General features: G+C 46.4%; 4 protein-coding genes across 8 annotated transcripts; 1 reads left to right on the top strand and 3 right to left on the bottom strand.

The window, feature by feature from the left end:
• Positions 1–30699: 30699 nt before the first annotated feature.
• LOC110530865 (chemokine XC receptor 1-like) lies at positions 30700–61237 on the bottom strand. Its single transcript, XM_036986791.1, has 3 exons — positions 60735–61237; positions 34252–34502; positions 30700–33020 (listed from the first exon to the last, which is right to left on the bottom strand). Exons 1-3 carry the CDS (start codon positions 60759–60761, stop codon positions 32012–32014), a joined length of 1287 nt encoding a protein of 428 aa, XP_036842686.1. The 5' UTR covers positions 60762–61237; the 3' UTR covers positions 30700–32011.
• A 3049-nt stretch (positions 61238–64286) lies between these two features.
• On the bottom strand, positions 64287–82102 carry LOC110530867 (zinc finger protein 239). 2 transcript variants are annotated; one of them, XR_005053010.1, is made up of 4 exons: positions 81665–82102; positions 81511–81570; positions 76019–76129; positions 75524–75822 (listed from the first exon to the last, which is right to left on the bottom strand). XR_005053010.1 is itself a non-coding variant. In XM_021614155.2 (3 exons), exons 1-3 carry the CDS (start codon positions 81762–81764, stop codon positions 65546–65548), a joined length of 1146 nt encoding a protein of 381 aa, XP_021469830.2. In that variant the 5' UTR covers positions 81765–81973; the 3' UTR covers positions 64287–65545. The 2 variants fall into 2 exon arrangements, 1 of the variants encoding a protein (XP_021469830.2); XM_021614155.2 differs by lacking the exons at positions 75524–75822; positions 76019–76129 and adding an exon at positions 64287–66531 and having other exon boundaries at positions 81665–81973.
• Positions 82003–99866, top strand: LOC110530878 (elongation factor 1-delta). Of its 4 annotated transcripts, none has more exons than XM_036986788.1 (8): positions 82003–82350; positions 88568–88694; positions 90864–90923; positions 93029–93107; positions 93233–93318; positions 96139–96324; positions 98240–98434; positions 99707–99866. In XM_036986788.1, exons 2-8 carry the CDS (start codon positions 88575–88577, stop codon positions 99743–99745), a joined length of 765 nt encoding a protein of 254 aa, XP_036842683.1. In that variant the 5' UTR covers positions 82003–82350; positions 88568–88574; the 3' UTR covers positions 99746–99866. The 4 variants fall into 4 exon arrangements, with proteins under 4 accessions (XP_036842683.1, XP_036842682.1, XP_036842685.1 ...); XM_036986787.1 differs by having other exon boundaries at positions 92999–93107; XM_036986790.1 differs by lacking the exon at positions 90864–90923.
• An 18274-nt stretch (positions 99867–118140) lies between these two features.
• On the bottom strand, positions 118141–123994 carry ndufb3 (NADH:ubiquinone oxidoreductase subunit B3). The gene is made up of 3 exons (XM_036986786.1): positions 123835–123994; positions 123354–123479; positions 118141–118375 (listed from the first exon to the last, which is right to left on the bottom strand). Exons 2-3 carry the CDS (start codon positions 123476–123478, stop codon positions 118225–118227), a joined length of 276 nt encoding a protein of 91 aa, XP_036842681.1. The 5' UTR covers position 123479; positions 123835–123994; the 3' UTR covers positions 118141–118224.
• Positions 123995–125000: the final 1006 nt, after the last annotated feature.

Below are 125000 nucleotides of genomic sequence, written 5' to 3'. Positions count from 1 at the left end.
AATTGCAAATGCAAATATGCAAAAGTATATTCATTAATTACTATACAAATTAGTTATCTTGTCTTTTAAGGTAATAAATCACAGTGGTTGAGAGAGAGGGAGAGATAGATGGAGAGAGAGAGAGCGAGCGAGAGATGGTAGGGATCTATTGTATTGATAGAATAAGTCTGAGGTAACTTTAATGAGCTGTGTGTGAGACCTACTGTGGACTGAATCAGTTTTATGCGCTGACTGGAAGGAAGCTGATAATGATGGATTTTTTAATGGTCTTGGGTAGAAATTACGATTCCTCACTGTCCGCGACCGAGTCAAAACTGAGTACAAATGTCTCTGACACTGAGACAAGACCAAGACACTCAATATGTGGTCTCCAGACTGGTACGGAAGTCGCCACACTAACTACTAAAATCTCCTCAAATCCAGTAGAACTATCTACACAGAAACCTGGGGTTGGGAGAAAGAGTCAATAAGCGCCACATACAAGAAAAAGTATTTGAACCCTTTGGAATTACCTGTTCTGCATAAATTGGTCATAAAATTGTATCTGATCTTAATCTAAGTCAGTAGATAAACACAGTCTGCTTAAACTAATAACACACAAACAATTATACATGTTTATGTCTTTATTGAACACTGTGTAAACATTCACAGTGCAGGGTGTGAAAAGTATGTGAACACTTGGATTTAATAACTGGTTGACCCCCCCCTTGACAGCAATAACCTCAAACAAATGTTTTCTGTAGTCGGGAATCAGACCTGCACAACGGTCAGGAGGAATTTTGGACCATTCCTCTTTACAAAACTGTTTCAGTTCAGCAATATTCTTGGGATGTCTGGTGTGAACTGCTCTCTTGAGGTCATGCCACAGCATCTCAAATCGGGATGAGGTCAGGACTCTGACTGGGCCACTCTAGAAGGCGTATTTTCTTCTCTTGAAGCCATTTTGTTGTCGATTTACTTCTGTGTTTTGGGTCGTTGTCCTGTTGCATCACCCACTTCTGTTGAGCTTCAATTGGCGGACAGATAGCTTTACGTTCTCCTGCAAAATGTCTTGATAAACTTGGGAATTCATTTTCACATTGATGATAGCAAGCTGTCCAGGCCGTGAGGCAGCAAATCAGACCCAAACCATGATGCTCCCTCCACCATACTTCACAGTTGGGATGAGGTTTTGATGTTGGTGTGCTGTGCTTTTTTTTCTCCACACATAGTGTTTTGTGTTCCTTCCAAACAACTCAACTGTAGTTTCATCTGTCCACAGAATATTTTGCCAGAAGCGCTGTGGAACATCCAGGTGCTCTTTTGCGAACTTCGGACGTGCAGCAACGTTTTTTTTTGGACAGCTGTGGCTTCTTCCGTGGTGTTCTGCCATGAACACCCTTCTTGTTTAGTGTTTTACGTGTCGGAGACTCGTCAGCAGAGATGTTAGCATGTTCCAGAGATTTCTGTAAGTCTTTAGCTGACACACTAGGATTCTTCTTAACCTCATTGAGTATTCTGCGCTGTTCTCTTGCAGCCATCTTTGCAGGACGGCCACTCCTAGGGAGAGTAGCAACAGTGCTGAACTTTCTCCATTTATAGGCAATATGTCTTACCGTGGACTGATGAACATCAAGGCTTTTAGAGATACTTTTGTAACCCTTTCCAGCTTTATGCAAGTCAACAATTCTTAATCTTGGGTCTTCTGAGATCTCTTTTGTTCGAGGCATGGTTCACATCATGCAATGCTTCTTGTGAATAGCAAACTCACATTTTGTGAGTGTTTTTTTTTTATAGGTCAGGGTCGCTCTAACCAACATCTCCAACCTAGTCTCAATGATTGTACTCCATGTTAGCTGACTCCAATTAGCTTTTGGAGAAGTCATTAGCCGAGGGGTTCACATACTTTTTCCAACCTACACCGTGAATGTTTAAATGAAGTATTCAATATAGACAAGAACAATACAATAATGTGTGTGTTGTTAGTTTAATAAGCAGACTGTGTTGTCTGTTGTAACTTAGATGAAGATCAGATCAAATTTTATGACCAATTGATGCAGAAATCCAGGTAATTCGAAAGGGTTCACATGGTTTTTCTTGCCACTAAAGTTTGTGGATGGACTGTGTTAGCCTGGTAGCTAGTCTGTGTAGACCTGAGTGTTAGCCTGGTAGCTAGTCTGTGTAGGCCTGTGTTTGCCTGGTAGCTAGTCTGTGTAGACCTGAGTGTTAGCCTGGTAGCTAGTCTGGGTAGACCTGATTGTTAGGCTGGTAGCTAGACTGTGTACTCTTAGGGTTCTGCTCTATGTGGTTCTGATGGACAGATCCAGGTCCTGGAGTTATTGTCTTCCCGCTGTGCTGCTCTAGCCAATTACAGCACGCATCTGCTGCTGCTGGTCCTCTCCTGGTCCTCTGGTGGTCCTCTGGTGGTCCTCTCCTGGTCCTCTGGTGGTCCTCTCCTGGTCCTCTGGTGGTCCTCTGGTGGTCCTCTCCTGGTTCTCTGGTGGTCCTCTCCTGGTCCTCTGATGGTCCTCCCCTGGTCCTCTGCTGGTCCTCTCCTGGTCCTCTGCTGGTCCTCTCCTGGTCCTCTCCTGGTCCTCTGCTGGTCCTCTGCTGGTCCTCTCCTGGTCCTCTCCTGGTCCTCTGCTGGTCCTCTCCTGGTCCTCTGGTGGTCCTCTGGTGGTCCTCTCCTGGTCCTCTGGTGGTCCTCTCCTGGTCCTCTGCTGGTCCTCTCCTGGTCCTCTGCTGGTCCTCTCCTCGTCCTCTCCTGGTCCTCTGCTGGTCCTCTCCTGGTTCTCTCCTGGTCCTCTCCTGGTCTTCTCCTGGTCCTCTCCTGGTCCTCTGGTGGTCCTCTCCTGGTCCTCTGGTGGTCCTCTCCTGGTCCTCTGCTGGTCCTCTCCTGGTCCTCTCCTGGTTCTCTCCTGGTCCTCTCCTGGTCCTCTGGTGGGCTTCTCTCAGCTGCAGGTAAATGGTTTCAATGGGTGTATGGTGTCAATGGGTGTATGGTGTCAATGGGTTTAGTGGTGTCAATGGGTTTAGTGGTGTCAATGGGTGTATGGTTTCAATGGGTGTATGGTGTCAATGGGTATATGGTGTCAATGGGTGTATGGTGTCAATGGGTGTATGGTGTCAATGGGTGTATGGTGTCAATGGGTGTATGGTATCAATGGGTGTATGGTGTCAATGGGTGTATGGTATCAATGGGTGTATGGTTTCAATGGGTGTATGGTGTCAATGGGTGTAGATTTCAGATGAGAGAGAGACGGTAGATAGCTGACGTGCTGCTGGAGGGAAGATATCTGTAAGAAAAGACCATCTGTTCTCCAAAACCTCAGTGACTGGAGGGGGGGAGTCCCATATTACACACTATTTACTACATAGTGCACTACCCATAAGGCCCTGGTCAAAAGTATTGCGCTCTGTACGTAGGGAATGGGGTGCCATTTGGGATAAACAGAAAGACAGCATTCAGAACTGGAGAGAAATAAAACCAGTCAGACTTTACGGCGCTGCCATGGAAACGTATATCGAAACAGTGTCAAACTTTATACTGGCGCTGCCATGGAAACGTATATAAAAACAGTGTCAAACTTTATACTGGCGCTGCCATGGAAACGTATATTGAAACAATGTCAAACTTTATACTGGCGCTGCCATGGAAACGTATATTGAAACAGTGTCAGACTTATACTGGCGCTGCCATGGAAACGTATATCGAAACAGTGTCAAACTTTATACTGGCGCTGCCATGGAAACGTATATTGAAACAGTGTCAGACTTATACTGGTGCTGCCATGGAAACGTATATTAAAACAGTGTCAGACTTTATATTGGTGCTGCCATGGAAACGTATATAAAAACAGTGTCAGACTTTATACTGATGCTGCCATGGAAACGTATATAAAAACAGTGTCAGACTTTATACGGGTGCTGCCATGGAAATGTATATAAAAACAGTGTCAGACTTTACGGCGCTGCCATGGAAACGTATATAAAAACAGTGTCAAACTTTATACTGGTGCTGCCATGGAAACGTATATAAAAACAGTGTCAGACTTTATACTGGTGCTGCCATGGAAACATATATTAAAACAGTGTCAGACTTTATACTGGTGCTGCCATGGAAACGTATATAAAAACAGTGTCATACTTTACGGCTCTGCCATGGAAACGTATATTAAAACAGTGTCAGACTTTATACTGGTGCTGCCATGGAAACGTATATAAAAACAGTGTCAGACTTTATACTGGTGCTGCCATGGAAACGTATATAAAAACAGTGTCAGACTTTATACTGGTGCTGCCATGGAAACGTATATTAAAACAGTGTCAGACTTTATACTGGTGCTGCCATGGAAACGTATATAAAAACAGTGTCAGACTTTATACTGGCGCTGCCATGGAAACGTATATAAAAACAGTATCAGACTTTATACTGGCGCTGCCATGGAAACGTATACAAAAACAGTGTCAGACTTTATACTGGTGCTGCCATGGAAACGTATATAAAAACAGTGTCAGACTTTATACTGGTGCTGCCATGGAAACGTATATAAAAACAGTATCAGACTTTATACTGGTGCTGCCATGGAAACGTATATAAAAACAGTGTCAGACTTTATACTGGTGCTGCCATGGAAACGTATATTAAAACAGTGTCAGACTTTATACTGGTGCTGCCATGGAAACGTATATAAAAACAGTGTCAGACTTTATACTGGTGCTGCCATGGAAACGTATATAAAAACAGTGTCAGACTTTATACTGGTGCTGCCATGGAAACGTATATAAAAACAGTATCAGACTATATACTGGTGCTGCCATGGAAACATCACAGCTATTCATTATATTCATTTTCTATGTACATGATTCTAACGCGACAGTAGATGATAACAGAGAAACATGTAAATATTGCTTGTATCTGTTGCTTGTGTCTTTAAAAAGCAACCCCCTCCTGATCTACGGTCCTTGTATCCTAGTGTGAGTGTGTGTGTGCACAGTGTATGTTTGTGTGTGTATGACTGACTGTGTGAGTGTGTGTGTGCACAGTGTATGTTTGTGTGTGTGTGACTGACTGTGTGAGTGTGTTTGTGTGTGTGTGACTGACTGTGTGTGTGTGCACAGTGTATGTTTGTGTGTGTGTGTGACTGACTGTGTGTGTATGTGTGTGCACAGTGTATGTTTGTGTGTGTGTGACTGACTGTGTGTGTGTGACTGACTGTGTGTGTGTGACTGATTGTGTGTGTGTGACTGACTGTGTGTGTGTGTGTGTGTGTGTGTGACTGACTGTGTGAGTGTGTGTCTGACTGACTGTGTGTGTGTGCACAGTGTATGTTTGTGTGTGTGTGACTGACTGTGTGTGTGTGCACAGTGTATGTTTGTGTGTATGTGACTGACTGTGTGTGTGTGTGACTGACTGTGTGAGTGTGAGTGTGTGTGTGCACAGTGTATGTTTGTGTGTGTGTGACTGACTGTGTGTGTGACTGACTGTGTGAGTGTGAGTGTGTGTGTGCACAGTGTATGTTTGTGTGTTTGTACAGAGACAAACTCATCCACCCTCAGAGCTGTGTGTTAAAAGCCTGAGTTCTGGCACCTCAGATGTTCTACTGCTTGAGGTTCTGTTCCTCTTATAGAATATTATCTCAACAGTATTGTGGATCTCCTGCACCTAAATATAAACAGTACTGGCACCCAAAATGAGTACCATAACCTATTCCAGTCCAATCAAGCACTGACTGTTGCATCAAAGGGTATGCTGCAGGGGACTGGGACAAGGGGACTGAGACAAGGGGACTGGGACCAGCGGGCTGGGACCAGGGGACCAGGGGACTGAGACCAGGGGACTGGGACCAGGGGACTGAGACAAGGGGACTGGGACCAGGGGACAAGGGGACTGGGACAAGGGGACTGGGTCCAGGGGACTGGGACAAGGGACTGAGACAAGGGGACTGGGACCAGCGGGCTGGGACCAGGGGACCAGGGGACTGGGACAAGGGGACTGGGACCAGGGGACCAGGGGACTGGGACCAGGGGACCAGGGGACTGGGACAAGGGGACTGGGACCAGGGGACAAGGGGACTGGGACAAGGGGACAAGGGGACTGGGACCAGGGGACTGGGACAAGGGGACAAAGGGACTGGGACCAGCGGGCTGGGACAAGGGGACAAGGGGACTGGGACAAGGGGACTAGGACAAGGGGACTGGAACCAGGGGCCTGGGACAAGGGGGCTGGGACAAGGAGACAAGGAGACTGGGACCAGGGGACTGGGACAAGGGGACTGGGACCAGGGGACTAGGGGACTGGGACAAGGGGACTGGGACCAGAGGACCAGGGGACTGGGACAAGGGGACTGGGACCAGGGGACTGGGAAAAGGGGACTGGGACAAGGGGACTGGGTCCAGGGGACTGGGACAAGGGACTGAGACAAGGGGACTGGGACCAGCGGGCTGGGACCAGGGGACCAGGGGACTGGGACAAGGGGACTGGGACCAGGGGACCAGGGGACTGGGACCAGGGGACCAGGGGACTGGGACCAGGGGACTGGGACAAGGGGACTGGGACCAGGGGACAAGGGGACTGGGACAAGGGGACAAGGGGACTGGGACCAGGGGACTGGGACCAGGGGACTGGGACAAGGGGACAAAGGGACTGGGACCAGCGGGCTGGGACAAGGGGACCAGGGGACTGGGACAAGGGGACCAGGGGACTGGGACAAGGGGACTGGGACCAGGGGACCAGGGGACTGGGACCAGGGGACCAGGGGACTGGGACCAGGGGACTGGGACAAGGGGACTGGGACCAGGGGACAAGGGGACTGGGACAAGGGGACAAGGGGACTGGGACCAGGGGACTGGGACAAGGGGACAAAGGGACTGGGACCAGCGGGCTGGGACAAGGGGACAAGGGGACTGGGACAAGGGGACTAGGACAAGGGGACTGGAACCAGGGGCCTGGGACAAGGGGGCTGGGACAAGGAGACAAGGAGACTGGGACCAGGGGACTGGGACAAGGGGACTGGGACCAGGGGACTAGGGGACTGGGACAAGGGGACTGGGACCAGAGGACCAGGGGACTGGGACAAGGGGACTGGGACCAGGGGACTGGGAAAAGGGGACTGGGACAAGGGGACTGGGACCAGGGGACTGGGACAAGGGGACAAAGTGACTGGGACCAGCGGGAGGCTGAACCTTCCTAATGCGTTTGAGCCAATTAGTTGTGTTCTAACATGGTAGGTGTGGTATACAGAAAATAGCCCTATTTGGTAAAAGACCAAGTCCATATTATGGCAAAAACAGCTCAAATAAGCAAAGAGAAATGACAGTCCATCTTTAAGACATGAAGGTCAGTTAATTCTGAAAATGTCAAGAACATTGTGTCACATCCTGACCTTAGTTCCTTTTTTATGTCTCTATTTTGGTTTGGTCAGGCGTGAGTTGGGGTGGGCATTCTATGTTTTTGTTCCATGTTTTCTATTTCTATGTGTTTGGCCTGGTATGGTTCCCAATCAGAGGCAGCTGGCAATCGTTGTCTCTGATTGAGAACCATACTTAGGCAGCCTGATTTCCCACTATGATTGGTGGGTAGTTATTTTCTGTTTAGTGTTTTTGTTGCACCTTACAGAACTGTTCGTCTGTCGGTTGGTTGTTTTTGTTCAGTATTCATCTTTATTAAAATCATTATGAATACGTACCACGATGCTCTTTGGTCCTCTTCTCCTTCTCCCGACGACAATCGTTACACTTTGAAAGACCCAGAGTTACCTCTGCTGCAGAGGTTAAGTTCATTAGAGTTACCTGCTTCAGAAATTGCAGGCCAAATAAATGCTTCAGAGTTCAAGTAACAGACACATCTCAACCTCAACTGTTCAGAGGAGACTGCGTGAATCAGGCCTTCATGGTCGAATTGCTGCAAAGAAACCACAACTAAAAGACACCAATAAGAAGAAGAGACGTGCTTGGGCTAAGAAACACGAGCAATGGACATTAGCCAAATACTGACAAATTCAATGAAACAAAGTCGGAGGTGGCTTATGCTAGTGGAATTAACATTCAATTCTCTGGCAACACCTCTGGTGGACATTCCTGCAGTCATCGTGCCAGTTGCTCCCTCAACTTGAGACATTGTGTGACACAACTGCACCTTTTAGAGTAGTGGCCTTGTCCCCAGCACAAGGTGCACCTGTGTAGTGATCATGCTATTTAATCAGCTTCTTGATCTGCCAGCCCTGCCAGGTGGATGGATTATCTTGGTAAAGGAGAGATGCCCACTAACAGGGATGTAAACACATTTGTGCACAACATGTTTGAGAAATAAGCTTTTTGTGCGAATGGAACATTTCTGAGATCTATTATTTCAGCTGATGGGACCAACAGTTTAAATGTTGCGTTTATATTTTTGATGCAGAAGAAAAACTAGTTGTTTGTTGTCTGTATTTTGAGTCTAAAACCTATATACAACTATTATAGTAGTTAGTACTATAGCCTGTTAGTTACCGGGTGTGTCACTTACCAAGTACTGTTTTAGCTGTCACAATGAATCCTATACAATCTTTCAATTGTAGTCTCCTTTCAAAATATTCAGAAACAAGGAAAGACAAATAACTGCAACAATGTCAGTTTCACACTTCTATCTAAGAGTGCAACAGCAAGCGGGAAGGAACATATGTCTGTCTGAAAAGGCGTAGGAGAGAGAAGCGGAGAGACAGAGAAAAGAAGCTAATATCAGGTGTTATTCTGAGATTCTGTTCTTCCTGCAGCACTAACTATGGTGATAATTGACCTTGGGTGAATCATAACATACTGGCAACAGAAGCTGTAAATACATTTTGTCTGTTGTTATCATCGTTGTGTTAGTGCATGTATTTGCACCTTGCTCTCTACCTCCCCTGTAACACGCCACACAGAAGGTTGGATGAATTGATTTGACATGCTGGTATGTAGCATGTACTGTATGTAATATGTAGCATGTATTGTATGTAATATGTAGCATGTACTGTATGTAATATGTAGCATGTACTGTATGTAGTATGTAGCACGTACTGTATTCTAATATGTAGCATGTACTGTATGTAATATGTTGTATGTGCTGTATGTAGCATGTACTATATGTAGCATGTACTATGTGTAGTATGTTCTATATGTAGCATGTACTGTATGTAATATGTAGCATGTACTGTATGTAGTATGTAGCATGTACTATATGTAGCATGTACTGTATGTAGTATGTAGCATGTACTATATGTAATATGTAGCATGTACTGTATGTAATATGTAGCATGTACTATATGTAGCATGTACTATGTGTAGTATGTACTATATGTAATATGTACTGTATGTAATATGTAGCATGTACTGTATGTAGTATGTACCATGTACAATATGCTAAATGTACTATATGTGATATGTAGCATGTACGATGTGTAGCATGTACTATATGTAATATGTGTACCATGTACAATATGCTAAATGTACTATATGTAGCATGTACTGTATGTAATATGTAGAATGTACTGTATGTAATATGCAGAATGTACTATATGTAATATGTAGCATGAACTATATGAAATATGTAGCATGTACTATATGTAGCTTGTACTATATGTAGAATGTACTATATGTAATATGCACTATATGTAGAGTGTACTATATGTAGCATGTAGCATGTACTATATGTAACATGTAGCATGTACAATATGTAATATGTAGCATGTACTATATGTAGCATGTAACATATACTATATGTAATATGTACTATATGTAGAATGTACTATATGTAGCATATGTAATATGTACTATATGTAGAATTTACTATATGTAGCATGTAGCATGTACTATGTGTAATATGTACTATATGTAATATGTAGCATGTACTATACGTAGCATGTAACATATACTATATGTAATATGTACTATATGTAGAATGTACTATATGTAGCATGTACTATATGTAATATGTACTATATGTAATATGTAGCATGTACAATATGGAGCATGCACTATATGTAGCATGTACTATATGTAGCATGTAGAATGTACTATATGTAGCATTTACTATATGTAATATGTAGCATGTACAATATGTAGCATGTACTATATGTAATATGTAGCATGTACTATATGTAGCTTGTACTATATGTAGAATGTACTATATGTAATATGTACTATATGTAGAGTGTACTATATGCATGTACAATAGCATGTACAATATGTAATATGTAGCATGTACACGCTAATATAGGGCCGAGCAGTGTTACAATAGCACACACACACCAGGGGCGGTCGGTGCCGTTTAAGATGAGGGAGGACGATCATTTTTTGGGGAGCATGGCCTTATTTCTATTACAGCATATTGGACGACTTTCATTCATATTCCATTCAACCAGTTCAATGTAACAGATGAGGAGAACGGAGGAGGAGGAGAAGAACGGAGGCGAAGAGGAGAAGAGAGAGAGGAGACGAAGAGAGAAGAGGAGAGGAGAACGGAGGAGGAGGAGAAGAACGGAGGCGAAGAGGAGAAGAGAGGAGAGGAGAATATGCAATATGCGCAACCAGAGGGAAAACAAATCTAGACCCCCTGTACTCCACACACTGAGACGTGAACAAATCTCTCCCTCGCCCTCCGTTTGGTAAATCTGACCACAATTCTATCCTCCTGATTCCTGCTTACAAGCACAAATTAAAGCAGGAAGCACCAGTGACGAGGACGTCGTCCCCACAGTGACTGTACGTACATACCCCAACCAGAAGCCATGGATTACAGGCAACATTCTCACTGAGCTAAAGGGTAGAGCTACCGCTTCAAGGTGCGGGACTCGAACCCGGAAGCTTATAAGAAAGCCCGCTATGCCCTCCGACAAACCATCAAACAGGCAAAGCGCCAATACAGGACTAAGATCGAGTCTTACAACACCGGCTCCGACACTCGTCTTATGTGTCAGGGCTTGCAAACTATTACAGACTACAAAGGGAAGCACAGCCGCGAGCTGCCCAGTGACACGAGCCTACCAAACGAGCTAAAACACTTCTATGATCGCTTCAAGGCAATTAACACTGAAGCATGTATGAGAGCATCAGCTCTTCCGGACGACTCTGTGATCACGCTCTCCGTAGCCGATGTGAGTAAGACCTTTAAACAGGTCAACATACACAAGGCTGCGGGGCCAGACTGATTACCAGGACGTGTGCTCCAGGCATGTGCTGACCAACTGGCAGGTGGCTTCACTGACATTTTCAACATGTCCCTGATTTAGTCTGTAATACCAACACGCTTCAAGCAGACCACCATAGTCCCTGTGCCCAACAACACAAAGGCAACCTGCCTAAATGATTACAGACCCGTAGCACTCACGTCCATAGCCATGAAGTGCTTTGAAAGGTTGGTTATGGCTCACATCAACATCATTATCCCAGAAACCCTAGACCCACTCCAATTTGCATACTGCCCAAACAGATCCACAGATGATCAAATCAAATCAAATCAAATCAAATGTATTTATATAACCCTTCGTACATCAGCTGATATCTCAAAGTGCTGTACAGAAACCCAGCCTAAAACCCCAAACAGCAAGCAATGCAGGTGTAGAAGCACGGTGGCTAGGAAAAACTCCCAAGAAAGGCCAAAACCTAGGAAGAAACCTAGAGAGGAACCAGGCTATGTGGGGTGGCCAGTCCTCTTCTGGCTGTGCCGGGTGGAGATTATAACAGAACATGGCCAAGATGTTCAAATGTTCATAAATGACCAGCATGGTCGAATAATAATAATAAGGCAGAACAGTTTAAACTGGAGCAGCTGCACGGTCAGGTGGACTGGGGACAGCAAGGAGTCATCATGTCAGGTAGTCCTGGGGCATGGTCCTAGGGCTCAGGACAGTTGAAACTGGAGCAGCAGCACGGCCAGGTGGACTGGGGACAGCAAGGAGTCATCATGTCAGGTAGTCCTGGGGCATGGTCCTAGGGCTAAGGTCCTCCGAGAGAGAGAAAGAAAGAGAGAAGGAGAGAATTAGAGAACGCACACTTAGATTCACACAGGACACCGAATAGGACAGGAGAAGTACTCCAGATATAACAAACTGACCCTAGCCCCCCCGACACATAAACTACTGCAGCATAAATACTGGAGGCTGAGACAGGAAGGGTCAGGAGACACTGTGTCCCCATCCGAGGACACCCCCGGACAGGGCCAAACAGGAAGGATATAACCCCACCCACTTTGCCAAAGCACAGCCCCCACACCACTAGAGGGATATCTTCAACCACCAACTTACCAACCTGAGACAAGGCTGAGTATAGCCCACAAAGACCTCCGCCACGGCACAACCCAAGGGGGGGGGGGGGGGGGGGGGGGGGGGCAACCCAGACAGGATGACCACATCAGTGAACCACTCAGGTGACGCACCCCCTCCAGGGACGGCCAGTAAGCCAGTGACTCAGCCCCTGTAATAGGGTTAGAGGCAGAGAATCCCAGTGGAAAGAGGGGAACCGGCCAGGCAGAGACAGCAAGGGCGGTTCGTTGCTCCAGACTTAAAGGTTGAGACCGAGTTTGCATCTCTGACATGGGTAGGCAGACCGAACCATAAAAATTGAGCTCTATAGGAGAAAGCCCTGCCTCCAGCTGTTTGCTTAGAAATTCTAGGGACAATTAGGAGGCCTGCGTCTTGTGACCGTAGCGTACGTGTAGGTATGTACGGCAGGACCAAATCAGAGAGATAGGTAGGAGCAAGCCCATGTAATGCTTTGCAGGTTAGCAGTAAAACCTTGAAATCAGCCCTTGCTTTGACAGGAAGCCAGTGTAGAGAGACTAGCACTGGAGTAATATGATCAAATTTTTTGGTTCTAGTCAGGATTCTAGCAGCCGTATTTAGCACTAACTGAAGTTTATTTAGTGCTTTATCCGGGTAGCCGGAAAGTAGAGCATTGCAGTAGTCTAACCTAGAAGTGACAAAAGCATGGATTCATTTTTCTGCATCATTTTTGGACAGAAAGTTTCTGATTTTTGCAATGTTACGTAGATGGAAAAATGCTGTCCTTGAAATGGTCTTGATATGTTCTTCAAAAGAGAGATCAGGGTCCAGAGTAACGCCGAGGTCCTTCACAGTTTTATTTGAGACGACTGTACAACCATTAAGATTAATTGTCAGATTCAACAGAAGATCTCTTTGTTTCTTGGGACCTAGAACAATCTCTATTGCACTCCACACTGCCCTTTCCCACCTGTACAAAAGGAACACCTATGTGAGAATGCTACTGTATTCATTGACTACAGCTCATCGTTCAACACCATAGTACCCTCAAAGCTCATCACTAAGCTAAGGATCCTGGGACTTAACACCTCCCTCTGCAACTGGATCCTGGACTTCCTGACGGCCGCCCCCAGGTGGTGAGGGTAGGCAACAACACCTCCGCCACGCTGATCCTCAACACTGGAGCCCCTCAGAGGTGTGTTCTCAGTCCCCTCCTGTACTCCCTGTTCACCCATGACTGCGTGGCCAAGCACGACTCCAACACCATCATTAAGTTTACAGACGACACAACAGTGGTAGGCCTGACCACCGACAACGACAAGGCAGCCTATAGGGAGGAGGTCAGAGACCTGGCCGTATGGTGCCAGGACAACAACCTCTCCCTCAACGTAACCAAGACTAAGGAGATGATTGTGGATTACAGGAGAAGGAGGACCGAGCACGCCCCCATTCTCATCGACGGGGCTGTAGTGGAGCAGGTTGAGAGCTTCCTTGGTGTCCACATCACCAACAAACTAACATGGTCCAAGCACACAAAGACAGTCGTGAAGAGGGTACGACAAAGCCTATTCCCCCTCAGGAAACTAAAACGTTTTTGCATGTGTCCTCAGATCCTCAAAACGTTCTATAGCTGCACCATCGAGAGCATGGTTGCATCACCGCCTGATATGGCAACTGCTCGGCCTCCAACCACAAGGCGATACAGAGGGTAGTGCGTATGGCCCAATACATCACTGGGGCCAAGCTTCCTGCCATCCGCAACCTCTACACCAGGCGGTGTCAGAGGAAGGCCCTGAAAGGCCCTACCCCAGCCAAGCCAGCCACAGACTGTTCTCTCTACTACCGCATGGCAAGCAGTAACCCTAACCCAGCGCCAAGTCTAGGACAAAAAGGCTTCTCAACAGTTTTTACCCCCAAGCCATAAGACTCCTGAACAAATAATCAAATGGCTACCCGGACTATTTGCATTGTGTTCCCCCCCAACCCCTCTTTTACGCTGCTGATACTCTCTGTTTATCTTATATGCATAGTCACTTTAACTATACACTCATGTATATACTACCTCAATAAGCCTGACTAACCGGTCCAGTCTATAGCCTCGCTACTGTTATTTTTCCCTCTTTTTACTGTTGTTTTTTATTTCCTTACTATTGTTCACCTAATACCTTTTTTTTCACTCAAGGACAATAAGGACAATAGAGGAGAGGAGGACAGAGGAGAGGAGAGGATGGCATGGTGTGTGTGTGTTAAGAGCACTCCTTAAGCTGTGTGTGTGTGTGTGTGTGTGTGTGTGTGTGTGTGTGTGTGTGTGTGTGTGTGTGTGTGTGTGTGTGTGTGTGTGTGTGTGTGTGTGTGTGTGTGTGTGTGTGTGTGTGTGTGTGTGTGTGTGTGTGTGTGTGTGTGTGTGTGTGTGTGTGTGTGTGTGTGTGTGTGTGTGTGTGTGTGCGTGTGTGCGTGTGTGCGTGCGTGCGTGCAGCCATGTCTAACAGAGCACTGGTATCCCCGGGCATTGATGCCAGCCTACCAGTCTGTTCGGTCACACCTTACTGCCTTCAGAGATTGCCCTCGAGGGGTGTTTCTGCGTGTGTGCCTGCCTGTGGGTGTGGTTTAACAGCACAGTCTGTCTACCCAGGAGAGTTACTAGCCAAGATCAGTGCCAAGAAACTCCCACCACAGAGAGAGAGAGAGGTGAGTTATTGGGTCTACATCCTACAGAGAGAGGTGTGTTATTAACAGCTATCTGAGTCTACATCGTACAGAGAGAGGTGTGTTATTGACAGCTATCTGAGTCTACATCCTACAGAGAGAGGTGTGTTATTGACAGCTATCTGAGTCTACATCCTACAGAGAGAGGTGTGTTATTGACAGCTATCTGAGTCTACATCCTACAGAGAGAGGTGTGTTATTGTCAGCTATCTGAGTCTACATCCTACAGAGAGAGGTGTGTTATTGTCAGCTATCTGAGTCTACATCCTACAGAGAGAGGTGTGTTATTGTCAGCTATCTGAGTCTACATCCTACAGAGAGAGGTGTGTTATTGTTACACAGCTGGGCCCTATCTTAGCACGTACATATATACTGTATCCCCCCCCCCTTCCTTCTCTGTGGCTGATGTGAGTAAGACATGTAAACGTTCTAACCCCCTCAAGGCTGCTGGCCCAGACGGCATCCCTAGCCGCGTCCTCAGAGCATGTGCAGACCAGCTAGCTGGAGTGTTTACGGACGTATTCAATCCCCCTCTATCCCAGTCTGCTGTCCCCACTTTCATCAAGATGTCCACCATTGTCCCTGTTCCCAATAAGGCGAAGGTAACTGAACTAAATGGCTACCGCCCCGTAGCACTCACTTCTGTCATCATGAAGCTTTGAGAGACTAGTAAAGGATCATATCACCTCCACCCTACCTGACAAGAGGAAAACCTACAGTATGTAGGTATAATGCTGTTCATTGACTACAGCTCAGCATTTAACACCACGGTACCCTCCCCATGTGGTGAGGTTGTACAATCGAGAGCATCCTGTCAGTCTGTATAACCGCCTGGTACAGCAACTGCTCCGCCCACAACTGTAAGGCTCTCCAGAGGGTAGTGAGGTCTGCACAACACATCACCGGGGACAAACTACCTGCCCTCCAGGACACCTACACCACCCGATGTCACAGGAAGGCCATAAAGATCATCAAGGACATCAACCACCCGAGCCACTGCCTGTTCACCCCGCTATCATCCAGAAGGCGAGGTCAGTACAGGTGCATCAAAGCAGGGATCAAGAGACTGAAAAACAGCTTCTATCTCAAGGCCATCAGACTGTTAAACAGCCACCACTAACATTGAGTGGCTGCTGCCAACACACTGACTCAACTCCAGCCACTTTAATAAATGTAATAAATGGATTTAAAAAAGGTATCACTAGTCACTTTAAATAATGCCACTTTATTTATTTGTTACATACCCTACATTACTCATCTCATATTTACATACTGTACTCTATACCATCTACTGCATCTTGCCTATGCCACTCTGATATCGCTCATCCATATATTTATATGTACATATTCTTATTCCACCCCTTTATATTTGTGTGTATTAGGTAGTTGTTGGGGAATTGTTAGATATCACTGCACTGTCGGAACTAGAAGCATAAGCATTTCACTACACTCACATTAACATCTGCTAACCATGGGTATGTGACCAATAAAATTGGAATTGATTTGTACAGACAGACAGACAGACAGACAGACAGACAGACAGACAGACAGACAGACAGACAGACAGACAGACAGAGAACTGGTCTGTTAGACAGACAGACAGACAGACAGACAGACAGACAGACAGACAGACGGGCAGGGAACTGGTCTGTTCAGCAGACAGACAGCAGGGGAAGACTTCAATAGCCCCGCTTATGAATATTCATGTGAAATTAGTTCATTAAGTTAATTATTCTGACGAATATTCATTTGTCTTTCCCAAGGACGTTTCTGTACTGATTTTAACGTTTCCATCATTAGTCACGCTATGGGCTATTTAAAATCACATAGAGATCATATAGGGGGAATATAGAGAGGAGGAGATACTTATTTTCCACCATAATTTGCAAATAAATTAATAAAAAATCCTACAATGTGATTTTCTGGATTTTTTACCCACATTTTGTCTGTCATAGTTGAAGTGTACCTATGATGAAAATTACAGGCCTCTCTCATCTTTTTAAGTGGGAGAACTTGCACAATTGGTGGCTGACTAAATACTTTTTTGCCCCACTGTATATACTACCCTCCACAACATAACCTTCACTATGTCACCAGGACATATACAGGACACTACCCTCCACAACATAACCTTCACTATGTCACCAGGACAAATACAAGATACTACCCTCTACAACACTATGTCACCAGGACATATACAGGATACTACCCTCCACAACATAACCTTCACTATGTCACCAGGACATATACAGGATACTACCCTCCACACCATAACCTTCACTATGTCACCAGGACATATACAGGATACTACCCTCCACAACAGAACCTTCACTATGTCACCAGGACATATACAGGATACTACCCTCTACAACACTATGTCACCAGGACATATACAGGATACTACCCTCCACAACACTATGTCACCAGGACATATACAGGATACTACCGTCTACAACACTATGTCACCAGGACATATACAGGATACTACCGTCTACAACAGAACCTTCACTATGTCACCAGGACATATACAGGATACTACCCTCCACACCATAACCTTCACTATGTCACCAGGACATATACAGGATACTACCCTCCACAACATAACCTTCACTATGTCACCAGGACATATACAGGATACTACCCTCCACAACACTATGTCACCAGGACATATACAGGATACTACCCTCTACAACACTATGTCACCAGGACATATACAGGATACTACCCTCTACAACAGAACCTTCACTATGTCACCAGGACATATACAGGATACTACCCTCTACAACATAACCTTCACTATGTCACCAGGACATATACAGGATACTACCCTCCACAACACTATGTCACCAGGACATATACAGGATACTACCCTCTACAACACTATGTCACCAGGACATATACAGGATACTACCCTCCACAACATAACCTTCACTATGTCACCAGGACAAATACAAGATACTACCCTCCACAACACTATGTCACCAGGACATATACAGGATACTACCCTCTACAACACTATGTCACCAGGACATATACAGGATACTACCCTCTACGACAGAACCTTCACTATGTCACCAGGACATATACAGGATACTACCCTCCACAACATAACCTTCACTATGTCACCAGGACATATACAGGATACTACCCTCCACAACATAACCTTCACTATGTCACCAGGACATATACAGGATACTACCCTCCACAACACTATGTCACCAGGACATATACAGGATACTACCCTCTACAACACTATGTCACCAGGACATATACAGGATACTACCATCTACAACACTATGTCACCAGGACATATACAGGATACTACCCTCCACACCATAACCTTCACTATGTCACCAGGACATACACAACATATACACCTTCGCCCGGACTCTAGAGAACAACGCCCTCAACCGCAGCCCCCACACCTCACACAGGAGCAGCAGATCAACCGACACACCGCACAGACCAGCGAGACACTCTCCCAGACCTGCGGGACACTCTCCCAGACCTGCGGGACACTCTCCCAGACCAGCGAGACACTCTCCCAGACCAGCGAGACACTCTCCCAGACCTGCGGGACACTCTCCCAGACCTGCGGGACCCCCCATCCCTCCCCGGACCTACACATAGAGGACCCACGCCGAGAGGACCTACATCCAAACCACAGCACCACCAGACACATCCACACCCTCACCCCAAACAATTAATATCCCCCCAAAACCAACCATGTTCACACCCCATATAGGCCCCCTCAGATCAGACCTATGCCCCTCCTCCACACCCCATGCACCCCACCCCCGCAAAGAGGGCCTCAACATGGAAGTCACACATACGTCCAGGCCGTGAGCAGGCAAACAGGCCCAACCCCCACTCTTACACTAGCCCAAGCCAATGGAATGTACCAGATGCTCAGCAGCTGGGCAAGGGGATGAGAGGCAAGGGGATGAGAGGCAAGGGGATGAGAGGAGTGGAGTTTGAAGAGGAGCAGGGAGGAAAGGGGGAGGGGGAGGGGGGAGTATGAAGAGGGGAGGAGAGAAGAAGAGAGGGGGAGGGGATGAGAGGAGAGGAGCGGGGAGGAGACGGGGAGGGGGGGTATGAAGAGGGGAGGAGAGAAGAAGAGAGGGGGAGGCGATGAGAGGAGAGAGGGGAGGGGATGAGAGGAGAGAGGTGAGGTGAGGGGATGAGAGGAGAGAGGGGATGAGAGGAGAGGAGTTTGAAGAGGGGAGGAGAGGGGGAGGAGAGAAGAAGAGAGGGGGATGAGAGGAGAGAAGGGAGGGGAGGGGAGGGGATGAGAGGAGGGGAGGGGGATGGGAATGAAGAGCTGGAGGAGGGAAACATCAGAAGAGAAAACAACAACAGATGTTTGGCTTCTGGCAAAAATAGGACCGAACAACAACACAATAACAACAACAACCACTGAATAACAACAAAACATCAACTAATTTAGCCAAGGCACGATGCTTTCTGCTGATAGGTACAGCAGAAAGCATTAATTTGGTATTTGGTATTTTATTAGGATCCCCATTAGCTGTTACAAAAGCAGCAGCTACTCTTCCTGGGGTCCACACAGAACACAGAACACAGAACATGCAACATAAGGACAGAATGAAACATAATACAGAACAGCATTAGAAAAGAACAGCTCAAGGACAGAACTACATACCTTTTTAAAGGCACACGTAGTCTACATATCAATGGATACACACAAACTATCTAGATCAAACAGGGGAGAGGCGTGGTGCCCTGAGGTGTTGCTTTATCTGTTTTTTGAAACCAGGTTTGTTGTTTATTTGAGCGATATGAGATAGAAGTTCCATGCAATAAGGGCTCTATATAATACTGTATGTTTTCTTGAATTTGTTCTGGATTTGGGGACTGTGAAAAGACCCCTGGTGGCATGTCTGGTGGGACAAGTGTGTGTGTCAGAGCTAAGAGGTGACGCAGTCAGTCTCTCCTCAACTCTCAGCCAAGAGAGACTGGCAGCATAGTAATAATATCCGCCCTCTGATTACAATGAAGAGCGAGATGTGCCGCTCTGTTCTGGACCAGCTGCCGCTTAACTAGGTCTTTCCTTGCAGCACTGGACCACACGACTGGACAATAATCAAGATTAGACAAAACTAGAGCCTGCAGGACTTGTTTTTTGGAGTGTGGTGTCAAAAAAGCAGAGCATCTCTTTATTTCAGACAGACCTTTCCCCATCTTTACAAACATTCAATCTATATGTTTTGACCATGACAGTTTACAATCTAAGGTAACGACCAGTAATTTAGTCTCCTCAACTTGTTCAACAGCCACACCATTCATTACCGGATTCAGCTGAGGTCTGGAATTTAAGGAATGATTTGTACCAAATACAATGCTCTTAGTGTCACACCCTGATCTGTTTCACTTGTCCTTGTGATTGTCTCCACCCCCTCTAGGAGTCGCTGATTTTCCCCAGTGTATTTATCCCTGTGTTTCCTGTCTCTCTGTGCCAGTTCGTCTTGTATGTGTTTCCAAGTCAACCAGCGTTTTTCCCGCTCTCCTGCTTTTTGTATTCTCCTTTTTCTAGTCCTCCCGGTTTTGACCCTTGCCTGTTCTGGACTCTGTACCCGCCTGCCTGACCATTCTGCCTGCCTTGACCACGAGCCTGTCTGCCACTCTGTACCTCCTGGACTCTGATCTGGTTTTTACCTTTTTGCCTGTCCACGACCATTCTCTTGCCTACTACCCCTTTTGGATTAATAAACATTGCAAGACTCCAAACATCTGCCTCCTGTGTCTGCATCTGGGTCTCGCCTTGTGTCATGATACTTAGTTTTAGAGATGTTCAGGACCAGTTTATTACTGGCCATCCATTCCAAAACAGACTGCAACTTTTTGTTAAACTCCCAAACCCACATGCGTTATCATCGTCTGGAATTAATTAGCATAACGCAACGGACATAAATATCCCTAGAAAATATTCCTATTCATGAAAATCACAAATGAAATATATTGAGACACAGCTTAGCCTTTTGTTAATCACCCTGTCATCTCAGATTTTCAAAATATGCTTTACAGCCAAAGCTAGACAAGCATTTGTGTAAGTTTATCGATAGCCTAGCATAGCATTATGCCTTGCTAGCAGCAGGCAACCTTGTCACGGAAATCAGAAAAGCAATCAATTTAAATCGTTTACCTTTGATGAACTTCGGATGTTTTCACTCACGAGACTCCCAGGTAGATAGCCAAAGTACATTTTTTCCCCAAAAATTATTTTTGTAGGCAAAATAGCTCTGTTTGTTCTTCACTTTTGGCTGAGAAATCGCCCGGAAATTGCAGTCACGAAAACGGCGAAAAATATTCCAAATTAGCTCCATAATATCGACAGAAACATGGCAAACGTTGTTTATAATCTATCCTCAAGGTGTTTTTCTAATATCTATTCGATAATATATCCGTCGGGACAAGTAGTTTTTCAGTAGGACCGATTGGAGTAATGGTTACCTCTGTATTTTACGCGAGAATCTCTCTCGGAGCCACCATGTGACCACTTACGCAATGTGGCCGCCTACGGCTATTCTTCAACATAAATGCGTAAAACTATGTCACAATGCTGTAGACACCTTGGGGAATACGTAGAAAGCGTAAGCTTGTTGATGGCACATTCACAACTCAATAGGGACTCATTGGAACGCAGCTCTTTCAAAACCTGGGGCACTTTTTTTTCTCAGGCTTTCACCTGCAACATCAGTTCTGTTATACTCACAGACAATATCTTTACAGTTTTGGAAACTTTAGAGTGTTTTCTATCCTAAGCTGTCAATTATATGCATATTCCAGCATCTTGTCCTGACAAAATATCCCGTTTAAAACAGGAACGGATTTTTTTCTCCAAAAATGAAAATACTGCCCCCTAGTACCAACAGGTTGGGTTTCAGTGACTTCATTATCTCTGAATCAACAATAAGGCCATAACACAAGCCATAACACAAGTTTTTCTCAACAACAGGTTATGGTCAATAATATCAAATGTTCCACTGAAATCTAACAGTACAACTCCCACAATCTTCTTATTATCAATATATTTCAATAAATCATCAGTCATTTGTGTCAGTGTTGAGTGCCCCTCTCTATAAGCATGCTGAAAGTCTGTTGTTAACTTTGTTACAGATAAATTATTAAGTTTCAGGTAAGACCCAAGTGCAGACTGTGTTGAAGTAACAATGTTTATTACAAGACAAACTTCCAGACAAACTAGACACCTTCTTTGCCCGCATTGAGGATAATACAGTGCCACCATCTCGGATCACTAACAAGAACTAAGACTAGGGAAAAGCAGGAGCTGAGAAACAAAACACTGGTTGACTTGACAAACAAGACGAATTGGCAACAGACAAACAGAGAACACAGGTATAAGTACCCAGGTGATAATGGGGAAGATGGGAGAAACCGGAAGGGGGTGGAGACAAGCACAAGGACAGGTGAAACAGATCAGGGCATGACAGAAATAGCATTGTATTTGGTCAAACACAATTTCTTTCACCAGCTTGCTAAGAGCTGGCAGCAAGCTGATAGCTCTGCTGTTAGAACAAGTAAAGGCCGCTTTACCACTCTTGGGTAGCGGAATGACTTTGGCTTCCCTCCAGGCCTGAGGACAAAGACTTTCCTCTAGGCTCAGATTAACGATATGACAGATAGGAGTGGCTATAGAGTCAGCTACCATCCTCAGTAGCTTTCCATCCAAGTTGTCAAGGCCAGGAGGTTTGTCATTATTGATCTATAACAATCATTTCCCCACCTCTCCCACACTAACTTTACACAATTCAAACTTGCAATGCTTTTCTTTAATTATTTGTTATTTTATGCATGAATACAATTACTCAGTGTTCGTTGTTGGCACTTTGCCAATGAAGTAATCATTAAAATAATTGGCGACATTAAATGGTTTTGTGATGAATAAGTCATCTGATTGGTTGAAAGATGGAGTTGAATTTGTCTTTCTGTCCATAATTTCATTTAAAGTACTTTTTATCCATCATTCTTTTTGTCATTGATCTTGGCTTCATAATACAGTTTCTTCTTTGTGTTGAGTTTAGTCACATCATTTCTCAATGTGCAGTAAGTCAGCCAGTCAGATGTGCAGTAAGTCAGCCAGTCAGATGTGCAGCCAGACTTATCAGCCACTCCGTTTTGCCCCATCTCTTTTAACCATACCGTTTTTCAATTCCTCATCAATCCATGGAGCCTTAACAGTTCTAACAGTCCGTTTCTTAACAGGTGCGTGTTTATCAATCATTGGAAGAAGAAATGTCATAAATTCATCAAGTGCAGCGTCTGGATGCTCCTCATTAATCACATCAGACCAACTAATATATTTAACATCCACATAAGAGTCACAGCAATGTCTTTTGTATGATCTCCTATACACTATTTAAGGCCCAGCTGTTGGAACTTTGTCTTTCCTGTATAAAGCCACTATATTGTGACCACTGCATCCAATGGGAACAGATACAGGTTTAGAACAAAGTTCTACAGTATTAGTACAAATGTGATCAATACATGTGGATGATATTGTTCCTGTAGTGTTTGTAAACACCCTGGTAGGTTGATTAATAACCTGAACCAGATTACTGGTTACAGGGAGAAGCTTCCTGTTGAGCGGACAGCTTGATGAAAACCAGTCAATATTCAGGTCCCCAAGAAAGTGGACCTCTCTGTTTACATCACATACACTATCAAGCATTTCACACATTATTTAGATACTGACTGTTATCACTTGGTGGCCTATAGCAACACCCCGAAAGAAAAGGCTTTACATGTTATTCTATTCATGTATTTAAACATAGGTTAATAATGCCTGTGATTGCAGTTAAGAATTCAATGCTTATTTTCCCACGTTGATAAAAGCTGTAAACGTTACTTCCTGTATAATTCACAACAGATTTGGTTTGATGGTTTGATGAAGCAGTGAATATAACAAACTTAGGGAGGAGGCTTCTGATGTTAACACGCATGAAACCAAGGCTTTTACCAGGGCTTTTACCAAGGCTTTTACCGTGGCTTTTACCAGGGCTTTTACCAAGGCTTTTACCAAGGCTTTTACCAGGGCTTTTACCTAACTTTCCTAATTTAGCTGTTAACCTGTTCTAGGGTGGAGGGGACAGTACATGTTGTTCCTCATTTAGAGATCTGTTAACCTGTTCTAGGGTGGAGGGGACAGACTACATGTTGTTCCTCATTTAGAGATATGTTAACCTGTTCTAGGGTGGAGGGGACAGTACATGTTGTTCCTCATTTAGAGATCTGTTAACCTGTTCTAGGGTGGAGGGGACAGTACATGTTGTTCCTCATTTAGAGATCTGTTAACCTGTTCTAGGGTGGAGGGGACAGTACATGTTGTTCCTCATTTAGAGATCTGTTAACCTGTTCTAGGCTGGAGGGGACAGTACATGTTGTTCCTCATTTAGAGATCTGTTAACCTGTTCTAGGGTGGAGGGGACAGACTACATGTTCCTCATTTAGAGAGCTGTTAACCTGTTCTAGGGTGGAGGGGACAGTACATGTTGTTCCTCATTTAGAGATCTGTTAACCTGTTCTAGGGTGGAGGGGACAGTACATGTTGTTCCTCATTTAGAGAGCTGTTAACCTGTTCTAGGGTGGAGGGGACAGTACATGTTGTTCCTCATTTAGAGATCTGTTAACCTGTTCTAGGGTGGGGGGGACAGTACATGTTGTTCCTCATTTAGAGATCTGTTAACCTGTTCTAGGGTGGAGGGGACAGTACATGTTGTTCCTCATTTAGAGAGCTGTTAACCTGTTGTAGGGTGGAGGGGACAGTACATGTTGTTCCTCATTTAGAGATCTGTTAACATGTTCTAGGGTGGAGGGGACAGTACATGTTGTTCCTCATTTAGAGATCTGTTAACCTGTTCTAGGGTGGAGGGGACAGTACATGTTGTTCCTCTTTTAGAGATCTGTTAACCTGTTCTAGGGTGGAGGGGACAGTACATGTTGTTCCTCATTTAGAGATCTGTTAACCTGTTCTAGGGTGGAGGGGACAGTACATGTTGTTCCTCATTTAGAGATCTGTTAACCTGTTCTAGGGTGGAGGGGACAGACTGCATGTTGTTCCTCATTTAGAGATCTGTTAACCTGTTCTAGGGTGGAGGGGACAGTACATGTTGTTCCTCATTTAGAGATCTGTTAACCTGTTCTAGGGTGGAGAGGACAGTACATGTTGTTCCTCATTTAGAGAGCTGTTAACCTGTTCTAGGGTGGTTGGGACAGTACATGTTGTTCCTCATTTAGAGATCTGTTAACCTGTTCTAGGGTGGAGGGGACAGACTACATGTTCCTCATTTAGAGAGCTGTTAACCTGTTCTAGGGTGGAGGGGACAGTACATGTTGTTCCTCATTTAGAGATCTGTTAACCTGTTCTAGGGTGGAGGGGACAGTACATGTTGTTCCTCATTTAGAGAGCTGTTAACCTGTTCTAGGGTGGAGGGGACAGTACATGTTGTTCCTCATTTAGAGATCTGTTAACATGTTCTAGGGTGGAGGGGACAGTACATGTTGTTCCTCATTTAGAGATCTGTTAACCTGTTCTAGGGTGGAGGGGACAGTACATGTTGTTCCTCTTTTAGAGATCTGTTAACCTGTTCTAGGGTGGAGGGGACAGTACATGTTGTTCCTCATTTAGAGATCTGTTAACCTGTTCTAGGGTGGAGGGGACAGTACATGTTGTTCCTCATTTAGAGATCTGTTAACCTGTTCTAGGGTGGAGGGGACAGACTGCATGTTGTTCCTCATTTAGAGATCTGTTAACCTGTTCTAGGGTGGAGGGGACAGTACATGTTGTTCCTCATTTAGAGATCTGTTAACCTGTTCTAGGGTGGAGGGGACAGTACATGTTGTTCCTCATTTAGAGATCTGTTAACCTGTTCTAGGGTGGAGAGGACAGTACATGTTGTTCCTCATTTAGAGAGCTGTTAACCTGTTCTAGGGTGGTTGGGACAGTACATGTTGTTCCTCATTTAGAGATCTGTTAACCTGTTCTAGGGTGGAGGGGACAGTACATGTTGTTCCTCATTTAGAGATCTGTTAACCTGTTCTAGGGTGGAGGGGACAGTACATGTTGTTCCTCATTTAGAGATCTGTTAACCTGTTCTAGGGTGGAGAGGACAGTACATGTTGTTCCTCATTTAGAGAGCTGTTAACCTGTCCTAGGGTGGTTGGGACAGTACATGTTGTTCCTCATTTAGAGATCTGTTAACCTGTTCTAGGGTGGAGGGGACAGTACATGTTGTTCCTCATTTAGAGATCTGTTAACCTGTTCTAGGGTGGAGGGGACAGTACATGTTGTTCCTCATTTAGAGATCTGTTAACCTGTTCTAGGGTGGAGGGGACAGACTACATGTTCCTCATTTAGAGAGCTGTTAACCTGTTCTAGGGTGGAGGGGACAGTACATGTTGTTCCTCATTTAGAGATCTGTTAACCTGTTCTAGGGTGGAGGGAACAGTACATGTTGTTCCTCATTTAGAGAGCTGTTAACCTGTTCTAGGGTGGAGGGGACAGACTGCATGTTCCTCATTTAGAGAGCTGTTAACCTGTTCTAGGGTGGAGGGGACAGACTGCATGTTGTTCCTCATTTAGAGATCTGTTAACCTGTTCTAGGGTGGAGGGGACAGTACATGTTGTTCCTCATTTAGAGATCTGTTAACCTGTTCTAGGGTGGAGGGGACAGTACATGTTGTTCCTCATTTAGAGATCTGTTAACCTGTTCTAGGGTGGAGGGGACAGTACATGTTGTTCCTCATTTAGAGAGCTGTTAACCTGTTCTAGGGTGGAGGGGGCAGTACATGTTGTTCCTCATTTAGAGAGCTGTTAACCTGTTCTAGGGTGGAGGGGACAGTACATGTTGTTCCTCATTTAGAGATCTGTTAACCTGTTCTAGGGTGGAGGGGACAGTACATGTTGTTCCTCATTTAGAGATCTGTTAACATGTTCTAGGGTGGAGGGGACAGTACATGTTGTTCCTCATTTAGAGATCTGTTAACCTGTTCTAGGGTGGAGGGGACAGTACATGTTGTTCCTCTTTTAGAGATCTGTTAACCTGTTCTAGGGTGGAGGGGACAGTACATGTTGTTCCTCATTTAGAGATCTGTTAACCTGTTCTAGGGTAGAGGGGACAGTACATGTTGTTCCTCATTTAGAGATCATTTAACCTGTTCTAGGGTGGAGGGGACAGACTGCATGTTGTTCCTCATTTAGAGATCTGTTAACCTGTTCTAGGGTGTAGGGGACAGACTACATGTTCCTCATTTAGAGAGCTGTTAATCTGTTCTAGGGTGGAGGGGACAGTACATGTTGTTCCTCATTTAGAGATATGTTAACCTGTTCTAGGGTGGAGGGGACAGTACATGTTGTTCCTCATTTAGAGATCTGTTAACATGTTCTAGGGTGGAGGGGACAGTACATGTTGTTCCTCATTTAGAGATCTGTTAACCTGTTCTAGGGTGGAGAGGACAGTACATGTTGTTCCTCATTTAGAGAGCTGTTAACCTGTTCTAGGGTGGTTGGGACAGTACATGTTGTTCCTCATTTAGAGATCTGTTAACCTGTTCTAGGGTGGAGGGGACAGACTACATGTTGTTCCTCATTTAGAGATATGTTAACCTGTTCTAGGGTGGAGGGGACAGTACATGTTGTTCCTCATTTAGAGATCTGTTAACCTGTTCTAGGGTGGAGGGGACAGTACATGTTGTTCCTCATTTAGAGATCTGTTAACCTGTTCTAGGGTGGAGGGGACAGTACATGTTGTTCCTCATTTAGAGATCTGTTAACCTGTTCTAGGGTGGAGGGGACAGTACATGTTGTTCCTCATTTAGAGATCTGTTAACCTGTTCTAGGGTGGAGGGGACAGTACATGTTGTTCCTCATTTAGAGATCTGTTAACCTGTTCTAGGGTGGAGGGGACAGACTACATGTTCCTCATTTAGAGAGCTGTTAACCTGTTCTAGGGTGGAGGGGACAGTACATGTTGTTCCTCATTTAGAGATCTGTTAACCTGTTCTAGGGTGGAGGGAACAGTACATGTTGTTCCTCATTTAGAGAGCTGTTAACCTGTTCTAGGGTGGAGGGGACAGACTGCATGTTCCTCATTTAGAGAGCTGTTAACCTGTTCTAGGGTGGAGGGGACAGACTGCATGTTGTTCCTCATTTAGAGATCTGTTAACCTGTTCTAGGGTGGAGGGGACAGTACATGTTGTTCCTCATTTAGAGATCTGTTAACCTGTTCTAGGGTGGAGGGGACAGTACATGTTGTTCCTCATTTAGAGATCTGTTAACCTGTTCTAGGGTGGAGGGGACAGTACATGTTGTTCCTCATTTAGAGAGCTGTTAACCTGTTCTAGGGTGGAGGGGGCAGTACATGTTGTTCCTCATTTAGAGAGCTGTTAACCTGTTCTAGGGTGGAGGGGACAGTACATGTTGTTCCTCATTTAGAGATCTGTTAACCTGTTCTAGGGTGGAGGGGACAGTACATGTTGTTCCTCATTTAGAGATCTGTTAACATGTTCTAGGGTGGAGGGGACAGTACATGTTGTTCCTCATTTAGAGATCTGTTAACCTGTTCTAGGGTGGAGGGGACAGTAATGTTGTTCCTCATTTAGAGATCTGTTAACCTGTTCTAGGGTGGAGGGGACAGTACATGTTGTTCCTCTTTTAGAGATCTCTTAACCTGTTCTAGGGTGGAGGGGACAGTACATGTTGTTCCTCATTTAGAGATCTGTTAACCTGTTCTAGGGTGGAGGGGACAGTAATGTTGTTCCTCATTTAGAGATCTGTTAACCTGTTCTAGGGTGGAGGGGACAGACTGCATGTTGTTCCTCATTTAGAGATCTGTTAACCTGTTCTAGGGTGGAGGGGACAGTACATGTTGTTCCTCATTTAGAGAGCTGTTAACCTGTTCTAGGGTGGAGGGGACAGACTGCATGTTCCTCATTTTCACATCAGTTTCAAATTTAGTCAAATTATCAAATCATTAATTTTTGTGATGTATTGGACAGTTTAGACATTTTCCATCAACGTTAAAACAAATCAGTACTTTATTCAGAAGACTTAAAAACATTAAACAATAGTTCAATATTTACACAATTCAAATCTGACCATGAGAAATATATGCTGATTTTATGAACCTACAGTATGGCAACACAATGGCTGGTGTTTTCATGGACATACTCAATCTCTCCCTATCTCAGTCTGCTGTCCCCACTTTCTTCAAGATGTCCACCATTTTTCTTGTACCCAAGGAAGCAAAGGTAACCTCCTCCCTATAGGCTGTCTCGTCATTGTTGGTGATCAAGCCTACCACTGTTGTGTCATCTGCAAACTTGATGATTGAGTTGGAGGCGTGCTTAGCCACGCAGTCATGGGTGAACAGGGAGTACAGGAGGGGGCTGAGAACGCACCCTTGTTGGGCCCCGGTGTTGAGGATCATCGAAGTGGAGATGTTGTTTAAGAATGTTTACATATTTTTCCTTTACTCAACTCATATGTATATACTGTATTCTATCCTACTGTATTTAGTCAATGCCACTCCGACATTGCTCATCCTAATATTAATATATTCCTTAATTGCATTCTTCTACTTTTAGATTGTGTGTATTGTTGTGAATTGTTAGATATTACTACATACTTGGAGCCAGACACACAAGCATTTTACTATACCCGCAATAGCATCTGCTAAACATGTGTATGTGACCAATAGCATCTGCTAAACATGTGTATGTGACCAATAACATCTGCTAAACATGTGTATATGACCAATAACATCTGCTAAACATGTGTATATGACCAATGACATCTGCTAAACATGTGTATATGACAAATACAATTTGATTTGACTGACAGCAATCAAAATACAACAATCACAATTTAATTTGCTTCTAAACATGGAATTACACGTGGTATTAAACCTGGTATTAAACATGGTATTAAACCTAGCATTAAACATGGTAATAAACATGGTATTAAACATGGTATTAAACCTAGCATTAAACATGGTAATAAACATGGTATTAAACATGGTATTAAACCTGGTATTAAACCTGGTATTAAACCTAGCATTAAACATGGTAATAAACATGGTATTAAACCTAGCATTAAACATGGTAATAAACATGGTATTAAACCTGGTATTAAACATGGTATTAAACATGGTATTAAACGTGGTATTAAACATGGTATTAAAAATGGTATTAAACATGGTATTAAACATGGAATTACACGTGGTATTAAACCTGGTATTAAACATGGTATTAAACCTAGTATTAAACATGGTAATAAACATGGTATTAAACCTGGTATTAAACCTAGTATTAAACGTGGTATTAAACGTGGTATTAAACATGGTAATATACATGGTATTAAACCTGGTATTAAATCTGGTATTAAACCTGGTATTAAACCTGGTATTAAACGTGGTATTAAAGCTAGCATTAAACATGGTAAAAAAAACTGGTACTAAACATGGTATTAAACCTAGTATTAAACATGGTATTAAACGTGGTATTAAACATGGTATTAAACGTGGTATTAGACATGGTATTACACCTGGTATTAAACCTGATATTAAACATGGTATTAAACCTAGTAATAAACCTGGTATTAAACATGGTATTAAACATGGTATTAAACATGGTATTAAACCTGGTATTAAACCTGATATTAAACCTAGTATTAAACATGGTATTAAACCTGGTATTAAACCTGGTATTAAACATGGTATTAAACATGGTATTAAACATGGTATTAAACATGGTATTAAAGCTAGTATTAAACATGGTATTAAACATGGTATTAAAGCTAGTATTAAACATGGTATTAAACCTAGTATTAAACATGGTATTAAACATGGTATTAAACCTAGTATTAAACCTGGTATTAAACCTAGTATTCAACCTGATATTAAACCTGGTAATAAACCTGGTATTAAACATGGTATTAAACATGGTATTACACATGGTATTAAACCTAGTATTAAACCTGGTATTAAACGTGGTATTAAACATGGTATTAAACCTGGTATTAAACCTGGTATTAAACATGGTATTAAACCTGGTATTAAACATGGTATTAAACATGGTATTAAACATGGTATTAAACCTGGTATTAAACATGGTATTAAACCTAGTATTAAACATGGTATTAAACCTGGTATTAAACCTGGCATTAAACCTAGTATTAAACCTGGTATTAAACCTGGTATTAAACCTAGTATTAAACCTAGTATTAAACATGGTATTAAACATGGTATTAAACCTAGTATTAAACATGGTATTAAACCTAGTATTAAACATGGTATTAAACATGGTATTAAACCTGGTATTAAACATGGTATTAAACATGGTATTAAACCTGGTATTAAACATGGTATTAAACCTAGTATTAAACATGGTATTAAACCTGGTATTAAACCTGGTATTAAACCTAGTATTAAACCTGGTATTAAACCTGGTATTAAACCTAGTATTAAACCTAGTATTAAACATGGTATTAAACATGGTATTAAACCTAGTATTAAACATGGTATTAAACATGGTATTAAACCTAGTATTAAACATGGTATTAAACATGGTATTAAACCTAGTATTAAACGTGGTATTAAACATGGTATTAAACCTAGTATTAAACATGGTATTAAACATGGTATTAAACCTAGTATTAAACGTGGTATTAAACGTGGCATTAAACGTGGTCTTAAACATGGTTTTCAACATGGTATTAAACGTGGTATTAAACCTAGTATTAAACGTGGTATTAAACGTGGTATTAAACATGGTATTAAACCTAGTATTAAACATGGTATTAAACGTGGTATTAAAGGGATATGATATAAACACCTCAAATAGTCTTGAGGAATGCAATCATTATCTGCAAATGGATAATATGAATGGAAAATAGATCCAGTGAAATGCTCCAGTTATCATGAGGTAAAGAATACTACAATATCTAGTATGAAAGTGATGTCTAGTACAGTGACTCCTCCCCCTGGACTGTGATGTCCGTCTGCTACTCCTGTACAGACTACTGCTATTGTTGGTGTTGTTTACAGTGTTGTTATTTAAAGTGAGAACTCCTCCCCACTGGACTGTGATGTCAGTCTGCTGCTCCTGTACAGAACACTGCTGTTGTTGTTGTTATTGACAACGGTAGCACCATGACAACAACCCTTCAACATTCTCTTCAGGTGGTTCCGGAACTTGACCCCAACGAACACGTAGAACAAAGGGTTGAGACAGCAGTAGGAGAACGCCAGCAGCCTGGTCACATAGAAGGAGTAGTCCAACGTGGTGCTGGTGACACACTCGTTCCATTGTGTTGTGGATGAATCAGCACCGCCGCCATCTTGACTCTTATACACCAGCGTCCTGAGGAAGATGACCACATTGTACGGCGCCCAGCCCACAAAGAAAACCAGGACCAGGCCGAAGACCAGCCTGGCGGTCCTCTGGCTCCTCCTGTCTCCTCCGTTCCTCTGGCGTCTAACTCTAACCCTGGGTCTCAGGAGGCGGACTAGAATCTGACTGTAACAGACACACACCACTAATAATGTCACTATGAACAGGATGTTCTGCTGGTAGACCCCCCACAGCCTCCAGCTGACATCTGCAACCTCACAGTACCGCTGTTCACCACTAGGGGCGTTAGAGTCACTAGGCCCATCAGGGTCGGGGTTGTTAGGGTCCAGAGGGCCTTTAAGATCAGTAGAATCAGTGATGATGAACTTGGTAAAGATGAGAGCTGGCATAGCAGCTAACAGACTGACGGTCCAGACGACCAATGATACGACAGCGCTCCAGGTGCCCTGAGAGTGGGAGGGGCCTGACACCAGGTAAGACAGGGGGTGGAGCACGGCCAGGTAACGATGCAGCGTCATTAGGATGAGGAAGATGCCACTGCTGTAGTAGCCAGCATAGAACAGGAAGCTAACCGCCTTACACGTGAGGTCACCGTAGCTCCAGCCAATCAGGTGATAGGAGACCCAGAAGGGGAGGCCGCAGGTGAACACCAGGTCAGACAACGCCAGGTTCATCATGAACGCATTTGTCAATGACCGAAGATGCTCGTACCTGGGAAAGAAGCAGAGACACAACACTATTTTAAACACCCTGAAACCCTGACGAAGACTACAGTAATAGTCCTAACTTGTAACCCTGATGAAGACTACAGTAATAGTCCTACCCTATAACCCTGATGAAGACTACAGTAATAGTCCTACCCTATAACACTGATGAAGACTACAGTAATAGTCCTACTCTGTAACCCTGATGAAGACAACAGTAATAGTCCTAACTTGTAACCCTGATGAAGACTACAGTAATAGTCCTAACTTGTAACCCTGATGAAGACAACAGTAATAGTCCTAACTTGTAACCCTGATGAAGACTACAGTAATAGTCCTACCCTGTAACCCTGATGAAGACTACAGTAAGAGTTATGGTTTAAACTAGGCTCTCCAACCCTTTTCCAAGAGAGATACCCTTCTGTAGGTTTTCACTCCTACCCTGTTACTGGAGAGATACCATCCTGGAGGTTTTAACTCCAACCCTGTTCCTGGAGAGATACCCTCCTGTAGGTTTTAACTTCAACCCTGTTCCTGGAGAGATACCCTCCTGTAGGTTTTAACTCCAACCCTGTTCCTGGAGAGATACCCTCCTGTAGGTTTTAACTCCAACCCTGTTCCTGGAGAGATACCCTCCTGTAGGTTTTAACTCCAACCCTGTTCCTGGAGAGATACCCTCCTGTAGGTTTTAACTCCAATCCTGTTCTTGGAGAGATACCATCCTGGAGGTTTTAACTCCAACCCTGTTCCTGGAGAGATACTCTCCTGTAGGTTTTTGCTCCAACCCTATTCCTGGAGAGATACTCTCCTGTAGGTTTTCGCTCCAACCCCAGTTGTAACTAACCTGATTCAGTTTTCAACCAAATAATTATAAGAATCCGGTGTGCTAGATTAGGATTGGAGTGAAAACCTACAGGATGGTAGTTCTCCAGGAACTGGGTTAGAGCGCCCTGAACTAGGCTATTAGGCAGTGAGGAAGACCCCACTCCTTCAGATAACACAGACCACTGAGGAAGACTCCACTCCTTCAGATAACACAGACCCCTGAGAAGACCCCACTCCTTCAGGTAACACAGACCACTGAGGAAGACCCCACTCCTTCAGATTAGCACAATACTTTCTCCATCCTGTCACTAGTTACCTCGCTCTCTCAAAACAAGATGCATGACAAGAGCAGCAAGCCAAGTTAAAATGAGGAAGATTTTCATGATCTATTTCTCATCATCAGACTGTCCTACCTGGCCAGAATCACCAGCACCAGCAGGTTACCCACAAGGCTTAGCACAATGACCACGGAGAGGACCATGGGTGTGACGAGGGCTCCGAACCTGACCACGTCTGTCTTGGAGCAGCGTTCATCCCCGTACTCTTCGTCATAGTCGGCGCTGCCGTAGAAATCAGTGGTGACATTGGTTCCATTGCCGTAGTTGGGGGTAGTAGGTCTCAATCCTTCTTCTACAGTGCTATACATGTTCCCTGTAGGAAACCTCTGAAATTGAAAAAGTCTTAATGAGTGAGATTCCTATAAGGGGAAAACGATTCAACTATACCCAGTAACAATGACATCCTGAAATACTAATAAATATTCCATTATATTTGACCTACAATGGTATCAGTTCCTGTTTTAGTAGCTCCTAGTCTAAGTCAGTCAATCTGGTTTACTAAACAATATATCTCCATGAGCGACACAATCATATCTGTGATAAAGTGTTACAAGCTGAAGTGAACAGTAATCATTTCAAATATACTGAACAAAAATAGAAACGCAACCCGCAACAATTTCAAAGATTTTACTGAGTTACCATTCATATCAGGGGCATAACTTTTACTGGGGATGGGGGGTCAAGTCCCACGTTCTGAAATGGCATTTTTGTCCACCCCAGTTTGAATAACTGGGTTGGTCCAACTAGTCCAACCCAACCACAGTCCTATCCACTACCTCAAGGACTGGTCCAACCCAACCACAGTCCTATCCACTACCTCAAGGACTGGTCCAACCACAGTGCTACCCACTACCACAAGGACTGATCCAACCCAACCACAGTCCTACCCACTACCTCAAGGACTGGTCCAACCCAACCACAGTCCTATCCACTACCTCAAGGACTGGTCCAACCACAGTGCTACCCACTACCACAAGGACTGGTCCAACCCAACCACAGTCCTATCCACTACCTCAAGGACTGGTCCAACCACAGTGCTACCCACTACCACAAGGACTGATCCAACCCAACCACAGTCCTACCCACTACCTCAAGGACTGGTCCAACCCAACCACAGTCCTATCCACTACCTCAAGGACTGGTCCAACCCAACCGCAGTCCTACCCACTACCTCAAGGACTGGTCCAACCCAACCACAGTCCTATCCACTACCTCAAGGACTGGTCCAACCCAACCGCAGTCCTACCCACTACCACAAGGACTGGTCCAACCCAACCACAGTCCTATCCACTACCTCAAGGACTGGTCCAACCACAGTCCTACCCACTAGCACAAGGACTGGCCCAACCCGACCGCAGTCCTACCCACTACCTCAAGGACTGGTCCAACCCAACCGCAGTCCTACCCACTACCTAAAGGACTGGTCCAACCCAACCGCAGTCCTATCCACTACCTCAAGGACTGGTCCAACCACAGTAATACCCACTACCACAAGGACTGGTCCAACCCAACCAAAGTCCTACCCACTACCTAAAGGACTGGTCCAACCCAACCGCAGTCCTATCCACTACCTCAAGGACTGGTCCAACCACAGTCCTACCCAATACCACAAGGACTGGTCCAACCCAACCACAGTCCTACCCACTACCTCAAGGACTGGTCCAACCCAACCACAGTCCTATCCACTACCTCAAGGACTGGTCCAACCCAACCGCAGTCCTACCCACTACCTCAAGGACTGGTCCAACCCAACCACAGTCCTATCCACTACCTCAAGGACTGGTCCAACCCAACCGCAGTCCTACCCACTACCACAAGGACTGGTCCAACCCAACCATAGTCCTATCCACTACCTCAAGGACTGGTCCAACCACAGTCCTACCCACTAGCACAAGGACTGGCCCAACCCGACCGCAGTCCTACCCACTACCTCAAGGACTGGTCCAACCAAACCGCAGTCCTACCCACTACCACAAGGACTGGTCCAACCCAACCACAGTCCTATCCACTACCTCAAGGACTGGTCCAACCACAGTCCTACCCACTACCTCAAGGACTGGTCCAACCCAACCACAGTCCTATCCACTACCTCAAGGACTGGTCCAACCCAACCACAGTCCTACCCACTACCTCAAGGACTGGTCCAACCACAGTCCTATCCACTACCACAAGGACTGGTCCAACCCAACCACAGTCCTACCCACTACCTCAAGGACTGGTCCAACCCAAACACAGTCCTATCCACTACCTCAAGGACTGGTCCAACCCAACCGCAGTCCTACCCACTACCTCAAGGACTGGTCCAACCCAACCACAGTCCTATCCACTACCTCAAGGACTGGTCCAACCCACCCGCAGTCCTACCCACTACCACAAGGACTGGTCCAACCCAACCACAGTCCTATCCACTACCTCAAGGACTGGTCCAACCACAGTCCTACCCACTAGCACAAGGACTGGCCCAACCCGACCGCAGTCCTACCCACTACCTCAAGGACTGGTCCAACCCAACCGCAGTCCTACCCACTACCTCAAGGACTGGTCCAACCACAGTCCTACCCACTACCTCAAGGACTGGTCCAACCACAGTCCTACCCACTACCACAAGGACTGGTCCAACCCAACCACAGTCCTACCCACTACCTCAAGGACTGGTCCAGCCGCAGTCCTACCCACTACCTCAAGGACTGGTCCAACCCAACCACAGTCCTACCCACTACCACATGGACTGGTCCAACCCCAGTCCTATCGACTACCTCAAGGACTGGTCCAACCCAACCACTGTCCTACCCACAACCTCAAGGACTAGTCCAACCCAACCACAGTCCTATAAACTACCTCAAGGACTGGTCCAACCCAACCGCAGTCCTACCCACTACCTCAAGGACTGGTCCAACCCAACCGCAGTCCTATCCACTACCTCAAGGACTGGTCCAACCACAGTCCTACCCACTACCACAAGGACTGGTCCAACCCAACCAAAGTCCTACCCACTACCTAAAGGACTGGTCCAAACCAACCGCAGTCCTATCCACTACCTCAAGGACTGGTCCAACCACAGTCCTGCCCACTACCACAAGGACTGGTCCAACCCAACCACAGTCCTACCCACTACCTCAAGGACTGGTCCAACCCAACCACAGTCCTATCCACTACCTCAAGGACTGGTCCAACCCAACCGCAGTCCTACCCACTACCTCAAGGACTGGTCCAACCCAACCACAGTCCTATCCACTACCTCAAGGACTGGTCCAACCCAACCGCAGTCCTACCCACTACCACAAGGACTGGTCCAACCCAACCATAGTCCTATCCACTACCTCAAGGACTGGTCCAACCACAGTCCTACCCACTAGCACAAGGACTGGCCCAACCCGACCGCAGTCCTACCCACTACCTCAAGGACTGGTCCAACCCAACCGCAGTCCTACCCACTACCACAAGGACTGGTCCAACCCAACCATAGTCCTATCCACTACCTCAAGGACTGGTCCAACCACAGTCCTACCCACTAGCACAAGGACTGGCCCAACCCGACCGCAGTCCTACCCACTACCTCAAGGACTGGTCCAACCAAACCGCAGTCCTACCCACTACCACAAGGACTGGTCCAACCCAACCACAGTCCTATCCACTACCTCAAGGACTGGTCCAACCACAGTCCTACCCACTACCTCAAGGACTGGTCCAACCCAACCACAGTCCTATCCACTACCTCAAGGACTGGTCCAACCCAACCACAGTCCTACCCACTACCTCAAGGACTGGTCCAACCCAACCACAGTCCTATCCACTACCTCAAGGACTGGTCCAACCACAGTCCTACCCACTACCTCAAGGACTGGTCCAACCCAACCACAGTCCTATCCACTACCTCAAGGACTGGTCCAACCCAACCACAGTCCTACCCACTACCTCAAGGACTGGTCCAACCACAGTCCTATCCACTACCACAAGGACTGGTCCAACCCAACCACAGTCCTACCCACTACCTCAAGGACTGGTCCAACCCAAACACAGTCCTATCCACTACCTCAAGGACTGGTCCAACCCAACCGCAGTCCTACCCACTACCTCAAGGACTGGTCCAACCCAACCACAGTCCTATCCACTACCTCAAGGACTGGTCCAACCCAACCGCAGTCCTACCCACTACCACAAGGACTGGTCCAACCCAACCACAGTCCTATCCACTACCTCAAGGACTGGTCCAACCACAGTCCTACCCACTAGCACAAGGACTGGCCCAACCCGACCGCAGTCCTACCCACTACCTCAAGGACTGGTCCAACCCAACCGCAGTCCTACCCACTACCTCAAGGACTGGTCCAACCACAGTCCTACCCACTACCTCAAGGACTGGTCCAACCACAGTCCTACCCACTACCACAAGGACTGGTCCAACCCAACCACAGTCCTACCCACTACCTCAAGGACTGGTCCAGCCGCAGTCCTACCCACTACCTCAAGGACTGGTCCAACCCAACCACAGTCCTACCCACTACCACATGGACTGGTCCAACCCCAGTCCTATCGACTACCTCAAGGACTGGTCCAACCCAACCACTGTCCTACCCACAACCTCAAGGACTAGTCCAACCCAACCACAGTCCTATAAACTACCTGAAGGACTGGTCCAAAACAACCACAGTCCTACCCACTACCTCAAGGACTGGTCCAACCCAACCACAGTCCTACCACTACCTCAAGGACTGGTCCAACCACAGTCCTATCCACTACCTCAAGGACTGGTCCAACCCAACCCCAGTCCTATCCACTACCTCAAGGACTGGTCCAACCCAACCACAGTCCTATCCACTACCTCAAGGACGGGTCCAACCACAGTCCTACCCACTACCACAAGGACTGGTCAAACCCAACCGCAGTCCTACCCACTACCACAAGGACTGGTCCAACCCAACCACAGTCCTATCCACTACCTCAAGGACTGGTCCAACCACAGTCCTACCCACTAGCACAAGGACTGGCCCAACCCGACCACAGTCCTACCCACTACCTCAAGGACTGGTCCAACCCAACCGCAGTCCTACCCACTACCTCAAGGACTGGTCCAACCCAACCGCAGTCCTATCCACTACCTCAAGGACTGGTCCAACCACAGTCCTACCCACTACCAAAAGGACTGGTCCAACCCAACCAAAGTCCTACCCACTACCTAAAGGACTGGTCCAAACCAACCGCAGTCCTATCCACTACCTCAAGGACTGGTCCAACCACAGTCCTACCCACTACCACAAGGACTGGTCCAACCCAACCACAGTCCTACCCACTACCTCAAGGACTGGTCAAACCCAACCACAGTCCTATCCACTACCTCAAGGACTGGTCCAACCCAACCGCAGTCCTACCCACTACCTCAAGGACTGGTCCAACCCAACCACAGTCCTATCCACTACCTCAAGGACTGGTCCAACCCAACCGCAGTCCTACCCACTACCACAAGGACTGGTCCAACCCAACCATAGTCCTATCCACTACCTCAAGGACTGGTCCAACCACAGTCCTACCCACTAGCACAAGGACTGGCCCAACCCGACCGCAGTCCTACCCACTACCTCAAGGACTGGTCCAACCAAACCGCAGTCCTACCCACTACCACAAGGACTGGTCCAACCCAACCACAGTCCTATCCACTACCTCAAGGACTGGTCCAACCACAGTCCTACCCACTACCTCAAGGACTGGTCCAACCCAACCACAGTCCTATCCACTACCTCAAGGACTGGTCCAACCCAACCACAGTCCTACCCACTACCTCAAGGACTGGTCCAACCACAGTCCTATCCACTACCACAAGGACTGGTCCAACCCAACCACAGTCCTACCCACTACCTCAAGGACTGGTCCAACCCAAACACAGTCCTATCCACTACCTCAAGGACTGGTCCAACCCAACCGCAGTCCTACCCACTACCTCAAGGACTGGTCCAACCCAACCACAGTCCTATCCACTACCTCAAGGACTGGTCCAACCCAACCGCAGTCCTACCCACTACCACAAGGACTGGTCCAACCCAACCACAGTCCTATCCACTACCTCAAGGACTGGTCCAACCACAGTCCTACCCACTAGCACAAGGACTGGCCCAACCCGACCGCAGTCCTACCCACTACCTCAAGGACTGGTCCAACCCAACCGCAGTCCTACCCACTACCTCAAGGACTGGTCCAACCACAGTCCTACCCACTACCTCAAGGACTGGTCCAACCACAGTCCTACCCACTACCACAAGGACTGGTCCAACCCAACCACAGTCCTACCCACTAGCTCAAGGACTGGTCCAGCCGCAGTCCTACCCACTACCTCAAGGACTGGTCCAACCCAACCACAGTCCTACCCACTACCTCATGGACTGGTCCAACCCCAGTCCTATCGACTACCTCAAGGACTGGTCCAACCCAACCACTGTCCTACCCACAACCTCAAGGACTAGTCCAACCCAACCACAGTCCTATAAACTACCTGAAGGACTGGTCCAAAACAACCACAGTCCTACCCACTACCTCAAGGACTGGTCCAACCCAACCACAGTCCTACCACTACCTCAAGGACTGGTCCAACCACAGTCCTATCCACTACCTCAAGGACTGGTCCAACCCAACCCCAGTCCTATCCACTACCTCAAGGACTGGTCCAACCCAACCACAGTCCTATCCACTACCTCAAGGACGGGTCCAACCACAGTCCTACCCACTACCACAAGGACTGGTCCAACCCAACCGCAGTCCTACCCACTACCACAAGGACTGGTCCAACCACAGTCCTACCCACTAGCACAAGGACTGGCCCAACCCGACCGCAGTCCTACCCACTACCTCAAGGACTGGTCCAACCCAACCGCAGTCCTACCCACTACCTCAAGGACTGGTCCAACCCAACCGCAGTCCTATCCACTACCTCAAGGACTGGTCCAACCACAGTCCTACCCACTACCACAAGGACTGGTCCAACCCAACCAAAGTCCTACCCACTACCTAAAGGACTGGTCCAACCCAACCGCAGTCCTATCCACTACCTCAAGGACTGGTCCAACCACAGTCCTACCCACTACCACAAGGACTGGTCCAACCCAACCACAGTCCTACCCACTACCTCAAGGACTGGTCCAACCCAACCACAGTCCTATCCACTACCTCAAGGACTGGTCCAACCCAACCGCAGTCCTACCCACTACCTCAAGGACTGGTCCAACCCAACCACAGTCCTATCCACTACCTCAAGGACTGGTCCAACCCAACCACAGTCCTACCCACTAGCACAAGGACTGGCCCAACCCGACCACAGTCCTACCCACTACCTCAAGGCCTGGTCCAACCCAACCGCAGTCCTACCCACTACCACAAGGACTGGTCCAACCCAACCACAGTCCTACCCACTACCTCAAGGACTGGTCCAACCCAACCACAGTCCTATCCACTACCTCAAGGACTGGTCCAACCCAACCACAGTCCTACCCACTACCTCAAGGACTGGTCCAACCACAGTCCTATCCACTACCACAAGGACTGGTCCAACCCAACCACAGTCCTACCCACTACCTCAAGGACTGGTCCAACCCAACCACAGTCCTATCCACTACCTCAAGGACTGGTCCAACCCAAACGCAGTCCTATCCACTACCTCAAGGACTGGTCCAACCCAACCACAGTCCTATCCACTACCTCAAGGACTGGTCCAACCCAACCGCAGTCCTACCCACTACCACAAGGACTGGTCCAACCCAACCACAGTCCTATCCACTACCTCAAGGACTGGTCCAACCACAGTCCTACCCACTAGCACAAGGACTGGCCCAACCCGACCGCAGTCCTACCCACTACCTCAAGGACTGGTCCAACCCAACCGCAGTCCTACCCACTACCTCAAGGACTGGTCCAACCACAGTCCTACCCACTACCTCAAGGACTGGTCCAACCACAGTCCTACCCACTACCACAAGGACTGGTCCAACCCAACCACAGTCCTACCCACTACCTCAAGGACTGGTCCAACCGCAGTCCTACCCACTACCTCAAGGACTGGTCCAACCCAACCACAGTCCTACCCACTACCACATGGACTGGTCCAACCCCAGTCCTATCGACTACCTCAAGGACTGGTCCAACCCAACCACAGTCCTACCCACAACCTCAAGGACTAGTCCAACCCAACCACAGTCCTATACACTACCTGAAGGACTGGTCCAAAACAACCACAGTCCTACCCACTACCTCAAGGACTGGTCCAACCCAACCACAGTCCTACCACTACCTCAAGGACTGGTCCAACCACAGTCCTATCCACTACCTCAAGGACTGGTCCAACCCAACCCCAGTCCTATCCACTACCTCAAGGACTGGTCCAACCCAACCACAGTCCTATCCACTACCTCAAGGACGGGTCCAACCACAGTCCTACCCACTACCACAAGGACTGGTCCAACCCAACCGCAGTCCTACCCACAACCACAAGGACTGGTCCAACCACAGTCCTACCCACTAGCACAAGGACTTGCCCAACCCGACCGCAGTCCTACCCACTACCTCAAGGACTGGTCCAACCCAACCGCAGTCCTACCCACTACCTCAAGGACTGGTCCAACCCAACCGCAGTCCTATCCACTACCTCAAGGACTGGTCCAACCACAGTCCTACCCACTACCACAAGGACTGGTCCAACCCAACCAAAGTCCTACCCACTACCTAAAGGACTGGTCCAACCCAACCGCAGTCCTATCCACTACCTCAAGGACTGGTCCAACCACAGTCCTACCCACTACCACAAGGACTGGTCCAACCCAACCACAGTCCTACCCACTACCTCAAGGACTGGTCCAACCCAACCACAGTCCTATCCACTACCTCAAGGACTGGTCCAACCCAACCGCAGTCCTACCCACTACCTCAAGGACTGGTCCAACCCAACCACAATCCTATCCACTACCTCAAGGACTGGTCCAACCCAACCGCAGTCCTACCCACTACCACAAGGACTGGTCCAACCCAACCATAGTCCTATCCACTACCTCAAGGACTGGTCCAACCACAGTCCTACCCACTACCTCAAGGACTGGTCCAACCCAACCACAGTCCTATCCACTACCTCAAGGACTGGTCCAACCCAACCACAGTCCTACCCACTACCTCAAGGACTGGTCCAACCACAGTCCTATCCACTACCACAAGGACTGGTCCAACCCAACCACAGTCCTACCCACTACCTCAAGGACTGGTCCAACCCAAACACAGTCCTATCCACTACCTCAAGGACTGGTCCAACCCAACCGCAGTCCTACCCACTACCTCAAGGACTGGTCCAACCCAACCACAGTCCTATCCACTACCTCAAGGACTGGTCCAACCCAACCGCAGTCCTACCCACTACCACAAGGACTGGTCCAACCCAACCACAGTCCTATCCACTACCTCAAGGACTGGTCCAACCACAGTCCTACCCACTAGCACAAGGACTGGCCCAACCCGACCGCAGTCCTACCCACTACCTCAAGGACTGGTCCAACCCAACCGCAGTCCTACCCACTACCTCAAGGACTGGTCCAACCACAGTCCTACCCACTACCTCAAGGACTGGTCCAACCACAGTCCTACCCACTACCACAAGGACTGGTCCAACCCAACCACAGTCCTACCCACAACCTCAAGGACTGGTCCAGCCGCAGTCCTACCCACTACCTCAAGGACTGGTCCAACCCAACCACAGTCCTACCCACTACCACATGGACTGGTCCAACCCCAGTCCTATCGACTACCTCAAGGACTGGTCCAAACCAACCACTGTCCTACCCACAACCTCAAGGACTAGTCCAACCCAACCACAGTCCTATACACTACCTGAAGGACTGGTCCAAAACAACCACAGTCCTACCCACTACCTCAAGGACTGGTCCAACCCAACCACAGTCCTACCACTACCTCAAGGACTGGTCCAACCACAGTCCTATCCACTACCTCAAGGACTGGTCCAACCCAACCCCAGTTCTATCCACTACCTCAAGGACTGGTCCAACCCAACCACAGTCCTATCCACTACCTCAAGGACGGGTCCAACCACAGTCCTACCCACTACCACAAGGACTGGTCCAACCCAACCGCAGTCCTACCCACTACCTCAAGGACTGGCCCAACCCGACCGCAGTCCTACCCACTACCTCAAGGACTGGTCCAACCCAACCGCAGTCCTACCCACTACCTCAAGGACTGGTCCAACCACAGTCCTACCCACTACCTCAAGGACTGGTCCAACCACAGTCCTACCCACTACCACAAGGACTGGTCCAACCCAACCACAGTCCTACCCACTACCTCAAGGACTGGTCCAGCCGCAGTCCTACCCACTACCTCAAGGACTGGTCCAACCCAACCACAGTCCTACCCACTACCACATGGACTGGTCCAACCCCAGTCCTATCGACTACCTCAAGGACTGGTCCAAACCAACCACAGTCCTACCCACAACCTCAAGGACTAGTCCAACCCAACCACAGTCCTATACACTACCTGAAGGACTGGTCCAAAACAACCACAGTCCTACCCACTACCTCAAGGACTGGTCCAACCCAACCACAGTCCTACCACTACCTCAAGGACTGGTCCAACCACAGTCCTATCCACTACCTCAAGGACTGGTCCAACCCAACCCCAGTTCTATCCACTACCTCAAGGACTGGTCCAACCCAACCACAGTCCTATCCACTACCTCAAGGACGGGTCCAACCACAGTCCTACCCACTACCACAAGGACTGGTCCAACCCAACCGCAGTCCTACCCACTACCACAAGGACTGGTCCAACCACAGTCCTATCCACTACCTCAAGGACTGGTCCAACCCAACCCCAGTCCTATCCACTACCTCAAGGACTGGTCCAACCCAACCACAGTCCTACCCACTACCTCAAGGACTAGTCCAACCCAACCACAGTCCTATCCACTACCTCAAGGACTCGTCCAACCCAACCGCAGGCCTACCTACTACCTCAAGGACTGGTCCAACCCAACCACAGTCCTATCCACCACCTCAAGGACTGGTCCAACCCAACCACAGTCCTACCCACTACCACAAGGACTGGTCCAACCCAACCACAGTCCTATCCACTACCTCAAGGACTGGTCCAACCACAGTCCTACCCACTAGCACAAGGACTGGCCCAACCCGACCACAGTCCTACCCACTACCTCAAGGACTAGTCCAACCCAACCACAGTCCTATCCACTAACTCAAGGACTCGTCCAACCCAACCGCAGGCCTACCCACTACCTCAAGGACTGGTCCAACCCAACCACAGTCCTATCCACTACCTCAAGGACTGGTCCAACCCAACCACAGTCCTACCCACTACCACAAGGACTGGTCCAACCCAACCACAGTCCTATCCACTACCTCAAGGACTGGTCCAACCACAGTCCTACCCACTAGCACAAGGACTGGCCCAACCCGACCACAGTCCTACCCACTACCTCAAGGCCTGGTCCAACCCAACCGCAGTCCTACCCACTACCACAAGGACTGGTCCAACCCAACCACAGTCCTACCCACTACCTCAAGGACTGGTCCAACCCAACCACAGTCCTATCCACTACCTCAAGGACTGGTCCAACCCAACCACAGTCCTACCCACTACCTCAAGGACTGGTCCAACCACAGTCCTATCCACTACCACAAGGACTGGTCCAACCCAACCACAGTCCTACCCACTACCTCAAGGACTGGTCCAACCCAACCACAGTCCTATCCACTACCTCAAGGACTGGTCCAACCCAAACGCAGTCCTATCCACTACCTCAAGGACTGGTCCAACCCAACCACAGTCCTATCCACTACCTCAAGGACTGGTCCAACCCAACCGCAGTCCTACCCACTACCAGAAGGACTGGTCCAACCCAACCACAGTCCTATCCACTACCTCAAGGACTGGTCCAACCACAGGCCTACCCACTAGCACAAGGACTGGCCCAACCCGACCGCAGTCCTACCCACTACCTCAAGGACTGGTCCAACCCAACCGCAGTCCTACCCACTACCTCAAGGACTGGTCCAACCACAGTCCTACCCACTACCTCAAGGACTGGTCCAACCACAGTCCTACCCACTACCACAAGGACTGGTCCAACCCAACCACAGTCCTACCCACTACCTCAAGGACTGGTACAACCGCAGTCCTACCCACTACCTCAAGGACTGGTCCAACCCAACCACAGTCCTACCCACTACCACATGGACTGGTCCAACCCCAGTCCTATCGACTACCTCAAGGACTGGTCCAACCCAACCACAGTCCTACCCACAACCTCAAGGACTAGTCCAACCCAACCACAGTCCTATACACTACCTGAAGGACTGGTCCAAAACAACCACAGTCCTACCCACTACCTCAAGGACTGGTCCAACCCAACCACAGTCCTACCACTACCTCAAGGACTGGTCCAACCACAGTCCTATCCACTACCTCAAGGACTGGTCCAACCCAACCCCAGTCCTATCCACTACCTCAAGGACTGGTCCAACCCAACCACAGTCCTATCCACTACCTCAAGGACGGGTCCAACCACAGTCCTACCCACTACCACAAGGACTGGTCCAACCCAACCGCAGTCCTACCCACTACCACAAGGACTGGTCCAACCACAGTCCTACCCACTACCACAAGGACTGGACCAACCACAGTCCTATCCACTACCTCAAGGACTGGTCCAACCCAACCCCAGTCCTATCCACTACCTCAAGGACTGGTCCAACCCAACCACAGTCCTACCCACTACCTCAAGGACTAGTCCAACCGAACCACAGTCCTATCCACTACCTCAAGGACTGGTCCAACCCAACCACAGTCCTATCCACCACCTCAAGGACGGGTTCAACCACAGTCCTACCCACTACCACAAGGACTGGTCCAACCCAACCGCAGTCCTACCCACTACCACAAGGACTGGTCCAACCACAGTCCTACCCACTACCACAAGGACTGGTCCAACCACAGTCCTATCCACTACCTCAAGGACTGGTCCAACCCAACCCCAGTCCTATCCACTACCTCAAGGACTGGTCCAACCCAACCACAGTCCTACCCACTACCTCAAGGACTAGTCCAACCGAACCACAGTCCTATCCACTACCTCAAGGACTCGTCCAACCCAACCGCAGGCCTACCCACTACCTCAAGGACTGGTCCAACCCAACCACAGTCCTACCCACTACCACAAGGACTGGTCCAACCCAACCACAGTCCTATCCACTACCTCAAGGACTGGTCCAACCACAGTCCTACCCACTAGCACAAGGACTGGCCCAACCCGACCACAGTCCTACCCACTACCTCAAGGACTAGTCCAACCCAACCACAGTCCTATCCACTAACTCAAGGACTCGTCCAACCCAACCGCAGGCCTACCCACTACCTCAAGGACTGGTCCAACCCAACCACAGTCCTATCCACTACCTCAAGGACTGGTCCAACCCAACCGCAGTCCTACCCACTACCACAAGGACTGGTCCAACCCAACCACAGTCCTATCCACTACCTCAAGGACTGGTCCAACCACAGTCCTACCCACTAGCACAAGGACTGGCCCAACCCGACCACAGTCCTACCCACTACCTCAAGGACTGGTCCAACCCAACCGCAGTCCTACCCACTACCTCAAGGACTGGTCCAACCACAGTCCTACCCACTACCTCAAGGACTGGTCCTACCACAGTCCTACCCACTACCACAAGGACTGGTCCAACCCAACCACAGTCCTACCCACTACCTCAAGGACTGGTCCAACCGCAGTCCTACCCACTACCTCAAGGACTGGTCCAACCCAACCACAGTCCTACCCACTACCACATGGACTGGTACAACCACAGTCCTACCCACTACCACATGGACTGGTCCAACCACAGTCCTACCCACTACCTCAAGTTCTGGTCCAAGCCAACCGCAGTCCTACCCACTACCTCAAGGACTGGTCCAACCACAGTCCTACCCACTACCTCAAGGACTGGTCCAGCCACAGTCCTACCCACTACCCCAAGGACTGGTCCAACTGCAGTCCTACCCACTACCACAAGGACTGGTCCAACCCAACTGCAGTCCTACCCACTACCACATGGACTGGTCCAACCACAGATCTACCCACTACCTCAAGGACTGGTCCAACCCAACCACAGTCCTACCCACTATCTCAAGGACTGGTCCAACCACAGTCCTACCCACTACCTCAAGGACTGGTCCAACCCAACCACAGTCCTACCCACTACCTCAAGGACTGGTCCAACCCAACCACAGTCCTACCCACTACCTCAAGGACTGGTCCAACCACAGTCCTACCCACTACCACATGGACTGGTCCAACCACAGTCCTACCCACTACCACATGGACTGGTCCAACCACAGTCCTACCCACTACCTCAAGGACTGGTCCAAGCCAACCGCAGTCCTACCCACTACCTCAAGGACTGGTCCAACCACAGTCCTACCCACTACCTCAAGGACTGGTCCAGCCACAGTCCTACCCACTACCTCAAGGACTGGTCCAACTGCAGTCCTACCCACTACCACAAGGACTGGTCCAACCCAACTGCAGTCCTACCCACTACCTCAAGGACTGGTCCAACCACAGTCCTACCCACTACCTCAAGGACTGGTCCAACCACAGTCCTACCCACTACCTCAAGGACTGGTCCAGCCACAGTCCTACCCACTACCTCAAGGACTGGTCCAACCACAGTCCTATCCACTAACTCAAGGACTCGTCCAACCCAACCGCAGGCCTACCCACTACCTCAAGGACTGGTCCAACCCAACCACAGTCCTATCCACTACCTCAAGGACTGGTCCAACCCAACCACAGTCCTACCCACTACCACAAGGACTGGTCCAACCCATCCACAGTCCTATCCACTACCTCAAGGACTGGTCCAACCACAGTCCTACCCACTAGCACAAGGACTGGCCCAACCCGACCACAGTCCTACCCACTACCTCAAGGCCTGGTCCAACCCAACCGCAGTCCTACCCACTACCACAAGGACTGGTCCAACCCAACCACAGTCCTACCCACTACCTCAAGGACTGGTCCAACCCAACCACAGTCCTATCCACTACCTCAAGGACTGGTCCAACCCAACCACAGTCCTACCCACTACCTCAAGGACTGGTCCAACCACAGTCCTATCCACTACCACAAGGAATGGTCCAACCCAACCACAGTCCTACCCACTACCTCAATGACTGGTCCAACCCAACCACAGTCCTATCCACTACCTCAAGGACTGGTCCAACCCAAACGCAGTCCTATCCACTACCTCAAGGACTGGTCCAACCCAACCACAGTCCTATCCACTACCTCAAGGACTGGTCCAACCCAACCGCAGTCCTACCCACTACCACAAGGACTGGTCCAACCCAACCACAGTCCTATCCACTACCTCAAGGACTGGTCCAACCACAGTCCTACCCACTAGCACAAGGACTGGCCCAACCCGACCGCAGTCCTACCCACTACCTCAAGGACTGGTCCAACCCAACCGCAGTCCTACCCACTACCTCAAGGACTGGTCCAACCACAGTCCTACCCACTACCTCAAGGACTGGTCCAACCACAGTCCTACCCACTACCACAAGGACTGGTCCAACCCAACCACAGTCCTACCCACTACCTCAAGGACTGGTCCAACCGCAGTCCTACCCACTACCTCAAGGACTGGTCCAACCCAACCACAGTCCTACCCACTACCACATGGACTGGTCCAAGCCCAGTCCTATCGACTACCTCAAGGACTGGTCCAACCCAACCACAGTCCTACCCACAACCTCAAGGACTAGTCCAACCCAACCACAGTCCTATACACTACCTGAAGGACTGGTCCAAAACAACCACAGTCCTACCCACTACCTCAAGGACTGGTCCAACCCAACCACAGTCCTACCACTACCTCAAGGACTGGTCCAACCACAGTCCTATCCACTACCTCAAGGACTGGTCCAACCCAACCCCAGTCCTATCCACTACCTCAAGGACTGGTCCAACCCAACCACAGTCCTATCCACTACCTCAAGGACGGGTCCAACCACAGTCCTACCCACTACCACAAGGACTGGTCCAACCCAACCGCAGTCCTACCCACTACCACAAGGACTGGTCCAACCACAGTCCTACCCACTACCACAAGGACTGGTCCAACCACAGTCCTATCCACTACCTCAAGGACTGGTCCAACCCAACCCCAGTCCTATCCACTACCTCAAGGACTGGTCCAACCCAACCACAGTCCTACCCACTACCTCAAGGACTAGTCCAACCGAACCACAGTCCTATCCACTACCTCAAGGACTCGTCCAACCCAACCGCAGGCCTACCCACTACCTCAAGGACTGGTCCAACCCAACCACAGTCCTACCCACTACCACAAGGACTGGTCCAACCCAACCACAGTCCTATCCACTACCTCAAGGACTGGTCCAACCACAGTCCTACCCACTAGCACAAGGACTGGCCCAACCCGACCACAGTCCTACCCACTACCTCAAGGACTAGTCCAACCCAACCACAGTCCTATCCACTAACTCAAGGACTCGTCCAACCCAACCGCAGGCCTACCCACTACCTCAAGGACTGGTCCAACCCAACCACAGTCCTATCCACTACCTCAAGGACTGGTCCAACCCAACCGCAGTCCTACCCACTACCACAAGGACTGGTCCAACCCAACCACAGTCCTATCCACTACCTCAAGGACTGGTCCAACCACAGTCCTACCCACTAGCACAAGGACTGGCCCAACCCGACCACAGTCCTACCCACTACCTCAAGGACTGGTCCAACCCAACCGCAGTCCTACCCACTACCTCAAGGACTGGTCCAACCACAGTCCTACCCACTACCTCAAGGACTGGTCCTACCACAGTCCTACCCACTACCACAAGGACTGGTCCAACCCAACCACAGTCCTACCCACTACCTCAAGGACTGGTCCAACCGCAGTCCTACCCACTACCTCAAGAACTGGTCCAACCCAACCACAGTCCTACCCACTACCACATGGACTGGTCCAACCACAGTCCTACCCACTACCACATGGACTGGTCCAACCACAGTCCTACCCACTACCTCAAGTTCTGGTCCAAGCCAACCGCAGTCCTACCCACTACCTCAAGGACTGGTCCAACCACAGTCCTACCCACTACCTCAAGGACTGGTCCAGCCACAGTCCTACCCACTACCCCAAGGACTGGTCCAACTGCAGTCCTACCCACTACCACAAGGACTGGTCCAACCCAACTGCAGTCCTACCCACTACCACATGGACTGGTCCAACCACAGATCTACCCACTACCTCAAGGACTGGTCCAACCCAACCACAGTCCTACCCACTATCTCAAGGACTGGTCCAACCACAGTCCTATCCACTACCACATGGACTGGGCCAACCACAGTCCTACCCACTACCTCAAGGACTGGTCCAACCCAACCACAGTCCTACCCACTACCTCAAGGACTGGTCCAACCCAACCACAGTCCTACCCACTACCTCAAGGACTGGTCCAACCACAGTCCTACCCACTACCACATGGACTGGTCCAACCACAGTCCTACCCACCACCACATGGACTGGTCCAACCACAGTCCTACCCACTACCTCAAGGACTGGTCCAAGCCAACCGCAGTCCTACCCACTACCTCAAGGACTGGTCCAACCACAGTCCTACCCACTACCTCAAGGACTGGTCCAGCCACAGTCCTACCCACTACCTCAAGGACTGGTCCAACTGCAGTCCTACCCACTACCACAAGGACTGGTCCAACCCAACTGCAGTCCTACCCACTACCTCAAGGACTGGTCCAACCACAGTCCTACCCACTACCTCAAGGACTGGTCCAACCACAGTCCTACCCACTACCTCAAGGACTGGTCCAGCCACAGTCCTACCCACTACCTCAAGGACTGGTCCAACTGCAGTCCTACCCACTACCACAAGGACTGGTCCAACCCAACTGCAGTCCTACCCACTACCACATGGACTGGTCCAGCTACAGTAATACCCACTACCTCAAGGACTGGTCCAACCACAGTCCTACCCGCTACCACATGGACTGGTCCAACCACAGTCCTACCCACTACCACATGGACTGGTCCAACCACAGTCCTACCCACTACCTCAAGGACTGGTCCAGCCACAGTCCTACCCACTACCTCAAGGACTGGTCCAACTGCAGTCCTACCCACTACCACAAGGACTGGTCCAACCCAACTGCAGTCCTACCCACTACCACATGGACTGGTCCAACCACAGTCCTACCCACTACCTCAAGGACTGGTCCAACCCAACCACAGTCCTACCCACTACCTCAAGGACTGGTCCAACCCAACTGCAGTCCTACCCACTACCACATGGACTGGTCCAACCACAGTCCTACCCACTACCTCAAGGACTGGTCCAACCCAACCACAGTCCTACCCACTACCACATGGACTGGTCCAACCACAGTCCTACCCACTACCACATGGACTGGTCCAACCACGGTCCTACCCACTACCTCAAGGACTGGTCCAACTGCAGTCCTACCCACTACCTCAAGGACTGGTCCAACCCAACCACAGTCCTGAAATGTTATTTTAGGCGTATGTGAAGCAGCTCACTTGCCACCCATGGTCCCCGCAATTTTGCGCCCTATTGGCAATTTCAAATGTATAAAAATAACTTCAGAAATAGGTTAAATGACCAGAGATTTTTCACATGGCCCTTATATTGTATTACTGGGCTATATCAGCCAATATGATATCTGTAGTTAGAAGAGAGCATAGTTGGAGAGACTTGCACTTCCTCTTGAGCTATTTTTATAGCTTTTGGGAGTGGGAAGATTTTCAGACAGAGAAATATGGGGGATCATAATTTAGCCCTATTTCTAGGCAATGTAGTAAACTATAGCCTAACCATAGGCCTGTTTAGGAAGTCAATTTCCTTGGAAAGATATGTTGGGCTCCACCCATGCATAGGCTATAGTCTACTCTATTTAATTGAGGCCACACGAGCACCTGAACCTGAACTGGAAACAGAGAGAATGATGATGCAACGTTTTGCCTAGGCCTAAGGGGTATAGCCTACCTTTTAGGGGGACGATTTGCAGGCAGAGACAAATAAATGGGTAATTAATACATATTGAAAATGAAAAGGCGCAACGCTCGCTCACCATAGTAACCTAACCTATGGTCACCATAATAACCTAACCCATGGTCACCATAGTAGCCTAACCCATGGTCACCATAGTAGCCTAACCCATGGTCACCATAGTAGCCTAACCCATGGTCACCATAGTAGCCTAACCTATGGTCACCATAGTAGCCTAACCTATGGTCACCCTAGTAGTCTAACCTATGGTCACCATAGTAGCCTAACCTATTGTCACCCTAGTAGCCTAACCTATGGTCACCATAGTAGCCTAACCTATGGTCACCATAGTAGCCTAACCTATGGTCACCATAGTAGCCTAACCAATGGTCACCATAGTAGCCTAACCTATGGTCACCCTAGTAGCCTAACCTATGGTCACCCTAGTAGTCTAACCTATGGTCACCCTAGTAGCCTAACCTATGGTCACCATAGTAGCCTAACCTATGGTCACCATAGTAGCCTAACCAATGGTCACCATAGTAGCCTAACCTATGGTCACCATAGTAGCCTAACCTATGGTCACCCTAGTAGCCTAACCTATGGTCACCCTAGTAGTCTAACCTATGGTCACCATAGTAACCTAACCTATGGTCACCATAGTAACCTAACCTATGGTCACCATAGTAGCCTAACCCATGGTCACCATAGTAGCCTAACCCATGGTCACCATAGTAGCCTAACCTATGGTCACCATAGTAGCCTAACCTATGGTCACCCTAGTAGTCTAACCTATGGTCACCATAGTAGCCTAACCTATTGTCACCCTAGTAGCCTAACCTATGGTCACCCTAGTAGCCTAACCAATGGTCACCATAGCAGCCTAACCTATGGTCACCATAGTAGCCTAACCCATGGTCACCATAGTAGCCTAACCCATGGTCACCATAGTAGCCTAACCTATGGTCACCCTAGTAGTCTAACCTATGGTCACCCTAGTAGCCTAACCTATGGTCACCATAGTAACCTAACCTATGGTCACCATAGTAGCCTAACCTATGGTCACCATAGCAGCCTAACCTATGGTCACCATAGTAGCTTAACCTATGGTCACCCTAGTAGCCTAACCTATGGTCACCATAGTAGCCTAACCTATGGTCACCCTAGTAGCCTAACCTATCGTCACCCTAGTAGCCTAACCTATCGTCACCCTAGTAGTCTAACCTATGGTCACCCTAGTAGCCTAACCTATGGTCACCCTAGTAGCCTAACCTATTGTCACCCTAGTAGCCTAACCTATGTGCATGTTATGCCTTTTCCTTTTCATTGATGATTAAGTTGCTGGATATTGGTGGGAACTGGAACACACTGTCGTACACGTCGATCCAGAGCATCCCAAACATGCTCAATGGGTGACATGTCTGGTGAGTATGCAGGCCATGGAAGAACTGGGACATTTTTAGCTTACGGGAATTGTGTCCAGATCCTTGCGACATGGGGCTGTGCTTTATCATGCTGAAACATGAGGTGATGGCTGTGGATAAATGGCACGACAATGGGCCTCAAACTTGTCACAGTATCACTGTGCATTCAAATTGCCATCAATAAAATGTAATTGTGTTTGTTGTCCGTAGCTTATGCCTGCTCATAGCTAACCCCACCGCCACCATGAGGCACGTTGACATCAGGAAACACCTCGCCCACACGACGCCATACATGTGGCCTGCGGTTGTGTGGCCGGTTAGACGCACTGCCAAGTTCTCTAAAACGATGTTGGAGGTTGCTTATGGTAGAGAAATTAACTTTCAGTTCTCTGGCAACAGCTCTGGTGGACATTCCTGCAGTCAGCATGCCAAATTCACGCTCCCTCAACTTGAGACATATGTGGAATTGTGTTGTCTGACAAAACTGCACATTTTAGTGTCCTTTTATTGTCCACAGCACAAGGTGTACTTGATCATGCTGTAAATCAGATTCTTGATCTGCCAGCCCTGTCAGGTGGATGGATTATCTTGCTGAAGGAGAAATGCTCACTAACAGGGATGTAAACACATTTGTGCAAAACATTTGAGAGATATAAACTTTTTGTCTGTAAGGAACATTTCTGGGATCTTTAATTTCAGCTCATGAAACATGGGATCAACACTTTTTTTTAAATTTATTTATTTATTTCCCCTTTATTTAACCAGGTAGGCAAGTTGAGAACAAGTTCTCATTTACAATTGCGATCTGGCCAAGATAAAGCAAAGCAGTTCGACACATACAACGACACAGAGTTACACATGGAGTAAAACAAACATACAGTCAATAATACAGTATAAACAAGTCTATATACGATGTGAGCAAATGAGGTGAGAAGGGAGGTAAAGGCAAAAAAGGCCATGGTGGAAAAGTAAATACAATATAGCAAGTAAAACACTGGAATGGTAGTTTTGCAATGGAAGAATGTGCAAAGTAGAAATAAAAATAATGGGGTGCAAAGGAGCAAAATAAATAAATTAATTAAATACAGTAGGGAAAGAGGTAGTTGTTTGGGCTAAATTATAGGTGGGCTATATACAGGTGCAGTAATCTGTGAGCTGCTCTGACAGTTGGTGCTTAAAGCTAGTGAGGGAGATAAGTGTTTCCAGTTTCAGAGATTTTTGTAGTTCGTTCCAGTCATTGGCAGCAGAGAACTGGAAGGAGAGGCGGCCAAAGAAAGAATTGGTTTTGGGGGTGACCAGAGAGATATACCTGCTGGAGCGTGTGCTACAGGTGGGAGATGCTATGGTGACCAGCGAGCTGAGATAAGGGGGGTCTTTACCTAGCAGGGTCTTGTAGATGACATGGAGCCAGTGGGTTTGGCGACGAGTATGAAGCGAGGGCCAGCCAATGAGAGCGTACAGGTCGCAATGGTGGGTAGTATATGGGGCTTTGGTGACAAAACGGATTGCACTATGATAGACTGCATCCAATTTGTTGAGTAGGGTATTGGAGGCTATTTTGTAAATGACATCGCCAAAGTCGAGGATTGGTAGGATGGTCAGTTTTACAAGGGTATGTTTGGCAGCATGAGTGAAGGATGCTTTGTTGCGAAATAGGAAACCAATTCTAGATTTAACTTTGGATTGGAGATGTTTGATATGGGTCTGGAAGGAGAGTTTACAGTCTAACCAGACACCTAAGTATTTGTAGTTGTCCACATATTCTAAGTCAGAGCCGTCCAGAGTAGTGATGTTGGACAGGCGGGTAGGTGCAGGTAGCGATCGGTTGAAGAGCATGCATTTAGTTTTACTTGTATTTAAGAGCAATTGGAGGCCACGGAAGGAGAGTTGTATGGCATTGAAGCTTGCCTGCAGGGTTGTTAACACAGTGTCCAAAGAAGGGCCAGAAGTATACAGAATGGTGTCGTCTGCGTAGAGGTGGATCAGAGACTCACCAGCAGCAAGAGCGACTTCATTGATGTATACAGAGAAGAGAGTCGGTCCAAGAATTGAACCCTGTGGCACCCCCATAGAGACTGCCAGAGGTCCGGACAGCAGACCCTCCAATTTGACACACTGAACTCTATCAGAGAAGTAGTTGGTAAACCAGGCGAGGCAATCATTTGAGAAACCAAGGCTGTGGAGTCTGCCGATGAGAATGTGGTGATTGACAGAGTCGAAAGCCTTGGCCAGATCAATGAATACGGCTGCACAGTAATGTTTCTTATCGATGGCGGTTAAGATATCGTTTAGGACCTTGAGCGTGGCTGAGGTGCACCCATGACCAGCTCTGAAACCAGATTGCATAGCAGAGAAGGTATGGTGAGATTCGAAATGGTCGGTAATCTGTTTGTTGACTTGGCTTTCGAAGACCTTAGAAAGGCATGGTAGGATAGATATAGGTCTGTAGCAGTTTGGGTCAAGTTTGGGTTCCCCCCTTTGAAGAGGGGGATGACCGCAGCTGCTTTCCAATCTTTGGGAATCTCAGACGACACGAAAGAGAGGTTGAAAAGGCTAGTAATAGGTGTGGCAACAATTTCGGCAGATAATTTTAGAAAGAAAGGGTCCAGATTGTCTAGCCCGGCTGATTTGTAGGGGTCCAGATTTTGCAGCTCTTTCAGAACATCAGCTGAACGGATTTGGGAGAAGGAGAAATGGGGAAGGCTTGGGTGAGTTGCTGTTGGGGGTGCAGTGCTGTTGAACGGGGTAGGAGTAGCCAGGTGGAAAGCATGGCCAGCCGTAGAAAAATGCTTATTGAAATTCTCAATTATGGTGGATTTATCAGTGGTGACAGAGTTTCCTATCTTCAGTGCAGTGGGCAGCTGGGAGGAGGTGTTCTTATTCTCCATGGACTTTACAGTGTCCCAGAACTTTTTTGAGTTAGTGTTGCAGGAAGCAAATTTCTGCTTGAAAAAGCTAGCCTTGGCTTTTCTAACTGCCTGTGTATAATGGTTTCTAGCTTCCCTGAACAGCTGCATATCACGGGGGCTGTTCGATGCTAATGCAGAATGCCATAGGATGTTTTTGTGTTGGTTAAGGGCAGTCAGGTCTGGGGAGAACCATGGGCTATATCTGTTCCTGGTTCTAAATTTCTTGAAAGGGGCATGTTTATTTAAGATGGTTAGGAAGGCATTACATGTCGCGTTTATATATTTGTTCAGTATATATTTGTTCAGTATATATTTGTTCAGTATATATTCAGTATATATTTGTTCAGTATATATTTGTTCAGTATATATTTGTTCAGTATATATTCAGTATATATTTGTTCAGTATATTTTTGTTCAGTATATATTTGTTCAGTATATATTTGTTCAGTATATATTCAGTATATATTTGTTCAGTATATATTCAGTATGTATTTGTTCACTATATTTTTGTTCAGTATATATTTCTTCAGTATATATTCAGTATATATTTGTTCAGTATATTTTTGTTCAGTATATATTTGTTCAGTATATATTTGTTCAGTATATATTTGTTCAGTATATATTCAGTATATATTTGTTCAGTATATATATGTTCAGTATATATTTGTTCAGTATATATTTGTTCAGTGTATATTTGTTCAGTATATATTTGTTCAGTATATATTTGTTCAGTATATATTCAGTATATATTTATTCACTATATATTTGTTCAGTATATTTTTGTTCAGTATATATTTGTTCAGTATATATTCAGTATATATTTGTTCAGTATATATTCAGTATATATTTGTTCAGTATATATTCAGTATATATTTGTTCAGTATATTTTTGTTCAGTATATATTTGTTCAGTATATATTTGTTCAGTATATATTCAGTATATATTTGTTCAGTATATATATGTTCAGTATATATTTGTTCACTATATTTTTGTTCAGTATATATTTGTTCAGTATATATTCAGTATATATTTGTTCAGTATATATTCAGTATATATTTGTTCACTATATTTTTGTTCAGTATATATTTGTTCAGTATATATTCAGTATATATTTGTTCAGTATATTTTTGTTCAGTATATATTTGTTCAGTATATATTTGTTCAGTATATATTTGTTCAGTATATATTCAGTATATATTTGTTCAGTATATATTTGTTCAGTATATATTCAGTATATATTTGTTCACTATATTTTTGTTCAGTATATATTTGTTCAGTATATATTCAGTATATATATGTTCAGTATATATTTGTTCAGTATATATTTGTTCAGTATATATTTGTTCAGTATATATTTGTTCAGTATATATTTGTTCAGTATATATTCAGTATATATTTGTTCACTATATTTTTGTTCAGTATATATTTGTTCAGTATATATTCAGTATATATTTGTTCAGTATATATTCAGTATATATTTGTTCAGTATATATTCAGTATATATTTGTTCAGTATATTTTTGTTCAGTATATATTTGTTCAGTATATATTTGTTCAGTATATATTTGTTCAGTATATATTTGTTCAGTATATATTTGTTCACTATATTTTTGTTCAGTATATATTTGTTCAGTATATATTCAGTATATATTTGTTCAGTATATATTCAGTATATATTTGTTCAGTATATATTCAGTATATATTTGTTCAGTATATTTTTGTTCAGTATATATTTGTTCAGTATATATTTGTTCAGTATATGTTCAGTATATATTTGTTCAGTATATATTTGTTCAGTATATATTTGTTCAGTATATATTTGTTCAGTATATGTTCAGTATATATTTGTTCAGTATATATTTGTTCAGTATATATTTATTCAGTATATATTTGTTCAGTATATATTTGTTCAGTATATATTTATTCAGTATATATTTGTTCAGTATATATTTGTTCAGTATATATTCAGTATATATTTGTTCAGTATATATTTGTTCAGTATATATTCAGTATATTTTTGTTCAGTATATATTTATTCAGTATATATTTGTTCAGTATATATTTGTTCAGTATATATTTGTTCAGTATATATTTGTTCAGTATATATTTGTTCAGTATATATTTATTCAGTATATATTTGTTCAGTATATATTTGTTCAGTATATATTCAGTATATATTTGTTCAGTATATATTTGTTCAGTATATATTCAGTATATTTTTGTTCAGTATATATTTATTCAGTATATATTTGTTCAGTATATATTTGTTCAGTATATATTTGTTCAGTATATATTTATTCAGTATATATTTATTCAGTATATATTTGTTCAGTATATATTTGTTCAGTATATATTTGTTCAGTATATATTTGTTCAGTATATATTTATTCAGTATATATTTGTTCAGTATATATTTGTTCAGTATATATTTATTCAGTATATATTTGTTCAGTATATATTTGTTCAGTATATATTCAGTATATATTTGTTCAGTATATATTTGTTCAGTATATATTCAGTATATTTTTGTTCAGTATATATTTATTCAGTATATATTTGTTCAGTATATATTTGTTCAGTATATATTCAGTATATATTTGTTCAGTATATATTTGTTCAGTATATATTCAGTATATTTTTGTTCAGTATATATTTATTCAGTATATATTTGTTCAGTATATATTTGTTCAGTATATATTTGTTCAGTATATATTTGTTCAGTATATATTCAGTATATATTTGTTCAGTATATATTTGTTCAGTATATATTTGTTCAGTATATATTTGTTCAGTATATATTTGTTCAGTATATATTTGTTCAGTATATATTTGTTCAGTATATATTCAGTATATATTTGTTCAGTATATATTTGTTCAGTATATATTCAGTATATTTTTGTTCAGTATATATTTATTCAGTATATATTTGTTCAGTATATATTTGTTCAGTATATATTTGTTCAGTATATATTTGTTCAGTATATATTCAGTATATATTTGTTCAGTATATATTCAGTATATATTTGTTCAGTATATTTTTGTTCAGTATATATTTGTTCAGTATATATTTGTTCAGTCTATATTAGATATAAAATGTATATCCCTCCTCCTACCTCCATGTTGACTCCTTCAGCATCCATCTCCCTGTAGAGGTGTGTAGTCCCAGCAGAACAGGACTAGGTGGTGGTAGTGATGATCTGACCGGAACACAGAGACCCTGGAACACAGAGACCCTGGAACACAGAGACCTTGGAACACAGATACCCTGGAACACAGAGACCCTGGAACACAGAGACCCTGGAACACAGAGACCCTTGGAACACAGAGACCCTGGTTGTTGTTAAGTGACTACAGATGAGGATGACTGATCTGATTCAGTCTTCCTGTCTCAGATACCTACTCTGACTGACTGGAACACTAGACCCCAAGGATAGACCGAATGGCACCCTATTCCCTTTATGATGCACTACTTTATATAGTGTACTATGGGGGCTCTGGTCAAAGTAGTGCATCATATAGACCGTTGAGATGCACCAAGTATGGAAGTTGGACCTGAAATCTGTTCCTCATAGAAACAGTATGGAAGTTGCACCTGAAATCCAACTGCAGGTTTCTGTTCCTCAGAGAAACAGATGAGACCATAGATACGACGTGTCACAAATGGCACTCTATTCCCTTTAAAAGGCACTACTTTTAACCAGGCCCACATGGGCTCCCGAGTGGCGCAGCGGTCTAACGCACTGCATCTCAGTGCTAGAGGTATCACTACAGACCTTGGTTTGATTCCAGGCTGTATCACAGCGGTCTAAGGCACTGCATCTCAGTGCTAGAGGCATCACTACAGACCTTGGTTTGATTCCAGGCTGTATCACAGCGGTCTAAGGCACTGCATCTCAGTGCTAGAGGCATCACTACAGACCTTGGTTTGATTCCAGGCTGTATCACAGCGGTCTAAGGCACTGCATCTCAGTGCTAGAGGCATCACTACAGACCTTGGTTTGATTCCAGGCTGTATCGCAGCGGTCTAAGGCACTGCATCTCAGTGCTAGAGGCATCACTACAGACCTTGGTTTGATTCCAGGCCGTATCGCAGCGGTCTAAGGCACTGCATCTCAGTGCTAGAGGCATCACTACAGACCTTGGTTTGATTCCAGGCTGTATCGCAGCGGTCTAAGGCACTGCATCTCAGTGCTAGAGGCATCACTACAGACCTTGGTTTGATTCCAGGCTGTATCACAGCAGTCTAAGGCACTGCATCTCAGTGCTAAAGGCATCACTGCAGACCTTGGTTTGATTCCAGGCTGTATCGCAGCGGTCTAAGGCACTGCATCTCAGTGCTAGAGGCATCACTACAGACCTTGGTTTGATTCCAGGCTGTATCGCAGCGGTCTAAAGCACTGCATCTCAGTGCTAGAGGCATCACTACAGACCTTGGTTTGATTCCAGGCTGTATCACAAACGGACGTGATTGGGAGTCCCCCAGCGTCGTCTGGGTTAGGGTTTGGCCGGGGTAGGCCGTCATTGTTAAATAATAATTTGTTCTTAACCGACTTGCCTAGTTAAATAAAGGTTAAATCAATGTACTGTAAAGAGAATAGTGTGTAGGCTGCACACATAGAGTGGAGGTTGGAGCTGAAATCCAACTAGAACACATGCGGGTATCTGTTCCTCTCGTAGAACGGTCCTAGCAACTACAGAGGGGTACCAAGAGGATTTGGGAAAGTAAAGGTCACTAGACCACAAAGACATCAAGGTCTCTAATATCCCTGGCTGTTGTTTTTAACCCTTTCCACATAGATATGGAGGCCTTTTTAGAGTTACACAGGACGTCTTCCTCTCTTCTTTTTCTATTTCCTGTTGACATTAATGACCTTCGGTTGGCTGTGGATGCCATTAAATGCTCTATTGTAGTTCTTTAAGATCTCAGTTTAAAACTATTGATCATAACATCTTTGTTGAAAGGATGAAGAGGTGGGTGGGAATCTCTGGCGTTGCCCTCGACTGGTTCAGCTCATATCTTTGTGGGACCTATTCACTACGGTGTCCCTCAGGTATCAATTCTGGAAGCCCAGAATTTACATAAGTTAAGCAGTATGTAAACATTATTAAAGTGACGATTTAACAGTCTGATGGCCTTGAGACTGAAAAACAGCTTCTGTCTCTTGATCCCAGCTTTGATGCACCTGTACTGACCTCGCCTTCTGGATGATAGCAGGGTGAACAGGCAGTGGCTCGGGTGGTTGTTGTCCTTGATGATCTTTTTGGCCTTCCTGGGACATCGGTGCTGTAGGTGTCCTGGAGGGCAGGTAGTTTGCCCCCGTTGAGGCATTGTACAGACCCCTGAGGTTGTGGGCGGTGCAATTGCCGTACCAGGCGGGGATACAGCCCGACAGGAGGCTCTCAATTCTGCATCTGTAAAAGTTTGTGAGGGTTTTAGGTGACAAGCCAAATTTCTTCAGCCTCCTGAGGTGTTGCACTTTCTTCACCACAATGTCTGTGTGGGTGGACAATTGATTGTCAGTGATATGTACGCCGACGAACTTAAAACTTTCCACTTTCTCCACTGCTGTCCCATCGATGTGGATAGGGGGTGCTCCCTCTGCTGTTTCCTGAAGTCCACGATCAGCTCCTTTGTTTTGTTGACGTTGAGGGAGAGGTTATTTTCCTGGCACCATACTCCGAGGGCCCTCACCTCCTCCCTGTAGGCTCCCTGTAGGACTTTCTCATCATTGTTGCTTATCAAGCCTACTACTGTCGTCTGTAAACTTGATGATTGAGTTGGAGGCGTGCTTGGCCACACAGTCGTGGGTGAACAGAGAGTACAGGAGAGGGCTGAAAACGCACCCTTGTGGGTCACCAGTGTTGAGGATCAGCGGGGTGGAGATGTTGTTTCCTACCTTCACCACCTGGGGGCAGCCCGTCAGGAAGTCCAGGACCCAGTTGCACAGGGCAGGGTTCAGACCCAGGGCCTCAAGCTTAAGGATAAGCTTGGAGGGTACTATAGTGTTAAATGCTGAGCTGTAGTCAATGAACAGTATTCTTACATAGGTATTCCTCTTATGCAGATGGGATGGGGGCGGTAGTCATTTAGCTCAGTTACCTTTGCATTCTTGGGTACAAGAACAATGGTGGCCATCTTGAAGCATGTGGGAACAGCAGACTGGGATAGAGAGAGATTGAATATGTCCGTAAACACACCAGCCAGCTGGTCTGCACATGAGGCTAGGGATGCCGTCTGGGCCGGCGGCCTTGCAAGGGTTAACATTTTTAAATGTCTTATGTCGGCCATAGAGAAGGAGAGCCCACAGTCCTTCGTACTGGCCGGGTCAGTGGCACTGTGTTATACTTAAAGTGGGCAAAGAAGGTGTTTAGTTTGTCCAGAAGCAAAATGTCGGTGTCCGTGACGTGGCTGGTTTTCCTTTTGTAGTCTGTGATTGTCTGTAGAACCTGCCATAAATGTCTTGTGTCTGAGCTGTTGAATTGTGACTGCACTTTGTCTCTATACTGATGTTTTGCCTGTTTGATTGCCACACATCAGTCTGCAGAGAAGAATGGGAGAAACTCCCCAAATACAGGTGTGCCAAGCTTGTAGAGTCATACCTAAAACTCAAGCCTGTAACCACTGCCAAAGGTGCTTAAAAAGTACTGAGTAAAGGGGCTGAAAACTTATGTTGATGTAATATTTCCATTTGTAATTTTTAATACACTTGTAAAAATGTCAAAAAAGTATTTTTACATCATTTTACTGTACATCATTATTAGAAGCCTCTTGCATCACATCATTATTAGAAGCCTCTTGCATCACATCCATATTAGATGCCTCTTGCATCACATCCTTATTAGAAGCCTCTTGCATCAAATCCTTATTAGAAGCCTCTTGCATCACATAATTATTAGAAGCCTCTTGCATCACATCATTATTAGAAGCCTCTTGCATCACATCATTATTAGAAGCCTCTTGCATCACATCCATATTAGAAGCCTCTTGCATCACATCCTTATTAGAAGCCTCTTGCATCACATCCTTATTAGAAGCCTCTTGCATCATATCATCATTAGAAGCCTCTTGCATCACATCCTTATTAGAAGCCTCTTGCATCACATCCTTATTAGAAGCCTCTTGCATCACATCCTTATTAGAAGCCTCTTGCATCACATCCTTATTAGAAGCCTCTTGCATCACATCCTTATTAGAAGCCTCTTGCATCACATCATTATTAGAAGCCTCTTGCATCACATCCTTATTAGAAGCCTCTTGCATCACATCATTATTAGAAGCCTCTTGCATCACATCCTTATTAGAGGCCTCTTGCATCACATCCTTATTAGAAGCCTCTTGCATCACATCCTTATTAGAGGCCTCTTGCATCACATCCTTATTAGAAGCCTCTTGCATCACATCATTATTAGAAGCCTCTTGCATCACATCCTTATTAGAGGCCTCTTGCATCACATCTTTCCCTCATAATTTTCACTCATAATAGTAATTGAAATACTATTTAACTCAATGTATTATATTATCTCATTTTAAATCCATGTTTTAAACAAAGGTTGAGAGTAGAACAACTGATTTGACTCATGTTTCATGAGAGCATGTACATGTTCAACACATCCAGTCGTGCTGTTATCAACTAGACTGTGATGAAACGTTCAACATTCACTGAGAGGGAAAACACTAAAGTGTGTAAATGTTGTGTTTAGCTGAAGTATCCATTCTTCCATCTATCCATTCCAATCCATCCATCCATCCATCCATCCATCCATCCATTCCAATCCATCCATTCAATCATCCAATCCATCCATCCACATAATGTATTGCAGGATATTTGACAGAATAATAACACCAATGGTTTTATGCAGCAGTGAGATACAAGCAAAAACAGTGTAAAAATTGACACAGTCTGGAATTATGCAATCAAACCAGTCATTCAAGGTCACTCATTAATTCAGGATGTACATGTTGTTCTGGTAGAGTCTCTTCATCAAAGACCTCAGGTGAATCATCTATCGGTCTGATGTGCTGATCTGGACTGATGCTAGGGGATAACTGATCTCCAGGTGTGTCCGCTGCTAGGTGGATGCGTCTATGCCTGTCCAGATGCCCTTGTTGGATAAAGCTCTTCCAACAGAGGGAGCAATGATAGGGTCTTTCCCCTGTGTGAGTCCTCTGATGAGCCTGGAGGTGAGCCAGCTGGGAGAAGCCTCTCCCACAGTCAGAGCAGCAGTGAGGTTTTTCCCCTGTGTGGGTCTGGCTGTGCTTTTTCAGAGCCCCAGAGTTTATAAACATCTTACCGCAGGCCGAGACAGCACAGACGTAGGGTCTCTCTCCTGAGTGAATCCTCTGGTGGTCCTTTAGAGCTCCTGGGTGGGAGAAGGTCTTCAGACACTCTGAGCAGTGGTACGGCCTCTCTCCTGTATGAGTACGCATGTGTTGGATCAGCTGGCCTGAGTTGGAGAATCTCCTTCCACAGTCAGAGGCAGAGCAGGGGTAAGGCTTCTCTCCTGTGTGAGTCCTGTGGTGTATCTGTAGGTGTTCTAACTTGGAGAAACTCTTGCCGCACTCTGTGAAAGTGCAGTGGAATGGCTTCTCTCCTGTGTGTGTTCTCTGGTGCTTGGCCAGGCCTCCTGGCTGACTGAAGCTCTTGCCACAGACCAGACAGTGGTACGGTCTCTCTCCTGTGTGGATCACCTGATGACTCCTCAGGTTGCCAGAGTGACTGAAGCTCCGCCCACACTCAGAGCAGTGATACGGCCTCTCACCTGTGTGAGTACGCATGTGTCTCCGCAGGGTTGATGAGTTGTAGAAATACTTCCCACAGGCTAAGCAAGGGTAGTTGGTTTCAGTGGTGTGACTCCGCTGATTCTTCTGGAGTGATTCTGAAGGATCTATAGCCTGGTCTATACAGCCACCTGCAGGACAGGAGGGGAACAGCATTACTTCAATTCCTCTTTAAACACAAAACAATAACCAACATACAGTACCAGTCAAAAGTGAAGACATCAAAACCGTGAAATAACACATATGGAATCATGTAGTAACCAAAATCAAGTGCAGTCGCAAAAACCATCAAGCGCTATGATGAAACTGGCTCTCATGAGGACCGCCACAGGACAGGAAGACCCAGAGTCACCTCTGCTGCAGAGGATAAATTCATTAGAGTTACCAAGGGATCCAAGGCCATCTCCCATGCACTATAAGGCTTTGTCCCAGCACAATCGGGCTTTCCCACAATGCATCTAGGAGGGTTCCTTCACATCATCCTATGGAACTTTACAGGAGGGACATAAAATCTCTGAAAAACTTTTAATATCTGAGATAATATACAATCATATCCTCTTATTTGACCTGTGTGATTCTGACCAAAACCACAATAAATTGACTGATTTATCACAATAATGATCAATTGAACGATATGTTTATAAAATGAATAAGCACCAGTTACTTTCTTTTTATTTCACCCTTTAAAATCCTACTATTTTTTTACGTTATTTGTCCTGTAATTAACAGACTTCAGATCGATATCAGTAAAATCTCTGGACGTTGTCGATATATCCGGTTTATCATCCTCTGCTTCTTACGTCACATTGTCCCTCTGCTACAGGTTCACATGATTAACATTCAAAGGCTGATTGTACAGAGCTTGGTAATGAAAATACATCTTCTACAACATTGTTGCCTTTTTGACATGATGGCACCACCTAGTGTAGACAAACATTTTAATTAGCATATATCACTATCACACACTTTATATAAAAATACCTTATCCTTGTTCAGGTCTCCCAGAGTAGGAACCCTTCTTTGACCCATTTCCCCCACATCATAGACTGCTTCCTCACACAGTACCATACAAAAGCATATCTTTGTCAGTGTGGAGACTCTTTGATCGTTGTATGTACTGACAACCAGGCCGCTCAGGAATGGCCGCGAAATGGATTAATGCTCTGAATATCATTGGCTCTTTTTGGGACAGAATATGTAGCGGTCCAAAAGGAGCTGCTAAACCCCGTTCAAATTCAAACCATCTCTCCTCAACTTCCTCTAGTGTTTAGCTGTTCTGGATCGCTGGAGAGGTCACGTTGGAGAGGTCACGTTGGAGAGGTCACGCTGGAGAGGTCACGCTGGAGAGGTCGCGTTGGAGAGGTCACGCTGGAGAGGTCACGTTGGAGAGGTCACGCTGGAGAGGTCACGCTGGAGAGGTCACGTTGGCGGTCACGTTGGAGAGGTCACGTTGGAGAGGTCACGTTGGAGAGGTCACGCTGGAGAGATCACGTTGGCGGTCACGTTGGAGAGGTCACGTTGGAGAGATCACGCTGGAGAAGCCACGTTGGAGAGATCACGCTGGAGAAGCCACGTTGGAGAGGTCACGTTGGAGAAGGTCACGTTGGAAAGGTCACGGAGAGGTCACGTTGGCGGTCACGTTGGAGAGGTCACGTTGGAGAGGTCACGTTGGAGAGGTCACGCTGGAGAGATCACGTTGGCGGTCACGTTGGAGAGGTCACGTTGGAGAGGTCACGTTGGAGAGGTCACGTTGGAGAGGTCACGTTGGAGAGGTCACGTTGGAGAGATCACGCTGGAGAGGTCACGTTGGAGAGGTCACGTTGGAGAGGTCACGCTGGAGAAGCCACGTTGGAGAGATCACGCTGGAGAAGCCACGTTGGAGAGATCACGCTGGAGAAGCCACGTTGGAGAGGTCACATTGGAGAGGTCACGGAGAGGTCACGTTGGAGAGGTCACGGAGAGGTCACGTTGGAGAGGTCACGTTGGAGAGGTCACGCTGGAGAGGTCACGTTGGAGAGGTCACGCTGGAGATATCACGTTGGAGAGGTCACGCTGGAGAGGTCACGTTGGAGAGGTCACGTTGGAGAGGTCACGTTGGAGAGGTCACGTTGGAGAGGTCACGCTGGAGATATCACGTTGGAGAGGTCACGCTGGAGAGGTCACGTTGGAGAGGTCACGTTGGAGAGGTCACGGAGAGGTCACGTTGGAGAGGTCACGTTGGAGAGGTCACGCTGGAGAGGTCCACATCTGGAAGTCCTTCTTTTCTTTAGGGGCATGTATTTTCTGCATGCTGATGCAGGTCGTTTCCCTCCCATACGCTCTTTAACAATAGCCTTACACTGCTTAAACATTGATGGAATGCAAATCGGTAGAATCATTGAAATATAATTCAAATTAAGAACAACCATTTTAATTGAATTAATTCTCCCCCCCCCCCCCCCCCCCCCATAAACAAAGATTGTCATCTTTAGAGCTTGCAGCCCTGAAACCAGGAAATAAGTTACCCTGGTTCGTTTCCAGGGGAAATGAATGGGGAAGGAATGAGGTTCTGGAATAAAGGCTGAAAATAAGGTAAAGACAGGAGATCTTCCATGTTCTATGATATAATAACAGTTAACATGGCCTTTATGATTAATGAAGCCTTTGTGATTTACGGAGCATTCCGGAAAGCATTCGGACCCTTTAACTTTTTCCACATTTTATTACGTTACAGCCTTATTCTAAAATGGATTCATTTAAATAAACATCTCAATCTACATACAATACCCCATGATGACAAAGCGAAAACATTTTATTTATTTATTCAAAATAAAAAACAGAGGCCTTATTTACAAAGGTATTCAGACCCTTTGCTATGAGACTTGAAATTGAGCTCAGGTGCATCCTGAGATGGAATAAGAATAAGTACATATAAATATTTGGATGAGCGATGACTGAGCAGCATAGGCAAGATGCAACAGATTTATTCATTATTAAAGTGACTGGTCATCCATATATTAAAGTGGCCAATGATTTCGAGTCGGTATGTGGGCAGCAGCCTCTCTGTGTTAGTGACGGCTGTTTAACAGTTTAATTACTGAGGATGATAGCGGACGATATTGCCACTCTTATTTGCCAAATTTTAAATTTAAGCCTACTAGAAAGTGTGTGCCCTCAGGCCTGGGAGTACAAGAGGGGGAGGGGTACAGGAGGGGGCTGAGCACGCACCCTTGTGGGGCCCCAGTGTTGAGGATCAGCGGGGTGGAGCTCACCACCTCGGGGCGGCCCGTCAGGAAGTCCAGGACCCAGTTGCACAGGGTGGGGTTGAGACCCAGGGCCTCCAGCTTAATGATGAGCTTGGAGGGTACTATGGTGTTAAATGCTGAGCTGTAGTCAATGAACAGCATTCTTACATAGGTATTCCTCTTGTCCAGATGGGTTAGGGCAGTGTGCAGAGTGATGGCGATTGCATCTTCTGTGGACCTATTGGGGTGGTAAACAAATTGAAGTGGGTCTAGGGTGTCAGGTAGGGTGGAGGTGATATGATCCTTGACTAGTCTCTCAAGCACTTCATGATGACAGAAATGAGTGCTACGGGGCGGGGCGATAGTCATTTAGTTCAGTTATCTTTGGTAAATTCAATTGATTGGACATGATTTGAAAAAGCAGACATGTCAATATAAAGTCCCACAGTTGACAGTGCATGTCAGAGCAGAAGTCATGAGGTCAAATTAATTGTCCGTAGAGCACCGAGACAGGATTGTGTCGAGGCACAGATCTGGGGAAGGGTACGAAAAAATGTCTGCAGCATTGAAGGTCCCGAAGAACACAGTGGCCTTCATCATCCTTAAATGGAAGAAGTTTGGAACCACCAAGACTCTTCCTAGAGCTGGTCAGACACTCCTAATGTCCCCCCTCCTCTCCATGTACACCGTTCCCCAGACACTCATGTCCCCAGTCTTCTCCTACCATGTACACTGTTCTCCAGACACTCCTAATGTCCCCCCTCTCCTCTTCTCCATGTACACTGTTCTCCAGACACTCCTAATGTCCCCCCTCTCCTCTATGTACACTGTTCTCCAGACACTCCTAATGTCCCCCCTCTCCACTATGTACACTGTTCCCCAGACACTCCTAATGTCCCCCCTCTCCTCTATGTACACTGTTCCCCAGACACTCCTAATGTCCCCCCTCTCCTCTTCTCCATGTACACTGTTCCCCAGACACTCCTAATGTCCCACCTCTCCTCAATGTACACTGTTCCCCAGACACTCCTAATGTCCCCCCTCTCCTCTATGTACACTGTTCTCCAGACACTCCTAATGTCCCCCCTCTCCTCTATGTACACTGTTCTCCAGACACTCCTAATGTCTCCCCTCTCCTCAATGTACACTGTTCCCCAGACACTCCTAATGTCCCCCCTCTCCTCTTCTCCATGTACACTGTTCCCCAGACACTCCTAATGTCCCCCCTCTCCTCTATGTACACTGTTCTCCAGACACTTCTAATGTCCCCCCTCTCCTCTTCTCCATGTACACTGTTCCCCAGACACTCCTAATGTCCCCCCTCTCCTCTTCTCCATGTACACTGTTCCCCAGACACTCCTAATGTCCCCCCTCTCCTCTATGTACACTGTTCTCCAGACACTCCTAATGTCTCCCCTCTCCTCAATGTACACTGTTCCCCAGACACTCCTGTCCCCCCTCTCCTCTTCTCCATGTACACTGTTCCCCAGACACTCCTAATGTCCCCCCTCTCCTCTTCTCCATGTACACTGTTCCCCAGACACTCCTAATGTCCCCCCTCTCCTCTTCTCCATGTACACTGTTCCCCAGACACTCCTAATGTCCCCCCTCTCCTCTATGTACACTGTTCTCCAGACACTCCTAATGTCCCCCCTCTCCTCTATGTACACTGTTCTCCAGACACTCCTAATGTCTCCCCTCTCCTCAATGTACACTGTTCCCCAGACACTCCTAATGTCCCCCCTCTCCTCTTCTCCATGTACACTGTTCCCGAGACACTCCTAATGTCCCCCCTCTCCTCTATGTACACTGTTCTCCAGACACTTCTAATGTCCCCCCTCTCCTCTTCTCCATGTACACTGTTCCCCAGACACTCCTAATGTCCCCCCTCTCCTCTATGTACACTGTTCTCCAGACACTCCTAATGTCTCCCCTCTCCTCAATGTACACTGTTCCCCAGACACTCCTAATGTCCCCCCTCTCCTCTTCTCCATGTACACTGTTCCCCAGACACTCCTAATGTCCCCCCTCTCCTCTATGTACACTGTTCCCCAGACACTCCTAATGTCCCCCCTCTCCTCTTCTCCATGTACACTGTTCCCCAGACACTCCTAATGTCCCCCCTCTCCTCTTCTCCATGTACACTGTTCTCCAGACACTCCTAATGTCCCACCTCTCCTCTATGTACACTGTTCCCCAGACACTCCTAATGTCCCCCCTCTCCTCTTCTCCATGTACACTGTTCCCCAGACACTCCTAATGTCCCCCCTCTCCTCTTCTCCATGTACACTGTTCCCCAGACACTCCTAATGTCCCCCCTCTCCTCTATGTACACTGTTCTCCAGACACTCCTAATGTCCCCCCTCTCCTCTTCTCCATGTACACTGTTCCCCAGACACTCCTAATGTCCCCCCTCTCCTCTATGTACACTGTTCTCCAGACACTCCTAATGTCCCCCCTCTCCTCTATGTACACTTTTCTCCAGACACTCCTAATGTCTCCCCTCTCCTCAATGTACACTGTTCCCCAGACACTCCTAATGTCCCCCCTCTCCTCTTCTCCATGTACACTGTTCCCCAGACACTCCTAATGTCCCCCCTCTCCTCTATGTACACTGTTCTCCAGACACTCCTAATGTCCCCCCTCTCCTCTTCTCCATGTACACTGTTCTCCAGACACTCCTAATGTCCCCCCTCTTCTCCATGTACACTGTTCTCCAGACACTCCTAATGTCCCCCCTCTCCTCTATGTACACTGTTCTCCAGACACTCCTAATGTCCCCCCTCTCCTCTATGTACACTGTTCTCCAGACACTCCTAATGTCCCCCCTCTCCTCTTCTCCATGTACACTGTTCTCCAGACACTCCTAATGTCCCCCCTCTCCTCTTCTCCATGTACACTGTTCTCCAGACACTCCTAATGTCCCCCCTCTCCTCTATGTACACTGTTCTCCAGACACTCCTAATGTCCCCCCTCTCCTCTTCTCCATGTACACTGTTCTCCAGACACTCCTAATGTCCCCCCTCTCCTCTATGTACACTGTTCTCCAGACACTCCTAATGTCCCCCCTCTCCTCTTCTCCATGTACACTGTTCCCCAGACACTCCTAATGTCTCCCCTCTCCTCTATGTACACTGTTCCCCAGACACTCCTAATGTCCCCCCTCTCCTCCATGTACACTGTTCTCCAGACACTCCTAATGTCCCCCCTCTCCTCTTCTCCATGTACACTGTTCTCCAGACACTCCTAATGTCCCCCCTCTCCTCTTCTCCATGTACACTGTTCCCCAGACACTCCTAATGTCCCCCCTCTCCTCTTCTCCATGTACACTGTTCCCCAGACACTCCTAATGTCCCCCCTCTCCTCTTCTCCATGTACACTGTTCCCCAGACACTCCTAATGTCCCACCTCTCCTCTATGTACACTGTTCCCCAGACACTCCTAATGTCCCCCCTCTCCTCTTCTCCATGTACACTGTTCCCCAGACACTCCTAATGTCCCACCTCTCCTCTATGTACACTGTTCCCCAGACACTCCTAATGTCCCACCTCTCCTCTATGTACACTGTTCTCCAGACACTCCTAATGTCCTCCCTCTCCTCTATGTACACTGTTCCCCAGACACTCCTAATGTCCCACCTCTCCTCTATGTACACTGTTCCCCAGACACTCCTAATGTCCCCCCTCTCCTCTATGTACACTGTTCCCCAGACACTCCTAATGTCCTCCCTCTCCTCTTCTCCATGTACACTGTTCCCCAGACACTCCTAATGTCCCCCCTCTCCTCTATGTACACTGTTCCCCAGACACTCCTAATGTCCTCCCTCTCCTCTTCTCCATGTACACTGTTCTCCAGACACTCCTAATGTCCCACCTCTCCTCTATGTACACTGTTCCCCAGACACTCCTAATGTCCCCCCTCTCCTCTTCTCCATGTACACTGTTCCCCAGACACTCCTAATGTCCCCCCTCTCCTCTATGTACACTGTTCTCCAGACACTCCTAATGTCCCCCCTCTCCTCTATGTACACTGTTCCCCAGACACTCCTAATGTCCCCCCTCTCCTCCTCAACATGTACACTGTTCTCCAGACACTCCTAATGTCCCCCCTCTCCTCTATGTACACTGTTCCCCAGACACTCCTAATGTCCCCCCTCTCCTCTATGTACACTGTTCCCCAGACACTCCTAATGTCCCCCCTCTCCTCTATGTACACTGTTCTCCAGACACTCCTAATGTCCCCCCTCTCTTCTTCTCCATGTACACTGTTCTCCAGACACTCCTAATGTCCCACCTCTCCTCAATGTACACTGTTCCCCAGACACTCCTAATGTCCCCCCTCTCCTCTATGTACATTGTTCCCCAGACACTCCTAATGCCCCCCCTCTCCTCTATGTACACTGTTCCCCAGACACTCCTAATGTCCCCCCTCTCCTCTATGTACACTGTTCCCCAGACACTCCTAATGTCCCCCCTCTCCTCCTCAACATGTACACTGTTCTCCAGACACTCCTAATGTCTCCCCTCTCCTCTATGTACACTGTTCCCCAGACACTCCTAATGTCCCCCCTCTCCTCCTCAACATGTACACTGTTCTCCAGACACTCCTAATGTCTCCCCTCTCCTCAATGTACACTGTTCCCCAGACACTCCTAATGTCCCCCCTCTCCTCTATGTACACTGTTCTCCAGACACTTCTAATGTCCCCCCTCTCCTCTTCTCCATGTACACCGTTCACCAGACACTCATGTCCCCAGTCTTCTCCTACCATGTACACTGTTCTCCAGACACTCCTAATGTCCCCCCTCTCCTCTATGTACACTGTTCTCCAGACACTCCTAATGTCCCCCCTCTCCTCTATGTACACTGTTCTCCAGACACCCCTAATATCCCCCCCTCTCCTCCTCCATTCCACTGGGTCCTACAGCTGATTTCATGGATGAACTCTCGCCAAACCTAATATTTGTAACTCCACTCTGACACACTTTTTTCCCATAAAAACACTTGTTTACATGTCTATTCTCAGCAGACACTTTAGTACTTTCCGAATAAAGGTTTTTTAGTGGGCCGAAAAAGTGTGTTCTGTTGGCATTTCATCTCAATAGAAGGTGTTTGAATGGACATTCTGAGACCGTAGAGCCTGACAGGCTTTCTACTAATGGTGTAGTTCAATCTAAATTACACAGAGACGGCCCAGAAAATCAGGTTTCAATTTATTAACAAGATTAAAACTCTACATTTTAATACAAAGTACTTTTCGTTCACAGTGCGTCCATCAGGGGGGGTGTGTGAGCAGGCAAAACAAAGGCCTGTTCTGATTGGCTGGCCTTGGGTTGAGTTGTCCTCTTCTAACCCTGGCTAGTTGTCAGCAAATGTGATGAATTGGAATGCTGACTGCAAGTCAGGCCTAATCGCCCAACATCAGTGCCCGACCTCACTAATGCTTGTGGCTGAATGGAAGTCCCTGCAGCAATGTTCCAACATCTAGTGGAAAGCCTTCCCAGAAGAGTGGAGGCTGTTATAGCAGCAATGTTCCAACCTCTAGTGGAAAGCCTTCCCAGAAGAGTGGAGGCTGTTATAGCAGCAATGTTCCAACATCTAGTGGAAAGCCTTCCCAGAAGAGTGGAGGCTGTTATAGCAGCAATGTTCCAACATCTAGTGGAAAGCCTTCCCAGAAGAGTGGAGGCTGTTATAGCAGCAATGTTCCAACATCTAGTGGAAAGCCTTCCCAGAAGAGTGGAGGCTGTTATAGCAGCAATGTTCCAACATCTAGTGGAAAGCCTTCCCAGGAGAGTGGAGGCTGTTATAGCAGCAATGTTCCTACATCTAGTGGAAAGCCTTCCCAGAACAGTGGAGGTTGTTATAGCAGCAATGTTCCAACACCTAGTGGAAAGCCAGAAGAGTGGAGGCTGTTATAGCAGCAAAGGGGGGGGAACAACTCCATATTAATGCCCATGATTTTGGAATGAGATGTTGGACCAGCAGGTGTCCACATATTTTTGGTAATTTCTGTTTGGCTGATGAGCTTCATCTAAGGAAGACAGGTAGTTGTGGAGGGTCAAACGTCCTTAGCCTTTTCAGAGCTACACTTGATTGGACGACCAAGAATCCTCATCGAAGCCATAATGCCGAATGCATTCTCTGCCTGTGAGAACGAGAGTGGTGATGGTTCAAGGTACGCCCAGGTTTATTGAGACACCTGTGAATGAGAGGATATATGGCAGATACATACATGTCTGAGATAAATAAATAATAATAATTAAAATGTATTTTTTTAAACATTTTTTTAAAAACATCATACAATTTTCTAGAAACCATATTCCAAAAGCCTTAATAAAATGGCATTTCTCATAGAGGTGAATACATGTATGCAAGGGAAATTAGATTAAACATACCTGGATCCGGGCGCATGAGGTTCTCATGTGGAGGGAAAGCTGCATCTCCCAGGAAAACACAAGTAATTGTGGTACTGGCAGGACAGCTGGCGGTAGTAAATCAAGGGTCTTCTGCAGCAGTTTGGACCCGAAAGAACTCTTGAATCACTCCACCATTGCTCTCTCAGCCTTAGGCCCCTACATCCACCATTATGAACCTGACATCCACCATTATGCCCCTACATCCACCATTATGAACCTGACATCCACCATTATGAACCTGACATCCACCATTATGAACCTGACATCCACCATTATGAACCTGACATCCACCATTATGAACCTCACATCCACCATTATGCCCCTACATCCACCATTATGCCCCTACATCCACCATTATGCCCCTACATCCACCATTATGAACCTGTAGCATCTTCTCTGTCTCCGTATACGGCCTATTATGTGTGCTGCTAGGTACATAAAATCTAGTAGATCCCTATTATATCAAATCAAAACTTTATTTGTCACATGCGCCGAATACAATGAGTGTACACTTTACAGTGAAATGCTTACTTACAAGCCCTTAACCAACAGTGCAGTTCAAGAAGGGTTAAAAAAATATTTAACAAAATAATTAAATAAAAAAATTATAAAAACACAATAAGAATAACAATAATGAGGCTATATACAGGGTATTACGATACAGAGTCAATGTGGAGGCTATATACAGGGGGTACCGGTACAGAGTCAATGTGGAGGCTATATACAGGGTATTACGATACAGAGTCAATGTGGAGGCTATATACAGGGTATTACGATACAGAGTCAATGTGGAGGCTATATACAGGGTATTATGGTACAGAGTCAATGTGGAGGCTATATACAGGGTATTACGATACAGAGTCAATGTGGAGGCTATATACAGGGTATTACGATACAGAGTCAATGTGGAGGCTATATACAGGGTATTACGGTACAGAGTCAATGTGGAGGCTATATACAGGGGGTACTGGTACAGAGTCAATGTGGAGGCTATATACAGCGGGCACCGGTACCAAGTCAGTGCCGGGGGTACAGGTTAGAGGTAATTTGTACATGTAGGTAGGGGTGAAGTGACTATGCATGGATAATAAACAGCGAGTAGCAGCAGTGTACAAAAGGGAGGGGGGGGGGGGTGTCAATGTAAATAGTCCGGTGGCCATTTGATTAGTTGCTCTGCAGTCTTATGGCTTGGGGGTAGAAGCTGTTAAGGAGCCTTTTGGTCCTAGACTTGGCGCTCCGGTGTCGATTGCCGTGCGGTACCAGAGAAAACAGTTTATAACTTGGGTGACTGGAGTCTCTGACAATTTTATGGGCTTTCCTCTGACACGGCCAAGTATATAGGTCCTGGATAGCAAGAAGCTTGGCCCCAGTGATGTATTGGGCCATAACGCACTACCCTCTGTAGCGCCTTGCGGTCAGATGCCGAGCAGTTGCCATAACAGGCGGTGATGCAACTGGTCAGGATGCTCTCAATGGTGCATCTGTAGAACCTTTTGAGGATTTGGGGACCCATGCCAAATCTTTTTAGTTTCCTGAGGGGGAATAGGCTTTGTCGTACCCTCTTCACGACTGTCTTCGTGTGCTTGGACCATGATAGTTTGTTGGTGATGTGGACACCACACTGCCAGGTCTCTGACCTCCTCCCTATAGGCTGTCTCGTCATTGTCGGTGATTAGGCCTAACACTGTTGTGTCGTCAGCAAACTTAATGATGGTGTTTGAGTCGTGCTTGGCCACGCAGTCGTGGGTGAACAGGGAGTACAGGAGGGGACTGAGCACGTACCCCTGAGGGGCCCCTGTGTTGAGGATCAGTGTGGCAGACGAATTGTTGCCTACTCTCACCACCTGGGGGCAGCCCATTAGGAGGTCCAGGATCCAGTTGCAGAGGGAGGTGTTTAGTCCTAGAGTCCTTAGCTTAGTGATGAGCTTTGAGGGCTTTGAGGGCACTATGGTGTTGAATGCTGAGCTGTAGTCAATGAACAGCATTCTCACATAGGTGTTCCTTTTGTCCAGGTGTGAAAGGGCAGTGTGGAGTGCGATTGAGATTGCGTCATCGGTGGATCTGTTGGGGCGGTATGCAAATTGGAGTTGCTCTAGGGTGCCCGGGAGGATGCTGTTGATGTGAGCCATGACCAGCCTTTCAAAGCACTTCATGGCTACCGACGTGAGTGCCACGGGCGGTAATCATTTAGGCAGGTTACCTTCACTTCCTTGGGCACAGGTGGTCGGTACGGTGGTCTGCTTGAAACATGTAGTTATTACAGACCCGGTTGAAAATGTCAGTGACACGGTCGCTAGGTGTATGGTGTTTCCCCCGATACATTTGTGCGGCTGGCTTCCGGGTTGGATGGGCATTGTGTCAAGAAGCAGTGAGGGTTGGTTGGGTTGTGTTTCGGAGGATGCATGGCTCTCGACCTTCGCCTCTCCCGAGTCCGTACGGGAGTTGCAGCGATGAGACAAGACTGTAACTACCAATTGGATACCATGAAAAAAGGGTAAAAAAAGGGGTGAAAAATACAACAAAAAATGTCAGTGAAGACACTTGACAGTTGGTCCATGCCTTGAGTACACGCTCTGGTAATCCGTCTGGCCCAGCGGCTTTGTGAATGTTGACCTGTTTAAAGGTTTTGTTTGTCATTTTTGCTTGTAAGCAGGAATCAGGAGGACAGAATTATGATCAGATTTGCCAAATGAAGGGTGAGGGAGAGCTTTGTATGCATGTCTGTGTGTGGAGTAAAGGTGGTCTATGATTTTTTTTTCTCTCTGGTTGCACATGTGACATGCTGGTAAAATGTGGTAAAACTGATTTAAGTTTCCCTGCATTAAAGTCCCCGGCCACTAGGGGCACCGCTTCTGGGTGAGCATTTTCTTGTTTACTTATGGCCTTATAGAGTTGGTTGAGTGCGGTCTTAGTGTCAGCATCGGTCTGTGTAGACGGCTACAAATAATACAGATCAGAACTCTTGGTAGATCGTGTGGTCTACAGCTTATCATAAGGTACTCTACCTCAGGCAAGCAATACCTTGAGACTTCTTTAATATTAGACATCGCGCACCAGCTGTTATTGACAAAAAGACACACACCCCCACCCCTCGTCTTACCAGAGGTAGCGTCTCTGTTCTGCCAGAACATATCAAGACTGTTTCAAGGACAGCTTTTTTCCATCTACGTAACATTGCAAAAATCAGAAACTTTCTGTCCAAAAATGATGCTGCTAACCAACAAAGCATTACATAGGCTTGTTCCTACCTATCTTTCCGATTTGGTCCTGCCGTACATACCTACACTACGGTCACAAGACGCAGGCTTCCTTACTGTCCCTAGAATTTCTAAGCAAACAGCTGGAGGAAGGGCTTTCTCCTATAGTGCTCCATTTTTATATAATGGTCTGCCTACCCATGTGAGAGACGCAGACTCGGTCTCAACTTTTAAGTCTTTATTGAAGACTCATCTTTTCAGTAGGTTCTATGATTGAGTGTAGTCTGGCCCAGGAATGTGAAGGTGAACGGAAAGGGACTGGAGCAACGAACCGACCTTGCTGTCTCTGCCTGACCGGTTCCCCTCTCTCCACTGGGATTCTCTGCCTCTAACCTTATTACAGGGGCTGAGTCACTGGCTTACTGGTGGTCTTTCATACCGTCCCTAGAAGGGGTGCTTCACTTGAGTGGGTTGAGTCACTGACATAATCTTCCTGTCCGGGTTGGCGCCCCCCTTGGGTTGTGCCGTGGCGGAGATCTTTGTGGGCTTTCCTCTGCCTTGTATCAGGATGGTAAGTTGGTGGTTGAAGATATCCCTCTAGTGGTGTGGGGGCTGTGCTTTGGCAAAGTGGGTGGGGTTATATCCTGCCTGTTTGGCCCTGTCCAGGGGTATCATCGGATGGGGCCACAGTGTCTCCCGACCCTTCCTGTCTCAGCCTCCAGTATTTATGCTGCAGTAGTTTGTGTCAGGAGGCTAGGGTCAGTCTGTTATATCTGGAGTATTTATCCTGTCTTATCCAGTGTCCTGTGTGAATTTAAGTATGCTCTCTCTAATCCTCTCTCGTTTGGAGGAGGACCTGAGCCCTAGGACCATGCCCCAGGACTAACTGGTATGATGACTCCTTGCTGTCCCCAGTCCACCTGGCCGTGCTGCTGCTCCAGTTTCAACTGTTCTGCCTGCGGCTATGGAACCCTGACCAGTTCACCGGACGTGCTACCTGTCCCAGACCTGCTGTTTTCAACTCTCTAGAGACAGCAGGAGCAGTAGAGATACTCTCAATGATCGGCTATTAAAAGCCAACTGAAATTTACTCCTGAGGTGCTGACCTGTTGCAACCTCTACAACCACTGTGATTATTATTATTTGACCCTGCTGGTCATCTATGAACATTTGAACATCTTTGCCATGTTCTGTTATAATCTCCACCCAGCACAGCCAGAAGAGGACTGGCCACCCCTCATAGCCTGGTTCCTATCTAGGTGTCTTCCTTGGTTCTGGCCTTTCTAGGGAGTTTTTCCCTAGCCACCGTGCTTCTACACCTGCATTGCTTGCTGTTTGGGTTTTTAGGCTGGGTTTATGTAATGCACTTTGTGACACCAGCTGATGTAAGAAGGGCTTTATAAATACATTTGATTGATTGATTGTAGATCCCTATTATGCGAGTTGCTAAGTATATCAAATCTAGTAGATCCCGGGCAATTCGCACAACTATCATTATCTCGCCAGTCAAGTGTCTCTCTGTGTACACTATTATATCACATATAGAACAATGGGACAGATATTTAACCGGATGCATAAATGTCAAGCATCTGCCTGCTCACTGGCCAGCAGTGGGAGAAGACGACCGAGATGGATTTTGGCCAACATTCTGCACATTTTCTCATCAATTTAAACATTTGATGTCAATACAGTTTTCTGTTCCCAAAACTAGAATATGTTATGAACCGAGTGGACTACGTTTAGTAGACTTTACCTTCTGAAAAGGTTTTTTAAAATAGCGTTGCTTAGGAGGAGTGCAAAAGATAATTAAGTTATAGCACACACCAGAGTAGGCGTTCCCTAACGGAAATATGCAGATGAATGCCAGAACACGCCAATAGGATCTCTCTGGCTCTGCCCACCTCCTTACTTGTTCTGCCCACAATGACTCATTTGTTCCATTTGGAAACAACAGGCTGTAGCCTATCTTCTTTCAGTTATAAAAATCTTTGTTTATTTTCTCCAGTACGTTTCTTCCTTGTTTGGTTGTTGTCGCTTCCTTGTTTGGCCGTAGATGGCTATTACCAGCTCACCGCCCTCTACTGTTCCTGGGTAATATTGCTGCTTTCCCCCTTATTTTTTTGTTTTTCAAGCGAACGTCATTTTAGGGACCATGCGAGTATACTCGTTCGGTTCGCCAGCCGCCAGCCGAACTGAAGCATGCCGTTACCGGCTTTAGTGCCTACAAAAATACGCCACAAATATATATTTCTATTATCATCCAATCAGACTTACCGTGTTCTTCTAGGTGACACGGTACCTCTTCTTGTTCCTCTTTCACACACCAGGACAGCCCTATTTTAAACAGAATAAAAACACAGATAGGCTATAACAAGAAATAATATCACAAGAACATACAGTTTAGCTACATGGATCCATTAAAACTTACTTGGTTCAGCTAAATAATCCACTACCTCTCCGTCTTCATCCTTCACCACAACGTTGATCCCGAGTACCGGATCAGAGTCCACTGGGTTGATTGATACCATCTCTGCTGTATCTAGTTCTGTGTTTTTACCATCTATGTTATTAGGCTAGCTAGCTATCTGTCAACGGTGAGTTATGTAGCAGATAAACTCTACGAATTTCACAGTCCCATGTAGAACGAAAACCAATGGCTAAACCTAAATCAAATTTTCTACAAACAGCGAGCTACTTGAAAGACTTGTTTTGTTGTTTGCTAAAAACTTTCCTCTCCTCTTTTCTTACCGGACCAAGTTTTACGACACACCCTAAGCGCAGTGCATTGTGGTAGCTGCTGTTTTGAATGTTGGTGCGTACCAACTGAGCAAGTACATTTAAAAAATGGTAAAAACATAAACTAGCTTTTCACTGCTAACTAAACCGTAAACGAATAGGTCTCTACAGTTTCATATAGTGGTCACTATCTCTTTATATCGTTGAATAGTTCCGCCACGCAGGATATAAACTTCTAAAAGTCCCCCCCACTCCCCCTTCCTTTCTGAACAACTACTGTTCGTCCATCCTGTCCACTTCTTTTGGATCGTCGGATTACACCAGGGTGCACGCCGGCAACTCCGACTCAACTATAAAACCTCGATTAAAAAAAACACAGTGAGTCAAACTAACTGATTATTTTACACCTCCAAGTATCTATAGTTGAGGGGAATGGTATTTTAGTTAGAAAACGTTTTTAACGGGGAATATTTAATAGCACGTGGCCGAATAAGTAGCAACTTTCGGCATGCCAAACTTCAGCTGAAGTTACCCTGCAGAGTTTTCCCTGCCACACATCAAACCACAAATCGGAGACGCCATCGCACAGCTGCAATTGACTCCACTAGTTACTTGCACGGACTTGCTCTTTATCAACTAGTAATGTCCTTTCAAGGGGAAAACAAAACGTTTGCATGACAATCAAGTCCAATGTGAAATGGAGCAAAGCTCTTTTATCCTGGATTGTTTCCATTTTTTTTAATGTCATGTCTGTCATGAGAAACTGAACACCAAATGTACCATGATGCTATAGGAAGCCATGATCACTAGACATGTACCATGTTGCTATAGGAAGCCACGACCACTAGACATTTACCATGCTGCTACAGGAAGCCATGTTGGTTAGCAGCATCATTTTTGGACAGAAAGTTTCCATGATCACTATACATGTACCATGATCACTAGACATGTCCACAACTTCCAACAGTTTTCAAAGTCCAAAAAAGTAATACATCCAAATCTAATATTTGTGTAATTGTTCAGCTAATGAAAAGGCCCGAGTTAAACAACACCGAAAGCAAATATATTTCAAATGAAAATGTATTTAGCAATCTTTTCTGAATCTTGTTTCTTGTCATTATTACTTGTGTATGAATATTTTATGTACTCATATTTGGATAAGCTAAAATTACTGAAGTATAGGTTTTATTTTTCTAAATATTGGTGCATTACATTAATGATGAGCAGGTTTTGGAGATGAGTGCATGTTTTGGTAATGAGTGTTCCATAGTTTGCCATTGTAAAACTGTACTGATCTCTTAGATTCTGTAACCCAAATCTACATCAAACCGTCACTTGTTAATCCTAAAATCTAATTGAATAGTTTTTTCACATGCTGAATACAACTGTGAAATGCTTACTTACAAGCCTTTAACCAACTTTGCCATTTTAAGAAAATACCTATTAAAAAATATATATGTATGTGTGTGTGTGTGTTTGTGTATATATATGTGTATGTATGTATGTGTAAGTGACAGATGAAAAACAAATAATTAAAGAGCAGCACTAAATAACAATAGTGGAGCTATATACAGGGTATTATGGTACAGAGTCAATGTGGAGGCTATATACAGGGTATTATGGTACAGAGTCAATGTGGAGGCTATATACAGGGTATTATGGTACAGAGTCAATGTGGAGGCTATATACAGGGTGTTACGGTACAGGAGTCAATGTGGAGGCTATATACAGGGTGTTACGGTACAGAGTCAATGTGGAGGCTATATACAGGGTATTATGGTACAGAGTCAATGTGGAGGCTATATACAGGGTATTATGGTACAGAGTCAATGTGGAGGCTATATACAGGGTGTTACGGTACAGAGTCAATGTGGAGGCTATATACAGGGTGTTACGGTACAGAGTCAATGTGGAGGCTATATACAGGGTATTATGGTACAGAGTCAATGTGGAGGCTATATACAGGGTATTATGGTACAGAGTCAATGTGGAGGCTATATACAGGGTATTACGGTACAGAGTCAATGTGGAGGCTATATACAGGGTATTATGGTACAGAGTCAATGTGGAGGCTATATACAGGGTATTACGGTACAGAGTCAATGTGGAGGCTATATACAGGGTATTATGGTACAGAGTCAATGTGGAGGCTATATACGGGGTACCGGTACAGAGTCAATGTGGAGGCTATATACAGGGGGTACTGGTACAGAGTCAATGTGGAGGCTATATACAGGGGGTACCGGTACAGAGTCAATGTGGAGGCTATATACAGGGGGTACTGGTACAGAGTCAATGTGGAGGCTATATACAGGGGGTACTGGTACAGAGTCAATGTGGAGGCTATATACAGGGGGTACTGGTACAGAGTCAATGTGGAGGCTATATACAGGGGGTACTGGTACAGAGTCAATGTGGAGGCTATATACAGGGTATTACGGTACAGAGTCAATTGGGAGGCTATATACAGGGGGTACCGGTACAGAGTCAATGTGGAGGCTATATACAGGGGGTACTGGTACAGAGTCAATGTGGAGGCTATATACAGGGGGTACTGGTACAGAGTCAATGTGGAGGCTATATACAGGGTATTACGGTACAGAGTCAATGGGGAGGCCATATACAGGGGGTACCGGTACAGAGTCAATGTGGAGGCTATATACAGGGGGTACCGGTACAGAGTCAATGTGAGGGGGCACCGGTTTCGAGGTATTTGAGATAGGTCACTGATCTTAATGCAATTGACAAAAACGCCACTGAACACGCCGATTGGCACGTGTTTTTCTGTTGCTCATTAGAAAAACAAGACTTCAGTTGAGGTGTATTTCCTCCAAATCCCCAGATTTGATCAGATCAGAAAGAATCTAAGATGACTCACGCAATCTGTAATTAATTTCAAGTTTTTGCTGAGGAGGTCTTAGTCACGCAATTTGACATCAAACTAATGCGTCTGGTGCAGTATTTCCCATGTAAAATATATGTGACGTGTTGTCTTGTGTGAAAAATGTCGGCGCTGATTGGCAGGTCTGTCTCACTGTCTATTGGACAGAGAGCAATCAACGCAGCTGTTCACCCCATGTTAGTTGGCAAACGGACCTAGTGGTTAGAGCATTGGACTAGTAACCAGAAGGTTGCAGGTTCAAACCCCCGAGCTGACAAGGTACAAATCTGTCGTTCTGCCCCTGAACAGGCAGTTAACCCACTGTTCCTAGGCCGTCATTGAAAATAAGAATTTGTTCTTAACTGACTTGCCTGGTTAAACAAAGGTAAAATAACACTTCCATTTACCTGTTGTGACGCACAGATGTTCCAAACTCTGTTTTAGACCAGATTGACATTATGACAAATTATCATATTTACACTTCGTAGTCAATTTTGACACAAGAATAAATGTTTCTGGCTCAATGCAACAGACCGTTTTTCAAAGGGATTTGTTGCTTTTTAAAGGCAGTCACTCTTTAGGCATGAAGTGACTTAAAGAATTAGACCCTTAAAAAATAAAACATAATTCTCCAAACATATTAATATTGATCTATTAGGATGTGGGTGTTTCTGAGGTATTTTATGTGTTTCCAAGTTGAATGGGATCCTATGGGCAAATGGCATAACATGATCTGCCTATAAAGAATCTGAGGTATTCACCCCTTGGATTTTATTGTTACAAAGTGGAATTAAACTTTATTTAATTGTCTTTTTTTTTTTTTTTTAAGGTTAATGAAAATAAATATACCTTGATTTTGATAAGTTATTCACCAACGAGTCAATACCTGTTGGAACGGCTTTGGCAGCGATTACAGCTGTGAGTCTTCTTGGGTGTGTCTCGCAGAGCTTTCCACACCTGGATTGTACAATATTTGCCCATTATTCTTGAAAAAAGTCTTCAATCTCTGTCAAGGTGTTGAGGATCATGGCAAAGAGCAATTTTAAATTTTTGCCATAGATTTTCAAGCCGATTTAAGTGAAAACTGTAACATTCTGGAGTATTCACTGTCTTCATGGTGTATGTTATTGTCCTGCTGAAAGGTGAACTAATCTCCCAGTGTCTGGTGTAAAGCAGACAAACAGGTTTTCCTCTAGGATTTTTCTCTGCGCTCCGTTCAGTTAATTTTTTATCCGTGAAAAACTATATCAAGAATAGCCATGATGCAGCCACCACTATGCTTCAAATCCAGTATGTATTGGATTTGCCCAAACATTTTGTATTCAGGACAAAAAGTGAATTGCTTTGCCACGTCTTTTACGGTATTAAGTGGCTTGTTTCAAACAGGATGCATGTTTTTGGAATATTTTTATTCTGTACAGGCTTCCTTCTTTTCACTCTGTCAAGTAGGTTAGTATTGTGGAGTAACTACAATGTTGTTGATCCATCCTCAGCTTTCTCCAATCACAGCCATTAAACTCTGTAACTGTTTTAAAGTCACCATTGGCCTCAAGGTGAAATCCCTGAGCAGTTTCCTTCCTCTCCGGCCACTGAGTTAGGAAGGACGCCTGTATCTTCGTAGTGTCTGGGTGTATTGAGACCCCATCCCAGTATAATTAATAACTTAACCATGCTATTATGTGACTTGTTAAGCAAATGTTTACCCTTGAAAAAATAAAACCATGACATGTTTTAAGTCGGTGACATGAGGAAAGAACAGATACCCATCTCTGAGCTTCTCGGTTAAAATGTCAAGTTTTCTTAATGGTAAATGCAGCTGTAATGTTATGGATTTCTATTTTTAAGGTGTCCAATCGAAAACGCATCTTTTGACCAATGGGTAAAATATTGCTAATTGCGTAGAGACTCCTCTCAGTTCATTGAAGTATATTCATTAGACCCTCCTCTGTGGATTTCCAATGACTGGGAATACAGATCGCTCACTCAACAAGGCAGCATGGCTGGCCCTTGGATGTACACCGAGGGCTAACATTAATAATATGCATATCAATCTCTCCTGGCTCAAAGTGGAGGAGAGATCGACTTCATCACTACTTGTATTTATGAGCGGTATTGACATGTTGAATGCACCGAGCTGTCTGTCTTAACTACTGGTGCACAGCTCGGACACCCATGCATACCCCACAAGAGGTCTCTTCACAGTCCCCAAGTCCAGATCAGACTATGGAAGGCGCACAGTACTAAGTAGAGCCATGACTACATGGAACTCTAGTCCACATCAAGTAACTCATGCAAAATAAGTAAAATTAGATCCATAATAAACCCCAGGAAGAGTAGCTGCTGCCTTGACAGGAACTAATGGGGATCCATAATAAACCCCAGGAAGAGTAGCTGCTGCCTTGACAGGAACTAATGGGGATCCATAATAAATACATATAAACATCCCTTTTTCAGAACCCTGTCTTTCAAAGAATTCATAATAATCCCCAAAACTTCCCAGATCTTCATTGTAAAGGATTTAAACACTGTTTCCCATGCTTGTTCAATGAACCATAAACAATTAATGAACATGCACCTGTGGCACGGTCATTAAGACACCAACAGCTTACAGGCGGTAGGCAATTAAGGTCACAGTTATGAAAACTTAGGACACTAAAGAGGCATTTCTACTGACTCTGAAAAACACCAAAAGAAAGATGCCCAGGGTCCCTGCTCATCTGCGTGAACGTGCCTTAGGCATGCTGCAAGGAGGCGTGAGGACTGCAGATGTGGCCAGGGCAATGAATTGCAATGTCCGTACTGTGAGACGCTTAAGACAGCGCTACAGGGAGACAGGACGGACAGCTGATCGTCCTCGCAGTGGTAGACCACATGTAACAACACCTGCACAGGATCGGTACATCTGAACATCACTCCTGCGGTACAGGTACAGGATGGCAACAACAACTTACACCAGGAACGCACAGTCCCTCCATCAGTGTTCAGACTGTCCACAATAGGCTGAGAGAGGCTGGACTGAGGGCTTGTATGCCTGTTGTAAGGCAGGTCCTCACCAGACATCACCGGCAACAACGTCGCCTATGGGCACAAACCCATCGTCGCTGGACCACTGGCAAAAGGGCTCTTCACTGACGAGTAGCGGTTTTGTCTGACCAGGGGTAATAGTCGGATTTGCGTTTATCGTCGAAGGAATGAGCGTTACAGGGGCCTGTACTCTGGAGTAGAGGTCGACCGATTAATCGGAATGGCCGATTTAATTAGGGCCGATTTTCAAGTTTTATACCTTTTTATTTAACTAGGCAAGTCAGTTAAGAGCACATTCTTATTTTCAATGACGGCCTAGGAACGGTGGGTTAACTGCCTTGCTCAGGGGCAGAACGACAGATTTTCACCTTGTCAGCTCAGGGGATCCAAGCTTACAACCTTACAGTTAACTAGTCCAACACTCTAACCAGACATGATGGAACTCTTAGTAACTCGCGGCTGTTGTAACATTCTGGAACTCTTAGTAACTAACCAGACATGTTTGTAGGTCTGGAATTTGGCTGTGGAGTGCAGGTTTGGATGTAGTATCCTGTATAAGTCCTTGTGAAAAACTTGGATTTTATCTACATTTATTCAACTAAAATGAAATTATTTTTGCAGAAGTTCTCAGGAGCTCATGACTCTAACTTCCTCTCTGTTCTTCTCACTTTCTCTCTCCTTCTCCATCAGTATCATCATGTCTGGTCTACAGTGCCTTGGTGAAGATAACATCTGGTTTGAGAAGCCCCGCTACGACGAGGCTGAGAGACGCTTCTACGAGGGAGCCAACGGGCCCTCCACACACTCACACCACCAGGTACTAACGTAACGACACACACACTCTCTCTCCCCAGGTACCTGCTTTACTAAAGAACGTGGTGTGATGAGGTGCCATGAGGTTCTGATAGAGTATCAGTTGAGACGCCACTAAGTTGGGTTGAGACCCTTTCATACAGTCCTCTGTGTTCGTGTGTGTTAAGCCACACTAACCTTTTATTAGCTGGGCTGAAAACATCTGTCAATCAGTTCTAGCCTCTGTCCTGTCCTCCATGTTTCAACTGGTGCTGCTGGGAATGTTCAGTTAGGATGAAACTCTTAGTAACGCGCGGCTGTTGTAACGTTCTGGAACTCTTAGTAACGCGCGGCTGTTGTAACGTTCTGGAACTCTTAGTAACGAGCGGCTGTTGTAACGTTCTGGAACTATTAGTAACTCGCGGCTGTTGTAACGTTCTGGAACTCTTAGTAACTCGCGGCTGTTGTAACGTTCTGGAACTCTTAGTAACGAGCGGCTGTTGTAACGTTCTGGAACTCTTAGTAACGCGCGGCTGTTGTAACGTTCTGGAACTCTTAGTAACGCGCGGCTGTTGTAACGTTCTAGAACTCTTAGTAACGCGCGGCTGTTGTAACGTTCTGGAACTCTTAGTAACGCGCGGCTGTTGTAACGTTCTGGAACTCTTAGTAACGCGCGGCTGTTGTAACATTCTGGAACTCTTAGTAACGCGCGGCTGTTGTAACGTTCTGGAACTCTTAGTAACGCGCGGCTGTTGTAACGTTCTGGAACTCTTAGTAACGAGCGGCTGTTGTAACGTTCTGGAACTCTTAGTAACGAGCGGCTGTTGTAACGTTCTGGAACTCTTAGTAACGCGCGGCTGTTGTAACGTTCTGGAACTCTTAGTAACGCGCGGCTGTTGTAACGTTCTGGAACTCTTAGTAACGCGCGGCTGTTGTAACGTTCTGGAACTCTTAGTAACGCGCGGCTGTTGTAACGTTCTGGAACTCTTAGTAACGCGCGGCTGTTGTAACGTTCTGGAACTCTTAGTAACGCGCGGCTGTTGTAACGTTCTGGAACTCTTAGTAACGCGCGGCTGTTGTAACGTTCTGGAACTCTTAGTAACGAGCGGCTGTTGTAACGTTCTGGAACTCTTAGTAACGAGCGGCTGTTGTAACGTTCTGGAACTCTTAGTAACGAGCGGCTGTTGTAACGTTCTGGAACTCTTAGTAACGCGCGGCTGTTGTAACGTTCTGGAACTCTTAGTAACGCGCGGCTGTTGTAACGTTCTGGAACTCTTAGTAACGCGCGGCTGTTGTAACGTTCTGGAACTCTTAGTAACTCGCGGCTGTTGTAACGTTCTGGAACTCTTAGTAACACGCGGCTGTAACGTTCTGGAACTCTTAGTAACGCGCGGCTGTTGTAACGTTCTGGAACTCTTAGTAACGCGCGGCTGTTGTAACGTTCTGGAACTCTTAGTAACGCGCGGCTGTTGTAACGTTCTGGAACTCTTAGTAACTCGCGGCTATTGTAAAGTTCTGGAACTCTTAGTAACGCGCGGCTGTTGTAACGTTCTGGAACTCTTAGTAACGCGCGGCTGTTGTAACATTCTGGAACTCTTAGTAACGCGCGGCTGTTGTAACGTTCTGGAACTCTTAGTAACGCGCGGCTGTTGTAACGTTCTGGAACTCTTAGTAACGCGCGGCTGTTGTAACGTTCTGGAACTCTTAGTAACGCGCGGCTGTTGTAACGTTCTGGAACTCTTAGTAACGCGCGGCTGTTGTAACGTTCTGGAACTCTTAGTAACGCGCGGCTGTTGTAACGTTCTGGAACTCTTAGTAACGCGCGGCTGTTGTAACATTCTGGAACTCTTAGTAACGCGCGGCTGTTGTAACGTTCTGGAACTCTTAGTAACGCGTGGCTGTTGTAACGTTCTGGAACTCTTAGTAACGCGCGGCTGTTGTAACATTCTCAGAGACAGTGGAGTTGAAATAATGTGGCTCTGGTTAACAATCTATTATTTAAATCTTTCTCAGTTTTCAATTTCCCGTAGTATTCCTGACATCTGTTCCTGACGTCTCTTTCTGTACTGTTCCTGACGTCTATCTTGGTGGACCTGCAATCTTTCTCCTCTGTCCTCCTGTCCTTCATGGCTATTTCACTGTCCTCTCCTCCCTGTCTGTGTTCTGTCCTCCTTCCCCCCTCCATGTTAACCAGGTAAAGTCAGCGCTCCAAGGTAGAGGACGATCTCGTCCCCAGAAGCGCCAGCACAGGAATGTAAGTCCCCGTACAGGGCTGAGAGGTGCATGGTCTGGACTGGACTGGCGTGTACGACACACACAGATTGACCAACCCCCCCCCACCCCCACTCTCTAATTCTGTCCTCTCTTCCCTCTGTCCTCTGCCCTCTGTCCTCTGCCCTCTCTGCCCTCTCTGCCCTCTGTCCTCTGCCCTCTCTGCCCTCTGTCCTCTGCCCTCTGTCCTCTGCCCTCTGCCCTCTGTCCTCTAACCCATGGATCATCCACTAGATTCAGCCGCAGACCAATTTCTTTCTTGACCGGATGATTGGGGGACAGAACATAATTACAAATAATTTGTAGACTCCAATTTGATTGCAGGAGTCCCAAACAGATATAATGTTTGACTAAAACAGAATCATTTTAAACCGTTCTTCCATTTGTATACGATCACATGTATCTCTATTATGCGTGGAAATACTTAGGAGCAGATTTCTTAAATTAACATTAACAACTTGGTGCTGAACTCCTGGTGTTTTTACAGGGTTCTCAGAATGTTTGGGAGGCCAAATTCGGACCACCAATTGGGGAACCCTGCTCCTGACAGTTAAATATCTGCTCTGTCAGAGCTGACCTGTTGACAGTTAAATATCTGCTCTGTCAGAGAGCTGACCTGTTGACAGTTAAATATCTCCTCTGTCAGAGCTGACCTGTTGACAGTTAAATATCTCCTCTGTCAGAGCTGACCTGTTGACAGTTAAATATCTCCTCTGTCAGAGCTGATCTGTTGACAGTTAAATATCTGCTCTGTCAGAGCTGACCTGTTGACAGTTAAATATCTGCTCTGTCAGAGCTGACCTGTTGACAGTTAAATATCTGCTCTGTCAGAGCTGACCTGTTGACAGTTAAATATCTGCTCTGTCAGAGAGCTGACCTGTTGACAGTTACATATCTGCTCTGTCAGAGAGCTGACGTAGTTGTGTTTTCAGCTGATGAGTGTATAGAGGTGAATCGTAGTATAAGAAGGATATTACAGCGTTACTTAGTCAGTCCTGCATGTGGCTGTATTGAAGTGAACTTCCTCTGACCGCCGGGTATGTGTCTAGTCTTCCTCAGCCAGCGGGTATGTGTCTAGTCTTCCTCAGCCAGCGGGTATGTGTCTAGTCTTCCTCAGACCACCGGGTGGGTGTCTAGTCTTCCTCTGACCACCGGGTATGTGTCTAGTCTTCCTCAGCCAGCGGGTATGTGTCTAGTCTTCCTCAGCCAGCGGGTATGTGTCTAGTCTTCCTCTGACCACCGGGGTATGTGTCTAGTCTTCCTCAGCCAGCGGGTATGTGTCTAGTCTTCCTCTGACCACCGGGTATGTGTCTAGTCTTCCTCTGACCACCGGGTATGTGTCTAGTCTTCCTCAGCCAGCGGGTATGTGTCTAGTCTTCCTCAGCCAGCGGGTATGTGTCTAGTCTTCCTCTGACCACCGGGTATGTGTCTAGTCTTCCTCAGCCAGCGGGTATGTGTCTAGTCTTCCTCTGACCACCGGGTATGTGTCTAGTCTTCCTCAGACCAGCGGGTATGTGTCTAGTCTTCCTCTGACCAGCGGGTATGTGTCTAGTCTTCCTCTGACCACCGGGTATGTGTCTAGTCTTCCTCTGACAACCGGGTATGTGTCTAGTCTTCCTCTGACAACCGGGTATGTGTCTAGTCTTCCTCTGACAACCGGGTATGTGTCTAGTCTTCCTCTGACAACCGGGTATGTGTCTAGTCTTCCTCTGACAACCGGGTATGTGTCTAGTCTTCCTCAGACCACCGGGTGGGTGTCTAGTCTTCCTCTGACCACCGGGTGGGTGTCTAGTCTTCCTCAGCCAGCGGGTATGTGTCTAGTCTTCCTCTGACAACCGGGTATGTGTCTAGTCTTCCTCAGACCACCGGGTGGGTGTCTAGTCTTCCTCTGACCACCGGGTGGGTGTCTAGTCTTCCTCAGCCAGCGGGTATGTGTCTAGTCTTCCTCAGCCAGCGGGTATGTGTCTAGTCTTCCTCTGACCACCGGGTATGTGTCTAGTCTTCCTCTGACCACAGGATATGTGTCTAGTCTTCCTCAGCCAGCGGGTATGTGTCTAGTCTTCCTCTGACCACCGGGTATGTGTGCAGTCTTCCTCAGCCAGCGGGGACCAGGAGTTGGTGTCTCGTATGAAGAGTCTGGAGCTGGAGAACCAGGGACTGCACAAAGGTACGTCTGTCTTTAATTTAATGATCATATTCTGATCTATATTGACGTGGGATATGTCTTTATTGATCCAGTTCACAGACCACAAACAGTGATGATTGACGATAATGTTGTGTGTTTGTGTGTAGTGGTGGAGGATCTGAGAGCAGCCTTGTTCAAGCTGGAGAACAGAGTCCGGGTTCTGGAGAGGAGCCCAGCTGTTCCCTGTGCCAAGGTGGGTTTAGAGAAGTCTAATTTACACTGTCCACGCTGTCTGTTCAAGCGAAATGCTTAAATTTCGAACGTCCAACCCCGTCCACATCTGCATTGGCTGTTGTGGACACGGAACTCTGTGCGGACTGGAGCAGACATTCGGTTGAAGATTGAAGGTGTACATTTTTATTTTTCTGTACCAAGAATGGTGTGATCTATGAATGATATTTAGGCTTTATAACTACACTGAACAAACATACGTGTTGGTCTCATGTTTCATGAGCTAAAATAAAAGATCCCAGAAATGTTCCAAACACACACAAATATTATTTCTCTCAAATTTGTTTACGTTCCTGTTAGTGAGCATTTCTCCTTTGCCAAGATAATCCATCCACCTGACAGGTGTGGCATATCAAGAATCTGATTAAACAGCATGATCATTACAAAAGTGGACCTTGTGCTGTGGACAATAAAAGGCCACTAAATTGTACAGTTTTGTCACGCAACACAATGCCAGATGTCTCAAGTTGAGGAAGCGAGCAATTGGCATGCTGACTGCAGGAATGTCCACCCGAGCTGTTGCCAGAGAATTGAATGTTAATTTCTCTACCATATGCAGCAACATCGATTCAGAGAATTTGTCAGAACGTCCAATCAGCCTCACAACCACAGACCACGTAACCACAACCACAGACCACGTAACCACAACCACGTAACCACAAACCACGTAACCACAACCACGCAACCACAGACCACGTAACCACAGACCACGTAACCACAACCACAGACCACATGTAACCACAGACCACGTAACCACAGACCACATGTAACCACAACCACAGACCACATGTAACCACAACCACAGACCACATGTAACCACAACCACAGACCACATGTAACCACAACCACAGACCGCATGTAACCAAATCAAATGTATTTATATAGCCCTTCGTACATCAGCTGATATCTCAAAGTGCTGTACAGAAACCCAGCCTAAAACCCCAAACAGCAAGCAATGCAGGTGTAGAAGCACGGTGGCTAGGAAAAACTCCCTAGAAAGGCCAAAACCTAGGAAGAAACCTAGAGAGGAACCAGGCTATATGGGGTGGCCAGTCCTCTTCTGGCTGTGCCAGGTGGAGATTATAACAGAACATGGCCAAGATGTTCAAATGTTCATAAATGACCAGCATGGTCAAATAATAATCACAGGCAGAACAGTTGAAACTGGAGCAGCAGCACGGCCAGGTGGACTGGGGACAGCAAGGAGTCATCATGTCAGGTAGTCCTGGGGCATGGTCCTAGGGCTCAGGTCCTCCGAGAGAGAGAAAGAAAGAATTAGAGAACGCACACTTAGATTCACACAGGACACCGATTAGGACAGGAGAAGTACTCCAGTTATAACAAACTGACCCTAGCCCCCCGAGACACAAACTACTGCAGCATAAATACTGGAGGCTGAGACAGGAGGGGTCAGGAGACACTGTGGCCCCATCCGAGGACACCCCCGGACAGGGCCAAACAGGAAGGATATAACCCCACCCACTTTGCCAAAGCACAGCCCCCACACCACTAGAGGGATATCTTCAACCACCAACTTACCATCCTGAGACAAGGCTGAGTATAGCCCACAAAGATCTCCGCCATAGCACAACCCAAGGGGGGGCGTCAACCCAGACAGGATGACCACAACCACAGACCACATGTAACCACAACCACAGACCACAACCACAGACCACATGTAACCACGCCAGGACCTCCACATCTGGCTTCTTCACCTGCGGGAGCATCTGAGACCAGCCTCCCAACCACAGACCACGCCAGGACCTCCACATCTGGCTTCTTCACCTGCGGGAGCATCTGAGACCAGCCACCCGGACAGCTGATGGAACTGTGGGTTTGCACAACTGAAGAATTTCTGCACAAACTGTCAGAACCGTCTCAGAGAAGCTCATCTGCGTGCTTGTCGTCCTCACCAGGGTATTGAACTGACTCCATTTGGGCGTCGTAACCGACTTCAGTGGATAAATGATCACCTTTGATGGCCACTGGCACGCTGGAGAAGTGTGCTCTTCAAGGATGAATCCCTGTTTCAACTGTACTGGGCAGACAGCGTGTATGGTGTCGTGTGGGCGAGGGGTTTAGTGACGTCAACGTTGTGAACAGAGTGCCCCATGGTGGTGGTGGGGTTATGGTATGGGCAGGCATAAGCTACAGACAATGAACACATTTTATTGATGGCAATTTGAATGCACAGAGATACTGTGATGAGTTCCTGAGGCCCATCGCTGTGCCATTCATCCACAGCCATCACCTCATGTTTCAGCATGATAATGCACGGCCCCATGTCACAAGGATCTGGACACAATTCCTGGAAGCTGAAAATGTCCCAGTTCTTCCATGGCCTGCATAGTCACCAGACATGTCACCCATTGAGCATGTTTGGGATGCTCTGGATCAACGTGTACAACAGCGTGTTCCAGTTCCCGCCAATATCCAGCGACTTCACACAGCCATTGAAGAGGAATGGAACAACATTCCACAGGCCAAAATCAACCGCCTGATCAGCTCCATGTGAAGGAGATGTTGTGCTGCATCAGGAAAATGGTCACACCAGATACTGACTGGTTTTCTGATCCACACCCTACCTCTTTATTAAGGTATCTGTGACCAACAGATGCAGATCTGTATTCCCAGTCATATGGAATCCATAGATCAGGACCTCATCAATTTATTTAAATTAACTGATTTCCTCATGAACTGCAACTGAGAAAAATCTTTGAAATTGTTCCATCAGTGTATGAACAATATTTTGTAGATGCTTATTTCTCCTGTCTCCTCCCAGGCGGTGACTGTTCAGTCTGTGAAGGTAGAGGAGGATGATGATGATGAGATGGACCTCTTTGGGAGTGATGAGGAGGATGAAGAGGCAGAGAGGCTGAAGGAGGAGAGAATCGCTGCTTACGCTGCCAAGAAGTCTAAGAAACCAGCACTCATCGCCAAGTCCTCTATCCTGCTCGATGTCAAACCTGTACGTTGTCCCCTGTCTGTCCTCTATCCTGCTCTATGTCAAACCTGTACGTTGTCCCCTGTCTGTCCTCTATCCTGCTCTATGTCAAACCTGTACGTTGTCCCCTGTCTGTCCTCTATCCTGCTCTATGTCAAACCTGTACGTTGTCCCCTGTCTGTCCTTCTATCCTGCTCGATGTCAAACCTGTACGTTGTCCCCTGTCTGTCCTCTATCCTGCTCTATGTCAAACCTGTACGTTGTCCCCTGTCTGTCCTCTATCCTGCTCTATGTCAAACCTGTACGTTGTCCCCTGTCTGTCCTCTATCCTGCTCTATGTCAAACCTGTACGTTGTCCCCTGTCTGTCCTTCTATCCTGCTCGATGTCAAACCTGTACGTTGTCCCCTGTCTGTCCTTCTATCCTGCTCGATGTCAAACCTGTACGTTGTCCCCTGTCTGTCCTTCTATCCTGCTCTATGTCAAACCTGTACGTTGTCCCCTGTCTGTCCTCTATCCTGCTCTATGTCAAACCTGTACGTTTTCCCCTGTCTGTCCTTCTATCCTGCTCGATGTCAAACCTGTACGTTGTCCCCTGTCTGTCCTTCTATCCTGCTCTATGTCAAACCTGTACGTTGTCCCCTGTCTGTCCTCTATCCTGCTCTATGTCAAACCTGTACGTTGTCCCCTGTCTATCCTTCTATCCTGCTCTATGTCAAACCTGTACGTTGTCCCCTGTCTGTCCTTCTATCCTGCTCTATGTCAAACCTGTACGTTGTCCCGTCTGTCCTCTATCCTGCTCTATGTCAAACCTGTACGTTGTCCCCTGTCTGTCCTTCTATCCTGCTCTATGTCAAACCTGTACGTTGTCCCCTGTCTGTCCTCTATCCTGCTCTATGTCAAACCTGTACGTTGTCCCCTGTCTGTCCTCTATCCTGCTCTATGTCAAACCTGTACGTTGTCCCCTGTCTGTCCTTCTATCCTGCTCTATGTCAAACCTGTACGTTGTCCCCTGTCTGTCCTCTATCCTGCTCGATGTCAAACCTGTACGTTGTCCCCTGTCTGTCCTTCTATCCTGCTCGATGTCAAACCTGTACGTTGTCCCCTGTCTGTCCTCTATCCTGCTCGATGTCAAACCTGTACGTTGTCCCCTGTCTGTCCTCTATCCTGCTCTATGTCAAACCTGTACGTTGTCCCCTGTCTGTCCTCTATCCTGCTCTATGTCAAACCTGTACGTTGTCCCCTGTCTGTCCTCTATCCTGCTCTATGTCAAACCTGTACGTTGTCCCCTGTCTGTCCTCTATCCTGCTCTATGTCAAACCTGTACGTTGTCCCCTGTCTGTCCTCTATCCTGCTCTATGTCAAACCTGTACGTTGTCCCCTGTCTGTCCTTCTATCCTGCTCTATGTCAAACCTGTACGTTGTCCCCTGTCTGTCCTTCTATCCTGCTCTATGTCAAACCTGTACGTTGTCCCCTGTCTGTCCTCTATCCTGCTCTATGTCAAACCTGTACGTTGTCCCCTGTTTGTCCTCTATCCTGCTCTATGTCAAACCTGTACGTTGTCCCCTGTCTGTCCTCTATCCTGCTCTATGTCAAACCTGTACGTTGTCCCCTGTCTGTCCTTCTATCCTGCTCTATGTCAAACCTGTACGTTGTCCCCTGTCTGTCCTCTATCCTGCTCTAAGTCAAACATGTACGTTGTCCCCTGTTTGTCCTCTATCCTGCTCTATGTCAAACCTGTACGTTGTCCCCTGTTTGTCCTCTATCCTGCTCTATGTCAAACCTGTACGTTGTCCCCTGTCTGTCCTTCTATCCTGCTCTATGTCAAACCTGTACGTTGTCCCCTGTCTGTCCTTCTATCCTGCTCTATGTCAAACCTGTACGTTGTCCCCTGTCTGTCCCTCTATCTAATGCTTTCTCCCCACCTCTCCCTTTCTCAGTGGGATGATGAGACAGACATGTCTAAGTTGGAGGAGTGTGTGAGGTCTGTTGTAGCTGACGGTCTGCTGTGGGGTCAGTCCAAGCTGGTTCCCGTGGGTTACGGCATAAAGAAGCTTCAGATCGGGTGTGTTGTCGAGGACGACAAGGTGGGGACAGACCTGCTAGAGGAAGAGATCACCAAGTTTGAGGACTATGTGAGTATCACACGCTGTAGATAACACAACTACTACTAGTGTATTGTAGTGGTCTGAGGACACTTTACCCTGATCTGAGCTACTACTACTAATGTATTATAGTGGTCTGAGGACACGTTACCCTGATCTGAGCTACTACTACTAGTGTATTATAGTGGTCTGAGGACACGTTACCCTGATCTGAGCTACTACTACTAGTGTATTATAGAGGTCTGAGGACACGTTACCCTGATCTGAGCTACTACTACTAATGTATTATAGTGGTCTGAGGACACGTTATCCTGATCTGAGCTACTACTACTAGTGTATTATAGTGGTCTGAGGACACGTTACCCTGATCTGAGCTACTACTACTAGTGTATTATAGTGGTCTGAGGACACGTTACCCTGATCTGAGCTACTACTACTAATGTATTATAGTGGTCTGAGGACACGTTACCCTGATCTGAGCTGCTACTACTACTAATGTATTATAGTGGTCTGAGGACACGTTACCCTGATCTGAGCTACTACTACTAGTGTATTATAGTGGTCTGAGGACACGTTACCCTGATCTGAGCTACTACTACTAGTGTATTATAGTGGTCTGAGGACACGTTACCCTGATCTGAGCTACTACTACTAGTGTATTATAGTGGTCTGAGGACACGTTACCCTGATCTGAGCTACTACTACTAGTGTATTATAGTGGTCTGAGGACACGTTACCCTGATCTGAGCTACTACTACTAATGTATTATAGTGGTCTGAGGACACGTTACCCTGATCTGAGCTACTACTACTAGTATATTATAGTGGTCTGAGGACACGTTACCCTGATCTGAGCTACTACTACTAGTGTATTATAGTGGTCTGAGGACACGTTACCCTGATCTGAGCTACTACTACTAGTGTATTATAGTGGTCTGAGGACACGTTACCCTGATCTGAGCTACTACTACTAGTGTATTATAGTGGTCTGAGGACACGTTACCCTGATCTGAGCTACTACTACTAGTGTATTATAGTGGTCTGAGGACACGTTACCCTGATCTGAGCTACTACTACTAGTGTATTATAGTGGTCTGAGGACACGTTACCCTGATCTGAGCTACTACTACTAGTGTATTATAGTGGTCTGAGGACACGTTACCCTGATCTGAGCTACTACTACTAGTGTATTATAGTGGTCTGAGGACACGTTACCCTGATCTGAGCTACTACTAGTGTATTATAGTGGTCTGAGGACACGTTATGTAGTGACGTTACCCTGATCTGAGCTCTTCTATTTCAGGTCCAGAGTGTCGACGTGGCTGCCTTCAACAAGATCTAAGCCTCTCCTACCTACCTCCCTCCCTCCCCTTCCCTTCCCTCCCTCCTCCCCTTCCCTCCCTCCTCTCCTTCCCTCCCTCCTCTCCTTCCCTCCCTCCTCTCCTTCCCTCCCTCCTCTCCTTCCCTCCCTCCTTTCCTTCCCTCCCTCCTTCCTCTCCTTCCCTTCCTCTACTTCCTTCCCTCCTTCCCTTCCTCTACTTCCTTCCCTCCCTCCTCTCCTTCCCTCCCTCCTTCCTCTCCTTCCTTCCCTCCCTCCTCTCCTTCCTTCCCTCCCTCCTCTCCTTCCTTCCTCCCTCCTCTCCTGTCATCCAAAGAGTTACTGCTGCTCTCTGCTTCCAGTTGCTAATAAAACATAGCTTTAAGCACAAACACCTGTCTGTTTCTGTCTGAATGAGGGCAAACATGACTATATATAGGTCTGTTAATACAGGACTAGTAAAGGCCCAGTGAGGGGAAGTAGTCCTGCTACGCCCCTATAGACGCCCCTCCACACAGCACCTGAGCCCAGTCAGGGGTACGGCTGGGGGTCCCCCTGTGTCCTCACTTCCCTCTACCCCTCACACACACAGGTGGGGATTGGCTGTGTTCACGTTCAGAACCAGCAGCCTCATTTAGAAACGTTGCATATGCACCTAAAACATGCATGAGTCAGTTTTCACACAGAAAGTTGCAATCGTAAAAACGGAACTTGACATGAAGGTGCCGATCTTTCCCGCCAACCTTAGATCGCGCAGACTCGCTGCCAGAACACAAACGTAGTTCAGTAGCAGTCATGTGGAATATATATAATCGTAGTTTAGTAGCAGTCATGTGGAATATATATAAATGTAGTTTAGTAGCAGTCATGTGGAATATATATAAATGTAGTTTAGTAGCAGTCATGTGGAATATATATAAATGTAGTTTAGTAGCAGTCATGTGGAATATATATAAATGTAGTTTAGTAGCAGTCATGTGGAATATATATAAATGTAGTTTAGTAGCAGTCATGTGGAATATATATAAATGTAGTTTAGTAGCAGTCATGTGGAATATATATAATCGTAGTTTAGTAGTAGTCATGTGGAATATATATAAATGTAGTTTAGTAGTAGTCCTGTGGAATATATATAAATGTAGTTTAGTAGCAGTCATGTGGAATATATATAATCGTAGTTTAGTAGTAGTCATGTGGAATATATATAAATGTAGTTTAGTAGTAGTCATGTGGAATGTATATAATCGTAGTTTAGTAGCAGTCATGTGGAATATATATAATCGTAGTTTAGTAGTAGTCATGTGGAATATATATAAATGTAGTTTAGTAGCAGTCATGTGGAATATATATAAATGTAGTTTAGTAGCAGTCATGTGGAATATATATCTAAACGTAGTTCAGTAGTAGTCATGTGGAATATATATAAATGTAGTTTAGTAGCAGTCATGTGGAATATATATCTAAATGTAGTTTAGTAGTAGTCCTGTGGAATATATATAATCGTAGTTTAGTAGCAGTCATGTGGAATATATATAATCGTAGTTTAGTAGTAGTCATGTGGAATATATATAAATGTAGTTTAGTAGTAGTCCTGTGGAATATATATAATCGTAGTTTAGTAGCAGTCATGTGGAATATATATAAATGTAGTTTAGTAGCAGTCATGTGGAATATATATAAATGTAGTTTAGTAGCAGTCATGTGGAATATATATAAATGTAGTTTAGTAGCAGTCATGTGGAATATATATAAATGTAGTTTAGTAGCAGTCATGTGGAATATATATAAATGTAGTTTAGTAGCAGTCATGTGGAATATATATAATCGTAGTTTAGTAGTAGTCATGTGGAATATATATAAATGTAGTTTAGTAGTAGTCCTGTGGAATATATATAAATGTAGTTTAGTAGCAGTCATGTGGAATATATATAATCGTAGTTTAGTAGTAGTCATGTGGAATATATATAAATGTAGTTTAGTAGTAGTCATGTGGAATGTATATAATCGTAGTTTAGTAGCAGTCATGTGGAATATATATAATCGTAGTTTAGTAGTAGTCATGTGGAATATATATAAATGTAGTTTAGTAGCAGTCATGTGGAATATATATAAATGTAGTTTAGTAGTAGTCCTGTGGAATATATATAAATGTAGTTTAGTAGTAGTCCTGTGGAATATATATAAATGTAGTTTAGTAGCAGTCATGTGGAATATATATAAATGTAGTTTAGTAGCAGTCATGTGGAATATATATAATCGTAGTTTAGTAGTAGTCATGTGGAATATATATAAATGTAGTTTAGTAGTAGTCCTGTGGAATATATATAATCGTAGTTTAGTAGCAGTCATGTGGAATATATATAATCGTAGTTTAGTAGTAGTCATGTGGAATATATATAAATGTAGTTTAGTAGTAGTCCTGTGGAATATATATAAATGTAGTTTAGTAGCAGTCATGTGGAATATATATAATCGTAGTTTAGTAGTAGTCATGTGGAATATATATAAATGTAGTTTAGTAGTAGTCCTGTGGAATATATATAATCGTAGTTTAGTAGTAGTCATGTGGAATATATATAAATGTAGTTTAGTAGTAGTCATGTGGAATATATATAAATGTAGTTTAGTAGCAGTCATGTGGAATATATATAATCGTAGTTTAGTAGTAGTCATGTGGAATATATATAAATGTAGTTTAGTAGTAGTCCTGTGGAATATATATAATCGTAGTTTAGTAGCAGTCATGTGGAATATATATAATCGTAGTTTAGTAGTAGTCATGTGGAATATATATAAATGTAGTTTAGTAGTAGTCCTGTGGAATATATATAAATGTAGTTTAGTAGCAGTCATGTGGAATATATATAATCGTAGTTTAGTAGTAGTCATGTGGAATATATATAAATGTAGTTTAGTAGTAGTCCTGTGGAATATATATAATCGTAGTTTAGTAGCAGTCATGTGGAATATATATAATCGTAGTTTAGTAGTAGTCATGTGGAATATATATAAATGTAGTTTAGTAGTAGTCCTGTGGAATATATATAAATGTAGTTTAGTAGTAGTCCTGTGGAATATATATAAATGTAGTTTAGTAGCAGTCATGTGGAATATATATAATCGTAGTTTAGTAGTAGTCATGTGGAATATATACAAACGTAGTTCAGTAGTAGTCATGTGGAATATATACAAATGTAGTTTAGTAGTAGTCCTGTGGAATATATATAAACGTAGTTTAGTAGCAGTCATGTGGAATATATATAATCGTAGTTTAGTAGTAGTACTGTGGAATATATATAAACGTAGTTTAGTAGCAGTCATGTGGAATATATATAATCGTAGTTTAGTAGTAGTACTGTGGAATATATAAATGTAGTTTAGTAGGAGTCATGTGGAATATATATAATCGTAGTTTAGTAGTAGTACTGTGGAATATATATAATCGTAGTTTAGTAGTAGTACTGTGGAATATATAAATGTAGTTTAGTAGTAGTCATGTGGAATATATATAATCGTAGTTTAGTAGTAGTACTGTGGAATATATATAATCGTAGTTTAGTAGTAGTACTGTGGAATATATATAATCGTAGTTTAGTAGTAGTACTGTGGAATATATAAATGTAGTTTAGTAGTAGTCATGTGGAATATATACAGTGCCTTGCGACAGTATTCGGCCCCCTTGAACTTTGCGACCTTTTGCCACATTTCAGGCTTCAAACAAAGATATAAAACAATTTTTTTGTGAAGAATCAACAACAAGTGGGACACAATCATGAAGTGGAACGACATTTATTGGATATTTAAAAACTTTTAACAAATCAAAAACTGAAAAATTGGGCGTGCAAAATTATTCCATGTGGAATATATATGCTGAAACTTATTCAGAACAATAACAGGTTGCTCAATAGAAAAACAAGATACAATCGTTTTCTGTTTAAAAGAGCAAAAAGTATTTCTACTTTGCATTTGAAAATAATTAGAAATAAGCATATTTCCTACTATTTATTTCATTTACAAGATCATTGCAAAATAAATTCCTTACCTTTTCTGACTCGCAGAACAAGACCTACAACAAGTTCGGATAGGCTACCATTCACCCCATCCCTATTTAATTAGACACATTTCACAGTAGTAAATAAGCTATTTCAAGCAGTTTGTTGCTCTCCGCGTTTTAACCCAACGCGCAGTTTAGCGGTAGAACAGAAGGTTTTCTAGGCTACTTCTGAACACTGAAATTTTGTTTATAAAATCTTAAAAACACCACATTGCAGAATACATTTCTCATTCCTTTTCCGGCCATGAGTTCATATTCCCTAAATAGCCATACAACAAATGATGGTGCGCATCCCATTTAATTGGGCCTATCACATGCTGAACAAAATGTGTTGGTTGTTTCATGAGCTGAAATGAAAAATTAAATTAAATGGAAAACCCCCAGAAATGAGCATTTCTCCTGGGCCAAGATAATCCATCCACCTGACAGGTGCCACACCTGCCACACATATCAAGAAGCTGATTAAACAGCATGATCATTACACAGGTGCACCTTGTGCTGGGGACAAAAGGCCACTTTAAAATGAGGTTTGTCACACAACAAAATGTCTCAATTGGCAAGAGAATTTGCCAGAGAATTTAATGTTAATTTCTCTACCCTAGCTGCCTCCAATGTCGTTTTAGAGAATTTGAATCTAACCGGCCTCACAAACGCAGACCACGTGTAACCAGACCTCCATATGCCTCTTCACCTGCGGGGAGGGGGAAGGGGTGCTGAGTATTTATGTCTGTAATAAAGCCCTTTCGTGGTGAATAACTCATTCTGATTGGCTGGGCCTGGCGGGTGGAGCCCTCCCCAGTCATGTGAAATCCATAAATGAAGGCCTAATGAATTTATTTTGACCGATTTCCCTATATGAATTGTAACTCAGTAAAATCTTTGAAGATGTTGCGTTTATACTTTAGTTCAGTATAATTTCAGGTGTTTGCTCCATACAGAGGACAGGGTGGTTCATAACATACAGTACAATTTAACAGGTGAGCAGACAGTTGATATTTTGAAGTGTTTAGGCTCCACTGTAAGTAGGACCTACTGTAGTACATTATTTCCCTAGTACATCAAATGGGCAGTGCAGCATATTTATGTTTGGGGAAAGAGTGAATGCAAAACATTAGGGAGCCGTCAAAATGGACACAATTGTTACCAGGAGGAAAATGGGGAGGGTCGTGCTTTTTCAATTTCAATCAGGGGGGAGGGTTTAGTTTGGGGTCTTTTTTATTCCAGGGGAGGGTCATGTAATTGATTCAAAGTCCTTTTGCTCGGGGTTTGAGAATTAGTTGCTTATTTTAGTATTTTGTGTGTGCCCGATGAGGCCCTTCATCCCTGATTGTCTGCTGGGCAGCAATATCAAGTGGTTCTAGTGTGGTCTCAATCAAATTACACAGCACATACTATAGAGCAGTGGTTCCACCCTCGTATGTACAGTACCAGTGGTTCCAACCCCCGTATGTACAGTACCAGTGGTTCCCCCCGTATGTACAGTACCAGTGGTTCCAACCCCCGTATGTACAGTACCAGTGGTTCCCCCCATATGTACAGTACCAGTGGTTCCCCCCCGTATGTACAGTACCAGTGGTTCCAACCCCCGTATGTACAGTACCAGTGGTTCCCCCCGTATGTACAGAACCAGTGGTTCCCCCCGTATGTACAGTACCAGTGGTTCCTCCCCGTATGTACAGTACCAGTGGTTCCAACCCCCGTATGTACAGTACCAGTGGTTCCCCCCGTATGTACAGAACCAGTGGTTCCCCCCGTATGTACAGTACCAGTGGTTCCTCCCGTATGTACAGTACCAGTGGTTCCCCCCGTATGTACAGTACCAGTGGTTCCTCCCGTATGTACAGTACCAGTGGTTCCCCCCGTATGTACAGTACCAGTGGTTCCCCCCCGTATGTACAGTACCAGTGGTTCCCCCCCGTATGTACAGTACCAGTGGTTCCCCCCGTATGTACAGTACCAGTGGTTCCCCCCGTATGTACAGTACAAGTGGTTCCCCCCGTATGTACAGTACCAGTGGTTCCTACCCCCATATGTACAGTACCAGTGGTTCCAACCCCCGTATGTACAGTACCAGTGGTTCCCCCCCGTATGTACAGTACCAGTGGTTCCCCCCCGTATGTACAGTACCAGTGGTTCCCCCGTATGTACAGTACCAGTGGTTCCCCCCCGTATGTACAGTACCAGTGGTTCCCCCCGTATGTACAGTACCAGTGGTTCCCCCCCGTATGTACAGTACCAGTGGTTCCCCCCCGTATGTACAGTACCAGTGGTTCCCCCCCGTATGTACAGTACCAGTGGTTCCCCCCCGTATGTACAGTACCAGTGGTTCCCCCCCGTATGTACAGTACCAGTGGTTCCTCCCGTATGTACAGTACCAGTGGTTCCCCCCGTATGTACAGTACCAGTGGTTCCCCCCGTATGTACAGTACCAGTGGTTCCCCCCCGTATGTACAGTACCAGTGGTTCCCCCCCGTATGTACAGTACCAGTGGTTCCTCCCGTATGTACAGTACCAGTGGTTCCCCCCCGTATGTACAGTACCAGTGGTTCCCCCCGTATGTACAGTACCAGTGGTTCCCCCCGTATGTACAGTACCAGTGGTTCCCCCCGTATGTACAGTACCAGTGGTTCCAACCCCCGTATGTACAGTACCAGTGGTTCCCCCCGTATGTACAGTACCAGTGGTTCCCCCGTATGTACAGTACCAGTGGTTCCCCCGTATGTACAGTACCAGTGGTTCCCCCCGTATGTACAGTACCAGTGGTTCCCCCCCGTATGTACAGTACCAGTGGTTCCCCCCCGTATGTACAGTACCAGTGGTTCCCCCCCGTATGTACAGTACCAGTGGTTCCCCCCGTATGTACAGTACCAGTGGTTCCTCCCGTATGTACAGTACCAGTGGTTCCCCCGTATGTACAGTACCAGTGGTTCCCCCCGTATGTACAGTACCAGTGGTTCCCCCCGTATGTACAGTACCAGTGGTTCCCCCCCGTATGTACAGTACCAGTGGTTCCCCCCCGTATGTACAGTACCAGTGGTTCCCCCCGTATGTACAGTACCAGTGGTTCCTCCCGTATGTACAGTACCAGTGGTTCCACCCTCGTATGTACAGTACCAGTGGTTCCCCCCCGTATGTACAGTACCAGTGGTTCCAACCCCCGTATGTACAGTACCAGTGGTTCCCCCCGTATGTACAGTATCAGTGGTTCCTCCCGTATGTACAGTACCAGTGGTTCCCCTCGTATGTACAGTACCAGTGGTTCCCCCGTATGTACAGTACCAGTGGTTCCCCCCCGTATGTACAGTACCAGTGGTTCCCCCCCGTATGTACAGTACCAGTGGTTCCCCCCCGTATGTACAGTACCAGTGGTTCCAACCCCCGTATGTACAGTACCAGTGGTTCCTCCCGTATGTACAGTACCAGTGGTTCCTACCCCCATATGTACAGTACCAGTGGTTCCTCCCGTATGTACAGTACCAGTGGTTCCCCCCGTATGTACAGTACCAGTGGTTCCAACCCCCGTATGTACAGTACCAGTGGTTCCCCCCGTATGTACAGTACCAGTGGTTCCTCCCGTATGTACAGTACCAGTGGTTCCTCCCGTATGTACAGTACCAGTGGTTCCCCCCGTATGTACAGTACCAGTGGTTCCCCCCGTATGTACAGTACCAGTGGTTCCTCCCGTATGTACAGTACCAGTGGTTCCCCCCCGTATGTACAGTACCAGTGGTTCCAACCCCCGTATGTACAGTACCAGTGGTTCCAACCCCCGTATGTACAGTACCAGTGGTTCCCCCCCGTATGTACAGTACCAGTGGTTCCTCCCGTATGTACAGTACCAGTGGTTCCCCCCCGTATGTACAGTACCAGTGGTTCCTCCCGTATGTACAGTACCAGTGGTTCCCCCCCGTATGTACAGTACCAGTGGTTCCCCCCGTATGTACAGTACCAGTGGTTCCCCCCGTATGTACAGTACCAGTGGTTCCCCCCCGTATGTACAGTACCAGTGGTTCCCCCCCGTATGTACAGTACCAGTGGTTCCCCCCCGTATGTACAGTACCAGTGGTTCCCCCCGTATGTACAGTACCAGTGGTTCCCCCATATGTACAGTACCAGTGGTTCCTCCCGTATGTACAGTACCAGTGGTTCCCCCCGTATGTACAGTACCAGTGGTTCCCCCATATGTACAGTACCAGTGGTTCCTCCCGTATGTACAGTACCAGTGGTTCCCCCCCGTATGTACAGTACCAGTTTTTCCCCTCGTATGTACAGTACCAGTGGTTCCCCCGTATGTACAGTACCAGTGGTTCCCCCGTATGTACAGTACCAGTGGTTCCCCCCCGTATGTACAGTACCAGTGGGTCCCCCCCGTATGTACAGTACCAGTGGTTCCAACCCCCGTATGTACAGTACCAGTGGTTCCAACCCCCGTATGTACAGTACCAGTGGTTCCAACCCCCGTATGTACAGTACCAGTGGTTCCTCCCGTATGTACAGTACCAGTGGTTCCCCCCCGTATGTACAGTACCAGTGGTTCCCCCCCGTATGTACAGTACCAGTGGTTCCCCCCCGTATGTACAGTACCAGTGGTTCCCCCCCGTATGTACAGTACCAGTGGTTCCCCCCGTATGTACAGTACCAGTGGTTCCCCCCGTATGTACAGTACCAGTGGTTCCCCCCGTATGTACAGTACCAGTGGTTCCCCCCGTATGTACAGTACCAGTGGTTCCCCCCGTATGTACAGTACCAGTGGTTCCCCCCGTATGTACAGTACCAGTGGTTCCCCCTGTATGTACAGTACCAGTGGCTCCCCCCGTATGTACAGTACCAGTGGTTCCCCCCGTATGTACAGTACCAGTGGTTCCCCCCGTATGTACAGTACCAGTGGTTCCCCCCCGTATGTACAGTACCAGTGGTTCCCCCCCGTATGTACAGTACCAGTGGTTCCCCCCGTATGTACAGTACCAGTGGTTCCTCCCGTATGTACAGTACCAGTGGTTCCCCCCCGTATGTACAGTACCAGTGGTTCCCCCCGTATGTACAGTACCAGTGGTTCCTCCCGTATGTACAGTACCAGTGGTTCCCCCCTGTATGTACAGTACCAGTGGGTCCCCCCCGTATGTACAGTACCAGTGGTTCCAACCCCCGTATGTACAGTACCAGTGGTTCCAACCCCCGTATGTACAGTACCAGTGGTTCCAACCCCCGTATGTACAGTACCAGTGGTTCCTCCCGTATGTACAGTACCAGTGGTTCCCCCCCGTATGTACAGTACCAGTGGTTCCCCCCCGTATGTACAGTACCAGTGGTTCCCCCCCGTATGTACAGTACCAGTGGTTCCCCCCCGTATGTACAGTACCAGTGGTTCCCCCCGTATGTACAGTACCAGTGGTTCCCCCCGTATGTACAGTACCAGTGGTTCCCCCCGTATGTACAGTACCAGTGGTTCCCCCCGTATGTACAGTACCAGTGGTTCCCCCCGTATGTACAGTACCAGTGGTTCCCCCCGTATGTACAGTACCAGTGGTTCCCCCCGTATGTACAGTACCAGTGGTTCCCCCCGTATGTACAGTACCAGTGGTTCCCCCCCGTATGTACAGTACCAGTGGTTCCCCCCCGTATGTACAGTACCAGTGGTTCCCCCCGTATGTACAGTACCAGTGGTTCCTCCCGTATGTACAGTACCAGTGGTTCCCCCCCGTATGTACAGTACCAGTGGTTCCCCCCGTATGTACAGTACCAGTGGTTCCTCCCGTATGTACAGTACCAGTGGTTCCCCCCTGTATGTACAGTACCAGTGGGTCCCCCCGTATGTACAGTACCAGTGGTTCCAACCCCCGTATGTACAGTACCAGTGGTTCCAACCCCCGTATGTACAGTACCAGTGGTTCCCCCCGTATGTACAGTACCAGTGGTTCCCCCCGTATGTACAGTACCAGTGGTTCCCCCCGTATGTACAGTACCAGTGGTTCCCCCCGTATGTACAGTACCAGTGGTTCCCCCCGTATGTACAGTACCAGTGGTTCCCCCCCGTATGTACAGTACCAGTGGTTCCCCCCCGTATGTACAGTACCAGTGGTTCCCCCCGTATGTACAGTACCAGTGGTTCCTCCCGTATGTACAGTACCAGTGGTTCCCCCCCGTATGTACAGTACCAGTGGTTCCCCCCGTATGTACAGTACCAGTGGTTCCTCCCGTATGTACAGTACCAGTGGTTCCCCCCCGTATGTACAGTACCAGTTGTTCCCCCCGTATGTACAGTACCAGTGGTTCCTCCCGTATGTACAGTACCAGTGGTTCCCCCGTATGTACAGTACCAGTGGTTCCCCCCGTATGTACAGTACCAGTGGTTCCCCCCGTATGTACAGTACCAGTGGTTCCCCCCCGTATGTACAGTACCAGTGGTTCCCCCCCGTATGTACAGTACCAGTGGTTCCCCCCGTATGTACAGTACCAGTGGTTCCTCCCGTATGTACAGTACCAGTGGTTCCACCCTCGTATGTACAGTACCAGTGGTTCCCCCCCGTATGTACAGTACCAGTGGTTCCAACCCCCGTATGTACAGTACCAGTGGTTCCCCCCGTATGTACAGTATCAGTGGTTCCTCCCGTATGTACAGTACCAGTGGTTCCCCTCGTATGTACAGTACCAGTGGTTCCCCCGTATGTACAGTACCAGTGGTTCCCCCCCGTATGTACAGTACCAGTGGTTCCCCCCCGTATGTACAGTACCAGTGGTTCCCCCCCGTATGTACAGTACCAGTGGTTCCAACCCCCGTATGTACAGTACCAGTGGTTCCTCCCGTATGTACAGTACCAGTGGTTCCTACCCCCATATGTACAGTACCAGTGGTTCCTCCCGTATGTACAGTACCAGTGGTTCCCCCCGTATGTACAGTACCAGTGGTTCCAACCCCCGTATGTACAGTACCAGTGGTTCCCCCCGTATGTACAGTACCAGTGGTTCCTCCCGTATGTACAGTACCAGTGGTTCCTCCCGTATGTACAGTACCAGTGGTTCCCCCCGTATGTACAGTACCAGTGGTTCCCCCCGTATGTACAGTACCAGTGGTTCCTCCCGTATGTACAGTACCAGTGGTTCCCCCCCGTATGTACAGTACCAGTGGTTCCAACCCCCGTATGTACAGTACCAGTGGTTCCCCCCCGTATGTACAGTACCAGTGGTTCCTCCCGTATGTACAGTACCAGTGGTTCCCCCCCGTATGTACAGTACCAGTGGTTCCTCCCGTATGTACAGTACCAGTGGTTCCCCCCCGTATGTACAGTACCAGTGGTTCCCCCCGTATGTACAGTACCAGTGGTTCCCCCCCGTATGTACAGTACCAGTGGTTCCCCCCCGTATGTACAGTACCAGTGGTTCCCCCCCGTATGTACAGTACCAGTGGTTCCCCCCGTATGTACAGTACCAGTGGTTCCCCCATATGTACAGTACCAGTGGTTCCTCCCGTATGTACAGTACCAGTGGTTCCCCCCGTATGTACAGTACCAGTGGTTCCCCCATATGTACAGTACCAGTGGTTCCTCCCGTATGTACAGTACCAGTGGTTCCCCCCCGTATGTACAGTACCAGTTTTTCCCCTCGTATGTACAGTACCAGTGGTTCCCCCGTATGTACAGTACCAGTGGTTCCCCCGTATGTACAGTACCAGTGGTTCCCCCCCGTATGTACAGTACCAGTGGGTCCCCCCCGTATGTACAGTACCAGTGGTTCCAACCCCCGTATGTACAGTACCAGTGGTTCCAACCCCCGTATGTACAGTACCAGTGGTTCCAACCCCCGTATGTACAGTACCAGTGGTTCCTCCCGTATGTACAGTACCAGTGGTTCCCCCCCGTATGTACAGTACCAGTGGTTCCCCCCCGTATGTACAGTACCAGTGGTTCCCCCCCGTATGTACAGTACCAGTGGTTCCCCCCCGTATGTACAGTACCAGTGGTTCCCCCCGTATGTACAGTACCAGTGGTTCCCCCCGTATGTACAGTACCAGTGGTTCCCCCCGTATGTACAGTACCAGTGGTTCCCCCCGTATGTACAGTACCAGTGGTTCCCCCCGTATGTACAGTACCAGTGGTTCCCCCCGTATGTACAGTACCAGTGGTTCCCCCCGTATGTACAGTACCAGTGGTTCCCCCCGTATGTACAGTACCAGTGGTTCCCCCCCGTATGTACAGTACCAGTGGTTCCCCCCCGTATGTACAGTACCAGTGGTTCCCCCCGTATGTACAGTACCAGTGGTTCCTCCCGTATGTACAGTACCAGTGGTTCCCCCCCGTATGTACAGTACCAGTGGTTCCCCCCGTATGTACAGTACCAGTGGTTCCTCCCGTATGTACAGTACCAGTGGTTCCCCCCTGTATGTACAGTACCAGTGGGTCCCCCCCGTATGTACAGTACCAGTGGTTCCAACCCCCGTATGTACAGTACCAGTGGTTCCAACCCCCGTATGTACAGTACCAGTGGTTCCAACCCCCGTATGTACAGTACCAGTGGTTCCTCCCGTATGTACAGTACCAGTGGTTCCCCCCCGTATGTACAGTACCAGTGGTTCCCCCCCGTATGTACAGTACCAGTGGTTCCCCCCCGTATGTACAGTACCAGTGGTTCCCCCCCGTATGTACAGTACCAGTGGTTCCCCCCGTATGTACAGTACCAGTGGTTCCCCCCGTATGTACAGTACCAGTGGTTCCCCCCGTATGTACAGTACCAGTGGTTCCCCCCGTATGTACAGTACCAGTGGTTCCCCCCGTATGTACAGTACCAGTGGTTCCCCCCGTATGTACAGTACCAGTGGTTCCCCCCGTATGTACAGTACCAGTGGTTCCCCCCCGTATGTACAGTACCAGTGGTTCCCCCCCGTATGTACAGTACCAGTGGTTCCCCCCGTATGTACAGTACCAGTGGTTCCTCCCGTATGTACAGTACCAGTGGTTCCCCCCCGTATGTACAGTACCAGTGGTTCCCCCCGTATGTACAGTACCAGTGGTTCCTCCCGTATGTACAGTACCAGTGGTTCCCCCCTGTATGTACAGTACCAGTGGGTCCCCCCGTATGTACAGTACCAGTGGTTCCAACCCCCGTATGTACAGTACCAGTGGTTCCAACCCCCGTATGTACAGTACCAGTGGTTCCCCCCGTATGTACAGTACCAGTGGTTCCCCCCGTATGTACAGTACCAGTGGTTCCCCCCGTATGTACAGTACCAGTGGTTCCCCCCGTATGTACAGTACCAGTGGTTCCCCCCGTATGTACAGTACCAGTGGTTCCCCCCCGTATGTACAGTACCAGTGGTTCCCCCCCGTATGTACAGTACCAGTGGTTCCCCCCGTATGTACAGTACCAGTGGTTCCTCCCGTATGTACAGTACCAGTGGTTCCCCCCCGTATGTACAGTACCAGTGGTTCCCCCCGTATGTACAGTACCAGTGGTTCCTCCCGTATGTACAGTACCAGTGGTTCCCCCCCGTATGTACAGTACCAGTTGTTCCCCTCGTATGTACAGTACCAGTGGTTCCCCCGTATGTACAGTACCAGTGGTTCCCCCGTATGTACAGTACCAGTGGTTCCCCCCGTATGTACAGTACCAGTGGGTCCCCCCCATATGTACAGTACCAGTGGTTCCAACCCCCGTATGTACAGTACCAGTGGTTCCAACCCCCGTATGTACAGTACCAGTGGTTCCCCCCCGTATGTACAGTACCAGTTGTTCCCCTCGTATGTACAGTACCAGTGGTTCCCCCGTATGTACAGTACCAGTGGTTCCCCCGTATGTACAGTACCAGTGGTTCCCCCCGTATGTACAGTACCAGTGGGTCCCCCCCATATGTACAGTACCAGTGGTTCCAACCCCCGTATGTACAGTACCAGTGGTTCCAACCCCCGTATGTACAGTACCAGTGGTTCCCCCCTTATGTACAGTACCAGTGGTTCCTCCCGTATGTACAGTACCAGTGGTTCCCCCCCGTATGTACAGTACCAGTGGTTCCCCCCCGTATGTACAGTACCAGTGGTTCCCCCCCTTATGTACAGTACCAGTGGTTCCCCCCCGTATGTACAGTACCAGTGGTTCCCCCCCGTATGTACAGTACCAGTGGTTCCCCCCGTATATACAGTACCAGGTGTTCCCCCCGTATGTACAGTACCAGTGGTTCCTCCCGTATGTACAGTACCAGTGGTTCCCCCCCGTATGTACAGTACCAGTTTTTCCCCTCGTATGTACAGTACCAGTGGTTCCCCCGTATGTACAGTACCAGTGGTTCCCCCGTATGTACAGTACCAGTGGTTCCCCCCTGTATGTACAGTACCAGTGGGTCCCCCCCGTATGTACAGTACCAGTGGTTCCAACCCCCGTATGTACAGTACCAGTGGTTCCAACCCCCGTATGTACAGTACCAGTGGTTCCAACCCCCGTATGTACAGTACCAGTGGTTCCTCCCGTATGTACAGTACCAGTGGTTCCCCCCCGTATGTACAGTACCAGTGGTTCCCCCCCGTATGTACAGTACCAGTGGTTCCCCCCCGTATGTACAGTACCAGTGGTTCCCCCCCGTATGTACAGTACCAGTGGTTCCCCCCCGTATGTACAGTACCAGTGGTTCCCCCCGTATGTACAGTACCAGTGGTTCCCCCCGTATGTACAGTACCAGTGGTTCCCCCCCGTATGTACAGTACCAGTGGTTCCCCCCGTATGTACAGTACCAGTGGTTCCCCCCGTATGTACAGTACCAGTGGTTCCCCCCGTATGTACAGTACCAGTGGTTCCCCCCGTATGTACAGTACCAGTGGTTCCCCCCGTATGTACAGTACCAGTGGTTCCCCCCGTATGTACAGTACCAGTGGTTCCCCCCCGTATGTACAGTACCAGTGGTTCCCCCCCGTATGTACAGTACCAGTGGTTCCCCCCGTATGTACAGTACCAGTGGTTCCTCCCGTATGTACAGTACCAGTGGTTCCCCCCCGTATGTACAGTACCAGTGGTTCCCCCCGTATGTACAGTACCAGTGGTTCCTCCCGTATGTACAGTACCAGTGGTTCCCCCCCGTATGTACAGTACCAGTTGTTCCCCTCGTATGTACAGTACCAGTGGTTCCCCCGTATGTACAGTACCAGTGGTTCCCCCGTATGTACAGTACCAGTGGTTCCCCCGTATGTACAGTACCAGTGGGTCCCCCCCATATGTACAGTACCAGTGGTTCCAACCCCCGTATGTACAGTACCAGTGGTTCCAACCCCCGTATGTACAGTACCAGTGGTTCCCCCCGTATGTACAGTACCAGTTGTTCCCCTCGTATGTACAGTACCAGTGGTTCCCCCGTATGTACAGTACCAGTGGTTCCCCCGTATGTACAGTACCAGTGGTTCCCCCCGTATGTACAGTACCAGTGGGTCCCCCCCGTATGTACAGTACCAGTGGTTCCAACCCCCGTATGTACAGTACCAGTGGTTCCAACCCCCGTATGTACAGTACCAGTGGTTCCCCCCTTATGTACAGTACCAGTGGTTCCTCCCGTATGTACAGTACCAGTGGTTCCCCCCCATATGTACAGTACCAGTGGTTCCCCCCCGTATGTACAGTACCAGTGGTTCCCCCCCGTATGTACAGTACCAGTGGTTCCCCCCGTATGTACAGTACCAGTGGTTCCCCCCCGTATGTACAGTACCAGTGGTTCCCCCCCGTATGTACAGTACCAGTGGTTCCCCCCCGTATGTACAGTACCAGTGGTTCCCCCCGTATATACAGTACCAGGTGTTCCCCCCGTATGTACAGTACCAGGTGTTCCCCCCGTATGTACAGTACCAGTGGTTCCCCCCGTATGTACAGTACCAGTGGTTCCCCCCGTATGTACAGTACCAGTGGTTCCCCCCGTATGTACAGTACCAGTGGTTCCCCCCCGTATGTACAGTACCAGTGGTTCCCCCCCGTATGTACAGTACCAGTGGTTCCCCCCGTATGTACAGTACCAGTGGTTCCTCCCGTATGTACAGTACCAGTGGTTCCCCCCCGTATGTACAGTACCAGTGGTTCCCCTCGTATGTACAGTACCAGTGGTTCCCCTCGTATGTACAGTACCAGTGGTTCCCCCTGTATGTACAGTACCAGTGGTTCCCCCCGTATGTACAGTACCAGTGGTTCCCCCCCGTATGTACAGTACCAGTGGTTCCCCCCGTATGTACAGTACCAGTGGTTCCCCCCGTATGTACAGTACCAGTGGTTCCCCCCGTATGTACAGTACCAGTGGTTCCCCCCGTATGTACAGTACCAGTGGTTCCCCCCGTATGTACAGTACCAGTGGTTCCCCCCCGTATGTACAGTACCAGTGGTTCCCCCCCGTATGTACAGTACCAGTGGTTCCCCCCGTATGTACAGTACCAGTGGTTCCTCCCGTATGTACAGTACCAGTGGTTCCCCCCCGTATGTACAGTACCAGTGGTTCCCCTCGTATGTACAGTACCAGTGGTTCCCCCCGTATGTACAGTACCAGTGGTTCCCCCCGTATGTACAGTACCAGTGGTTCCCCCCCGTATGTACAGTATCAGTGGTTCCCCCCGTATGTACAGTATCAGTGGTTCCCCCCGTATGTACAGTACCAGTGGTTCCCCCCGTATGTACAGTACCAGTGGTTCCTCCCGTATGTACAGTACCAGTCAAAAGTTTGGATACACCTACACATTTAAGTCATGTGTGTGTCTGATCATGTGTGTGTCTGATCATGTGTGTGTTAGCTCACCAGTGTGAGGGCCTTCCTGACCCAGTGGGACCCATGGCCTGTAGGAGGGTGTGTGTCACACTGTTCCCACGGGGCGGGCCATCTGAGCCCCAACCCAGGACGTCAACTGGGTGTAATCATTACGGAAAGTGTTTGACAACCAAACGGGGAGGGACCTACCTGGATTTGTTCAATAGAAACTTGTTTGGAGTAAATGCTTTCTGTTGCAAAACGTATTGATTACAATCCAGGTTGCAGTACCACAGCCTGGACGGCCTGGTGGTGTGGTGGTGATGGTCGTTGTCCTGCTGACGGCAAAGTGCTTGTCGAGGTTAACAACCAGGAAGAGGAAGCAGGACTGACCGTGAGAGCAGAGCCACAACATGAATCTCCTTTAACATTCAATTTCAGAAAATGTGTGTATAAAAAGTGTATACCAGTATTTCCTAAACACCTGGAGGATTCCCAGCCATTCCACTTGTTCTATTCCACCACCAGCACACCTGGGTCTTCTTCAGTAGAGTAAACGGAGTGAAACAGCAACAGAGTCTCTGAGAATAAGGGAACTAAACGGTCAAAAATGTTGAGGGACCTGGCCGAATTTGGGTTGTGAAACATTTTGCTACGGACTAATGACCCCAGCTGTGTTAAAGAAATCAAGATGGTGAAAGCTGAACTGTGCCAAGTAAAACATTTTGCGCAATGACCAACCCACAAGACCTAAAAACTAACCCCCCAAATAAATTTGCAGCAAGAGGAATAGCCACATTTATCCAATAGGTGTCTCCATATTACCTTGTTCTCACATCACTTGTCATGACATGCTCCTCTCCTCTCACTCAAGTGACTTGTCGGCAGTACTCTCTCAACACATCCCCCTCCATCCCACCAGTCGCTCAGCAACAGCACATCCCTCTCCATCCCACCAGTCGCTCAGCAACAGCACATCCCTCTCCATCCCACCAGTCGCTCAGCAACAGCACATCCCCCTCCATCCCACCAGTCGCTCAGCAACAGCCCATCCCCCTCCATCCCACCAGTCGCTCAGCAACAGCACATCCCCCTCCATCCCACCAGTCGCTCAGCAACAGCACATCCCCCTCCATCCCACCAGTCGCTCAGCAACAGCACATCCCCCTCCATCCCACCAGTCGCTCAGCAACAGCCCATCCCCCTCCATCCCACCAGTCGCTCAGCAACAGCCCATCCCCCTCCATCCCACCAGTCGCTCAGCAACAGCACATCCCCCTCCATCCCACCAGTCGCTTAGCAACAGCCCATCCCCCTCCATCCCACCAGTCGCTCAGCAACAGCCCATCCCCCTCCATCCCACCAGTCGCTCAGCAACAGCACATCCCCCTCCATCCCACCAGTCGCTCAGCAACAGCACATCCCACCAGTCGCTCAGCAACAGCCTGCCTCACAGTAAAATGAATAGATGGTGGCCGCAATGCAATTTAGAAGTAGCCCAAAAACCTGCAACCAATATATTTTGTTTTCAAAGTAGCCTAATTTACAGGAACACTGCAAACATAGAAACCCCGGTCGTGTGCCTTTTTCAGTGTCAGAGTGGTAGCAGGGAGAGTAATACCATTACCAACCACACCACACCAACCACACCACACCAACACAACCAGCCCATTTAGTGGATGAAAACACTCAACATTTATTATACAGAAAAAACATGTGATCCGGTCATGTTCCGAAGCGTTCTGGGGTTAGAGGTCAGTGGTCAGACTTCTTTGGGGGGAAGAGAGCGTACTCTACAGTCAGAGCCACAGCGAAGGCAGCAAAGCCCCATTTAAAGCCCCTCAGCATCACGTCTCCCAGGGATACAGGACGACTGAAGCCTCCCACGTACCTCCACACCTCGTTACTGTGGGAGAGAGAAACATCAGTATCACACAGAGCCTTCGGAAAGTATTCAGACCGCTTGACTTTTCCCACAATCTACACACAATACCCGTAATGACGCCACGATACCCCGTAATGACGCCACGATACCCCGTAATGACGCCACGATACCCCGTAATGACGCCACGGTACCCCGTAATGACGCCACGGTACCCCGTAATGACGCCACGATACCCCGTAATGACGCCACGGTACCCCGTAATGACTCCACGATACCCCGTAATGACGCCACGGTACCCCGTAATGACTCCACGATACCCCGTAATGACGCCACGGTACCCCGTAATGACTCCACGATACCCCGTAATGTATTTGAAAAAATATATAAACCCCCCCCCAGCAATCTACACACAATACCCTGTAATGTATTTAAAAATATATATAAACCCCCCCCCAGCAATCTACACACAATACCCTGTAATGTATTTAAAAATATATATAAACCCCCCCAGCAATCTACACACAATACCCTGTAATGTATTTAAAAATATATAAACCCCCCCCCAGCAATCTACACACAATACCCTGTAATGTATTTAAAAATATATAAACCCCCCCCAGCAATCTACACACAATACCCTGTAATGTATTTAAAAATATATATAAACCCCCCCAGCAATCTACACACAATACCCTGTAATGTATTTAAAAATATATAAACCCCCCCCCAGCAATCTACACACAATACCCTGTAATGTATTTAAAAATATATATAAACCCCCCCCCAGCAATCTACACACAATACCCTGTAATGTATTTAAAAATATATATAAACCCCCCCAGCAATCTACACACAATACCCTGTAATGTATTTAAAAATATATAAACCCCCCCCCAGCAATCTACACACAATACCCTGTAATGTATTTAAAAATATATAAACCCCCCCCAGCAATCTACACACAATACCCTGTAATGTATTTAAAAATATATATAAACCCCCCCAGCAATCTACACACAATACCCTGTAATGTATTTAAAAATATATAAACCCCCCCCCAGCAATCTACACACAATACCCTGTAATGTATTTAAAAATATATATAAACCCCCCCAGCAATCTACACACAATACCCTGTAATGTATTTAAAAATATATATAAACCCCCCCAGCAATCTACACACAATACCCTGTAATGTATTTAAAAATATATATAAACCCCCCCAGCAATCTACACACAATACCCTGTAATGTATTTAAAAATATATATAAACCCCCCCAGCAATCTACACACAATACCCTGTAATGTATTTAAAAATATATATAAACCCCCCCAGCAATCTACACACAATACCCTGTAATGTATTTAAAAATATATATAAACCCCCCCAGCAATCTACACACAATACCCTGTAATGTATTTAAAAATATATATAAACCCCCCCAGCAATCTACACACAATACCCTGTAATGTATTTAAAAATATATATAAACCCCCCCAGCAATCTACACACAATACCCTGTAATGTATTTAAAAATATATATAAACCCCCCCAGCAATCTACACACAATACCCTGTAATGTATTTAAAAATATATATAAACCCCCCCAGCAATCTACACACAATACCCTGTAATGTATTTAAAAATATATATAAACCCCCCCAGCAATCTACACACAATACCCTGTAATGTATTTAAAAATATATATAAACCCCCCCAGCAATCTACACACAATACCCTGTAATGTATTTAAAAATATATATAAACCCCCCCAGCAATCTACACACAATACCCTGTAATGTATTTAAAAATATATATAAACCCCCCCAGCAATCTACACACAATACCCTGTAATGTATTTAAAAATATATATAAACCCCCCCAGCAATCTACACACAATACCCTGTAATGTATTTAAAAATATATATAAACCCCCCCAGCAATCTACACACAATACCCTGTAATGTATTTAAAAATATATATAAACCCCCCCAGCAATCTACACACAATACCCTGTAATGTATTTAAAAATATATATAAACCCCCCCAGCAATCTACACACAATACCCTGTAATGTATTTAAAAATATATATAAACCCCCCCAGCAATCTACACACAATACCCTGTAATGTATTTAAAAATATATATAAACCCCCCCCCAGCAATCTACACACAATACCCTGTAATGTATTTAAAAATATATATAAACCCCCCCAGCAATCTACACACAATACCCTGTAATGTATTTAAAAATATATAAACCCCCCCCCAGCAATCTACACACAATACCCTGTAATGTATTTAAAAATATATATAAACCCCCCCAGCAATCTACACACAATACCCTGTAATGTATTTAAAAATATATAAACCCCCCCCCCAGCAATCTACACACAATACCCTGTAATGTATTTAAAAATATATATAACCCCCCCCCCAGCAATCTACACACAATACCCTGTAATGTATTTAAAAATATATATAAACCCCCCCAGCAATCTACACACAATACCCTGTAATGTATTTAAAAATATATATAAACCCCCCCAGCAATCTACACACAATACCCTGTAATGTATTTAAAAATATATATAAACCCCCCCAGCAATCTACACACAATACCCTGTAATGTATTTAAAAATATATAAACCCCCCCCCAGCAATCTACACACAATACCCTGTAATGTATTTAAAAATATATATAAACCCCCCCAGCAATCTACACACAATACCCTGTAATGTATTTAAAAATATATAAACCCCCCCCCAGCAATCTACACACAATACCCTGTAATGTATTTAAAAATATATATAAACCCCCCCAGCAATCTACACACAATACCCTGTAATGTATTTACAAATATATATAAACCCCCCCAGCAATCTACACACAATACCCTGTAATGTATTTAAAAATATATAAACCCCCCCCCAGCAATCTACACACAATACCCTGTAATGTATTTAAAAATATATATAAACCCCCCCAGCAATCTACACACAATACCCTGTAATGTATTTAAAAATATATAAACCCCCCCCCAGCAATCTACACACAATACCCTGTAATGTATTTAAAAATATATATAAACCCCCCCAGCAATCTACACACAATACCCTGTAATGTATTTAAAAATATATATAAACCCCCCCAGCAATCTACACACAATACCCTGTAATGTATTTAAAAATATATATAAACCCCCCCAGCAATCTACACACAATACCCTGTAATGTATTTAAAAATATATAAACCCCCCCCCAGCAATCTACACACAATACCCTGTAATGTATTTAAAAATATATATAAACCCCCCCAGCAATCTACACACAATACCCTGTAATGTATTTAAAAATATATAAACCCCCCCCCAGCAATCTACACACAATACCCTGTAATGTATTTAAAAATATATATAAACCCCCCCAGCAATCTACACACAATACCCTGTAATGTATTTAAAAATATATATAAACCCCCCCAGCAATCTACACACAATACCCTGTAATGTATTTAAAAATATATAAACCCCCCCCAGCAATCTACACACAATACCCTGTAATGTATTTAAAAATATATATAAACCCCCCCAGCAATCTACACACAATACCCTGTAATGTATTTAAAAATATATAAACCCCCCCCCAGCAATCTACACACAATACCCTGTAATGTATTTAAAAATATATATAAACCCCCCCAGCAATCTACACACAATACCCTGTAATGTATTTAAAAATATATATAAACCCCCCCAGCAATCTACACACAATACCCTGTAATGTATTTAAAAATATATAAACCCCCCCCCAGCAATCTACACACAATACCCTGTAATGTATTTAAAAATATATATAAACCCCCCCAGCAATCTACACACAATACCCTGTAATGTATTTAAAAATATATATAAACCCCCCCAGCAATCTACACACAATACCCTGTAATGTATTTAAAAATATATATAAACCCCCCCAGCAATCTACACACAATACCCTGTAATGACAAAGCAACATTTTTTTTGACATTTTTGCAAATGTATTTAATTTTTTTTTAACTGAAATATTACATATCCATAAGTATTCAAACTCTTTACTCAGTACTTTGTTGAAGCATCTTTGGCAGTGATTACAGCCTCAAGTCTTCTTGGGTACGACGCTACAAGCTTGACACACCTGTATTGGAGTTTCTCCCATTCTTCTCTGCAGATCCTCTCAAGCTCTGTCAGGTTGGATGGGGAGCGTCCCTACACAGCTATTTTCAGCTCTCTCCAGGTCTCTCCAAGTCCAGGCTCTGGCTGGGCCACTCAAGGACATTCAGAGACTTGTCTCGAAGCCAATCCTGGGTTGTCTTGGCTGTGTGCTTAGGGTCGTAGTTCTGTTGGAAGGTGAACCTTCGCCCCAGTCGGAGGTCCTGAGCGCTCTGGAGCAGGTTTTCATCGAGGATCTCTGCACTTGGATCTGTTCATCTTTGCCTCAATCCTGACTAGTCTCTCAGTCCCTGCCTCTGAAAAACATCCCCACAGCATGATGCTGCCACAACCATGCTTCACCATAGGGATGGTGTTAGGTTTCCTCTAGATGTGACGCCTGCCAATCAGACCAAAGAGTTCAATCTTGGTCTCATCAGACCAGAGAATCTTGTTTCTCATGGTCTGAGTCCTTTAGGTGCCTTTTACTAAGGAGTGGCTTCCTTCTGACCACTATCATTTAGGCCTGATAGCAAAAGTAGCAATAGCAAAAGTTCTGAATACTTATGTAAGTAAGGTATCCATTTTTCTATTTTTAATGAATTAGAAAACATTTCTAAAAACCTGTTTTCGCTGTCATTATGGGGTATTGTGTGTAGATTGCTGGGGGGTTTTATATATTTTTAAAATCAATTTTAGAACAAGGTTGTAATTTAACAAAATGTGGAAAAAGTCAAGGGGTCTGAATAGTTTCCGAAGGCACTGTACATGTACACATCTCTAATGCAACGATCTCCCTCTCTCTCACCGTGCCCATGGGTCCTTCAGTCCTCTAGCTGCCAGCCTCTGCTGTGTGAACTCCAGAGGCGTTCCCTCGACCTTCCACTGCTTAAAGTCTGGCAGGTTTAATTTACTGCCGTGTTCTCCTCCCATCCTAACACAGAACGTCAGGGGGTTTGAGTTGTGGAACTAGCTAGCTAAATTAGTTGATGAAAGCATACAGGACACACCACAGATTGTAAGAATATTTCATAGTACCATAGAGATGTTAGGTTTCCATGATCAGATACTCTTGGATTGTACTGTAGTTAGCTAGATAACTAGCACAGCCTGCCGACTAGGGAGCTAGCAAGCTAGTTAGCCTGCTTTTAACATTAGCAGAGGACCTCGGGAAGCAGCAATGACACATTTAACTATGAAACAATTAAATCTAAGTCTTCAGAAGTACAACATATTTATATATCAAACACTTATGTTTTTGTAATAGTATAAACGCGTAACGGTTGTACCTGTCTGTTTGTGACCTCTGTTGTGGATGAAGCACTTCGACAATTGCATCTGATGTACGGCACTGCTACGGTACACAAAAGAGACCACACTTAGTACGTCTTAGACTTTTGTCGGAGCGCAAACAATCCAGTGTTTTTGTCGGTCAGAACCATAGTCTGGACAGAACTAGGGATGTACATTCCCTTTCAAGGCGATACGGGAACGATACATTTTAGTTTGAAGCGGTTCAGTCTGATTAGGGGACGAATCGATGCATTAACATATGTTATATTTATTTAACTAGGCAAGTTAGTTAAGAACAGATACTTATTAACAATGACCGCCCACCCCGGACCACGCTGGGCCCAATTGTGCGCAACCCTATGGGACTCCCAATCACGGCCGGTTGTGATACAGCCTGGATTCGAACCAGGGAGTCTGTAGTGTCGCCTCTAGCACTAAAACGCACTGCCTTAGACCGCTGAACCAGGGAGTCTGTAGTGTCGCCTCTAGCACTAAAATGCAGTGTCTTAGACCGCTGAACCAGGGAGTCTGTAGTGACGCCTCTAGCGCTAAAACGCAGTGCCTTAGACCTCTGAACCAGGGACTCTGTAGTGACGCCTCTAGCGCTAAAACGCAGTGCCTTAGACCGCTGCGCCACTCGGGAGCCCACACATTACAAACATTAAACGTTCCATTCTAAATGACTGCTGCTGATAGAACTCATGATCTGGGCCTCTGAAATGACTGTGTGAGAGAGAGATGTAACATGTATGTCTACAGTGTATTTATTATGGACGTGTGAGTGTGTAAATGATGTATGTACTATGTAGGCACCTGAGCTGAGCCATAAGGGAGACGAGACCTCTACCACCCCACTAGGGAGGGGGGGTGTAGCCTGTTTTTTTCCCCCCTACTATGTTTCTGAAATCACCATCATCCACGAATTAACTTGTCATTTTTGCAGATTAAATGTTTGAGCTGCTAATGAATAAATATGTATTGTTTTAATTAGCTATGACATAGCAAATTAATATATAGCACAAATTTGTATTTCACCCCCATCTCAAAACCGAATAATTTGACAGTTCGGGAAGGTTTTAGCTTGATTATCTTCGGCCATGCACTGCAGCTGGCAAAAGTGACTGTCGTCGTTATGAGGTTTTATTTAGTATTTAGTCATTTA

The sequence above is a fragment of the Oncorhynchus mykiss genome, chromosome 8, assembly GCF_013265735.2.
Source record: "Oncorhynchus mykiss isolate Arlee chromosome 8, USDA_OmykA_1.1, whole genome shotgun sequence".
Taxonomy (NCBI): domain Eukaryota; kingdom Metazoa; phylum Chordata; class Actinopteri; order Salmoniformes; family Salmonidae; genus Oncorhynchus; species Oncorhynchus mykiss.
The sequence above is the reverse complement of the archived record's forward strand: the minus strand, read 5'-3'. Positions and strand labels throughout refer to the sequence as shown.

Coding starts and splice junctions, on each gene's coding strand:
- LOC110530865 (XM_036986791.1), bottom strand. CDS start 60,761: ATGGATGCTGAAGGAGTCAACATGGAG. Junction 34,503..60,734: donor CTGAAGGAGTCAACATGGAG/GTAGGAGGAGGG, acceptor TTTCAATTTCAG/AGGTTTCCTACAGGGAACAT. Junction 33,021..34,251: donor GTGCTGGTGATTCTGGCCAG/GTAGGACAGTCT, acceptor CTTCTTTCCCAG/GTACGAGCATCTTCGGTCAT.
- LOC110530867 (XM_021614155.2), bottom strand. CDS start 81,764: ATGGTATCAATCAACCCAGTGGACTCTGATCCGGTACTCGGGATCAAC. Junction 81,571..81,664: donor GGATTATTTAGCTGAACCAA/GTAAGTTTTAAT, acceptor TGTTTAAAATAG/GGCTGTCCTGGTGTGTGAAA. Junction 66,532..81,510: donor GTGTCACCTAGAAGAACACG/GTAAGTCTGATT, acceptor CCTGTCCTGCAG/GTGGCTGTATAGACCAGGCT.
- LOC110530878 (XM_036986787.1), top strand. CDS start 88,575: ATGTCTGGTCTACAGTGCCTTGGTGAAGATAACATCTGGTTTGAGAAG. Junction 90,924..92,998: donor AGAAGCGCCAGCACAGGAAT/GTAAGTCCCCGT, acceptor GTATGTGTCTAG/TCTTCCTCTGACCACCGGGT. Junction 96,325..98,239: donor TCCTGCTCGATGTCAAACCT/GTACGTTGTCCC, acceptor TCCCTTTCTCAG/TGGGATGATGAGACAGACAT.
- ndufb3 (XM_036986786.1), bottom strand. CDS start 123,478: ATGGGAGGAGAACACGGCAGTAAATTAAACCTGCCAGACTTTAAGCAG. Junction 118,376..123,353: donor CTGAAGGACCCATGGGCACG/GTGAGAGAGAGG, acceptor TCTCTCCCACAG/TAACGAGGTGTGGAGGTACG.